The sequence below is a fragment of the Oryza glaberrima genome, chromosome 8 (genome assembly GCF_000147395.1).
Source record: "Oryza glaberrima chromosome 8, OglaRS2, whole genome shotgun sequence".
Lineage (NCBI taxonomy): Eukaryota > Viridiplantae > Streptophyta > Magnoliopsida > Poales > Poaceae > Oryza > Oryza glaberrima.
The window spans coordinates 6,359,987-6,503,008 of NC_068333.1; the positions used below are offsets into that span (position 1 = coordinate 6,359,987).

Genomic DNA, 143,022 nt, shown 5'->3' on the forward strand with positions numbered 1-143,022 from the left:
TAGTGATGACCTTAGAGAATAAACGGGAGAGAGGGAGAAAGAGACGTGAGAGACATACCTTCGCCCTTAGAGGTCGATGCGGCCATAGCGAAGGTGTGGCTGGGTTTGTGGGTGCTTCCGGGGTCAGCGGAGTGCACGATGGCAATGACGACGACAAGGCCGACTGGCAGCGTAGATGGTGAGCACGATGGCGATGGACTTTCCCTCACTTCAGCGCAAATCCCGGGGTTCTAGGGTTTGTGGGGAGCGTGTGTGCACGGCAACGAACGTTGGTTCGCGTGCACTGGCAGCTCCCCCTTTTTATTGTGCACTGTGTGAGAGGGGCCCACAGCCATCGAACGGCTGGCGCCCCCGATCAGGGTGCGTAGAAGAGGAGTGGGGATCGGTTTCCCGATCCCCCGGAGATCGCAACTAACAAATATATCTTCAGAATGCATGAATAATTTACTTAGCCTCATTGGTGATATATTGCCAACAGGTCACAAAATGCTATCCAACCTGTATATGAGTGCAAGAGTCTTCTAGGTGGTTTAAAAATGCCATATGTCAAAATAGATGTTTGCATAAATAACTGCATGATATACTACAAAGAGGATTCAGAGAAAGAAAAATATGATATTTGTAACGAAAGTTGTTACGTAGCCGTTGAAGAGGGATATCAAGGGACAAAATGAAAACTAGTGCCACACAAAGTTATACGTTATTTACCATTTATACCATGAATGCAGCAGATGTACATGGAGCCAGTAACGGCCAAGCACATGCGGTTTCACAAGGAGAGTGCTTGTGATAATCCTGATATTGTGGTCCACCCATTTTATGGCGAAGCATGGAAACACACTTTCCAGGTTTTGCACTAGATGCAAGAAATGTTCGTCTTGCAATAGCTAATGATGGCTTGGGATGCAATATGTTTGTTCCCTAGGCTTTTATAGCTGAAATCGTAGGGCGCTCTTATTTCCCCGCGAATTTGTTCCCAGGGAAGGTTTCCCTATGAAAAAATGTAGGGAAACTATTTCCCTACAAGTTTCAAGTTGTCCCTAGTAGAAAAAGCAGTAGGGGACATGGTGAGTTCTAGCAGTGCTCTCACTGTGTCGATCGTAGTCACGGCTCTGGGCCCGGCGAGGGTATCAGTCTCGTCATCCCATCGAGCACATGTGCAACCTTCAGAGTAGTGGTGTTTCGTGCAAGCTCCTAACGGGGAAAGCCACCTACTAGTACAGACCCATACATGCAATCATAGATAGCATATATGCACACCCTCACTTGCCTAAACAACCATCGATTTGGATCTTAAATCTTCCGTGTCATTCTAGGTGAGTAACTCACTAATCAATGCATATTGGCAGGTATCTTGGTATTAACCACTACAGTATTACTCTGAATAAATTAAAACATGTACCTGGTTTACAAGGAACTATAGTTCAACAATTATCAAAGAAGATTCATCAGAGATATTAAATAAATAGATGGTACTCCCTCCGTTTCAGGTTATAAGATGTTTTGACTTTAGTCAAAGTCAAACTGTTTCAAGTTTAATTAAGTTTATAGACAAATATAGTAATAGTTATAGTACTAAATTAGTTTCATCAAATTAATAATTGAATATATTTTCATAATAAATTTGTCTTAGGTTGAAAATATCACAGCTTTTCTCTACAAACTTGGTCAAAGTTAAAACAATTTGACTTTGACCAAAGTCAAAGCGTCTTATAACCTGAAACGGGGGGATTAATTAATTTAACGAGATCAGTACTATTCATAAATAATTAAAGCATGAAATAGTAATAGTATGATCTGTTGGTGTTTGATAAACTGGAAGGAGCAGGTCATGACTTGCCTTGCAATCAAGGTCTTAATTTGCTGACATTAGCATAGCCTTCACGGTCCACCTAGCTCTTGCCGCTCTGATCGATGGTTCTGTCATTGTGATCTAACATAAATACACACAAAAACAGCAATGAATAAACATACAAGAAAATGCTACAAATGAAGAGCAAAAGAAAATGACGAAAACAATATAATATTGGAGCGACAATAGAAAAATTCTGGAGAACCGAAGGACAGAACGAGTTCAAAGGTTAAAAGATTATTTTAGGATTATTAGGTTCTATGGTGTACATAAGGACAGGGTGAGGATCAAGACTAGAGTGGGTGTGTAATATGACTGGTCAGGTGGTGTTATTTTCTTCTGAAGATAAAGATAAAGATTAAGTTATTTACGCAAAATGAGGTGGTATTAACATATGATTGATTAAGTTTAAATTATTATAAACTTGAAAAATAGATTAATATGATATTTTAGAGCAACTTTCATATAGAAAGTTTTTCGTACGAAATGCACCGTTTAGCAGTTTGAAAAGTGTGTACACGAAAATCTTAATCTTCATCCTACTCTTGTCGGAGAAAAGAAGCTGAAGTGGCTTAAAATTTGAGTGAACCGGGAGCGAAGCCACACATATACAAGAGCCGGCCGGTTTGGCTCGAGCTCAGCCTAACCGTGATACTGTTCATCGGGCTCGAGCCACATGGCTCGGCTCGGCTCGATCAAGTAGCTAGGGATCGAAGTCGACGTCCCGCAGATCGCTCGTCGGCAAGAATCAGCGGCGGCCGGCCGGAGCGGGAGACGTCGGAGCGACGGGAGACGCACGCCAGCGACGAGCTGAGAGAGCTCAGGTGGAGCTAGGGGCTTGCTACGGCGGCGAAGAGGGAAGGGAGAGTAGGGGGGAACCTTTACCGAGTCGTCGAGGCGGCGCTGCGCCGGCGGCGAGAGCGAGGAGACGGGTTGCGGCGCGTGGCGGCGGCGCGCGGATGCATGGTGGAATTTGGGGGATCGAGAAGCTCCAGGTTTTCACGGTGGCCGGCCGGGCTGAGAGCGCAGATCGACGGCGGTGACGAGCTCCGGCTTTGCATCGAGATGCGTGCTGGGCGACCGCTTAGGGTTTCGGTAGAACGGGCGCTTGCGGCGGCGGCGGCGGCTCTGCAGGCTGGGATGGGCCGAGTGGGCCGAGCGTCTGGATTCTCATTACGTGAAAAATACCAAGCTGATTTGTTTCATAAAATGTAGCTGCAGGAACTCATGTGTTGTAAAATCCCCCCAATTAATTGCATAATTCATTTTATTTTTATCTAGCTACGCCAAACGCAATTACATATATGCACACTCATGTATATAATATCTCATTGAGTGAAAATGTGTAGATTACCTTGGATGGGAATAAGCTAATGTCCCACAATTGCTTATATTGTGATATAATTTTTTTTAGATCCTAGAAATGTTTATATTTTTGGTACGGATATGGAGTATTTACCAGGTTCATTAATTACATTATTCATTAACAAATTCCCAATTTGATTAACCAGAATATTAATAATACAATTGAAACATCATGGGAACACATGTACCGCAGTAAAAAAGAAGTTATATGCCCAAGCACGCCGGAAAACATATATTGTTCAATCAATATCCGTTTATTTTTAGAAAATAAGCTAGAGTGTTTGCTTAATTAATACATACTCCCTCCGTCCCAAAATATAAACATTTTTAGCTATGAATCTGGATAATTGTGTATCCATATTCATAGCTAAAAGTTGTTATATTTTGGGATGGATGTAGTATATTTGATAGAGCCTGGGGTGAAAGGATGCTAGCTAGCTAAGAGCTAGCTTCATCATCGCATGAAACGAAGAGAAACTAAGAAAAATGCAGTAACAATGACAATATGTACACTCACCTGTCACTACAAGTCTACAACACGAAAAAAGCCTTCACCAACGCTTGTCTTGCAACGTAATCAGACACGTTGTTGGGCTTGCAAGTCGCAATTGATGCATAGGCTGCATGCCTAGCTACCTTCTCTCTGCAAGTTCTGATTGGAAAAACTGGCATCCCCAAAACTCTACTCACTGATCTCCCTCTGCTGCCTTCTCCCACTGCGCATTCTCCCACGGCATATGGGATGGAATATATCTTAATTTGGCCTATAACTTTGTCAGTGTAAAGCTCAGATGAAGCGGTGAGCGAGCTCCTCTAGATGTTTACTCAATGAGATTGCATGTGGTTTGCATTGTCTCTGCTAATTGGGTTGAGATGTGTATTGTCTTGGGTTGAGTTCCGGTCCTTTCTCTCTGGGAGACAAGTTAGGATACGAATTTGAGCAGACCTGATCGTGCGCTATTAGGACTCTGTCTTCCTTTCACAGTCGAGGATTTTTTCCTTATCTATGCAAGACTGTATTTTTATCTTGGAGTTCTGTTCTCGTGTAGGACATGGTATATGCATCGAGATATGTGCATGTTGTTGGCAACCTTTTGTGACAAATTGACAAGCACGATCGTAGCACCTTAAGCCTTGCGGTGATCCTAGAGTCGCCAACCACCTCGATCTAGCAAAGAGTTAAACCTAGATGGGTTTTGATAACTAAACCGGCTGGCGGAGCAGATTTCTAGATAATTACCCGTCTCGTGGGCAAAACGGAAGGTTTTCAGGACAAACCTACAAAGAGATGTCGCACTCTCGCAGCGGCGGCAGACGGTTTACGGCACAAACCGACAAAGATGGACAAACTAAGAGAAAACTAAAAGCAATATGAAAAACGATTCGATTGATTGATTGTAGATTGGTTTTTTACGATGAATCGGCCATGTCCCTTATATAGGGGTTGGTCTTGCCCTCTACAGGCCCTCCTCCACGTCCAGCTCGGGGTAGAAACCAAAGGAAACCCGAAACATGCCTTCCCGAGCAAGGAAACCTCGAGACCCGACGAAACACAGTCGAACTCGGACCTGCCGGTCAGACCGGCCACACACCGCCGGTCTGACCGGCCCTCAACCGGCGGTCTGACCGCCCAACACACGGCGGTCAGACCGGCCCACTCGGAGGAAACCGGCAGACTTCCAAATTTTGGCAATCTTTCCTATTTTAATCCTAGGTGCCAAATTTGGGTGTAAACACATGCCCCCCTGCCTTTTTGATGAACAACGTGAATCTAAAAGCATAGGACATGTTTTTGGTCTTAGGACGAACCCAATTACCGGCCATAGTACCTCCTAAGCGTCTTGCCAAACGCTCGGGAAGTATTTATTCAAGTATTTCCCGTTGATTGCTCGCTGAAAACACTCCCCTTGAAGTGTCTCCAAAAAGTACACGTTCCCTCGAACAATGCCGCACACTCGATAAGAACCCTCCCAACTAGGAGACCACTTACCGAACTCCTTGGATCGAGTATCCAAAGGCAAAATTGTCTTCCAAACCAAGTCTCCAACTTGAAACAATTTTGCTTTCACCCTCTTGTTGTACGCCTTGGCCACCCTCTTCTTCTCTTTCTCTATCTCTTCCAATGCCTTCAAGCGCTTGTCGATGACTTCATCAAGGTTGTCTCCCATCAACATCTTGTAATCTTCACTTGACAAATCATCTTGCTTGACATAACGAAGAGAGCCAAGATTTACCTCCACCGGTAAAACGGCTTCTTGACCATAAACCAACTCAAAAGGAGTAACTTTAGTGGCACCATGTTTAGATATTCTATGCGCCCACAATGCTTCAAAAAGCACCTCATGCCACCTCTTTGGGTATTCCTCAATCTTCTTCTTCACCAACTTCAACAATGTCTTATTACTCGACTCGGCTTGTCTATTAGCCTGAGCGTAGTAAGGAGAAGAACTCAACAATTTAATACCATAAGATTCGGTAAAACTCTTCACTTCCTTAGACATAAAAGAAGCACCTTGATCCGTAGTTAATGTTTGCGGAATACCGAATCTATGAATAATATGCTTCAAAATAAAGTCAATTACCTCCGTATGAGTCATATTCTTCAAAGGCACGGCTTCAGCCCAGTTGGTGAAGTAATCCGTAGCAACTAGCACGAACCTATGCCCCTTTGATGACGAAGGATAAATTTGACCAATGAAATCCAAAGCCCATCCTCGGAACGGCCATGGTTTGATTATAGGGTTCAACACGGCGGTGGGTGCCAATTGAACATTATCGAACCGTTGACAAGCCTCGCATCCTCTATAATATTTGAAGCAATCATCAATCATCTTCGGCCAATAGAACCCCGCTCTCCTAAGCAACCAATTCATCTTGTGGGCCGATTGATGAGTTCCACAAATTCCTTCATGTACCTCTCCCATAGCCACTTTAGATTGATCTTCATCTAAGCACTTCAACAAGACACCATCTATGTTTCGGCGATACAAATATCCATCAAGCAATGTATATTTGAATGCTTGCCGCCGAACTTTCCGATCAACTTTAAGTGTGGGATCTTTCAAATATTGAATCAAAGGAATTCTCCAATCCTCTTCTGTATCCTGGACACAAATGTCCGAATTCACAATTAATTCGGCCTCTAAATTGATTGAAATGTGCCCCCCAGCGTTCTGCCCAGAACTGGTTAGACCGACCATGCAGGGCCGGTCAGACCGCTCGGGGTCGTCGGTGAGACCGGCGGCATGCGGACGGTCAGACCACCCCTGGTCACCGGTCAGACCGGCCGTGCAACGCCGGTCAGACCACCCCTGGTCTCCAATTTTGCCAATTTCGCACAAAGATTTAAAATCAAGCACCGGCTCTTCTAATATCAGAAATAATCCCCTCTTCACATTATAGCCAGATGCTTGTTGTGCCAAGTCATTTGCTCTAGAATTATCACGCCTAACAATATGCCTAATAGCAAAATTATCAAAATTGGCAATAATATCCAAACATGAATCGAGGTACCTATTTAGTGATCCGTCCAAGCATTTGTATACTCCGGCGACTTGTTGCACCACCAATTCCGAATCACCAAAAGCCTCCACGTACTTAGCTCCAACCATCTCCATAACTTGTAAGCTGAACAATAAAGCATTGTATTCGGCTTGATTATTTGTACAATAATACTCCAAACAAACCGATACTTCATAACACATGCCATTAGGTGAAAACAAAACTACCCCTATACCTTGACCTTCTTTGCAAGAAGAACCATCAAAATAAATCTTCCAAGGTATAACTTCAACTAAGCAAACCTCTCCCTCATAAGCAACATCTATATGATGGTCTACTATAAAATCACATACAGTTTGGCCTTTCATAGATTTCAATGGTTCATAAGCCAAATCATATTCTATCAAAGCATATGCCCACTTGCCAATTCTCCCACTTAGAATTGGCATTTGCAACATGTGTTTAATAACATCGGTTTGACAAGTAACTATGCATGTACTAGATAACAAATAATGCCTCAATTTGGTACAAGCATAGTATAAGCATAAACAAAGTCTCTCTATAAAGACATACCTCGTTTCGGCATCCAAAAGACGGTGGCTCAAATATGTAATGATATATTCCTTGCCATCTTCCTCTTGCGTCAAAACGGCACCAATGACTTTGTCCTCGAAGGCAATATATAACCGAAAAGGCTTTCCGGCTTTAGGCGCTCGCACAACGGGCGGAGTAGACAAATATCTCTTCAACTCTTCAAACGCCTCTTGTTGTTTTGCCCCCCAAGTAAAATCGGCTTCCTTTTTCAAGCGAAGTATAGGAACAAAAGCATCGATTTTACCCGCTAGGTTAGAAATAAACCTCCTCAAATAATTACCCTTACCTAGCAACTTTTGAACCTCTTTCTTGCATGTCGGCGCTTTGAAATCACGAATTTTTTCTATCTTCTTAGGATCAATCTCAACTCCTCTCTCATGCACCATGAATCCTAAGAATTTGGATAATATTTATTCAAATACAACTAAATTTTGTTCAAAATTTCAGAAATTTCAAACCGAAATTCCGAAATTTTTAAAATTTTGGGATTTCGGTGGCCCTAGTAGAAAACACTAAACCAATATAGTGAACCCTGTACCCTATATGTATCGCTCTTGGTACTGTATCACATACAACAACAGCCATGTCGATCCACTGGATAGAAAACCCGTAAGAAGAGCCTATACTAGGATCGGTTCCCCCAGCTAGGGATGAAAACGGAGTGGATAGTTTCCGTCCGCTCCGGATAAAAACGAATACGGATATCTTTCGGATCGGATAATTCTCGGATAGTTTGGATACGGATACGGATACGGATATTTTCTCTCGGATACGAATACGAATATGGTATCAGGGTTTCCGTCGGATACGGATAATAATTCGGATATCCGGTAAATAGTGCTATTCGGATATCCGCAGAAGCCACAAGATATATCCCATTTCTTTATAACTCTATGACCTTCAATATACCTTTTTAGATTTTAATAGTAGTTCATCTCTTAACACTAGTCCACATTATTAATATTATTTAAAATTTTAAAAATATTTATAAATTATACTACATTTTATATAAAATGAGCTAATTATATATGTTGATATTTGTTTCTATTAGAAGTTGAATTGGTTTTCGTGTTCCGAGAAAAATTTGTTTCCGTATTCGTGTCCGATCATATTCGATTCTTATTCGTATTCGAGATAGTCCGTATTTGTTACCGTATTCGAGCTATCCGTATTCGTTTCTGTATCTGGCAAAAAATATGAAAACGAATATGGTATGAGCATTATCCGTTCGTATCCGCTCCATTTTCATCCCTACCCCCAGCACATTATCCCAACACCTTTCCTCTCAACTTATTCAGTTGAAGTCGCTCTTCAGAAATATAGGCACGGCTGTGTGTTTGATCCTTGGGGTTGGGAACTCAACTCCACCGCATGGAAAATGGAGCGGTCCATTAGCACATGATTAATTAAGTATTAGATTTTTTTAAAAAAATAGATTAATTTGATTTTTTTAAAGCAACTTTCGTATAGATTCTTTTTGCAAAAAGCATATCATTTAGCAGTTTGAAAAGCGTGCGCGCGGAAAACGGAGGAGTGAGGTTGGGAACCTTGTGGAAGGAACACAGACTGTCTTGATTCTTGAGCTGATACTACCGTTCTCAAATAGAAATATGAAGTACTCTAAAAAGCAAGTTTTATATAAGATAGAGGCCAGTGGTTGCTAACTCTAATTTAATCCATATCATCACAACCCCCTTAATTTAATACTATCATTTTCCTCTAGAGTTTTTGTACAGATTGTCTCTTACATATGGTGGCAAGTTTAATAGGCTCCAATTCATCTATAGCCAATCTAATAGCTCATTCATATAATAGTTACCTATAAGTATATACTACATCACTAATATATAGTCCCACCTCTCATACACACAAAATGTATTGGAGTTCGTGCTGCAGCTGGCTACAAATCTGTAGCCCGCTTTTCTTTTCTCTTTTCTCTTCTCTCCTCCATGTGTGCTTAGAGCTGACTTAGGCAGTCCCAACCCATAGTGTCTATAAGCAGTGTCTATGGTGCCATGTCAATAAGACATCACAATAGAAACTACACTCTACTCTACAACCCATGGTTTCTTAAAGTGGGCCATTAATAAATACATCATCTCTCTTCTCTACCAATCATATTTATTCTTCATCTATAATGAAGACATTATTCTCTCCCAATGCAAAACTTGATAGTGTCTAATGCATAGGTTCTCGTGTTGAAGCTGTGTCTTGCATGAGACCCAGTTTCTTCCTCTCTTCACTCTCTCTCTCTCAATTAATATAGTGTCACATAAGCTAAAAGTCCTACATAGCAATGTAGTTAATGCCATAGACACCATCCTAGGTGGAGGATTAGGAATGCCCATATAGCCTGCTATTGTACTCGCTGTAAGGCATCTACTATGGCAGCAAGACAAGATTCTCGTAGGCTCTCATACCCTTCACTCAAAGCCACATCGCCCAATCCATGTACCGATGAGGAGGTGATAAATTCAAAACACACATCCTTCAATATGCTGCAATCATGCTGATCAGTTAGGGCAAACATCTCCTTGACGTTGCCTAAGCTAAGGACCTTGCAGAGTCCGTCTTCGAGCATCATCTTCAACCCCTCGACAGCGTAGCGATCCACGGTAATGAGCAGATGCTTGATCAACTCCTTCCTCTCTTCTTCACCGAGATATTTCTCTTCCCTCTCATTGGCCCGTCTTATGGTGCTAGCGACACGATCAATGGTGTTCAAAGTGGAGCTCCACGGGCCAATGAGGCACGAGAGAGAGCATGAGATAACCATCCAGGACACATACACAACATGTTGCATGTCCTAGATGGTTATCTTGTGCCCTCTCTCGCCTCTAATCAGCCTGTTGAGCTCCGCTTTGAACACCGGTGATCGTGCCACCAGCACCATGCTATGCGCGTCGATGGCCTCACCGTCGACCTTGAAGCTCACGTCGGCTCCGTCCAGTCTCCATCTCTAGCAGCTTGCCAATGTCTTCTGACAGTTGCGACCAAGGAGAAGATGGTGATCGGATGATTTCCGCGACCGCTTCGATCCTTACTAATGGTGTGACATCGCACTCGATTACGAGGCGAACGTCTTGTAGATACTCCGATGCGACTTCTAGCTTGCTCCTGTCAGCGAATTTCTTGGTTCCCCAGGTGAAAGATTTGTTATCATCGATAGAGTCATAGATTTTGAGTGGGCAGGTGTACCACAAGCAAGAACAGGCGGTGACATGGTTGAGTAGTCTGAGCTTGTAGGAGGCTCTCGCCTTGGTTCCCTTGGTGATGAGCTCAAGGTAGACGCCGATTTGGTCTTTGGCTCCCGTTTCTCTATCGGCCACCATCTGTATATAAATGAGAATCAGGCATTCCTGGAGATCACTCGATGCCGGTGGTAATCATGCGTAGTCTACACCTTGTCATCTTGCCTAGCAGAGGAAGAACGGAATGGGGGATTTGGGGAAAGGAGGTAGGATGAGAGAGGAAAGAATAGAACATGCAGAGGTTGAAAGTGATGTACTCTCTCCGTTCCAAGGAAAACCAACCTAGCTGCGGATCAGTTTGTTCATATCCGTTGTTCTAGGTAGTGTCACACTGTCATATTCCTATGTAGGTTGGATTTTTTTTTTTTTGACATATGGAGTATTCAGTTTTCATTAAAGTACGTATTCCGTAAGGCATAGAAAAATAATGGCCAAAAGACCAACATTATAACATATTGTATCCACTTATCACTACCTTTATTAATCTGTACAATTGTCCAGTTGTCCTAGTAATTAAGGTTTGCAAAATTTGCTTGACTTCTCTAAAACCTCGACCAAGAGCAAAGGGCAAGAAGTACGGAGCTGCACGTACCCCTGGCTCGCCTTCACCTCCTCCATCTTCCCCGACGTCGCCATGAACTCGATGCAAGCATCCTTGAGCGTCTCGCAGTGCTGCCGGTCGGCCAGCACCAGCATGTCGGCGACGTTGCCGGCGTCGAGCCTCCCGCGCAGCGCGCGCTCGCAGATCAGCTTCAGCCTCTCCACGCCGTACCGGTCGGCGGCGACCAGGAGGTCGCTCCACGTTGCCTCCATGTCGTCGTCATCGGCGGCGGCGGGGAGGGCGTCGGTGTAGATGTAGCGGAGCAGCGCGTCGAACACGTCGGGGCGCATGTCGTCGATGGCGATCGGCCCGCCGCCGCGGCCGCTCTCCCTCATCTCGCCGTACACCGCCGCCCTGAACACCGGCGAGCGCATGGCGAGGATGACCCGGTGCGCGGCGAAGAGCTCGCCGTCGACGGAGAACGTCACGTCCGCGCCCTCCTTGGTGTCGTAGAAGTTGCCGAGCTGGGCCAGCATGTCCGAGGGCGGCAGCACGTCGTCGTCGCCGACGCCGGCGTCCGGAGGCAGCGGCTCGTCCGGGACGACGGTGACGTCGACCCGGAACACGACGGCGTGGTCGCGGACGAACAGTGTCGCCTCCTCGGCGAGCATGGCCTTGGGCCAGACCATGATGACCATGGGGTGGTGGGGGTGGTCGAAGAGGAAGGGCGGCATCCGCACGATGACGTTGTGGGAGGCGGCGTCGACGGGGCCGAACTCGAAGGACGCCCTGGCCTTGGCGCCGGCGGTGAGGAGCTCGACGCCGAAGCCGAAGAAGCCGGCGAAGGTGGTGGGGTGGAACCAGAGGCACCACTGGTAGCCGCCGGCGGCGAAGGGCAGGGAACGGATCGGGGGCCTCGCGCGCGGGGCGAAGCCGAAGGGGTCGCCGTAGCCGAAGGCGGCGTAGAGGCTGTCGTCGGAGACCACGATAGTCCCCGTCCCCGTGAAATAGTCCATGGCTCGCTCAGTCGTCGTCGTCGTCGTCGTCAGCGGCGGCGGTGGCGGTGGCGGCGGTGGCGGTGGCGGCGGCGAGCAGATCCGATCGCCGTAATAGTAGTCGCGCGCCGCCGTAAGCGTCGAGATTTCGGGAGTCAAATATATATATAAGAGCTCGTGTAATCCGTGTTTGTTACGAGAGCAGCAACGTGAGACTGACATGTGGGACCGGATGTGAGACTGACAGATGGATTTTTCTTTTTTTTCCGGTATAGTACTATTCGATGGCTAACTTTCACAATTATAGAAAAGTCAATATACAATGCATGTTCATGTGCATGTGCACTACACACCTGTAGTTATATTTCATATTTGTAAATGGTGTAAATTTTAGTAAAGCACAATATTAAAGGACCAAACTATGGAGAGCGCTACGCGTCGAATGTACGACACGAGGTAAAAAAATCAGACGTATATATGAACCGTCTGATCTGCGCGCACGCCGTTAGCCGTCGATTAAAAGTGTGCACAGGACACCCTGCCTTGCGGTTGCAACGTCCCAAACAAAATAAACCCATTGACCGCTAGCTCGAAGTGATCTTCTCGGCGGCGCGATTGGCGCTGCGCGGCACGACTCTGCCACCAGCGGTTCTCTCTGTCGCCGGCAGAAGCACCTATAAATCAGGTGCTCGATTTTTCTCCTAAAAATGTTTCATTAAAAAAATAGTGAAACACAATCAAATCACGCAATAAAACATTTTGCTACACGGTACAAAACAATGAAACATTAAACACATCCAAGTACGACGAAAAAAAAGAATGAAACACTACTGACAACCTCACTGGAACATTTTAAATCTAATTATATTATGGTACATGGGGTGAAACATCAAAAAATAAAAAATTGGGCGCTACGAAAATGTTTCACCACTAGAAAAAAATGTTTCACATTGTTAAAATGCTGAAACATATTCAAGTTATGACCGAAACATTTCATTCACACATGTGAAACATCAAATTTCCATTGGTGAAACATCAACAAATCCGTTTGCATCAAGGAGCAAAGTTATGGAACACCATCTAAAATCCAATTGCAACATTCGATCCAACCCAAAGAAACATCAAACTAAACTATCTGAAACATTGAAAAAAATCTCAACACACCCGTTCTTGTACTTCTCCCCTACATGCTCCCGGTGGTGAGGCGTCGATGTCCATGACGGTGCCGGCCTCCACGGCGACACATTGAACGCGAGAGAAGAAGTGGTGTCATCGCCTGGTTGGTCAGCTTGACGCGAAGGGTCGCTGCATGCATCACCTAGGAGCTTGCTGCTGCCTAGGCGACATCGGCGACCACGCTGCCATCGCACGCTGGCCAGATCTCCCACTCCAGTGTCAACCACGCTACCGTCGCATGCCGACCAGACCTCCCTCTCCCCTTGGAGCTTGCATCACCTAGGAGCTTGGACTTGCAATCAGCTCTGGTTTCTTGGAGAAGAGAGAGATAAGAAGGGGAGGAGGGAGGAAAGGGTGAGGGAAATGAGTGGACGAGAATGAGCGATGAAGAGATAAGGTTCGCTGCCTGCTAGTCACGTGTCGCGAGCGCAGCTCAGATCAGTTCCTAGCGGATCGAACGGCTCGCGCGCCCGTCCGACGTTTGCGCCTCACATCGGACGGCCGATTGTAAGCATTTTTGCTTTCAGACATTTTTTTTAATTATAAATTAAAGAGTAAATTTCACAAAACTAAAACTACATGTACTACATATTTAAGAAAGTGTATAACAAAGCTAAAGATTTGAAATTGTATTTTTCACAAAACTTACATATTTAAGGTTTCATATAAGAAAACTACAAATTTAACATCAGTTTAATCACAAAACTAAACTTTTATAATCTCAATAGTGCAATGGATATAAACTCTAAAATTTGTAGTTCTATGATAAATTTCACGCCAAATTTGTAGTTTTAGATACACATTCTTAAATATCCAGTTTTGTGATACTTTGGTCAAAGTATTTGTAGTTTCGTAAAATTTATTCTAAATTAAATTTACAATAGAAATCATAAAACCTACATTGTAATTTTTAAAATATATAATATATTATATTACATCTATGTTTAAATAGACGAAGGGACCTTTTGGTATACCTCCTACTCCAAGGGCTGAGCGGAGGGAATGTCGCTCCATTCTCATTGTCCATTTTTTGTTGAGTCAATACATTAACCCTGGTTCATATTATATATAATCTCAGAAGTGTTTGGTACAACTTTAGCTATAGGAGACAAGGATCTCTGAATAGAAGATGTACCAAATAGGCCCAAAGCAGTTGACTGTTGAACATATGTTTTTGTCGAAGTAATGTAACCAACAACGGTATTTCAAGGACGTAAGGTGTGTTGATACCAAGGTATACGCGAGATTGGAAGAGGACGGGAAACATGAACTTTTATAGTGGATCAGGTCCTCGAGATAGGTAATAGCTCTAATTCAGTTTAGGGCCTATTTGTTTTGAGAATTTCAACATGGGAATAGAAAAAATGGAGGTTTGAGTGGATGTAAAATTTCTTATGTTTTCTCTCTATAACTTGTAGGAAAGAAAATTTTCCTTTGGTTTACTTATTTCATTGATTTGCACCGTTACCACTTACCCGTGATTTACATTGTTTCTTGCGCAGCCTGGCGCTAGAATAAGCGCCCCCTACCCTCCCTCTCCAATTTTCTTACTCCTCCACATGTGTATTTGGATGATGTGTTACTTTTTATAGCCTGCTGACTATGCTCTATTGTACTTGCTCTTACGCATGAAACTAACGAACGATTCGGAACTCAGAAGCGTAGAATGAGAATGCTTTGACCAATGAGGAGCACAAGTAAATCCCAATCAACCTTGAATCTTGATGGAATTGAACAATGTGATGAGTTCGGCCCGTTTTCATAATTGAACCGCGGGGTTCTCTTGGCCAAGTTGTTATTGCTTCAAGTGACGAAGTATGCAAAAGAAAAAGGAATAGATAGGAGAAGCAGATGATCTCGAGAAGAAGCATATTTCCTTTAGTCTCATCCGTTTGATACGTTGTAGGCGTTATAGATTGATCGGCTGCCTAAATTGCAGCGGGAAACTATTTTAACAGCTCGAGTGAACGTCCACCCGTTTATTACATATCATCTAAATGGTTATGAAAAAAATTAAAAAAATATGAACAAGATAGATCAATATGTAAATGGGCAAATGGGCATGCACTGCACCTGATCCCAATGATTCCTAATGCACCAAGTCAAATGGGCCACCAAGCACAACGTCGCCCGGACACGACTAGCTAGAGCACGATCCAAGGCAAATGTCAGGCTGACACGGCCCGTCATACTCTTTGTGCCGTGCTGGGCCAACCCACAGGTTGTACTTGCGACCCAGGCACGGCCTTATAAGATGCGGGCCATGCAGTTCGGCCTGAAAGCACGACCAGCCCATCGTGCTCATCTTAGAATAAATCTATTTTACCTCCCTCATCTCTTTAGACCGTGACTTATATGGCTAGAAATAAGCCCATTTTACATCCTTCATTTCTTTGGACCGTGCCTTGGAATAAGCCTATTATGCCTCCCTGTTGTTGGGCCCGTCGTGTCGAGGAAGAGGCCCGGGCACAGCCCGTTGGTCAGGTCGGGCCGGCACAAGCCCAACAACAATCAGGCTATGTCGTGCCTAGACCAGGCCAAATCTCCATGCCATGGGTCGGGCCGTAGGCCTTTTGGCTAACAATGACGTGCCGATCGACTCCCCTGTCACACCGACACCGGGGGCCCACATACGCACGCACCTATCACGTGAGCTAACCCCATTATCCTCTCATCTCCACGGCATCTGACATCTCTCGTCTCCCCCCCCCCCCGTCCCTATCCTCTTCGCCTTTTCATCGCCGTCGTCGTCGTCGTTCGTCCCAATCTCCGCATCCCTCCATTCCCCCCTGCTCGATGGCTTGCCTCCTCACGCAAACCCTAACCCTAACCCTAGCCCGCCTGGCGGCGACGCCCCTCCTCTCTCTCAACGGCCTCGCCACCAAGGTTGAGGTCATCGAGATCGACCTCGCCGAGGACGATGCCGCCGCGGACGCCTCCACCTCGGGCCCCGCCTCCTCCCCCGCATCGGTGGAGATGGTCGGGGTCAGGCGCCTGGAGGAGGCAATTCATGGCGTCATGGTGCGCCGTGTGGTGCCCGACTAGCTCCCCTTCGTCCCCGGGGGGTCGTTCTGGGTTCCCCCCATGCGGCGGCCCCACGGGGTCGCAAACCTCGTCGGCCGGATCGCGGCGGCGGCCGGGGGCAACGCGGAGGTGGTGGCCGGAGGGCATCGCATACGAGCCAGAGGTATACCCGCCCATGATGGAGGAGGAGGCGCTCTCCTTCTCCACCGCTCGGGGCGTCAGCGTTCTACTTCGTGTTTGTGTAATTTTTTCAAAACCGTGACCAATTAGCAAAAACATCGCCTTTCCATTTGAAGCTTAGAGCCTGTACTATATGCATCTAAGCACAAGCCTCATGATTTAGTTCTATCTTAAGGCTTGTGCTTAGATGCACATAGTACTGACTCTAAGCTTTAAATGGAAAGGCGATGTTTTTGCTAATTGGTCACGGTTTTGAAAAAACACAAACATCTAACCACGGGCTTGAACCTAGGCTTTGTATGGCCAAGCCAAGTCATGGTAAAGCTACCGCTTATCTCATTTCTTGACGGTGAAGCTATGGAACCACCTGTGCCAGTGCGCGGCATGTCGCTCCGCCACTGGCGGCATCAAACCTTGCCACCACCTAGTTGTATGTAATCGAGCTGTAATATCGATCTGTAACCTTGCCACCACACTCTTCTTTCGAAGAGTTATATTGAATTTTAAGATTTAGTGGGTTGTAACTTGATAGTAAGATAGAATTTCTCAGCTTCGATGGTACATGACAGGGAGCTTCCTGAGATCCTTCCCTTTATTTCGTATATATGGTTGTAATTTTCTGCTGAGTTCGTTGCAGCAAGCTAGCCTTTTCCAAGGTTGTTTAACTGGGAGACTTTGTGGCATTACGCGAGTGATGTCCCTTTCAATTAGCTGTTAGCTCTGTTATCCTCCTCTCTTGCGACCGCTGTCAATTAATATGTATATTAATTTCAACTGTTGTTTTCCGTCATACTTAACGCGCAAGTCTTTTTGTGTTCGCTGTAATTTTGCTGTGTTTTGTTTGTTTTCCTATCCAATTCATATGTGTATGTATGCCGACCTACAAAGGCTGTGTTTAGTTCAACGCAAAGTTTAAATTTTGGTTGAAATTAGAGATGATGTGACTGAAAAGTTGTGTGTGTATGACAGGTTGATGTGATGGAAAAGGACTGAAGTTTAGATCCAAACTTTAGATCTAAACACAGCCAAATTAAGATGCGCCGAGTAGTTGTGAAAGAGAAGCTAGTTAATTCGGTCATACTTTGATATGGACGTGTAGCTGGTTTGTCACTCCATCTATGAGAGACTCTATCCACCTATACTTCAAATAAAATTTTCTCTTAAACTACTCATCCGATCTACGATCCGATTACACCGTTGTGTTCATAATAATTAAATCTTTATAACAAGATCTCACATGATTATATTTTGATGAAAAATTATAAATTACTTTTATAATATATCTAAATTACTTTTAGATTTCACTAAATTACTTCTTCGACATATAAAAGTAAATTCAATAAAGCTTAAAAGTAATTTACATATATTATAGAAGTAACTTATAACAAAGAGAAAGTAACTTTAATGCATGCCTTTTTCATTGGACGTGACTGCTGGTTTGTACTCCAATAGTATAATAGTACGTATCTTTTTTCAATCTCTTTAATAACTTATATCTTTTAAATCACATATTGTTTTTAAGATCTATTTGCATCATTTTACTCCACTCAAAATATGTGACAAAACAATATTCATATTGAAAATATTCTCATTTTATTAATTTAAAAGTAATTTATTACATGTTATAAAGTAACTATTACATCTTATACATGGTTAATTCTTATTATTTATTCTATCAATGTTATTTACAATCCATCAACGGTTTTATCTTCTTTTCTCATTCTACATAAAAAACAAAAATGAAAGGAAAAAAATAATCAGTGATTAAACAGATTTATAGAGAGTTACTTCTGAACCATGCAAAAGTTACTTCTAATTAACATTGAAGTTACTTTTAAAAATTGTTAAACTTACGCATGTTGATCTGTCCTGATTAAATTTAATATCTAGATAAAGTTATATTTTTATCCCTGCAACGAATTTACTTCTAATGTCGTTACAAAATTACTTCCGTTTTGTTTTAAGATACTTTTATAATATATGTAAATTACTTTTAGACTTTATTGAATTTACTTTTATATGTCTAAGAAGTAACTTAGTCAAATCTAAAAGTAACTTATATACTATATGATAAAAGTAACTTACGTATATAATAAAAGTAATTTACAAATATAAATATTTTTTCATTGTAATATAATCATGTAAGATCTTGCTGTGAAGATTTAATTATAACGAACACAATGATGTAATTGGATTGTAGATTGGATAAATAATTTGAGAGAAAACTTTATAAGAAGAAAGAACAGAGCATGCATGTCTAAGAGAAAAATCAGCATGCACGTCACCACGTGTAGCAGTACCTAAACCGAGAGGCTAATTACCATGAGCTGTTCCTGACGGAGTGCGGGATACTTAACGCGTACGTCGCGATGGAGGGTTCCGCGGCTACTGACGTGTTTACGGTGGCACGCGACGCGATAGGCGATAGCCGATAAGTAATTAATAGGCAAGTAGTATTAATTGGCTAGGTAGAGTAGGCGAGGTCGAGGAAAATCCTCAGTAGTATATATAGTACTGACGAGATAGGGCCGGGGAGGCACGTGCTCACGGCGATCGATCACAGATTTCATTCTTGTATACAGTACGCGTTCATGGAGGCCTTGGCGTCGTTCATGGATTTGGAGGGGCGGCCCCATCAGCATCGGTAGTCGATGAGGAGGGGCGGCGGCCTCTTCTTCCCGCAGATCAGCAGCGCTGCCGGAGAATTAGGCTGGTCCAGCGATAGCTCCACGGCTTCGAGCCCGGCGCCCTCGACGTTGTCGTCTTCTTGCATGTCATCCCCTTGGGGCGGGGGCAGCGGCCGCTGGTGGGCCTCTCCGGCTCCGGCGGCTTCATCCGGGCTCCACCAGATGGTCCGCGACAACTACACGCAAGGACTCATCCGGGCGTTCGGCCGCCGCCGCCATGACGAAGCTCTCCTCCACAAGTGGTTCTCGCAGCTGGACGTCGAGTGGGTTCTGCTCCTCCACGCCGGACAAAGAGATCTAGACTCCTCCTCCGTCGAAGACTTGATGGCGTTGATGGAGCGGTGGATGAGAGCTCTCCTAATCATGGTGCAGGTCCTCTCCATGACGCTGCTCGAGCTCCGAGACAGAAGGTCGTCGTCATCACTCGCCGGCACCGACGACGACGATGCCTTCCTGCTTCGCACAAAGGGATCGGCAGGCAACAGGTCACCGGCACCGGAGCTGCCGGACTTCGTGTGCGTGCAGGAGGTTGTGCAGTTCGCAGAGGCGAGCATCCTCAGGATGCTGGCCTTCGTCGACGCCATCACTCTAGCCGCCCTCAACGACGACCACCGCCGCCGCCACCGGGAGCCGGAGATGCTCCCGGGGATGCTGTACCTCTACGACTGCTTCTCCGACGCCTCGCCAACCGTCCTCGCCTTCTTCAAAGAGGCATCCGATGTCCTCGCCTTCGGCTCCGGCTCCGGCTCCGGGAAGAATGAGGCGCGGCCGGGGCCGGCATTTGACGACGCCATCAATGGCATCTTCTCGCGGAAGAGGACCAAGCTGAGTGATGCTATCTGGGGAATGATGGAGAAAGTTCGAGCATCCTTCCTGATGGACACCTTCTGGCAAGTCTCACCGGACGCAGCTGATGATGCGTCCGGCGTCCACGAGACCACCGTGCTGATGATGAACTACATCGCACTTGTTTGGTGCAACGGAGACGTGCTCAAATTCATCCTACAGGATCACCACTTCCGCTTGTTCATCTCCGACACCGAGGGCTTCAACGCGGTGGTGAACCTAATCACCGATATGATCTCCTGCCTCAGGAGCAAGCTCGAGGAAGCATCCCTTCTCATCTCGGACCCGGGATTGCGGTGCATATTCTTGCTCAACAATTGGCAGCTTGTCTTGCGCCGCGTTGAATCCATGGACCTGCCATCTTCGGCCCTGATAGAAACAAGCATGACACAGAGGTACATAGATACTTACCTCCATGTCTCCTGGTCCCCTCTGCTGAGTTGCCTGTTCATTGAAAACCCTTCTATTAGTCTTGGAAAGACAAGAGACGGCAAACCTTTCGGCTTTCGAAGATACTTGTCACTTGATAGGTTTGAGTCAGAATTCCAAAGAACCTACACAAATCACAAGTTTTGGAAGGTTCCAAACCCTGACCTTCGGCAGAGACTGCGTCAAGCCATCGTCCAGAAAGTCGTCACACACTATAGCATGTATCTAGAGGAGCGAGCAGCAAGGGGAATGCACAATCAACCGCCCAAGTCCACGCCCGAGCAGTTGAAGGAGTTGTTGGATGAATTATTTGAAGGATGATGATGAGTTCAATGCAATTGCTATGGAAAATTCACCTCAATAACTTAGGCATTTCAGTTGACTCTTTCTCACCATTGGTTACGCGCTTAAAGGTTTGTGCTCTGGTCAACACTCACTCTATGGTCGTCTTTTGGTGATGATGGTAACAGGCTAATTTCCTGCCAAAAAAAAAAAGTTTGAATTTCACTTCAGACTACTGGAAACTACTCAAAAAAAAAAAGTCACCCAGATGCTTTACTTTTTAGTTTTAATCTTTGCATTACAATTTCATTATCCTCTGTACAGAGTATATATTATCATCGCTTTGCTTATACTTTGGTTTTCTAGTGTGTTGTCACGTCCTGATAAATTCATCCCGAAATAAAAATCATCCTCTAAAAAGAATAATAGAATTAATTAAAATTCGAAAAGAAATTCGCAAACACTAAAATACGTATAAGAAAAATTCGAATGTGGTCCGGAGAATTTTTGTTAAATTCTCCTTGGTCTAAAAGGAGCCCTCAAATTTTACTTGAATTTTTAGAGCAACGGAATTATTTATTAAGCAACAACAACCTTTATCAAAGTTTATTAAAAAAAGAAAAAAACCTAAAAATAATCCTCCTTCCTCATTTGGGCCAAGTCTGGCCCAAAGTCCTCTCTCTCTCTCTCGGCCCGCGGCCAAAGTCCTCTCTTCCTCCCTCTCTTTCTCTCCCTCTCCTTCTCTCCCTCCTTCTCTTGGGCCTCCCCTTCCCCCTCGGCCCAGCTCCCTTTTCCTCCCCTCCCGCCTGGGCCGCGTCCTGGCCCAAGCCGCGCAACCTACCCGCCCCCGGCCCAAGCTAAGCCGCTCCCCTCCCGCGCCTGTCACGCGCGCTAACCGCGCGCCCGCGTGGGGCCCACGCGCCGGGTCGTCGTCCTCCTCCCGCTCGGCCTCCTTCCTCTCTCTCCCATGAACCCTAGCGTTGTTCCTCCTCCAAATCCACCCCATTCAAGCCGGCTCTTTCCAAATTAAATAGGGGGAATTAATCCCCATTGATTCCTCTTTAATTTCCCCCGTTTTCCCCCTTGAATCGTGCCCCCAATCGCCGGGAACGGACGTGCCAACCCCGGCCGCTTTCCATGGCCGCCGGCCACCATTCCCGCCTCCGTTCCGGCCTCTCTCGTTGCCAGCCCCTCCACGCGCCTATAAAATGGAACCCCCTCCTTCCGTTCTCCAGTTTTAGCGCCCTCCCGCACTCTCCCGTGGCCGCCCCGCCTCTCCCCGCCTTCTCCTTCTCTCTCTCCGGCGCCGGCCGACCTCCAGCCGCACCTCCCACCACGCCCGTGCGCCGTCCGGTTGCGCCGTCGCCACCCTCGGCCTCGCAGCCGCCTCCTCTCCCCCGGTCAGCCCTCCGTTTCACAGGGAAACCACAGGAGGCGCGTCCCCGCCGGCAACCGGTGGCCTTGCCGCCACCCACTACCTCCAGCCGCCCCTGCCGCGCCGCTCAGGTGCGGGCCAGCCGCGCCGTCTCCTCCCTCGGCATCGCCGCGTCGACCTCCACCCCGGCCTGCCCTCTGATTCGTCCGGAGACTGCCGTCGCCCGCGCCGGCCTCTCCATCCTCTTCGTCGCCGGCGTCCCTTCGGCCGCCCCTTCCTCCTCCCCGGCTCGTCGGCTCGCTGCGCCACCACCACCTCCGGCATCGCAGCGGCAAGGTCGCCCTCGGCCTCGCCTCCCCTTCGACCGAACCCCGCCGGTGTTCGTCGTCGTCGTCGTCATCGTTCCTCCTCGCCAGCTCGTTGTCTCGTTGCGCCGCCTCCGTCGTCGGATTCGCAGTGGCATGTTCCGCGCCATCCTCGCATCCGTGCAGCTGCTGCCGGCTGCCCTCGTCGCCTCCTCGCCGACCCCGGTCGTCGTTGTCGTCGTCCTCTCGTCGTTCCCGGTCGTCGTGGCATTCGTCCCTCCGTCAAGCCGTTCTCGTCCGTCGTCCGCGTCCGTCAAGCGAGCTGCTGCAGCCCCGTCGTCGTCGTCCTCGGCTCCGCGTTGTCAAGCCTCGTGCCGGTCGTGCCTCGCCTTCGTTCAAGGATCGCCGCCGAAGTCGCTCCCTCGCCGTTCGCCTCCGTCGTCCCTGAGCCGTCTCCACCGCGCCCGTTCGCCGTCGTCGTTCCCACGCCTCGTCGCGTGGTGGTAAGGATCCGTCCTCTCGCTGCCCCGTCCTCGTCCTTTCGGTGTCGCCCCGTGCCCGTTGTGCGGTTGTCGACCCCGGTACCCGTGTACCGGTGTCGGTAGTCGTTCGTGTGTGCGTGTGGTGACCGTGTTTGTGTGCGCGCTCGGTGGCCGCGTGGTTTCCACGTGTGCAGCCCGCGTGGTGTCTAGTGGAGTCCGTTTGTCGGCCACTAGCCTCGGTTGACACACGGGGTCCGCTTCCATCGACCCGTGGACCGTCTCTGTGTACTCGGTCTACTGTGGTCCCTTAGGTTGACATGTGGGGTCCACATGTCAACGGCGCAGCCTTCCTGTCTTTTCCAGGTTAGCGCTTACACATGTTTTATAATTGCAAAACCTAATCACAATAATCCGTAAATCTCCATGTAACAGTATTAAACTTCGGATGATCATATCTTGGTCATACGAACCCCGAATCGACCCGTTCAAGTCTCCTAATGTTTGTTATAACCTAAAGAACCGTGTGCTTTCTTTTTATGTATTGTTATTGCTTCCTTATAGGCTTGTAGCTTTGCTTGTGTGCTTCACGTAGCTTCTGTCATTCCGGAGGTTCCCGAAGCGTGGTTCACGGTCGTCGCCGAAGGTTCGGAAGGCCGTTCTCTCTGAGCAAGGCAAGTCACATCATCCTTGAGCATATTGAATCCCAGTTTATAGAATTATTTTGATTTAAATTAATGCATTATCGCTTTATTTAAATTCCCGCGTTATCACTGTTTTATTTAGCCATGCCTATTTACCTTTGTTATGACCTTATTAATATTGCTATTGTTATTATCACCTTGCTTACCCTAGGCAAATAAAACCCCAACTAGTGGGTACTCTATTTAGGGTTCCACTAGTATGAATTTAGGTAGATGCTTCGCTGATTAATTAGGCAACAATAGGTGGTTTTATAACTTTAGACTTTGGGAATTCTCATATCACTTGGATACTATGGAATGGTTGGCTTATGGTGGAATTGGACATACCCCTCTCTTACTCTTTCAAAACCCCTAAAACCTGTTTTCCGGTGGGGTTTGGGTGCATGCCAGTTGTGGGAAGTAGCACCCCGGCCAATATAAGGATTAAGCTCGGGCCTCTGTTGCAAAGCACTACCGTACTAACCACATGTCTAATGGGTAAGGCTTAACTCGATGCTCAGTCTAGTCCTGAACAAAAGAACACGGATAGAGATGGATGAAGTTGTTGCGACGATGGATATCTCTGAGGCAAATGAAGGCTACATGAGCTGCGGCTCGGTAATCAAGATGTCTAGGCAAATGAAGACTACACAGGTCGGTGCCCGTTAGTCGAGATGCCATGGCACTGGACTAGTACGCGGGTGGTCTCACCCCTATGTGTGTGGCACACCCGGTCTAGATCCTGTTGCTAGGGGCTCAATCCTGGCCTGCCTGTCCTGGGATACCGGCCGTAGGCAGGGTTGGGTCGGTACTTTTGTTCACGGCTAGGATGGGTGAAGGGTTATGTCATATGTTTACGACGGGTTCCAAGGCCATGGAATGCGGAGTAAAGATGTGTCTTGTGGGTAAAGATGTACACCTCTGATCAGAGTAAATCTATTCGAATAGCCGTGCCCTCGGATATGGGCAAGCCTAGCAATGTACCCAAGTTAGTGGTTTAATTCTTAAAATTTGCTTAACAACTAAAATGTGGAAAGGTTGGCCTGGGTTGGCTTGGGACGAGCTGGGACCCAGGTCGGGTTGCCAGTTCGGTCTGAATGATCGTAGGCCTTGGGTTAAGGCAGGTTCGTGTGGGTCCACGGCCTTGATTAATAATACCGTGTAGCTCTAGGATCGTCTTTATAAAATAGCTTTGGGCAACTAAGTGACTTTTAAATGCTGTTTACTGCAAAACTTAACCCCTATATTATTACCCCTTGTACTCCCTTGCATTAATTATGCATCTCCCGGTGTGACTTGCTGAGTACTGTGGTTGTACTCATTCTTGCTCTATCTCTCCCCCCTTCAGTAAGAGAAGCTTTGGAGAAGAAGTCTTAGGTGGAGTCCTGGCTTATACCCCAGTTGAGCGCCTGTGAAGATGGAGCTGTTGGCCCGCTAGTCCGCTGCTGTTTATTTTTTGATTGTCAGGCCTGAAGTGCCTTTGTAATAATGTAAATATTATCGATATAATAAAGATGTGCCTTTTGTATCATGTTTGTTTAGTGTACCCCGGCTTTTCCTGGGACGGGGGTTAATACACTAGGCAATTTTCTCGGTCGCGACATGTGTGCCAGTAAAGTAAGAACTACTCACTACTACGAAAAACATTTACGCTGCGGCAAAAAGTGGTTTGTGCTGGCGGCTGAGCAGCCCGCCAGTAAGTAAAGGCTAGAGAAAATAATTGCTTTTCACAAGTGGTTATAAAACCGCCTGCGAAAATCAATTTTCGCAAGCGCGTTCTTAAGAGGGCCGCCTGCAAAAACCAATTTTTCAAAGCACGGGACCGCCTGCGAAAACCAATTTTCGCAAGCGCGTTCTTAAGAGGACCGTCTGCGAAAATATTCTCCGGTGCAAAAAAAAATTGAAATCCAAATTCAAATTCAATTACAAATTCAATCACAAATTCAAGCATCCTCTTTTTCTCACAGATTCACAAATACAAATCCACAATCACAAATTCAATCATCGATTCAAATATGCTGGCCTCACAGTGCGATTTCAACATCACAAATCAAAATTAATTTTGCCAACGATATTGCAGAACAAAAAAATGTTTCAATCCCAGCATCACCCATCGCCTCATCGCGAGAAGAACAGCAGCTGCTGAACCCAAGGATTGATCGAATTGCAAGCGAACCCGCTCGAGGTTGCCGTTGTCGTCCTTGAAGTGGCCGGATCCGCAGGGGACTCGGATGGAGTCATCACCATCGCAGTCGCCGTCGGCGCAGCCGCCGCGCGCCCCGTCGCAGTCGCCATCGTCGCGCCCCACGCCTCCCTTCGCCGCGGCCCCCGTCGCCATCCCGTCGCAGTCGCCATCGTCGCGCCCCACGCCTCCATTCGCCGTGGCCCCCGTCGCCATCCCGTCGCAGTCGCCATCGTCGCGCCCCCCGACGTCCGCCTCCCTTCGTCGCAGCCGCGCCACCGAGCAGCCGAGGCGCGCACAGCACGCCCTCCCCGCCCGCAGCACCTCCGGGTCACCTCGACGGCAGGGGCACCTTCTCGTCGCCTCCCTCGCCGCGGCGGCCGCAGCCGCCCCCCGCCGCCTGGCGCAGCTTGCTCTTTCTGTTGCCGCGGCTTGCTCTTGCGCTTGACGCAGCCGTCGCCGTCACCGTCGCCACCGTGCAAAGCTACCGAAGTCGCCGCTGCTGCCGACGCCGCCTGGGAGGAGGGGAGGAGGAGAGGAAGGTGCTGGATCTGGAGGGACGAGGGAGGAAGGAGGGAGGAGGAGGAATGAGAGGATAAGGATGGGTAGGTGTGGTGGGTGGTGATTTTTAATGGGTTGAGATATTTTAGCGCGTGATTTTTTTTAAGAGCGATGCTCTTCGGTACCGCCAGCGAAAGATTAAGAGTTCCGCCAGGAAAAATAGAGTTATTTATACAATCAGACTTCTTACCCTACCGTTAGTAAAAATATGTTTTTTTTTTTGCTGGCGGACGCTTAAGAGATCCGCCTCTAAAAATAGAGTTATTTTTTATGGCGGACCTCTTATCATGGCCGCCAGCGAAAATCGGTTTTCGCTAGCGGTCCGTAGCTCCCCACCCCTCGTTATATTTTTGCTGGCGGAATATACGTGTAGCCGCCAGCGAAAATTATTGGGTAACATCATAAAAAATCATTTTTTAGTAGTGACTTCCTCCGTTAGTAACAAGTTGTAAAATCCTAAAAAATAACTTAATTGAGATGTTAGCTTATCAACAATCTGTTTCTGTCTTCTTGCATAATACTTTATTTTGTGGTATGTTAGCAAAGCAATAACTAATCCGTTATTCTTTGGCTATTAAGCATTTGTATGCAAAATCGCACACGGGCCTTCATGTCATCTTCGGTCAAGGTGAACTTTATGGCATTTGTATGGCGCCTAAACCTCCCTTCCTTCAAATGCCTATGCAATGTGCTTTTCGACACACTACTACGAAAACCATCTTTCATGGCGGCCATTTTAGATTTTCACTGGCGGTTTTTACAACCGCCACAAAGCAAAGGCTAGTGAAGATCAAAATCTTCGCTAGCGGTTATCGGCCGCCAGCAAATATTGATTTTCACTGGCGGTTGTGTTATACCGGCCGCCAGCGAAAATAGTGGCCCAGGTCAAAAAAAAATGACGGAGCAGCACCGCTCCGTTCTCCTCCGTCAACAATGTTTCAAATTATTCCCAAATCCACTCCTCCATTCACAAATTCACACAAATTTACATCAACAATTTACAATAAAAACAGTCAAAATTTTCCATTCACATTCCACACAAATCAACAGATATTTTCCATTCACAATCAACAGAAATCAACACAAATGCACACAAATCCACAGAAATTCACATAAATCCGAGCACCACCGCCCGCGGCCCGACGGCGTCGGTCATGACGAGGTCAAGGCCCCGCGGTCGTGCTCCCCGCGCCACCGCCGGGGCGGATCTGTGCTCCCCGCGCCGCCGCCGGGGCGGATCCGTCCTCCCTGCGCCCGTCCTTCCCGGCAACGGCCTCCTCCCATCGGACAGATATGGGAGTGGGGAGAGGAGGGGATGGCAGGGCGCGGCGCCGCCGCTTCCTTCGTGGTCGCCGTCGGCAGTCGCCGTCGTTGCCGTGCACATCCGCACCGCCGCTGGGGCGGATCTGTCTTCCCCGCCCCCGTCCTCCCCGGCGGAGGGGATCCCGCCCGTCGTGGTCGCCGTCATCGGTGCCGCACCCCTCCCGGCCGCACCCCTCCCAAGAGGAGGCTGGGGGTGCAGGGAAGGAGGAAGGGACACTGGAGAGAGGTGGGGGAGGTGGGTGGGTGGGTGGGTGGAGAGGAGATAGAGGAGAGAGAGGCAGTGGGTGGGTGGGTGAGGGAAAATATCTCAGCCCGCGCGGATTTTAAATGTCGTCAAATTTTTTTAACGGGCTCTGTTTTTTCGCTGGTGGAACTGTTTAGTAACCGCCAGTGAAAACGTTGGTTTTGGTTTTCACTGGAGGACACTTAAGAGGTCCGCCTCGAAAAATAGAGTATTTTTTATGGCGGACGTCTTAACGTGGCCGCTAGAGAAAATCAATTTTCGCTGGTGGTCCTATACCCCCCACCCCTCCTTATGTTTTTGCTGACGGTTTTAGCATATAACCGCCAGTGAAAATTATAGTGTGACACCATAAAAAATTGTTTTCCTATTAGTGACATTTGCAAAGCGTTGGCGAGGTCTTTGATAGTATGGCGCTGTCTAAGCGGCACATCTTCGATGCCATTAGCGTTAAAGGGAAGTTCTTTGCGGCCACAGTTCTTCTTAGATTCAAAAGATCCGATTCCACAACTAATCTGTCCATCTCGCCATACACACGTTGGACAACTCTCCACAGTTTCCCCACCCGCATGTCGTTAGCAACAGATTTGGTCACTCCCTCCTTCATGATGCCATTAGTTGATCTCTCTAAACACAAAGCATAAATGCTTCGTTTCATATCAGGAGGGTAGTGCCTTCTCTTCCTGATATTGATACCTACACATATAGTTCATGACGCCTTAGTACGTGCTTACTAAAGGAGGCAACAGCAAACAAAATAAAAAACATAAGTCATACATACATACGGCTTTAATTAGCATGTTGATGCCTATTATGGTTTGCTTGCATGGCACTGTGCATGGCTGCATGCAAATGGCTTTGAGCTCAAACAGCTAAACGGCTAGTGAGTACCTGTGGTTTCAGCTGCATCCACGGCCTCCGCTCCGCCGCCGGCGTCGTCATCTCCGTCGCTGCGCTCTTCTCCAGAACCTTCTCCATCTGTTCGTTCGAAACAAAATTGGATCATCAAACAAGTACAGATCGAAAAAAGACAGATTACAAAAGAGAGAAAAGGAAAACAAATCATGAATGAGCACCTTCGTTGCCGGGATCCCAAACGAAATCATAGTTCACATAAGGTATAACTCCCTCTAAATCGTCAATTTCATCCCAATTGATAGGCTGATTCAGATCAAAACCAGCCATTACGTTGAACCATGTGAGGGTTTATGAGAGAAGAAAAAAGAGAAGTGAAGTGTGAAGTGTGAATGGCCATTGCCCACATTTATAGGATAAGCTCAAAGTGGCGCTAATTTTCGTTCATGCCCTCCAAATTTTCGTTGATGGCGCTGGCATGTATGGCGCTAATTTTAGTTGATGCTTTCCAAATTTTCATTGTCAGCGGGCGGAGCCAGAAATTAACACGCGCGGGCAAGCATGAGCAATTGAGAAGTCTCGCAAACGTGTGAAAATAGTACGTGGGATATGGGATACGTGCGCGAAAATAGGACATGGGATGGGCTACGCGCTGGGAAGGCCGAGGGCGCGCGTGAAGCGAAGCGTAGCGCGTTGGGATGGGCAAGACAAGTACATATATCAGACCAAAACAGGTACGCTCTATATTTTGGGATGGAGGGAGTAAGATGTAACATCCAGATTTTTCTATCATGAAAATAATGAGAAAACTGGTTTAGTGATATGTGAATATACTACCTTCATAATTAGAGCACTATATGTCCTGATTTATATATCTAAGTACAATGTAAACTTCTTATTATCATTGATAAACTAACATAGTATTTTTTTTTCGCCCATAGAAACGGAAGCAATACCCTATACATTTAAGAATATACTATCTCCGTTTCAGGTTATAAGACTTTTTAGCATTGTTTTTATTTATATAGATGTTAAATGTCTAGATTCATTAACATGTATATGAATATATGTAATGCTAGAAAGTCTTATAATATGATTATAAACTGAGGAAGTAGTAAGAATATAATAAGAGAGGCTTAAATCTAGTAAGAGAAACAAGATACGGATTAATTAGCACTTCTCAGCCATTTCTCAAGAGAGGTAAGTCAGGGAGGAAGCCGAGCACTTATCGCTCGGGCACGCACCGCACTTCACATCTAGCAATTCCACCAAAATCAAATTTAAATCAAACCTACACATTGAGAAAAAAAACAAATTCAAGAATGAATATATATATAGTATCACTATTATATTCATATCCAAATTTATTTTTTTATACTTAATGTGTGAGTTGAGTTTGAACATAAGATTTTGTGGTCTTGTATATAATATATAGAGTGAAGTGCATGTGTAGCGAAATGACTATTTAGCGGCTAGTCAACTCACACATTATGCACTCACTATTATATTGAGTGAAGTGCAAGGCGCGCGCGGAGTGGGGAGTGGGGTGGACGGCACGCTCTCTCGTTCTTTTTTGTTTTTTTTCATTTCTTTCGCTCTCCTCTTTTTTTTTTCTTTCCCCGTTTCTTTTTCAGTTTTTTCCGTTTCTTTTTAGTTTTTTTCCGTTTCTTTTTTGTTTTTTTCAGTTTTTTTATACATATGTATACAAATTTTTTATACATATATACAAACTCTGTATACATATATAAAAATGTATACATTAAAAACCAATAAACCACATATATGCGTCTTTTTCTCTAGTTTTTCTTTCCAGCTCGGTTTTTTGGTTTTTAATGTATACGTTTACAAACTTTCTATACTCTATCCCCTTAGCTATTTCATTGGCGACGACTCGTCATCGTCATCGTTCGTCCCAATCTCCGCATCCCACCATTCCCCCTTTCCTTCCCTCCTCGATGGCTCGCCTCCTCGCGCAAACCCTAACCCTAACCCTAGCCCGCCCAGCGGCGATGCCCCTCTTCCCTCTCCGCGGCCTCGCCATCAAGGTCGAGCTCATCGAGACCGACCTCGCCGAGGACAACGCCGCCGACACCCCGCCTCCACTGGTGATATAGATGGTCAAATGGGTCATCTAACACGGCCTCGCCCGGACACGACTAGAGCACAACCCAAGGCAAAATGTCAGGCCGACACGACCCGTCATACTCTTCGTGTCGTGCCGTGCCAGGCCAACCCACAGATTGTACTTGCGGCCTAGGCACGACATGGCCCGTCATACTCTTTGTCATAAGATGCGGGCCGTGCCATCCGGCCTGAAAGCACGACCAATCCATCGTGCTCGTCTTAGAATAAATCTATTTTACCTCCCTCATCTCTTTAGACCGTGACTTATGTGGCTTAAAATAAGCCCATTTTACATCCTTCATTTCTTTGGACCATGCCTTGGAATAAGTCTATTTTGCCTCCCTGGTTGTCGTGCCCGTCGTGCTGAGGAAAAGGCCCAGGCACAGCCCATTGGTCAGGCCAGGCCAGCACAGGCCCAACAACAATCGGCCCATGCCGTGCCTGGACCAGACCAAATCTCCATGCCACGGGACGAGCCGTCGGGCCGTAGGCCTTTTGGCCAACAGTGACGTGCCGACGCTCCTGTCACACCGACACCGGGGGCCCACATACGCACGCACCTCGCACGTGAGCTAACCCATTCTCCTCTCTTCTCCGCGGCATCTGACATCTCTCACCCCCCGTCCCTATCCCTTTCGTCGTCGTCGTCGTCGTCGTTCGTCCCAATCTCCGCATCCCTCCATTCCCCCCCTCCTCCTCGATGGCTCGCCTCCTCGCGCAAACCCTAACCCTAACCCTAGCCCGCCCGGCGGCGGCGGCTGCGGCGGCGCCCCTCCTCCCTCTCCGCGGCCTCGCCACCAAGGTCGAGGTCATCGAGATCGACCTCGCCGAGGACGACGACGCCGCCTCCACCTCGGGCCCCGCCTCCTCCCCCGCGTCGGTGGAGGTGGTCGGGGTCAGGCGCCTGGAGGAGGCGATCCACGGCGTCATGGTGCGCCGCGCGGCGCCCGACTGGCTCCCCTTCGTCCCCGGGGGCTCGTTCTGGGTTCCCCCCATGCGGCGGCCCCACGGGGTCGCGGACCTCGTCGGCCGGATCGCGGCGGCGGCGGGGGGCGACGCGGAGGTGGTGGCCGGGGGGCTCGCGTACGAGCCGGAGGTGTACGCGCCCATGACGGAGGAGGAGGCGCTCTCCTTCTCCACCGCGCGGGGCTGGCCGTCGGCCTCCTACTTCGTCGAAGGTGAGCCGCTGGCCTCGGCTGGCCGAGATCTTGGATTACCAGCTCGGGTTATGCAGAATTAATTGATTTTTGTTTTCTGGATTCGAATCAAGAACATTATTAGCGCACTACATCCGTTTCTGTGTTTGGTATTCATTGTGGACCATCATTTTTTAAGCTACACCTATTGAACTGGATTACATCATTTAGCTACAACTATTGAGCTGAATTCTTAGTCCAAATTGCAATGTTGTAGTATGGCAATCTGAAAATTTGAATACAATTTCTCTGAATTTGCCGACAAGTTCTCGAAAACCGATCGGTTTTGGCGAAATTCCGATCGAAATCATCGAAATTTCGATCAGTAATCTTGCCCATGTAAGTGTTTTCCTTTTTTAAATTCTTTATTCTTTTCTTTCCTATATAAGTTTCAGTAAATACACACAATACATCATTTTTTTCGAAAATTTATATCCCAATAGGTTCTATGAATATCATAGTATTTATAAGATTTTATTTGATTTTTTCTTTTTTATCAATTCAAATTTGAATTTGGATGAAACTCCTCGAAATCTCAGACGGTTTCTACTTTCGAGCCTTGTCGAAATGTCGAAATTTCGCGAAATCCGACCGGATTTCGTCGGAATCGTAAACCCTGGTAACTACAACCTGGGTCCAGGTGCATGCCTAGAAACAGCTACATTTCTGGGACGGGTAGAACGATATCTTGCTACAAGAATTTTTAGAAGCAGTTTTAAAATTCTGTTAGGTTTGTTACCTGTATGTTGTTTCGAGTTTCTACAATACAAAAGAGTAAGGGCATTCAGCATTGGCACATTCTTTCGTCATGTGCCATCATGCCTGTTCTATTTGTCCAATTTATCCATTGCCTACCTCGGTACTTTTCTGGACGGAGGTAGTAATATCTTGCTACAATAATTTTTAGAAGCAATTTTTAATTTCTGTTAGGTTTGTTACCTGTCTGTTCTTTTGAGTCTCTACAATACAAAAGAGTAAGGGCATTCAACATTGGCACATTCTTCATCATGTGCCATGGTGCCTGTTCTGTTCGATTTATCCATTGCCTACCTCGGTGCTTTTGTACTTGCATGTGCAGTTACTCTCTTGTGACTCACGACACCATATTATACTATTTGTATGGACTCTTTGATATGTTATTCTAGGTTTGATGGCTTGCACTTATTAAAATCACCCTTTAAATCACAATTAAATACCCTAGACATGGATATTTGTAATTCTCTTTTGGAGATCTCTCTTATTTTATCACCAACTCATTTGCATGTGCGCCCTAAATTACTAGGTAATCTAGGGATATATCATGCAAATATTGTGTGGCAGGGGGGAAATATGAAGCTAAATTTGATATCCATATAGCACTTGTGCAGATGATACACTATAGATCTTTATTCGCTTGCACATGAAAGATGAATTGTGATGGCATGTCTTGAAACAGTGTTGGCAAACAATGTTCCTCTTTTGTTAATTACTCTGTTTTGCACTTTTAGATCTTTGTAGTTCCATCTAGAAAATGTAGCACAAAAATCTATCTGGTGATTTAAAAACTAAGAATTGAACTTATAGTAAGGTGCAGACGTGCAGTAGTTCATAGGCAAACATTAAACCATTGTAGTTGATTTGTTTACTTCAGGACATCACTTGTGTATTCCATACAAAACATGAATTGGTAAATTGTGTTAGTAATGGCTGTAGAGTTTACATTGTACCCTTGCAGTGTCTATACCATGTGGTCTATATTACATTCTTCCCTTCCAGTGTCTATACCATTTGGTCTATATAGATTCTTCAGAAGTACATCACCTTCTATTATATATTCTAGGCATGAATATTTATCTTGTTGATTTTTTTTCTCAAGGCATTATTCTATTATATATTCCTGACCCTGTGTGTCAACACTGATCAACACAACATATCAGTTTCACTGAAAAAATAGTATATAGAGTTGACATATCTTTCTCCCCAATAATTTGTTATGTTTTTTTGCCTGTTGTTCCTTGTGCATGCATTTCAAAACCTTGTTGAAGATTATTATTCTTGGCCATTTTTATTTGAGATTTAGCTTAATTTGTCACCTGACTAATTAATTATTTTCAAAGGGAAATTCCCACATACCAAGAAGAAGTCAAGGAAACGTGCAACCCACACTGATGAGGAAGAAAGCTGATTGGCTAATGCTCCATTGCCAAGGGGAAGGTGATTTCTTTTTCTAGGAATTGCTTTATGTAAGTGTGGTGTTTATACTTATAACAATCAAAATCACTAACGGTGGTCATAGAAGGCTTAGCCTCTACAAGGGCCTCCCTGTGGCTCTGGTAAGTGTGAGGGTACATGAGCACTGTCCAATGCACCTGGACAGGGAAGTTAATGATGAAATTGTCAGCAATGGCCACATTTCCTTATCAATTTCCATTGGAGATTTCATACATGATCGTATTGGATGGCTACTTGTGTTTGAAAACAATGTGAAGTGGGTAAAGATTGTAACTTTGAGATCTTTTAAGCATAACATCAACTTTTCAACATACATGTCTATATATATCAGTACCAGTATAAGAACAGTTACTTTTACTGTGGAAGTTCATAATTGGAACTTGGAAGTAATAATAATTTGCAGTCATTAAAGAACCAACTTTCGCCAGGCATATATAGTGTAGGTTTCTACTAGGAGTGAAGGAAAACTTCAAAGCCATACTTTGATGTTTGCTACTAGGGCTCTTGGAATAAATAACATGCAGCATATGGAAAGGTTCCTGAGAACCTTTGTCCTTCGATGCACCTCTTACTACGTTATGCCGATGTACGTAGTGGCTAGTGTTATCCTGTTAGGTTATTGTAATATACCATAATGCAGGGTAATACAGATGGATATTGCAGTGCACCAGTCTGGTGGTGTTCACATTTAGCTGACAAAATAAAACACTGCTTGGATCAAACATTTGTTCCTTTTATCAAACCAGACGTAGATACAGAGAACATGATGCTGCTCTTTTAAAGGGCAAATGCAATGCTTAGGATATCCTAATTACTGGTTATTGGTCCCTGCACTGTTGCCCTCTTATGATGTTTTTTAACATTTTTGTAGTTGCTACCTGTTAGCCAATGATATGGACTCATGTAATGCATATTTGTAATTTGTATTGCAGTATAAAATCAAAATATTTTGCAGGGTAACTATGACAATACCAATGTTTGAAAGTTTGGCGTGCCTCATGTTGCCGCATCATACAACAAGGATGGAGCAACTTAGGTTGCTCCTATTTGCATGGGCATGTGGTGGTAACCACCTTGTCAGAAACAATGTAAACAATAAACAGTGAGTCCAGGTCGACAAGGCCATGTTTTGGACAAGGCTGAAACTAGTTAGTTCTTGACTACTAAACAAAGTTTGAGGCAAGACTGGTGATTCTGATAGACTTGGGTCACTAGTTAGATTTCTCATTGATTTCCATAAACTCTTTACTTTCTCCTAAATCCTTGCAATTGGGCATATCCTGTAAAAATGAATTTGCACACATAAAACTTGTTTGAACATTCAGTCGGTAGTTCGTACCCAGCTCTTCAGTCCCGCTGGGATTTTATCTGAATCTATCATTGAGCTAAAAACTTGGGTCAATGGTTAAATTTGTCTTAAATTTTAAAAACTCTGGTGCCTTGTACAATTTTTTATTGCAGAGCCTGTAAAAATGTAGGCTACACGCAGACAGCCTTGTTTCCTCTGGGAATTCACATGTTTGTTTGCTTGTGTCCTTACTATGTGCTCCAAAAACTATGATTCGGCTAAAAGAAATTCTTTTTCTGCAGGCTTCTACAAGAAAAGGTTGTTCAGGGTTACACGTCTCTGCTATGACCAATGTACATATGGATGACGGCAAGGACCCCAAGTGCTAATTAATCACCCCACCCCTTGCACTATGAAGATAATCTGTTGCAACTGCTATGATTGGGTTGCAATCTGTATATTTCACTCAGAAGCTGTAGTGTTATTGTATCGACCAGCCCTTGTGCCATAGCCTTGGTTCACGGTAATAAAACATGGAGGGAGAAGCTGGATGCTTGTGTTTGTGTTCTGCAACAGCCATAGAAAATGGAACACTAGCTGGAATCCAACAAGGACTGTGGATGGCTCTTTGTGCCAAGGAAAAAAAAAAGAATGTTTGCAAAGCGCTGAGATAAAAACATCTGCTTCCATCTCCAGTCTTGAATTTGTTTCCATATAAAACTGCATGTTGTAATGTCATATTTGACTTGTTGAGACCTAAAAGGTCAACTGTATGTGCATTTGGTGGACATGGCCTGCGAAGCAAATTTGATTACATTCTAAATTTATAGCTGGGAATGCCTCATCTATAAGAGAGAGCTGCTGTCAAGTGAGCATATGAATGTAACTGGTTGGTTGCTTGCTACGGCACTCACTATTTGATAATGTATGTGCGATTTGATATTAATGTTGGGTTTAAGTGCTGGATCTGAAGTGTTCGTCCAAGAGCAGGTGGAAACCATGTTGGATAAATCAGGCTTCAAGTCGGAGCAAGAATGCACTAAAGTCCATTTGAAGGTCTAGTTGTCATGGTCGTATTGCATGATTGCATCAAGATTATATAGTCTATGACTGGAGCTGTTCCCATTTCTTGTCAAAAACAAAAGTTATCACTGACCTGCCCTGTGTCCTCATGATGCTGGTATGTTTGCATATCTGAACTGATTGCGTGTGTCCGGTCCAAATGCTCTGTTGAATGTAGCAAGAAACATGAGTCACCCTCGCGGAAAAGAGATTTGATTTCTTGCCTTTTGACTATAGATTTCATATCAGATACACGGATAAGATATTCTAAACAACATGATCAGTTGTTCCTTTAAAGAAAAACGAAAGGGCATGATTGCATCATTGCTTTCCAGGATCTACCGTAATCAAGAGTCATTGGGTGTTAAAGCCTGTATTGTACATCCATGGCACATGCTGCTCCCTACTTGCAGCACAACCTCACTTTCAGAAAAAAAATAAATAAAAGGGAGGAGAAGAAAACAAAGGACAAAACTTGCATTGTGGTGCACTTAATACCGTCGCTAACAACGTCATTAAGTGTTGCACTGAGCCCCACTAACTCACCATGTGCCGTGTACTTAAAGATACAAAAAAAATAAGAAGACCATTAAGGCAGTAAGTGATCAAGACTTGCTACCTAGTAGAGCTGCCTCTCAGTCTCTTACTCCCTCCGTTTCACGATGTAAGTCATTATAGTATTTCCACATTTATATTGATGTTAATAAATCTAGACATATATATCTATTTAGATTCATTAATATCAATATGAATGTGGAAAATGTTAGAATGACTTACATTGTGAAACAGAGGAAGTACCAAAGTGCACATCATGCATGAATTTCAGATCACCACCTAGGCACCTAGCTAGGACCCTTGCCTAGAGAGTTTATATACATGGTCCTCAAATGACAAGAGGCCAAAACTGAAGTTAGTTAATTGAGGATCATTTGATGGTTTCTTTCTTTCTATTAATTTCTGGTTTTAGGGATAATGGATGCATTCATATGTATCTTGTCAGCATAATGTTGATTTTGAGTTTCTGATCGTGTGTAGTTTGTTGAAGTTGATGCCAAATTAGGTGGTACCAACCAAGGCATGAGAAAGAGAGAGAGAGAGAGAGAGAGAGGGAGGGTTGCTGGTGGCCTCACAGCGAAAAACATGTGAGCTTAGGAATCCTCCTGACTGAAAACATGGCAGCTTGGAGCTTCCAAAGTTTGTTGTCTCATGAATTTGTTGTGTCCATTGATCACCACAGCAGCATTCACCACCTATTTATGGGCTAACGCCCACAGCAGCACACCGGCTACGCAGCGCAGTGAGTACATGTGGCCGTGTACATCCGTGTTGGACGTAGAGTCCGGTTTTTAATTTATTATTAAAAAAAGGAATTTCGCACATTATGCCATATTGCCACTTGTAGTATTCTAGCTTCGTAAATATGCATTAGCCCAATTATTACATAGACTAGGCTCACATACACATAGCGCCACTCCCTACTCATGCGTCATATGTAATTCACTCATTAAATATTGAATTTGTATTGCTCACTCGATACACGTTTTTGTCTTTTTAATACTAGTCGTAGGTAATAGCAACTATAATATACTATGAGCTAGAGTTATTTGCGGAAGTGTTTGAATGCATATATCCAACACATTTGTCCGTACAACAATAGCATATTAGCATTAGAATCTTACACATAAAATACGCCAAATATATATAGTGTCATACACGGAATGCTATTAATATGGTGCGATCTCTAAAGCTGCCAGTTTTCAAGCTATGACTGCAGCCCTGTTCTTTGTAGATTAATGGCTATGAATTATTTGTGGATTATTCACGTCATGTTTCTAAAAATATGATTTGTCTAGAAACTTTCTAAATCAATATTGTTCAGACCACTTGTTCAATGTGCCCTCTCAAAAGAGGATAATGATAGATGGAAACTGAGTTTATAACAATTAGTCGATGGCACAAATGAATAAATTAAATATTAGAAGTTGATTTAAATTTTTTTAAAGAAAAATTATTGGAGGAAGTTTTTGCAAAAACATAGCGTTTATCAATTTGAAAAGTGTGTCGGGAGATAATCTATAATCTGTAAACTGAGAACGTACCACCTAATCTATTGGTTAGGTTTACAATAAATCATATTTAATTTATTATAAACATATCATTCATTAGCTTTCATCCGCATTTCATCCATATCAAATGGGCCCTAGTTTCTAAGCTACCAGGGAGATACTTGAAACCAAAATCACAACTAAAAACATTATTTAAACATATGTTACATACCCTCTCTACTTTTAGGTATGTTAATGGTAACAATTATAATGACTTAACGATGTTTTATATTGTATCCTTTCCTTTGTTTTCCCACTCATTGGATAACAATCTACTAGCTATCCTTATCCCAGTAGGAGTTGTTACATTTTATACTAATGGAAATCAGCATTAGCTGACAACAGGCTAGTGACACTGTGACAGAGAGTGATTCTTGGTCTGTTGTAGGGAGAGAATTCAGAGATTCATGTCCCTTCCTCCCTCAATTTTGTTGTACCTTAATTTCTTTGTTTATTATTACTACCAATTATTTTCTCCATCGTCTCCCCATATGATGCTTCTCTCAAATTGACATGAGACATCTCTTAGGCTCACAAGACACTTCAGCTTCACTCTTCTTTTTGGCTTTAGTTTAAATGCAAGAGTTTTACAGGAAATAACTCAAAAACTCCATTTAAATGGAGGAATAAATATCATTCAAACCAAACATAGGAATGAACTGGAAAAATATCACAAAACGGACGCACAGGAATATCAAACTTTAAGAGGGTTGGCAACTAACTCCACATGGCGTCCAATCAATCATATCTGATCCTTATGGAAGAAAAGGAAGAAAATGTCATAAACAGAGAATAAAGTGAAAGTTGCCTGGTGTCTGCTTCTTTTTCATATCACCAATGTACTCACCTTAGGCTCACAATAAAATGCAAAAGAAACTATGTGATTTTCTCAATGGTTTGGTTTAATATCGTACAAAGATCAATATATATAACACGGGATTGAAATTTTAGAATGAAATGCGCATAAAATTGAAACTGGAATTTTTAACACTGCTGGAATTCTTCACAACAAAAACTTGTGAACTCTATTCCACTGAGAATCTCCAAACGGCTCCATGGTAGAACTATAGCCATCCATGTTACAAGCATCAAAAGCCCAACAGAAGAGAAAAAACAGAGAAAAATACATAAAAAACTATACAACCAATGCCTAAGTAACACACCGTCGATATTGTACTTAGCCATAACCACAACCTGCATTTGCACATGTTTTTCAATTCTAACAACCACACAATAAATCCAGGGATTTCGACAGGCATTCTCTTTCTCAGCATGTTTGATGTATCTTCTCAGCTTAAAACTAAGCCCATCAAGGCTAGTCAGGAGGATGAACTTCATCCACTGGCACTCTGGCAGCCAGTCGAGATGGGTTCAGATGGATGAACAATCATCAATACATTGTCGTTCCTTTGAACAACCCCCATAATACAAACTCTGCTGCCCTCCTTGATGTATCTGCATGTAAATGTGCATGTCAAATGATTTCATATAACTCCAAAATTCAGAAGAAATAAGAGTACCCTTTTTTTAGGAACATTATACGATCATCACTTAAAACATTCCTTTCTCATAGCTGTTTCAGGATCTCAGGACATGTCCTTGTTATCCGGATTTATGTCAGTAACAACAGATTCATCAACATAAGAGGTTACCCGCGTCCCATATCCTTTTCTGACCAATGCTCGCTGACCAGATTGGAAATCAGAAATGTAGAAATCGACAGCATATGTCGCCGCAATCATAGCAAGGAAAATGTGAGGTCACAGGGTTTATGTTGGGAAGAATTATAGCAGTTTGCATTCTTCAATAAAATCCTCATGGCATTCAACACTAGCTAACTGTGAGATCTCATCATCTTGATAATAATCAAATTTCCAGTTGAAGAGAAACTCACCTCCATTGACCCGAGTCCCAAGCTAAATTAATCTGCAATGCTCAGCATTAGCAGCTTTTGATACCCATCCCCTGTACTCATACAGGCAAGTCCAATGAAAATGAAATGAGGACTCGAGGGGAAAATTTCCACAAGTAACAACCTGTGAAGATACGCTAGTTGTTAACGATGCGAAAATAAAGCATATTGCTAAAAGGCAATCCAAGTTTCTATAACCACAAGATTACTGTCAAAAGAAAAAATATTATGAGAAGAAATCATGTTAGTGTCAAGTACAGGTTAGTAGAGTTACCTGCTTGTGAAACTAACCTACATGATCAAAGCATCCATGTGCCTAGAAGTTTGTTCTTGTTTCTAATTAATATCAATATTATTACTACAGATGACCATCTAAAGTATTTTGTGAAACCTACAAATCAATACTGCTCAGCAGAATGATGGAGCAAAATCAATATTTCTGACACAGTCATACGCCAGTAACTTTCATGCACTGTCCATCTTTTGCTGTTCTAAGATCAGAATCAGGATAGCGACTGATGAACAAAATCATGCCTCTTGTTCCTCAGTAAATTAATATTCCAAATCGCAATTGCAGCGACAAAAACAAAGTATCACCACCACAAACTACCAGCAATATAGGATTATGAACAGCGCCAAGAATGAATCCACCTGCTATGAAACCCCATCACAAAGAGAAGAACAACCATATATCCAGAGAATTGACTTCGGAATGCTACCCTTGATTGAGTAACCATCTTCTACATTCAGATTTGTAACAGCCTGTTTGTGAGCAAAAGAGGTCGCACCACCAGATGAACTCATAGGTCCAGAGGAGATAGGCACTGATGATCAGCCCAGTTGTAGGAAGAACAGGAGATAAAGGGCCAGATGACTTCTTTCCTAGTTCTGCCAGAGGAATCAAATTCTCAATAGTTGCGACCAATGGCATTTGAAACTGGTCGAGAGTTGAAACCAGCACCACCAAATGAAGTATACTTCATTTCTTGAAGGTTGATTGCCTAGAGGACCAGATTCCCGCTACTTTTCAATGTGGAGGTCAAACATTTTTACAGCTCTCCAGATTTATCATTTTCTTAGCTAGTGGGATGGAAACTGTGAACCTATGTTCTGAACCAATAAAATTTAACTATACCTTGAGAATGCATGTAAGCAAGCAATACTACTGTCAAGTTTTTAAGCACATCACCAACATTGTCAGATACAACCAACACCTTCCTTGTCTCAGCACCTAAAACAGAACAAACGAAATTAAATCACATAAATAAAAAAGAATGGAAAAATCGGTTAACATAGCACATGTGGGATGCAGGATGCTAAATTCGGAAAATACCACCCAAAAAAAAAAGTTTACTTTGCTGGATACCACCGGCGCCGCGAGCTTGAGTTTGAGCCTGCCATCCCCTTCTCCATTCAACGCTGGCTCGTCACTCGTCTAGCACAGGTCGTCGATAGCCAATCATCTAGCAGAAAGAACAGGAGGGGATTAGGCATTGCCGGGAGTAGTCAAATCAGGAGGAGATGGCTGCATTTGGATTCTCTCTCTTTGTACTCCCTAGAGTCAGAATGTCAGATTCAGAACCAAAATCACCAAACCAAGAAAACAAACTAGCACAAATTCATCTGAAGAACATAAATCAAGGGATTGTCCAAGATCCATACTACACTCCAATGTGGACTCAATTTCTGAACAAAAACACACATACCAGCCCATTCCCTAATCCCATCTCTCTCTTCTTGCCCTCGATCGGCCGCGCATCTCTTCTCGCCGGACAGCCGCTGCTCGTCCCTCCCTCTCCTCTTGGAGGAGAAAGCGTCCGAGGAAGGAGAACAAACTTCCCCGATTGAAGGGTATTTCGGTCCTTTCCATTCAGCGTTCTGTGGAAAGCTGTGGTATTCTCCGAACCAATTAGCGCGCGTCAAGTCTTTGCCAAAGTTTTTTCTTTTTATTTACCGAATTGGACATCCTGGCTATGGACCGAATTTATTAAACCATGTTCTGCCAGGTTTCCCAGTTATGGACGATTAGATATGACCCAAGATTGATTCAAGGTAGAACCAAAGGGCATGTTTAAAGTAGAGCATGATATAGGACCTTTAGTCCACTCTGAGACTATTATCTTACCAACTCTTAAGTTAAGATGATAAAAGATTCTAACCATTAATATACTGAATTTTTTTTCTTATCTTTCTTTCACTTTTTCCATCATTTTTCTTTTATAGACACTATGAGTCGATGTTAAGCCGTTGTCGTGCATAACAAATGATGTTTCTTCTATAAGAACAACGATGTTTCTCTCTCTTCCATATCAGCAAACTATTATCTTGTTAATGAGTTCGGCAGCTGAACATAGAGAGGAGATTTGTCTCGTTCTCCGCACGCACGCTTCCCGAACTATAAAACGGTGTTATTTTTGCAAAAAAAAATTCTATAGAAAAGTTGTTTTAAAAAACATATTAATTCTTTTTTGAAATTTAAAAATAGTTAATACTCAATTAATTATGTGCTAATGGCTCACCTTGTTTTGCGTATCTTCTCAATCATCTCTTTTCCTCTACTCTCAAACACAGCCCTCCTTCTATACTCCCTCCCTATAGTTTGACTAAGAGTATAGTATTGATTGTTGTTGTACTCCATTCGTCTCATATTATAGGTTGTTTTGATTTTTTTTCTCAGTCATTTTTTTTTACGTTTGACTAACTTTATAGAAAAATTTAGCAACATCTCTAATACCAAATTTATTTCATTAAATATAAAATTGAATATATTTTGATAACATGTTTATTTTGTATTAAAAATGTTGCTACATTTTTCTACAAACTTAAAAACATTTAACTAGAAAAAAACTTATAATATAAAATGGAGGGAGTACATGCCCTACTCAATGCTACTTGGTAGTAGTGTAAGCCTAGGTTGCAAGCAGTAGTAAGCTATCACGCTCTCCATATTGTTTTAGCGTGTTGGTCAAGAATAAGGTGGGTCCGGCTTAAAGGATCAACGATTGCAATCCCTGGTTCACAAATGATGTTTCTTCTATAAAAAAAACCTTGGTAGGAACCATCATGCAAAATAATATAGTTTTAACTCTTTTTTACCGGTTGTAGCCATGTGACCGGGTTGCAAGTACATACCACTCTCAAATGGTTCCTACCAGGTAGGAACTGAGCATTTAATCTTTATTATATGTTAAAATACAAATCATGGATGCCATAACACAAGTCTAGATTAAACTTTTGTCCTAGAAGCACCAATAACGGTTTGAGAAATGTGTTTTAGATATCACACAGTATTACAAAATTACAATAGAGAATATTTACTTCTCTCCAATGAAAGTTAATAGAAAGAGGACCCTAGCATGTGGTATTAGTTGTGCAAACACCACATTTATGGGTGGTGTAGAAAATAAGGTGGGTTCCACGGGGAAAAAACCGTTCCTCTTCAACCTCCCCATGACCCTTGGCATGCGAGAAAGTTTTGATCTCCAATCCGCCCACGAAACCCTATTGCTTACCCCATCACTACCTTATATCTCTTTATCCCTACCACCTGAATCTATCAATAATTGGCCCATGTGTATCCTGCTTCCTCACACTTATAGGGCATCCATGTTGTATCATTACTCCTAAAATCCTATACTTCTCATGCCTAACATTAGCCTACAGGCTCAGGTACGGAACCCATCAAGCTGTAAAAAAAAACTTGAGGCTCACGAACTATTAAAGCTCAGCTCGAGCTTTAGATGAGCCAAGCCCGAGCCTAACCCTACATCTCATAGGCTTTGCCAAGACGAGCTCAAACTTCTAATGAGCTAGACTGTGTATGACTTTTATTGTTTATTTACCTTATTTATTTGATAATTAAACCAAATATCAAATATATATTAGTATGTATTTTCATGATGAATTAGCATGTATTAGAAGCATATTTTTTTCTCTTTTATTAGTGTGATTAGTTAGAAAATAATTATTTTTATCAAAGGAGAAATATACGTTATACTGATTATGACAGAGATCGAGATCGAGCATGTTTAAAAGCTCAAAGACGGAATAGGCTCAGAAGCCGAGCTTGTGTCTCGCTCGAGCCTAGACAGACGAGTTCACTCGAGCTTGGCTCATCGACATTCCTACATGAGGGTGGTTGTTGCGGCGAGCAGCAGGGTGTGGCCTCTCTGGTGTTGTGGTGTAGTGTGGGCTTCTTCTTGCAATATACCAGAACGGGAGAGTGTGCAGGGGTCTGTAGGAAGAGAAATGAACTAAGGGGCAGCTCCCACACGCACACAACAAACAGACAAAGCAGCAAGAAGAGTAGAGCGTGAGGAGAAAGAAAAAAAAAGGTGGTGGAGTCGAGTGAAGAGGGGAAAAAAGAAATCCATGCACTCATCTTGTGACAAGTTAGATTTCCGTCAAATGAAATGATTTTGGGAGAGCTGTAAAAATTCTATGTTTCGGAGTAGCCCTTAATTTTCCCTAATTTTCTCCATAAAAGAGATTATAATAACTTTTAAGTATCCAAACAGAATTAAAAAGTAAGCACAGCGTCGTAACCGCAAACTGAGCTTAAATTTAATTTAGTATCTGCATAAGCATTGCTTGGTGATTCTATATGGCCATCACTCTGCTTTTCATTGAATATGATATTTCTGTTCATTTCATTGAACAAACAAATGTATAGATTTCAATTTATCATATGAATCTCCCTACCGAATTCAAAAGTCATATATATATATGGACCATATGGTGATGGCTAGTGATCAACACAATTGCAAATAAGAAAAATCCTTTATATGTCACCAATTGTTGTCCTCATCCGTATTGCTTTATTGTCACATTGACGTGTAGGATTATGCCCATGTTATCGATGAGGCAACAAGCTAAGTGATTTCATAAATACCCCCCACCAAACATTGCAAGTAGTGCATCAGACATGAAAATAATCTACCATGTGCCATGTACTTAAAAATACAAAGAACTCATCAACGACTAGGATTTATACGGTATACATATTCCAAATGAGTGGCATTATCACTCTCTAGCTAGGGCTGCGTTCAAATGGGCTTCATAGCTTAGCTTTTCTGTGGCATATAAAACGAGACGAGACAGCACATGATTAACAAAATACTTACTATTATAAATTTGAAAATAGATTTATTTATTTTTTTAAAAAAATTTATATTTAAAGTTTTTGCTAAAATTGAATTGTTTAGTGGTTCAAAAAATGTCTTTATAAAAGACGGAGTAGCTCAGCTGAGAAGCTGTTTAGAACGCAGCTAGCTAGTCCAACTAGCTACCTCGCTCTCACTAAGTACAAACTTCCATGATCTGAATTTGCATACATCTAGCAGCTTGGCCATAGCTTGTAAGTTTTGTTTCTCCAAATCAACGAGCCAAAGACAAAGCTAAAGCTAATTATATGTCATCCTTTTCTTAATTAATACTCAAGCCCGTTATTTCTTCCCTTCCTAGCTTCTTTCTTGTTCTTTTCTTCTTTTTTCTTTTCTTTTGAGGATATCTTTGAAATATATGTGCTTTTGTGACGTCTAAAATAACATATGTGCCTTTTGTGATAGCAATATATATACATTTTCTGTTAGAGCAAAAGTAAGTTATTCCATATTAGGTGGTACCAACTAAACCAAAGGCAAGCATGCATATGAGAGCGTGTGTTGTTGTTGCTTACCCCACACCTAAAATCATATGAGCTTAAGAAGCTAAGCCATGACTTAATTGCAGCTTGGAGTGTCTATCCCTTTCTTTCCTATTATTTTTGTACGGATTAGACTAAGGCTTTCATATTCATCGATCCCTCCCATATTTACTTCAAGGCAAATATCTCATGTATGCCTATAATTAAATTAAAGTATGTGCTCTTCCTTGCCAAAAAAAAAAATCTACACTGATCAAAGCATATGTATGAGGTTTGTAAGAGGAAGTTTTAATGTTTTTTTTTGCAATAAATTATTTATGCATTGATATTGTACCAAATTATTAATTTCTTTTGTTATCATTTTGTCATTGGTGTTGTACCAGTACATATAGGTTTTACACTTAATCTATTTCTTTGTAGTTAGTCGGCCAGTCGGCCTCCACTTAAAAAACATAGATAATTGATCACTTAAAATAAAATTGTAGAAGAAATAGTTATTGTACACATACTCATTATATTTCTTTTTAACTATTTTTAAAAAAGAAAACTTCAAACTATACTATTATATTTTATTTTGCGAAATGATCCCGCCTTTGCATTTGCATTGATGCGACTTGAGGTTTACATATATGAATAAATAGCATTGTTAGACAAGGTTGATATATGTGTTGACAACACACCCATCAAATATAATAAATCAAAGTAATATTTGCATATATGTAAATGTTGCGCATATATAATGACAAATAAGATAGCGAGAGCTACCACGATAAGGTGCATTTACGTAGATGCATGTAACGCCATGCATCGCTATAGCCAATGACGTATAACGTGGTAACACGTTGCAATGAAAGTATACAACCTATTTATCAAAAGCCAACTACATGATCCTATTGTTATACAGATGAAATGAAATAATCATACAACGAATACAATACATATCTACCGTGAGAAACTATAGAAAAAAAAATATGGAGCACGTTGAATAAAGCAAATACTATAAGCGACTGGCTATGTGTAGTTTTACATTATAGTACAACATCATATCTACCAAAATGATACTTGGCAAGAGGATATACAAGAGTATTTACGGAGAGAAAACCCTTTGAATTTACATTTTCTTCCTACTTCATCCTTAGTTCTACCTGAAATGTTGGCGAGTCTCAAAATAATATCACAACGAAGAATAAATTGTCATTCCGAACGGACACCAATGTACATCCATAATATTCCCAACTTACAGAATGATATATTCCCCCCTTATTTTATAACTATATGTTTTGTATATACATTTCTATTGAAGTACTAATCTTTAATATATATATATATATATATATTATATAATTGATGTATTTTTTACTCAACTTTTTTATTACCACCCCTGTATTAGTGTATTGTCGTTTGTTTTAGCTGGGGTGTAGTCCATTTGGGAGAGGAAAAGGGTTGGTATAAAAACCCCCCCTCACTGCTGCCAACATCCATTCCCCCCCTCCCCCTCTGCTGCTGCTGCCGCCTCGACTCCTCCTAGATCTGGAAGCTCACTCCCCCCCCCCACCCCCACCCACCTCCTCGCCGCCGATCTCCACCGCATTCCCCTCCTCCTCGTCGCCGGCGACCTCTCCCCGCCCCGTATGCCACTTCACTTCTTCCTTCGTCTTGTGTTGCTCTAGATCTGGAAGCTCTTTTTTCGTTTCTTTCTTTTTTTTTTTGTTTTGGAAAAAAGAAGAAGAAGAAGAGAGACTAACTTTGTTGCCTCGTCGGTGCTTGCTTCGCCCGCCAGCCTGATCTCCGTCGTCCAGCGGCATCGTCGTTGGTGAGCGAAGGTGAGAGCATCGTCCTCTTCTTCTTCTTGCTCGCCGCTCTCGTCTACCACGCACCTACCATTCCTCTCTTTGTGTTCTGTTGTTCTGCTGTTCTAGATCTGGAAGCTCTTCTCTCTTTTTTTTTTCTTGGATTAACATTAGTACTAGTGATAACAGTTTCACCAAAAAAAAGAGAGAAAAATTTGGGGCTCAACTGGACCCGCAATGTGATGTTGCTGGATCTGCTGCTAGTTTCTGGATCTGCAGTAGTGGCATTGTTGCCATCTGTGTTGTAGCTGATTTCTTTTCTTTTCTTTTCTTTTTCTTTTCTTGGGTGCAGCATATTCTGCTCTGTTCATGCTTCACTAGATTTATTTATTATCAAGTTCAAGGTTAGAACTCGCTATATAGCATGGGCAAATCAAATCTCTGGAGTAGTAAGAATTCTTTTCACAGGTGAGTTGGAGGGTGGTTGGGGGACCCGCTTTGGAGTGTGTTGCAGGTTATGTAGTAGTACATGTGTTTGCAACATTGCTTCTTGTTGAAACTAATGCTGTGCCATGTACTACCTGCCGGCCTTCTTTGCTGATGCTTTAAGCTAAATTTAGAGGAGTAATTATGTCGGTGGGGGGAAAATTGTTGTTTATTCCACAGCTTGCGCGAGCTGAAATTGGTTTGGAACAATGTTGTGCGGGGACGCATTTCTTGCTACCGTAGTCACTGTCGATCTTTTCCGCGGGATGTTTTTAATACTTGACTGTGGTTTTGGTTGCTAGGGAGGCATCTCCATCAGTTCTGCATGTTTTGTGGTGCTTGTCTGTACTCGGATTCTTTTTGGAGGGAACTAAAGATTACTTTTTCGTGATAATACGTGATATCGGAAACATGTTGCTCAAACTAGTATTGGTGCTGCTAAAGCAAAACTCTTTCCTCAATGTGGGCTGCTAGATTGAGTATTTTTTTTAACCATTAATAAAGACTTTGGGCCATCTTTAATTGTCCACTATGGCTCATATATTTCCTAGAAGTTTACCGTTGTTCATTCTAAGAAAAGAATAACTGCACCTTTTTTTTAGACTATGAAGCTTTATAATCAGCATTTGTAGGGACTAGCTTCAGTTCGAAGTGTTTTTTTTTTAGTTAGGACATTGGTGCTTATAAATTAGAAGACAAATTTATTGTAGGATCTGATGATTACGTGGTGTAAACATAGAATGCCCTTAATAGATTACTGCTCCTTTTGATAAGGTAAATTATGTCATTAATGCACAATGTTAGCTGTTCTACTGCTAGTTTCCTGCCATTAGCTAATGTATTTTCTTCGAAAGGAAGGCCATTATGTACTGTTCAAACCTCACAGAACACACCACAAAAGGTTCTTCTATCCACGATCTCTTTCATCTCTAGCAGTACGTGCATGTAGGACAATTTTTGTCTCATGTCAGGCTTGCATTTTTCATGATATTCGTAGTGCGATTGTTTCCTCTGGGTGACATAATGTTGTGTCTGATTTGCGCGTTCTTTTTTTTTTTTTTTTACTTCAGCTATGTGATTTTGTTTGACTCTGTTTTTAGGTGCTGATACAAGGTGTTGTCTGAGTCTGCAAATATTGATGATGTGCCTAAAAGTTTGACAGTCTTGCTTGAATACACAGCAGCATTACTTGGTTACACTCTGAAGGTGTAGTTGCCTTTGTTGGTTTAGAACATGGGTTCACGGTTTCCATCCCACCAACTAAGCAATGGCCTTTATGTCTCGGGCCGACCAGAGCAACCTAAGGAGAAGGCTCCAGTCATTTGCTCCACAGCAATGCCATACACTGGGGGTGACATAAAGAAATCTGGAGAACTAGGGAAAATGTTTGACCTCCATGTTGAAAAGTCGCGGAAGTCTGGTCCTTTGGGTAATCAACCTTCAAGAAATACTTCATTTGGTGGTGCTGGTTCCAACTCTGGACCAGTTTCTAATGCTCTTGGTCGGTCCAACTACTCTGGTTCTATTTCATCATCTGTTCCTGGTGCTGGAGGATCAGCAAGGGCAAAATCAAATTCTGGACCTCTCAATAAGCATGGAGAACCAGGAAAGAAGTCATCTGGTCCCCAGTCAGGAGGAGTGACCCCAATGGCACGTCAGAATTCTGGTCCTTTACCTCCTGTTCTTCCTACAACTGGGCTGATCACATCAGGGCCTATCTCCTCTGGACCTCTGAATTCATCTGGTGCTCCACGAAAAGTATCAGGCCCTCTTGATCCTAGTGTATCAATGAAGATGCGTGCAACTTCTTTTGCTCACAACCCAGCTGTTACAAACCTGAATGCCGATGATGGTTACTCTATTAAGGGCAGCATTCCTAAGACAATACTCTGGATGGTTATTCTGCTCTTTTTGATGGGGTTCATAGCAGGTGGTTTCATTCTTGGAGCTGTTCATAACCCTATTCTGCTGGTAGTTGTGGTGGTCATATTTTGCTTTGTTGCTGCTCTTGTGATTTGGAACATTTGCTGGGGAACGAGAGGTGTGACTGGGTTTGTCAGTCGCTATCCTGATGCTGATCTCAGAACAGCAAAAGATGGACAGTATGTGAAAGTTACTGGGGTATGTGAATTACTGATATCTAGTTTTAATTTGATTATTCTGCTGTTTAGTCTTTTATTGTTTCATTATTATTTTTCTCTTCCCCTGCATCAGCTTGCACAGCTGATTAGAATTTATTATCAAGATCACATTATTAATATGTGCCTTTGCACAGCATAATTTAAATTCTTATTTTATGATTAGTGATGTGATGTTAGCTTCATTTTATTTCTCAGCAGCTTTTGTGTTGAGGTATTTTATATAAGTTTGACATAGTAATTTAGATGGTCATGAGTAGTAACAATATCAATATTGATAAACAACCAGAACAAACTTTCAATGGTCAGAACGTAGGAGCTTGTTTTTTCATATAGGTTTGATTAGTGTCATCACCAAGTAATATTTTAACATAGTACAAACATGACTTCTTATGCTACAACTCGTAAATGATGGTGGAGCATCTTGTTGCCTAATACTTTCTGAAAAAAAATGATTTGTTCTTTTACGGTTAAGTTGTTTTATCTTAGATTGGCTTTCTTTTATCATCATTTACCAACCAACATATTGAACTTCACAGGTTGTTACATGTGGAAATTTTCCTCTCGAGTCCTCATTTCAAAGGGTCCCAAGATGTGTGTACACTTCAACTTGCTTGTATGAGTACAGGGGCTGGGATTCGAAAGCTGCTAACACTGAGCACCGCCAATTTACTTGGGGTCTTAGGTCAATGGAGGTGAGTTTCTTTTCAACTGAAAATTTGATTATCATCAAGATGGGATTTCAATGAAGAATGCTAACTGTCAACCCTACCAACTTAGCCCGTGTCCTCATATTTTCTTTTTCCTTGCCATGATTGCAGAGACATGCTGTTGATTTCTACATCTCTGATTTCCAATCTGGACTACGAGCATTGGTCAAAACAGGATATGGAGCACGGGTAACCCCTTATGTTGATGAATCTGTTGTTATTGACATAAACCCAGATAACAAGGACATGTCTCCCGAGTTCTTGAGATGGCTGCGTGAAAGGAATCTATCAAGTGATGATCGGATAATGCGCCTGAAAGAAGGGTACTCTTCTTGTCCTAGTTCTGCATCCGAATTCTGGAACACGCATAAGCTTGAAATTATTTCAATCACAGTCATTGCCTGACAGTTAAGTATAGTTGTTACCTATTTCATTTGACACATGGGCATTTGCACTGCAGATACATTAAGGAGGGCAGCACGGTGAGTGTTATGGGGGTTGTTCAAAGGAACGACAACGTGTTGATGATTGTTCCTCCATCGGAACCCATCTCCACTGGCTGCCAGTGGGCCAAGTGCATCCTCCCTACTAGCCTTGATGGGCTAGTCTTAAGATGCGAAGATACATCGAACATCGATGTAATACCAGTCTGAGCTTAGCTTTGTTCTGGCAGCTACTCCTAGAAAGAAAATGCCTGTCAAAATCTTTGGATTTATTTCGTGGGATGTTAGAGTTGAAAGATGTGCAAATGCAGGGTGTGATTATGGCTAAGTACAATATCGGTGGTCTATTATTTGGGTCTTGGTTGTATAGTATTTTATGTATTTTTTCTCTCTTCTTTTTTCTTTCTTTTGGTGATCTATGGATACTTGTAACATGGATGGCTTGAGTTGTACCTTGGAGCTGTTTGGAGATTCAGTGGAATCGAGTTCACAAGGTTTTTTGGTGAAGAATTCCAGCAGTATCATAAGTCGTTCCAGTTTCAATTTATGCACCTTTACTCAAAAACTTCCTGGTCTCTTGGTAGGTATATTTTCATGGACATAATGTATAAATTTCGTTTGTAATTAATTCCGGTCTCTGTAAGATATGAATCAATTTATTTGGAGGAATTCCTAAACTTCTTTTTTGCATTTTCTGGTAGATAGGGGATAAGAAAAGCCTGCAATCATCACTTGTTTTCGAAATTTCCCAACTATCTGTCACCCTAATGATCAGGCATGATCACATGATTGATTGGAAGCCATGTGAGGTAGTTGCCAACTCGCTAAAGTTTGACGAATTTCCAGCCGGTCGGTTGTGACACTTTTTCTGTTATCCCATGGATTATTGAATGATTTTCGACATCAGTTTCATATGTGTGAACGAGGAAAAAGTCCATACATCCCCCTAAACTCTTATAGAAATCCATCTAGTAGTACTTTAAACTTGAAAAACAGATAACAAACGTATTTTAAACTTGAAAAACAGATAACAAAGCGTCAAACCCCTAAACTTTGTAATACCATTAAATTAACCTCTAAGATGGTTTTGGATAGTGGTTTTAGGTATTTGAAAGTTTAAATGAACGATTTTGAATAGCTGATGTAGCATGTTCACATCATTTATCAATTTAAATTTATATTTCTACAGTGATGTCATCCTATTATTATATTAACATCCATTTGTAATAAGTGGGAGTATTTTGTAAAGCTCACACGCTCAATATTGTATGAAGAATATTGAGTTAACAAACAATCAAATCATTAATCATATGAATTCACCAAATAGACAACCTGCTGTACGACTGCACCGAGTTTCATTTGTGCATTACTATCTATTTGTAACATGAAAAGTAGGTTCATAGATAGGACCAATTACTGTCTAAACCATTTTGCATCCTCTCAACTTATCGAGAAATCGTTTGTTTTGCTCCTTTGCCACAAAAGTTTGTTCAGATTAAAATCCGCCAATTCATCACACAAAACAATATCAATCCCTACCAAATTATGAATGAATCTCTAAATCTTCTTCCACATGTCCTCTCCTTCAAGCTTGAAACCTGACTGATGGCGACAACATAATTTTTTTCACTCCAGGTTGCATTGTGAAAAACTACTGAATTTCTAACAAACTTTGCTGTAAAGATCAGAGACAACGAACTTTGTAGCGAAAATTGAGGAGACCACTCAAAAATGAGTAACAAACCAGCAAATTATCTCACCAATCAGGGCTTGCCAAGCTCCTATCTGGCCTTGGTCCCCTGCTTTCCCATCACATTTCACATACATGCTACTGTAGGCTTGTAGCATCACTCACTGTCACCAGCCTTCCCAACCACAGCCACAATTTACAAGCAAAATTTTAATACAATCAATGTACCAGAAAATGTAGAAACCGTGAAATGCCGATGCATTTTACTCGCTAGAATGTAACAAAAAATTAACTGGAATGCTATTTGTATTTCGAATGAATACCGGTAAAAGAGGAGTCCATGGAGAAACTGTTGCACAGAGAGGTGAAATAATCATAGCATTATATAAAGCAATGACAAAAAGGTTCATTGGCAAAACATTTATACAAATTCCGAGTTGGAAATATTATTTGTTTGCTACAGCCTAGAGGTGCTACGGTATTTCATTTAAATCATCTACTGTGTTAAGCCATCACCTGCAGTGAATAGAAGAGAAAAATCGACAGAGACGTACATTTGTTGCTCAAATTGAAAGAGAACACCACAAAGTTCCCCTGAGAGAGGGAGAGAGAGAAATCGAAAACAAAGTTACATATTCATTTCAGAACGCTATCTTTGCATAAGAAGTGATACATCACCCTAGGCAACCGTAATATTAGAAAAAGTTCATATAGTATTTGGACTTCAAAGACTTCAATTTTGTTTACATTCTTCAAATATATCACCAGGTGTATCCAATTTCACAAGGAGTCAAGTATATTGCTAACATCACCCACTGTAGATTCTGTTGCTCATTCAAATGCCCAAGTTTGTTACATCTATCTAATAGGAATTACAAGTATTTGCACAAGGGAAAGAGACAGCCGTATTACAGAAATCCTCAGTAATGATGTGTTATGGTTGATAACAAACAAATACGAATCACAAATTCACAGTTGCACTAACAAAAACGGAACATTGATATAGATAGCATGTCCTGCCTCTTCCCAATGGAAAGTATAGTAACCAGGGGGGATAGAAACCAACTTCAGTAAAAGTAGGTTATCCAGAAATGGTCACATCCAAGATTTAGACCAATATCAGCTGTGAAACATTGCAAGTTGCAACTACATTGCTTCTAGAAAGATTATCAGTTTATTCATGGGTGTTGGACTAAAGCAGTAACAGAATTTACAAAGTGAAAAATAGGGTGTTAATTCTACACCGAGATATATGGAGAAAATATCAAGAATCTACAGGATCTCCTACAAATAAAATAAACTGTAAAGAAAGCACTAGCTAAAACTCAAAAACAAATGGTAAAACTGTTTAGAGATTTCATACATGGTGAATGATGATCCTGGTGTAGAATTGTTGATGCTTGCAGGGAGACCTTGCTGTCACAGGGTGGATATGAACAGGAGTTCCATAATTTTATCCCCTGATGCATGATCACATAGTCATTCTGCAAATGGTCCCCACTGGAACAAGTCCAAACCACTGCTGGTCCCAATTCACGGCATTAATGTGCACATGCCAATAACCTGCATGTCGATGCACCGTTAAAAGATTCAGACGTGATCTAGTATCAGTGGACCCAAGATCAAACCAGTGCTCTAACCATACGAAAGCCTCCGTAATGTATGCTGTTGCCAGTGTGTCACAGACACCATCATGAGCTCAATTCAACATGACATGTTTTCTGCATGTGACAACAATTCAAACGATGCATACGGGCATGAACCTGCGCTGAGCCAACTTGTGACCGGGGTGCTAAGATCAAGAACAGCTCCAGATGGTCCCTAGCAATCCTCAACCATGTCGTTTCAGTCTTGTCATCGATGGCAACGATATCCCTCTTTTCACGGTCATAAGAGAGCCCATCAGTGGTAAGGAAACAACGATCTGCTCCGGATGGTATTGACAAACATTCTTTGGAAACATATGTACCTGACAAAGGAATGCCAATTTGAACCCATATGCAGACAAACTCATTCTTAATGGCAGACAGGTATGCATCCCTCCGCAGTTGGCAGATGAGCACCAGTTTGGACCATCATTATAGTGGCCAATATCTGCGAGGTGGAATGTCAACATGGTAAAGGTTTGTCGAAATATTTTCAGGGAGATCTTCAGATCTATTATCAAGCAGTTTGATGTGAAAACTACACAAGATGACATAATTAGGATCTAAACATTATACTGAGAAATTCTCAGATTCATAAGGGAACCAACATGCAAAATCTACAGATGCAACACAAGGTCCACTTGATACAGCTGCCCATCAAACCTCAAACCCGAGGCTTCAGCAGGATGCACAAGGCCATCAACCATTCCGCCAAAAATATACACATGGCAGCCAGAAGTGTCTACACATGCCCCATGAAAGGACCTGTAATTTGGGCATTGACCATCAATTCTTAGCTTTTTCCACATCCTTTTTGTCATTTTCTTGGAACCTGACTCAAATTGAAGCAGAGCAGGTAAATCTAAGGTCCAAAAGTCATCCTTCCGTCGCCTTTGGGAGTCCTCTCCACCATACACTAGGATTTTACCACCTAAGACAAGCGTTGCTGAATGCCCAACCCGTGGAAAAGGCATTTCACCTAGAACACTAGACAGGTCATACTTTAGCTCCTTCCATTTTGGGTACCTTTCATTGATATCAAGCAGCCAGACATCATTAAGCACATCAAATTCTGATCCTCTACCACCAAAAAGAACCATGCGACTCCCACCAATCCAAGTTAAAGTGTGGCCAGAACGAGATAAAGGCAAAGGCTCAGTATCCTCTATTTGGTGCCAAATGCCAGATCGGAGGCCATTAGAGAGATCAAGAAGCCATGTATCCCCAAGCCGGCTTCCAGACTGCCCTATGCCACCATGAATTACAATAAACTTATCATCCACACAGCAGGCTGCATGAGCTCCACGAGGATATGGTGCATGTGGGCCTACCTCCAGCAGTCTCCATGAGATCTTCATCCTGCGAGACTCTTCATAAATGATTTGACCTATCCATGTGTCATTCAAACGCTGCCCCTGATCATTGATTCCACCAAAAAGGACTAATGCATCTCCAACTATAGAGCATGAATGACCGAAACGACCACTTGGAGTGCCAGAGTCTAATTGCTGCCAGCTAAACACAGCAGATGATCTATTCCCAGCTCCATTTCCAACATATGCCACCCAAGTATCATCAAGATGGCGACCTAACTAGAGCAAATAGAGAGCATCAGACATCTGCAGAGTAAGAAAGCATAAAAGATTGGGATAAAATCCAATCACATAGGTCTTCATAAAACAAAGAAAAAACTATAGAAGGACAGTGTGTACTATGTAGCCACTCTATTGTGTACGAAGAGAGAACAAAAGGTGGGTCTCTGATATAACTACATAAAAGGAAATTGTGCTCGAAAGAAAGTACTGCTATAAAAAAAAATCTCAAATCTACCAATTTGTTATTGTCTGTGTCAAATTCTATGAAATCATACAGGGCCCATTGCCATAAATAAAAACAACAATGAAATCCATCAGATATGAAATTGCCAATGATCAAAAGTATTATTTAGATACCATATACACTAAGGTAGATATTCATTTACAGAATGAGATTGACATTTCTATACTGAATAAATTATGAGCATCAATCTGCATGTTTAATCAAAGCAACTAGAATGTTTGAGCAGGAACATCTCCACCATTTTAGACAAAAGAAGGAACTTCCAAACAATTATGTCCTTTGTTGGAATTTATGATTTTTGACCACTAGCTAAAACCTCTGTTCGAATAAGAAATATTTGGAAGAGCAAAGCAGTATGAATAGATCAAAATTCCAATATGCTGCTAGTATTTAAAACTCAATTCTTATTTTACAAAGGAATAAGTAAATGGTGTTGATTGATCTTATTTCAAGATTCCACATGAGGTGATCAGCTCATATAGGCCAAGTCATCCCAAACCATGGTAATTTGAGTAACTGGTTTTGATAGTTCAAGAGTGAAATGCCCATGTTTGTAGTTGAGGGTTGATTTCTGAACTTGGTGCATTGACACAGAATATATTCCTAAAGTACACCTCCACATGGCATCAATAGCTGAGGGGATAAAGAAGCAACATACTCTTTAAGTTCTTGGGTTTCCTGGTTAGTGCATGGAACAGTATGATAATGTGAGGACCCGCTAGACTTATTTTGTTATAAAGTAATTTGTGGTGTGTGTGTGTTTGTCCACTTGTGTGCGACTAGGATGGGTTTGCTGTCCTGTCTCTTGTGCCAAGGTACCATTTGAGAACGGTTGCACTTGCACATACTTCCTAGCAGCAAAATACCATGTGAAATTCATGCCATAAGCCTGAATAAGCCCAGCTTGAGAGTGTCAGGAGGTAAGTAGATTTTGCATCTTTCCCTAACAATTTAAGCTTTTGTCTGAAGTGACTAGTAAATGAAACTAAATAGGATTGTTTCCAAAATGCAAATAATACAGGAAAATAACATAAGCACATGACTTTGGTCTATTTTAAATGAAAAATGGGGCAGTACAGCAGAGCTTACTACAGCTGTTAAATATTGTCGGCACTAAGTTGATCTTATAATCAAGATCACTTTGCTAAATACCTAGCAATCAACATGTATGTAAAGATGTCAGATAGAGAAATTTACTGTCTCCAAGTGAAGTCAGTTTTATTTACATTTCTTTTCAACATACTAGACCAAGTACTGTGATAGTTTTCAGCCTACCAATCAAGGCAAACAACCAAATATAATATGGTGTTATGTGATTCACAGTTGGGCCCCAACCAGGCACCACAACAGCATTGGTGCATGTGTAAGCCTTAATTTAGGGAATAGGATGATTAGTTTCTGAAGATGTTATTCCTTTCGGTTTGCCGCTAGTTTTTATGTTCTGTAGTGATTTGTTTCTACCTATATGCGCTAGCACCTCTATTCATTCTACCTTTTGAAGGACCCTAATCCATTCAAGCTATGCCAAAGAAATTAGAAACAATGAAATGGAACTAAACTAAGTACAACAACAAAAATGAAATAATACAATAAGCTGAATAGACCTAAAGCATTCACAAGAGCATACCAAGTTCTTCTACCTCAGTGCATGTATTATTGTATATTACTTTTCTGAGTCAGTACAGTATAGAAGTGATGCTACAGTTAAGAGGGCTTCCAACTTCTATGGAGTACTATGATTTTAATTATGATTTAGGTCAAATAGTCTTGATCACAGTAGCACTTACTGATCTCTTATTCTAATTAATTAATCCAATAAAGGTATAATATCCAGTAGCATCAAAAGTTCCTAAGCATGAGTCCCCCCCCCCCTCTCTCTCTCTCTCTAAACTGCAGGAGTTTCTTCATTTTTTTTCCTTTTTCTTCTTCAAATGGCATCATGAATCTAAGAAAAGTGATTTTTTTTTTATCACTGATCATACTACCACTCATACTGTATTCCATTTATCTATCTTAACTTTTAAGCGGGCACAAACAAACAAAACAAAAAAAACTCCATATCTCAGGCGAAATCAACCACCTGTAACAATACAAAGAACAGCTATGCCAAACTAAGGATCTCCAATTACATGTCGATCAGTGAGACTAATCCTAACCAGTTCAACTTCAGTTCATTTTGCCTATATATATACTGCAGATAACAAATTCCTATTTGCACAAAGTAAAGTCCAAAATAATCTAAGCACAGATGGAAAAGTTAAAAAAAAAGGGTTTAATTACCTCCCTCGCAGCCGCCGCCGAAGAGGACGAGCCAGCCGGCGACGAGGTTGAGCGAGTGCGACGCCCGCGGCCGCGGCGAGGCGCCCTTGACGGGGACCCGGCGCGCGGACAGCGCGCCGAGCAGGGCGACCTCGGCGTAGATCCTCCGCCACGGCACGCCGCCGCCGCCGCCGCCGCGGCGGCGGCGGCGCTCGGCGAGCGCGGCGGCGGCCCGTGCCCCCCAGTCGCGGCGGCAGAGCGCCTCCCAGAGCGCGTCGGACGAGGCCCACGCGTGGAACGCGCGGCAGGCGGCGGCGAACGAGAGCACGGACTCCGCGGGGAGCAGGTGCAGGATGGAGAGCACCTGGTCGCACCCCAGCCGCGCCACGGCCGCCTCCTCCTCCATCACTCGCCTCGCCGCCGCCGCCTCCTCCGATCGCTTCCCCTCCCCATTTGCCTCCTCCTCCTCCTCCTCCTTCCCTCTACTCCTACCTACGGCGCCATGGTTGCCGCCTGCTCGATTTCACGATTTCCACCTAGGACGCCATGGTTTCTTGGTTTCTTGCTCGGTTCCCTTCGATCCTTACTCAGTACGCGAGTTCTTGGACACCATGGATTGGCGATTCTTAGGCTGATGGCGAGCTGGGGTGCTCGCTCAAGGAAGCAAGATGGGAGTGGAGAGGGGAGTGTGGCCGCCTTGGTTTCTTGGTGGAGTTGTGGTGGTGGTGATCGAACACCTGGGGGAGGGGAAGAAGGAAAGGGTGTAGTGGTAGGTAAAATATTTTTGTACTTTTTTTCTTAACCTGCTTTTGCTAGTAGTTCAAAAAGTTCAGAGATTTTTCACTAAAATTTAAAGGAAATCAGGGATTTTAGTCCGAAAATAAATCCTGAATTATTCCCTTCACCTCAAGATGATGACACTGCCATGTGTGCTTAAAATGGTTAAGAGCTTTTTCACTCTGAAAATTAATCCTGCACTGTGCTTTCACCTCAAGATGGAACTGCCATGCTGTTTTTTTATTCAAAATTTGTAAATTGTGTTTGAACCTAAAAATTTGTAAGACACTGCTATGCGTGCTTAAAATGGTTAAGATTCGTGGGTGCATGCCTCCACCCACCAGGTTTTAAATCCTGGTACCCACAGATATTACGCACATACATGTGAGCTTTTAACATGATTTCGATGAGATTATGGATGTGTTGCTAGTTTTTGACTCTTTGAGCATGTGTTTGGGAACGTCTTCGTGGAGGTGTGAGTACGGTGTTACGTGTGTACGTGTCGTCTGCCGTGTAATTAAAAAAATGTTAAGATCTTTTTCACTCTGGAAAATAATCCTGAATTATGCTTTCACCTAAAGATGGAACTGCCATGCTGTTTTTTGTATTCAAAATTTGTAAAATGTGTTTGAACGTAAATAATATTCGTCGGGCTTACTCGAGATTAGTCATTTTGTAGAAATTTTAGATGAAGTGTTGTGCATATCTTGTTGATTTCTGGCTTTCTTTTTTCTTTTTGTAAGACATGCCAGAATTGGAAGCTAAGGGATGGAGTGGGAAAATCCATCAAATTTCCTATTATAAATTGGCCGTAAAGTTTCGTCAGAGTGAATAGAATTGCAATACATACAGCGGAATATTAGTCAAAGATGTTCTAGCATTTTATTTTGTGTTAAATTTTTTGGATGAATTTTTATGTGGTTATTACTACAATGATATCATAATCATATAATATGTAAAATATTGAGTTCCACGCGGAGAATATGATTTTTGATACAGAGTGTTTTAAGCGTGAAATGAGTAGTTATGCACCGAGAAACACACAATTCGACTACTTCTCTGATTTGAACAAAGAAATTTGATGGTGATGGTGTTAGTTTGGAGGGGAATAATTTTGTCTGATTTTGTTTCGATTTTGAGGTGGCCAGAGGGGGATTGGGACAGAATACTTGTTTCTAGAGCAGAAGTGGGGCATGATTTTGATGTGTTGATGCCTTGTGAAAATGAAGCTTTTATCTCTACCTGAGGAAGGCCTCTTCTTTTGCTCTTATCACAACATAAGTCAATCAAACTCATCATGTACTATCTAATGTTTGTACATATATAAACATAAACTTCAGAACAACCTGAATGAATCCTGATCATTATCATGTTTTTAACTGTTCAAAAAAAAAAAAGAGCTGTAGCTAGTTAGTGCTATTGTTGGTTTCACTAATTAATGGGTACACATATAGAAATAAAACTTCAAAAAAAAAACCCCTATTGTTTTCTTTGAAACGTAATCCTGATCAGGGTTATGTTAAGATGTTCAGGAACATCCCTGCAAAAAAAAAGAGTTCAGGAACATCAAATATCTCCATAATAAACGGAAAATATTAATCCAACCAGGACAAACAATACTCAGAGTTTTTTTTTTCTAAAAAAACAGATGGCCCTCATATATGCTCAAGCTGTCCTATTTTGGAGTATGTACAAGAGCTTGAACTGACTGCAACTTCCTAATTAATCAATGCTGAAACTATGTCTCTCTATTTTGATTCTAAAAGGTATCTCTTTTAACAAACAGCAAGTCGCTGTCACCAAACGTTGTTATCCTCTAGTGAGCAAAATCACCTATCCCAGATTGATGTAAATTATGTAGCAGATTATTGTTACGGAATATATGCTTGATTATACGAAATAAACTTAACAAATAATTTAAAATAAGTGATATATGTAATGCAACATAAGTTTTTTTTTCTAGAAACTTATTTTCAAACTGTAGAAACCAATTTATTTTCCTACAAATAAGTGATCTAAGTAATTTATTTTAACAAGTCGGTAGAAAACATAGCTGAACGGTAGAAGTTCTGGATACAATGTCATGGCTTCTGAGCTAGAACTACTACTGCTGATGCTTAGCATTTCACACATCTGTGCAGATAACAACAAGGCTTGCAAGCGAGCTCAGCAAGCAACGCTACTGTAACACAGATGTTACGGCTAGTGGTTGCCTAGCCAAATTGATCTCTTCAGCTCATTCTTTGCCAAGAACATCCATGTGGTACACATTGTTGACTGGCTAATCTGCACATGGTGACATCAGCGCACACACAGTAGAAGTTCGATGTTATTATAGGAACTGAAAACATAATTTTTGTAGCAAATATTCAAGCTAAGCTCCTTTGAAACACATGATTCCAAAAACACAAAAATAGAAAAACCGCATAATCAGAATGTCATGTGTTATCGTAATTTATAGGATTTTTAAAGAGGATGCGTGTTTGGATGGCTCACAGGAATTTTGATGGACTCTACATAGGAGAGACAAAGACACAAGGTTCATTGGACTACTCAAAGGAAAAAAAAATAAAATGAGGTTTAAGCTCATGTATAAATTTCCAATGGAAGGAATTTATTTACCTCCAATCCTAGGTTCCAAACAAAGAAGTTAGAAACAAATTCCTAATGATAAAAATCCTTTAAAATTTCTATAGAAATTCTCCAATCTAAGGAGCCATAATTAGATTTCCTCGAGCTCCAATTAGATTTGTTCGAGCTCCGAAAATTTTCTTACTTTGCCCTAGACATAACCGAGGCTTTGAGTACAAATAAATCATGCATAACATAAAAGAAAAGAAAAAAACCTCAGTTATTTTTTTTTAAGAAACACGGAACAAACATATGCATACGCACACTCACCCATATAACGCACACACGTACACCTACCCTATGAAAGATTAGACCGGTATATCTTATGAGTGATAAGTGATGACTCATGCCGGATGGATTGATCTATCCATCGTTGATTTGTACGTGTAGCACTTTAGCTTGGATATGGACTCATTGGACTGTACTGGCCTTGCAGCCATTGGCTTGCCAGATTACGCTGCGTCGTGGTTATGCCATATTGCAATCTCTAATTGGCCCCACTGATAACATCATTAAAGAAATGCCTCTAAATCAGTCATGTGGACCAAATGGGTTTAATGTAAGCTTCATGACAAATTATTGGCTGGACTTTGGGTGTTATGTGAGAGTTTTCCAAGGCTGACTGAACCTTTAGCGTAGAGATAAACCGATGAAATGACATCTGATCTGATCTACCTTCAAATCCGATTAAACACATGCATGACAAGAGTTTTCTATGTCCGGTGCATATGGATTCGGACAATATTTACCATGGTATGGATGCAGATGCAATACTTAGATGGAGAAGTCACATATTGTTTAGGCAATATGGCCGTATATTTTTGTTGGATCATAAGCGAGGTGAATTAGATATGCGTACTTTATCGCCACCGCTGAAGGGAAACTTCAACAAGGGCAGCTCTTGAGGAAGGCAGTGGTGATGTCTGTCCAGATCTAGCTTCTAGTGATCCATACGTATGTGCTCCGATGCCCTGACAGAGTTGTCATCGGACCTGCGGGACGCTTTTATCCTATCCATCATTGCCGTCGGCCTTGCCAAATAGATGAAGATGGTGGAATAGAGAGTTGCTGGTGCGTGCCTCGCCCTCAAACAACATCGAAGGTTGAGCTCAGATCATCGTAGATGTGGGGCTTAAGTTGTGAAAATATAGTTTCGGGTGACTGGAATAGCGATGACGACATCCATTCTAGATGTCATGACCTTTTTGGAGGCATCACATTGGAGATTCCATGTGGTGCAGCATTCTTGGTGGATGCATTTCCATCAGATCGGCTTCAATGATATGGCGGTGGCACGATCTAGGAGAATGACTATTTACAGCTAAGTTATTCTCCGATGTTATCTTTCGCTTTGGTTCAACGTTAGTTGCCAGTAGTGATGTGTTGCCAATTTGATCAACATAATGGTTGGCCACTAATTTTGGAGAGCCAATTTTCTGTTTAAAGAAGATAAGAATTGCATATAATTTATAAGCCAGGGTGAAGAAACAATGATTATGCAGATTCTCGCTATACATACATGGAAAATCTATCCTTGAGGTGGTATTTTAAGTAGTTTTTTAAAGGGTTAATTTGATCCATGTTATTGCAAATATGCCATTTCAGATGTCAATGAAATTTTACAAAATTAGAACCATGCCACTGCCGTCACATTTTCCATCCATCTCCTTCCTTCTCTATCTTATTCCTTCTCTCTTCTCATCTTCTTGCGTTGCGAGCGACAATGACGGTGGTGGCCGAGCCCGTGACGATGACACCGTGCTCTCCCACCAGCGCCCTTGCCGCGCTGGCCGCATGCCTGCCGCGTGCTCGGTGACACCGTCAATGTGCCCTCGTCCTCCGCAGCACCGCCCTCGCTGTGCCGGCCGCATGCTGCTGCGTGTTCGGCGGCGTTGCCCTCGTCGCGACGGTCGCATGCCCAACATTGCCGCCACCACGCCCACTCCTCTACGGAGGAAGGAGTGCTCACGCTCGGTGAAGATGGGCTGCGTGCTCAAGGACGTCGACGACAAGGTCCCAGGGACGTCGACGATGACGGCAAGGGTTGCCACTCCGCTGCCCCTCCCATGATGATGGCGAGGGGCTCCCGCTATGCGGCCGCATGTAGGAGAACAATGAAGATGAGGTGCTTGTGCGCCCAACCACGGATGAGGATGACGAGGGGATGTGGGTGCTTCACCAGCGCCGCCCTTCTCCTTGCTCACGGCGCAATCCATTTCTCCGGTGTCGTGGCGTTCGCGGCCGCTGCTCCTCCCTCGCTCCCGCTCTCGCGCTTGGCAAGGATAAGTCGTGCATGCTTCCTATCCATGCGCTTGAGAACAGCAACGACAAGGTCCGTCGTGGCGTCTATGGTCGCTGAGCTCTGTGCTGCCCTCGTCCTAGATCTGCCGTCCCTTTGAGCAATGGGGAAGAGGTGGAGAGATGGGGAAGAGAGCATGGGGGGCTTGCTCTACCGGTGCCAGCACTGGCGGCGAGATGGGAAGGAAGAAGATAAGGAAGGATAAAAGCAAGAAGATGAATCTAATATGTGGGTGTAGATGAGAGAGAATATGCAAAACGTGACGGTGATGGCATGGTTTTAATTTTGTAAAATTTCAGTAATACGACTATGAATAGGCAAATTGTAATGACATTTATCTGAAATTGTATATTTACAATGTGATGGGTCGAATGAACCTTTTTTAATCAAGCTATGATTTTGTAACATTTAGACGTTATAATCATGGAACCTCTTGTAATAAATGGCTTGGGTGTAGTGTTACGTCCTGATTTTTTTTTTAAAAAAAGTTTGATATCTATTAATTTTGGGTCCTTACCGATAGCTTGTGTGAAGGAAAGGATGGAAATGATTTCTATTATTAAGAAAAGAGAGTAGCTATATTTATATTTATGATGCAATATTAGAAAAAATTATGATGCAATACTAGAAAAAATGCCAGTGCGTTGCATCGGGTGAAGACTATGTTAATCTTATTTTTGTTATATGGTTTAGTTAAGGTGAAATTCACCGTGTTAAATTCGCTTGGATATATTTTGTTAGAAAATCATGAGCTGCAATTAAGAGTCCGATCGTCTCAAGTTAGCATGCGAGTTCTTTAAAGAAATCCTATATACTTATATAGTTCATCCCCACTAAGCGAAGGTAATGCTATTTCTCTCTTCTCTTATTAAGCCATATCACCCTAATTATTTCTAACCTTTGGATAATAGATCTATGGTCTAAATTATCTCTTCTTTCTTCTCCCATAAAACATGCAATCTCAATTATTTTTAGGCTCAAATTATATCAAATTGTTTTAGTTTTGATAATCAAATTATATTTGGGACTATCTAGAGAACTGTCGAAAGTTTTTTAAGGAGAAAACTTTCAAATCTAACTATAGTATAATTGCAATATAATTTTACTATAACTATAATGTAACTCGTATATAAGTATTAAAATAATATATGTAACATTATATCTAAATTATACAGAGATGATAATGTAGTTACAGTGCGGTTACATAGTACTTTCTCCGTTTCATAATGTAAGTCATAGATATATATGTCTAGATTCATTAACATCAATATAAATGTGGGAAATGCTAGAATGACTTACATTGTGAAATGAATGGAGTAGTTACAATGTAATTACACTGTAGTTACATTGTAATTACATTGTAGCTGTCACATACCACAAGTTTGGGTGTATAGAAAACATGGAAATGGTGGAAGAAGTAAAATAAATAAAACTTTTGTCTAAAACTTTTATGCTTACTTGTTTGTGCATTTTGTGGTGTATGCATATGCATTATAGGATCATATTCATACTTAACTAAAACCAATGGATCAAAGAAAAATTCTTGGAACAACTCATCAATCTGGGAAGAATTTGTGGTAACTTCTTGCTGACCTTAGAAACCAAATGTGAATTTTAATTTAGCTTATCAACTCTCTAAACACTCAAGCACAGGATTTTGACAGGTTCTCTGGACCACTCTTTGACACTCTGCCAAAATTCGATCTTGAACTTCTAGGCTGTAAGACTTGATCCAAACTATAGTTCAAACCTTTCTTTACAACTTTGCCATTGGTCACTAGCTCTAACTTTGCCTGGAACTAATTTTAAACTGAACCCAAAGTTGAAATTCCACCTCTGTTCTAGACTTGGCCAAAACCTAGATCTCCTCTCCTTGTCTCTCACTAGTCGCTGCCATGTGGGCCAGGGCTGCATGGCGGGACCCCATTGTCAGCCTCACATTCCTCTCCACACGGGCCCACTGTAGAACTCGCGCGCCACGCGTGTGAGCACGCGTCGAGCACGGGAGAGGGCGAGCTCCTCCTCTCCATCTCCGCCGGCGACCGTACTTAACCCGATCGGCCGACCAACTTTCTCTCCCTCTCGCCCTTGTCTCGTTTCGCGGAAGAACCGAGGTACCCCACCTTGGATTCGCTGGGAACGGAGGCGCCATCTCCGACGCCGGCGAGAGAAGTCCTCGACTCCGTCGCAATCCGGTGAGCCCCATTTTCGTTCAATATGCGCTCTGTAATCCCCTCTCAATGCCGTCTCTAACACCACCAAGAACGCCTCATTTGGTGCAGCCAATCTTCGGGAACGCGACCGCGTCAACTCGGAACACCGTCGCGCTCTGGACGCCGCTGCTTCGCCTTTGCTCGTCGCCCGGCTTCCACAGTTCGTGACAAGCTGAGCCACTTCGCCACGAGTTTCATCAACCCCTGTAGATCAAGAATCCCGAAGGAATCGACGCAAGGTGGACCACGGTGGGAGATCCTCTTCTTCTTCCCCAACTCCGGCCGCCGACGCCATTCCTTTCTTTCTCCTTCTCTGGTGAGCTTCGGCGCAATATTTTTCGCCTAGGGCTACCTTGTGCTGATCTAAACAGAAGCATGCATCCTCTCTTTGCAGTAGAAGCCTGGGGGTACACCGTCGATGACGACCGTAGCAGCCGCGCCGTCGCCGAACCAGTACACCGTCGCCAAGACTTCGCCGAGCCGCATTTTCTGCTTGGTGAGCCTCCTACTAGTCCCTAGAGTCCTTACCAAACGCATGCACGATTAGATCGAGCCTCAAAACTCACATGCATGTGCAAGCCGAGCTTAGCCGCCGCTTCTAATACCCTATCAGCCGCTATAGAACACCAAAACTTGCAAGAAAGCCACCAATAGGTTCGCACAGTTGTTCTCTATACTTTTTGTTTTGGGAGCTTGAGCTGAATCGCCGCTGTTCGCCGCTGGTGATACTGTGAAGCTCGCGGCTGTGCTGCTGCTCTGTTCTGTCCAGAGCAAGGGCATGGCTTTTGAAATTTAAAGACTCCCAGGAATGTATTAGCAACTCGAGCAGTCACTTACATATGGGGTCGTGCACTAATCTGTAAATAACATAAAAATCAAGTCCCTTTTTGAATAAAATCCTGGAACTCGTGCTAGGGGCTGCGGGATCTATTTCCCGAAAATCCAGGGGCTTATGCGCAAAATGTTACTCGCTGACTGGTGGACCCAAGAGAAAAATGATTTGAGAAAATTGGAGAAAATGCAAAACTAGTTTCCTATCAACTGAAAAATGACAGAACTTTAGAAATTTGTAGAAAATTCATCCTAACTCTAAAAATTGTAAACTAAATATTGTTTGAATCATATTTTCATGCTCTGCATCATAAAAATGTTTAACTTAGCAGAATCATAAAGATTTATGTCTCAAAAATCCGAAATGCATTTAGGACCTAATTAACATGTAAACACTTTAAAAATCTGTAACTTTGAATGTAAACTGTTAGATTGAATTTTCTTTCACTGAAAATCAAATTAACACAGAGCACACCAACTCCATAAAAAGCATTCATTTTAGAGCATGTTGGATTTTTATGTATGTTTTACTTTTGATTTTTGCATATGTATGTTAAGACGATTCGCAGCCGAGTCTCGAGGAGGCCTACTTTGTAGCTGAGCAAGGAGTGGAAGAGCAAGGCAAGCCCACCTCCCCTCTTTGATCACATTGAACCTATGATTTGGAGGTTTTTTTTTTTGAAAGTTTGCAAAATATGCATGTCCATTGTCCACTAATCCATTAAAATCTTGTAAAATTTGTTAGATCAACTCCTTAACTTGCATTATCACCTGAACTCCACAAAAGACCTTAACCATTATTCCAAACCTTAGGAACAATCCATTGTGTCATATTAAGAATGATGTTTGAGGTCACAAGTCTATAAAAATGCTTAGCCATGCTTAGTGATGAGTTTACTTACCATTTGGGGCTCAATTACATATATAAAATGAATTCTTTTATGATCTGGATTAAAATGATAAAATGTGATATTTGTTAAATAAAATGTTGGAAAAATATGGATTTTAGGTTTGGGCCTCATGTGGTACACATACGGTGTTTAGTTGTGTGCCGATAGAGCGAGAGTGTGCCCAAACCGATCTAAGGACTTCACTCAGCATCAGTTCATTTCGTATACAGTACAACCACACGTGCTAGTATGGGATAGCCCAAGCTTAGTAAATTATTTGTGGTTTAGCCTTACATTCTGGTAGGCCGGTGTGTATGAGTTCGTATAATTCAGAGGAGCTTCCTATTTACCCCGAAGTGGTAGTTTAGGTGACTATGCGTGTCCAATACAACGGTATTGTGCCACGTGGTGGGTTCCCGTTGTGTCCGTCACCACGGCGTTAAGTTTAAGGCGTGGGCCCGCCACTTAACGGTTCTAGGTCATATATCGAGTATGGCTTAGGATGGAGTAACACGTATCGTGCTGGTGTAAGGCTAAATCATGAATCTTGGAAGGGCTTTGTTGTGAGTAATAAATCGTGTACTTATGTATCGCGTGCCATGCTTTTGCATGATTATTATTTCGCATCATGTGGATAAAGTGTACGTACTCTGCAGAGTTAAAATTAATCGATTAGCCGTGCTCACGGTCAAGAGCGGCGTGTGAATATGTCATGAGTATAGACATGTGTTTTATTCTTCTAAAGCTGAATTTGAACTTCAAAATGTGATGTGATTTGTAGATTATATCCTTGCTTCCATGGAAGGCAATAAGGAGCTATGTTATATGTGTTTAACATCTATTTTGATGCCCATTTGCTAAATGTATGCTTGCTGAAATTCAATTGAAAATAAATCTGAAATTTGAAATGCTCTTTGCAAACTAAATTTGCTTTATGCTAAAATTATCCCATGTTATCTTTACTTTGAATATGCCATGCATGTAGAGTACTAGGCTTGCTTGGTGCTTGCCAGTACAATTTATTTGTATTTATTTGTGCTGACTCTTGCTTGTATTGTTGTACTTGTATTGTTGTATTGTTGTATGTTTAGAATTGGTTGCAGGTGAGATCACTCCTGAGGAGGATGATTTTGATGGGGAAGTTTCTTTCTTCTAGGATGGTTCTTACTTGGGTTTACCCTAATCGGTTGCATGAAAGATCATTTGGGTAGAAGATGCTTCCGCGAACCTAACTATTCGGCCAATTATGTATCTAAGTTATAAGTTGTTCGAACCTAACCTAGAATCTAGAACTTAGAACTCCCTAAGTTGAGATATCATGTACTTGGATGAAAGTGTTTAATGTGTTCCTTTTGTTAGGGACATATTAAACATGAGTATGAGTTAAAGATATTTGAGATATTGTAGATCTTTAGCCAATTTTGTCAAGTCTTCTGATTGTGTAACACATCTGGTCGCCGTCTTCGAGTGGTTTGACGGGCACATCTCAGGTTGAAGTTGACTGGCAGGCCAAAGGCCCAACTATGTCTCACATATCTTTCTCTTGGAGCGTCGAATGTCTTAATATGTTTGATGGGATTCGGAGTGCTTCCGACAGTAACTAGGTCTAGTGTAGTTACATTGTAATTACATTGTATCTAGGATGTAAGTAGAGTATAACAAAATGTAACTCACTTAACTTTTCAAAAACATGTGGCAGATTGATTGGCTAGCACGTACGTCTTCCAGGATGGAGACCCGAGGTTCGAGCCCCTGCAAGCACACGTACATATTTTTTTTCCCAAGTCTCGCGCGGATCACACGGCCAGAAAATCAAAAGTTTTCGGCCTCCAAAACTGTCGACATCTAGCTATCAAAACCGATTATATTTTGTGTACATATTATGCAACTTAATTTTCCGTAGTAACACGGTGGGATATTCATCTAGTTTCTTATACGATTTCTTCTATGTTTCCAAAAGCGAACGAACATGAAACCAACTTAAATACTTAAATATGGATTTGTATTTTCAAAAGTGAACAAACTTAAAAACCGACTCATACACGAATGACGTATTAAAATACCGGCAAAACTAAATTTGAAACATAAGTCAAATTATTTTTAATACTGTAAATTACCTATATTTACATAGTAATAATTACACCGTATATTTCTAAACTTTGTAAATTTTTCAATACACAATGGATAAGAGAATTAAAATTAAAAGTAATTCTGGAAGAGGAGATAGAAGCACACTTACATATAGAAGACATAAATCACATACAGAAAAATTAATAGAAATTATGTGAAAAAAATATGGCGTCATAATTTGAGCACTCCCATTAAGAAAATCCAATATTTTAAATACTGGCATATACGGATTATCTGATACTAGCTGTTAAATTAACCCAATTTTGTTGGGCTTGTGCCAACTTCTAAAGACCGATACTTGTTAGCTGCTTGGCTAGTGTTGCTGCTGTGGGGAAATATCAAGTAAAAACCATCAAATAAATGAAAATTCATGAAAATTGTATCTAAAAGTTCTAAAAAGTTACTTTTGATAGGTATAGGCATGAAATAGATTTCTGAGAATGTGAGGAACACCTAAACTCTAATTGACTTGCCACCAGCACATACATGTACATGAATGATGACAGAATCTCGAAGATATACATACAACATCAGTGTCGTAATTTAAAGATTTGTACAATCAATGAAAATTTGACAACACGCACAGGTCAAGACAATCCAACTGTTTATGGAATATGGACAAGTATGCTCCAGAAATACAGAGATATAATACTAGCTGCAAAAGTGAGATTGCCTAGTGCATTAGATTTCTATTATATCACATATCCAATTCATATTGTAAAGAATAATGATGTTTCTTTTACTTTATGACAAGAAAGCACGCACATTAGAAAATGTCTGGGAAAGTATGCACACAAATATGTCTGCATAAATTAGTTTATAGAAGATCAAGGGTGGAGACTCCTGTGGAGAACACCTGTACCAACTCCTGTGGAGACTGAAGAACACCCAATTCATATAACTGCAAAGTGACACAAGTGATTTCTTGCTACATCAGAGTTCAGATTTTGCTCTATGCAACTACCAGGTAACTGGCAAATGGTTAACATTGGTTTCTTTCACAGCTATCTTTCTGCAAAGATCAACAACCATCTATCTGTGTAGATTAGCATAATGATAAATTATTACAAGCATTTTCTGTGCTCCCACACTTACGGAACCGACATGATTAAAAAACAAACGCCGGCCCAGTGCTTGAACATTCTTAGTAAGGAAACCAAATCTAGAATACTGATGTTACTGAACTACTGACATTTGGACAACAGAAGCCCTAAATTACTGATGTAGTGAACCATGAGGAATTACCTTTTGCTGGCTTGATCCCTTTCGTCATTCCACAACATCTTTTACCTTCTCAACACCTTCAGAACACTGAATTCGGATGGGGCGTACAGTGGCATGGAAGGAGTGTTTCTGGAGCATACTTGTCCATCTAAATAACTGAAGTGACTGACATTTGGACAACAGAAGGCTTAACTGCGATAATTGGCTATAAGGTACTTCCTTTTGCTGGTCTGATCCTCACACAGTTCCACAACATCTTTTACCTTCTCAACTAGCTCCTCCAGACCATCGACACCAAAGCTCTCATAGATAAGAGTCTTCTTGTACCGTTGTTCATAGAGAGACTTGAAATTGCCCAGTGGAACAGGGCAAGAGTAACAGACAAGAAGCTCCTGAATCTCCTGTCTGAAATTGTCTAGATGGCTATCGAAGGCATATGCTCCATCTACATCTGGGTTAATGTTCCGTTCATCCTCTGAGAAATCATCTGATGAGCTGCCCAACTGCTGACCTGTTCCTATAGTGCTTTCATCAAGAATAGAACCACCTCTATTTTCCTTTTTCAAAATAATTGGTGTGGTTGAATATTTCTTCAGGTTATTATCACCAGAATTTCGAAGGCAAATCACCTTTCTATGACCCTTCCCTATGACCACAAAAGAGTCAGCAAGCTTTTCAAAGAGATGAATAAGTTTAACAGCTCCATATTCTGATACATAGAGGTGTCTTCCAAAGAGTTTTAGATATTCTGAAGGAACACGGACAAGTGGAACAGATCCACCTGATAACTCAAACAACCGCAGCAATTGGCCCTTCAAACCTTGAAGATCACCAGGACGAACCCACCATGACCGCTCATCTGGCAAACCTTGGTCTACATCTGGACCTTCATTCAAACTACATGCTAAATTATGTGACCTTGATGATGTGCCACAGTTCCCATCTGTAACTGTATAGAAAGCTTTGGATGGTTCTCTAGTGGTTTGAGAAGAGTTATAGCAATACATCTGGTTGCTGGTAGTTCTACCACTGCATTCATTTCTTGAAGTTCCCATGTAGACAATGGCCTCCTCTTCATTCTGCGTGTCAGGGAACGACCCAAAATTCCCACCATGTTGATATCCTGGAGGATCGGCAAAGCGGCGCCCTATGGATCTAGGGGCCACAATACCTTCACCACGAGCAAGACTAGGCCAGTCCCAGACGAAACTCCCAGCACTGCTCAATGCTGAAGATACAGTAACTGAGGATGGAATGGCCAGGACAATAGTGTATCCACGCTGACCAAGTATATGCAATGCAGGAGCAAAGTCCACGTCACCAGATATAAGCATAATGGATGATGGTGGACGATTGTCCAATGCAAATAGAAACATATCAACCAGTATAGCCTTATCAGCAGCATCTTTCCTTCCATTTGGAACATCAACAAGTTTGACTCCAGTTCTTTGACATCCCTCTCTGAGTCTTCTTGGGAAGGCATTGAAATCACCGTATGCAGAGAGCATTGTCACAGCACCCTTAACAACAGGATGTAGCCGTAATGCCATCCGGACATTTCCAGCAACATCTTCTGGTCGTACATCACTTGGAACAGGGCAGTTCTCAATATCCCAAAAGATAGCCACTGGACCAAGAACTGAAACTGACTGGTTATTTGCTTGAGAATGCTCCATATTCGAAGTGATAGCTAACATCATGCTTGGGTCTGATTCTGAAGCCATAGATTTTGGTGAGGGTGAAGCGACACGGCTAGCCATTGCTTTATCTTCAAAAGACATGTTATCTACATAGCAGAAGGAAGATAAAGATTAAGCAAAAGCCAAATTGAGAGATTTTAGGAAATGCAAACATATGATGTCTTCAAATCACATGTAATACATACAGAGTATGTACTTTCCTGCTCCTTAAACATGTGAATCTAGCTTTCAAATTTTATTCCTGAATACAAGTCATTTTACAATGTCGAGATAACTCCGTGTTGTTTCTCCTTTGTAATTTGTATATGCCTCTCATTCATTATCCGTATCTAAGATCAAATTAATTTAGCATAATATCTAAGAGGAATAAGTAACAACTGAAGGGGAGCATATAGCTTGTTTTCCTATGCATGCCTAGATTACAGCACAAAGTCCAAGAAAGACATCAATTTGGGTATGGACAGAGTAACCAATAGCATATTTGAGCTGTTGTCACGGTGTTCCCCTAGCTGTTCCTATAAGCAGTCCAAGCAAATGATTCATCCTATCAAATTCAGATAGGATATTCAAAGCCTTAGATGCCATAATTCAGATATTATTTCCTGCTTCTAAGAAAGATACAAAGTTACAGGGATATTAACAGGATTTCATGGCTACACCTAAATGCAAGTGTCTAACATAGTAACATAGTAGCAGCTGCATTTCTAAAAGATGCCTGGAGGCGCTCAGTTTTCTTATTCCCACTGGGCACAGATGTCATCTTGTCATAACACATAAGATGGATTGCTCTTCTCTCTTGTAGAAAAGGAAATATGTGATGGAATACATCTTCTTGGGTATGGCTGCACAATGCTCACTGGGGGCATGACACAACACAGTACACAAAAATTAGGTCTACTAGTTCCAAGAAATTAGACATGGCTGGCATGTGGGACCTATTGCTATCAAGTTTTACAGCAAAGAACCATAACATCATCATCCACCCATGTTCATAACAACTAAAGCCATCTGACTAGGCAGCTTAAAGGATTGAAAAGGGGTGCAACATAAACATGATGCACTAGTAATGGTCCAGTACTAGTGAGTTAATGACAAATAAACACAATGCAAGGTGCATAAGATAAGAGAAATGTCATGAACAGCAGAAAGCAAAGTGCATAGAAAGTTAGGAACAATCCTGCAATGGCATATTTTTGGAAAAGAAGATCAAGTACATTTATGTGTATTATTTTGTTCTTTGGTTAATTTTTTTAAAAAAGAATTAAAATACATACTCATTTGACAAATATTGCATTTTTTTAACAAAAGGAAAGCGACCTTTCAGTATAAGGTAAATAGGACAATGAGTAATAAGCTAATATGTGCACTAACTTCAAGAAAGAACTAGCCTGTGAGAAGGAAAAGAACTTCACATTAAGATATCAAAGATTACTATCATCAAGCAAGATACCCACATTCAAATATATTATAGAACACAGTGGGTGAACATAGTAACGAAGTTCCACGATACAGCAAAAAATGGTGCTTACATTCTTCCCAGCAGCACATCGTGAGACACCCAGGAGCGCTCAACACCCCAAGACCTCTATCTAGCTCATGTATAGCAGAAGTAAGCTCAAAATTAAAACAATAAAAGGATAATATCCCATGATCCTACAACTTTCTAGGAATGTTAATGCACATACTAGACTAGTAAAAACGGGAAGGAAATACGCCGTAACCAATTTTTTCGATCACATAACTGATTACTTCAGATAACATGCAGGCACACAATAAATTATCATCAGGAATACAACCACATGCCTTAACCTTCTAGTGGAACAAACAAGGCAGTTTTTATCCAACATGAGCCGCTTCCTAAATCCTAAGCCCAAAAATTGAGTGAAGTCCATTAATAATTAACTAGGCGCTCTTGTGTTTCTCATGGCAGACGCGGATCGATCAAATAATCTCATCTGGAAACAAACTTCCTAGGAATGACAACACTAACTGCGAACGCAATCAACGATCCAAGAACGCAAGCAGACCGAAGTACTGGTCGCAAGAGCGGATCAGACAGGTTAAGGCCGAACCCGAGAAGAAATTTCTAGCAAACAAGCCGCTACTGGCACTCCACCACGCATCAATTGGACTCAGAGCGATTTGTATTAGCGAAATAAAACAAGAACAACAATTCCCTCAAAAGCTTCAACCCAAGAACGCTAGGGTTCTTTTCTTCCACCACCACATACGAAGAAAAGAATCCAATAACACCCCCTATCCTACAGGCGGCGGCGGCGGCGGCCGGCTCAGCAGCGCGGCGGCAGAGGAGGATATAGGAGAGAAGAGTACCTCCGATTGATTCGACCAAGGATGGAGGGATCGGTGAGACGGGACGAGCGGCAGCGGTGGGAAGGCGATGGTGTCTGGGGCGGGGGGGAGGCCGGTCGATCGGATGCTCCGGCCGGTGTGGACGGGCGGGCGGGCGGGGGGAGAGATCGCCGGCGTTGGTCGCCGGCGGCGAGCGGAGGGCGGTGTCGTTAGTGGGCGAAGTGGATGAGGTCGGCGTTTGGCCGGTGGTGGTGGTGGAGACGTGATGAGAGGAAAAAGATCGGCGAGAATGTTGGGAGGTGAATTGGACTTTTGGTTGGGCCCACCGACGTTTCCCAGTTGAATTGGGTGGGCCCACGGAGCAGTGAGACGAAGAGAGAGCCCTAGTGGGCTTTCCTATTTCAGCCCGTGCGGATTTCTTAGTCTGGGCAGGCTTTCCTCTCCCGGCCCATCGCGGTTTCTTGGGAAGTAATGCGTGTCAGTTTGTTATTAACATACTAATTAATATTAATTGAGCTTTAATTATTACCATCTTGAAAAATATATTTATAAGATATTTAAGAGTAAGTTTCATATAAAAGGCTTTCACATAGAACACATTGTTTTAGTAGTTTAAAAAACATGCCACGAATATCTAAATTTTTATCCAACTTTTATTGGAGGAAATAATCGGGAGTTTTGCTGCTAACGCTGTCGAGTACCACGATTTGAGAGTATGGACGGAAGGTCTGCTTTGAGATTAGGACTAGACACGTGTCATTAAGAATGCAACGTCCTTCGTGATCGCGTAGTACTTCAGTCTTACCAAATTTTCTTCTGGTAGGGTGTGCCCCCTCCTACCACTACATGTACTACTTCCTCCGTCCCAAAAAAAAAAAGACAAACCCTGGTTTTCGTGTCCAACGTTTGACTGTCCGTCTTATTTAAAAAAAATATAAAAAAAAATTAAAAAGATAAGTCATGCATAAAGTATTAATCATGTTTTATTATCTAACAACAACTAAAATACTAATTATAAAAAAATTTCATATAAAACGAACAGTCAAATATTGGCACGGGAACACACAGTTTGACTTTTTTGGGACGGATGGAGTAGATCGCTTCCTAGGCCAGCCACGTGGCCGAGTGAGACTAGGCACTGCAAGGGTCAGGTATGGTAGCAAGTGCATGCCAGGCCCACTGTCCTGACAGCTGGGGGCCCATATGTCAGGCGGTCCGAACGATGGGCCGGCCCACCAAACCAAACCAATCCACTGCGGCGTCTCGAGCTGATAAAGGAAAACTCCATATGAATATGAGTAGTAGTACTACAGTACAGTGTGCTAGGCGACGCAGCTTTGGAGCAGCGGGCAACGTGGTACGGCCACATGGCTATATATAGCAGTATCAGCTCTAGCCCCAGAGAGGACCAAGCTAGCTACTGCCCTATATATGATTTCTTTTTTACACTGTCTTGGATCCACTATTAAGGCCTTGCTTAGGTGGAGAAAAATTTTAGGTTTACTTATCACTTTAGATATAAAGATATAATTTGAAGTATTAAATGTAGTATAATAATAAAACTAATTATAAATTATGTCAGGAAACTGCGAGACGAATTTATTAAGCCTAACTAATCTATCATTAGCAAATTTGTAATGTAGCACCACATTGTCAAATCATGGCGCAATTAGACACACAGTCTCGTAATTTACACGCTAACTGTGTAATTTGTTTTTTTCCATATTTAATACTCTATGTCTAAACATTCAATATGATAGGTGAAAAGTTTTTATTTTTGGGAACTAAACAGGGCTGATCACTGATGCACTATCATCACATATTCACATCCGTGGCATGAATGAGTGAGTGAACGTTTGATTAACTTTTTTTTCATTTACATGAAAAACGCACACCACACACATGCACATGTACGTCAGTACATGCTCGAATGTGCACTCTTCTGATATTATAGTTAAAATTGAGTTTTTTCTCTTTTATATTTGAGAAGATCGAAACAGAGTATCCGACAACAACGAGATGGTTATGTTTATACTTGGCAATCCTAAGACCCTATTATAGAAACGATTTTTCTGTACGAGAACCCTAATAGGTTATAAACGGACGGTAACTGCACGCGCATGTAAAAGGTGACCTTCGTTTTTGTATATAGCTTCTCAAGAGACCTGTATACAAAAATATATTTTCACATACATCCCAAACAAAAACAAGCTTACTTTTGTAAGCGGACCTCTTAAACAGTTACATGTGAAAATGCATTTTTTCATGCAAGTCTCTAAGAGTCTTTTAAGGGGTAGGGTTTACGTGTATGTGTTATAAACAAAAGATAAGTGTGTGCGTAACATATGTATATAATCATTTACATTTGTAATGTATGTTTCGTGAAAAATAAAGAGAGAGAATAAAAAAAACCGTTCTTCATTTCTTTAGTTGCAAGGTTTTCTTTGTCAAATTAATTGTAATTGTTATCAGGAGAACAAACTGAGACGGGTTAGATCGTCTATGACACATTAGATATTTGGACACTAATTATAAATATTAAACGTAGACTATTAATAAAATCCATCCATAATCTTGGACTAATTCGCGAGACGAATCTATTGAGCCTAATCAATCCATTATTAGCTTATGTGATGCTATAATAAACATTCTCTAATTATGAATTAATTAGGCTTAAAAAATTATCTCGCAAATTAGTTTCTATTTATGTAATTAGTTTTGTAAGTAGTCTATATTTAATACTCTAAATTAGTGTCTAAATACAGATATTAAAATTAAGTAACTGATCCAAACACCACCATCCTCGTGTCTGAGAGTTCCCAATCGACAACAAGCAGATCAAGACAAGGAAGTTGTCAGATTTGATCGGTGAAACGAGAGGGGAAGGTGACGTGTATTTTTTTTAAACATCTATTGGGATTAACAGCTAATTAAGAAAATAGGTCGTGTCAAAGAAAATCTGTTAAAGATATCCAGTTAATTAATCAACCGTCATGGTTTATTTAACCTGATTGCTCGAAAGAGACGTTCAGTTGTTTGTTGAGAGAAACGAAGACTTTCCGAAACCAATTGGTGGTTGAAATAATCCACGCTAGCTCGTCCATAATAAGGAACTTGTAATAACATATAATTACTGATCTAGATGAAATGAGTAAGCAAGATCATGCATGTCCGTACAAGCGGTTTTCTACTCTCTCCGTCAAAAAAAAAAAAAAGTCTAATCATGGGGCGAGTACAAGTGTGCATCTATAGTAGAGAGTTGAGTATGTTTTATACAGTATCATCTACAAATTAAAAAAAAAGGTATTTAACACCTTTACTTAAGCGCCCCGTATGAAAAAAAAAAAGCTAAGTAATACATACTCATCCTTTTGGCATAGATAATGACAGTTTAAAATGTGTAATATGATATACATATAAAACCTAATGTAATAACACTTGTGATGATAAAACAAACATATATAAATTAATAACAAAATACTATATGTATGAAAATGCGGCAATCAGCAAAATATATGGTGTATATATGTCTATATGTATCTCGGCTGTGTACATCCTGTTTATACATGTATAGGCCAAGGTTTTAATCTATTTTCTTAAGAAAAGAATGTCTACATTTAGCTAGTAAACCAAAATACCTGCAAGTACATTATTTGAGCGCAGAGGACCACTAAACCTAAACGACTAAACAAACCTCCCTATAAAGTGCATAAAACTTCCTCATATAGCATCCCGAAACTAAAAACAGATAATCACCACCACCAATGTGGACCCACCCATTTTTGTGGATAAATCATACACCTGGACTCCAGTCATTGCACCGAAATCAAACCAAAAAATAAAAGATTAGAGTAGCTCGCAACTACATGCACACACATATGTACACATTGCCATGCCTATGCATTTGTAACAGAATTTAGAGGAGAACATGACCGAATAATTTTGTAGGGTTCAGTTTTGGGACTTGCTAAAAAACTGCAGTAAGTTTTTTGTGTGAAAAACTTCCAAATGTAACTATACTAATTGTCTTTTAACTAGATTTTATAGTATATTCAATATTAGATTGCATATTTTGAGACAAATAGAGTAACTTTTATAAAACTATTTAGAAGTTATATATATGTGTTTCTAATACTTAAATGTAAGTTATATAAAAATTAAATACAATTATTTACAATGTAATTACACTACATTTATTCTGTAGTTATATTTAAAAGTTTTTTTAAAAAAACCTACATGCATCGATCGGTGGTTAGGTTTTCAAGACAAGGTTGTATTTTCTTTTTTTTTTTAAATTTAAGGGAATGTTGAAAAAGATGATGACTTCGACTTTTAAAGTAGTAGAGATAAGTCGGAGTTATTGTACTTTTACAAATTACAACTCGCTTTGCCTTCTTATATATCCCTACTACTACTACAGCATCATCTACTACACACATGACACATTCCCATCTTTCCAATGTCCACTTCCATCCCTCTCATCTAGCAAGCCGCTGCCACTTCAAATAGGTAGGTAGATAGTGAGAGATCGAGAGAGAGAGAGAGGATTGCATTGAGAGCTAGCAAGCAAAAGGGCAATGGCGATGGTGGAGGCGGCGAGGAGGGCGATGGGGTGGTGCGGGGCGGAGGAGGAGAGGGAGACGGCGTCGCGGAAGGCGCCGGGGGCGTGCCCGCGGTGCGGCGGCGCGGTGGTGGCCACCGACGTGGAGAGCTCCCGGCGGATCCTGTGCCTCCCGCTCTGCCTCCGCAACAAGAAGAAGTTCTCCTGCTCCCGCTGCCGCCGCGCCCTCGTCGCCATCGTCTCCTCCTCCGCCGCCGCCTAGCTAATTAAACCCCTGTAGCTAATTAGTTAGTTAATTGACCCACACTAGCTAGGTAGCTACATGATCGAGTTAGTAGCTTCTGCTCTGCTGTTGTTTCATTGATTAGCTAGTTAGCTTGGTTGTGCGTGACTAATCTGGTTATTACTAGCTGATTAATTGCTTACTACTTGTTCTGCTCATCTTTGTTTAGTTTGAGTAAGTTGAGCCAGCTGTTAGATCGAGTTTATAGCTAAGCTAGGTGGCAAAGCAGGGTAAGTTTTGCGTCCTTCAGAGTCTGAACTGGAATGTCGTTTTAATTTCCTCCTCCTGCACTTCTGAATTTCTTTGCTTTTTGATTTTCTCCTCGTGTTCGTCTCTTCTTCATTCACGTTTGACGAGTAATGCAATGCTATCTCGTTGTCTACTAAACACGCAATGCTCTTGCGGTCTTGCCTGTCTTGAAAAAAAAATGCCCGTCTCTGACGTGGTTAACTTTTAAGTATTTGTTCTATTTAAAAAATTAGTGTAAATAAGTAAAAGATATATGTAAAAGTATCTTTATTGACAAAATAAATTATCAAACATCATTTCTAAAGGTGGACAGTAGCGAGAGTAGTGAGAGAGACAGGGATGCAAGCAGGGCGGGTAAACGGGTTTTTTTTATCCCGCTTATCCCACTTATAATTTATTTTTTCTTCTAATTTTATATTACCACACGAAAAATATACTAGCAAGCGGGTTTTTATGTGGGAACTACCCACTTGCATCCCTAGAGAGAGGGGGGGATTGAAAATCTCCTCCCACACGCCTAGCTAGCTTAATTACTTAACCACACATATGATCAGTAGCTCTCTGCTTATTGTTTAATTAATTACTACTTTAGTTAGCTAGCTAGCTTGTGCGTGATTCATGCGGTCGTTAGTTAACTGGTTAATTACCTGCTCTGCTGATCTTGGTTACAGTAACTAATTACTGTTGAGTTGATCAAGTTTAGCTAGCTAGGTACTAGCAAGCATGGTAAGTTTAATTTGCGTCCTTCAAATTAGTCTATGAATCTGGAGTTCATTTGAGTTTGAATACTCCCTTCATTTTTTTTTAAAAAAAAAGCCAACATAGCACTAGAAAGTGACACATCCTCTATTTTAGATTCGTCTTTCTAGAATGTGTCACATTTTAATAAAGGTTGATTATTTTTTATGGAGGGAGTACGTTGCTTACTGGAATGTTGTTTTCATCCTTCCTGTACTTGTTAATTTTATTCCTTCTAGTTTTCGTTGTACGTGTGTTCTCTTTCTTCCTTCACGTACGTTTCGAGTAAATGCTATCTCCTCGTCGTCTACTAAGGCCTAATTTAGTTTCCAATTTTTCTTCAAATTTTTAACTTCTCCATCACATCAAAACTTTCCTACACACATAAACTTCCAACTTTTCTGTCACATCATTCTAATTTCAACCAAACTTTCAATTTTAGCGTGAACTCACTACTAGAGGATTGATTTTTCTGCACGCGGTCCCCTTTTGTTTCCATGCGGATCGTAAGTGGAACCGCACGGAAAAATAGGGGACCGGGTATCGGACTGTCGCCCACAGAGGAAAATCTTTCCCGTGCGGTCCTCCTAAATGAACCGCACAGAAAAATAAACCGATTTTTCCGTGCAGGCCTATTAAGAGAACCGCACGCAAAAGTAATCATCCCTCCTTTCCCTCCTACCCACTTCAAAATTTTCCTTTTTCCACGCCTCGGTCCCATCCCTCTCCTTTATTCTCTCGGTGCTCTCTCTCCTATCCTCTCCTCACGCGCGCCCCTCCTATCCTCTCCTCAACTCCTCTCTCCTCTCCTCCCGCGGCGGATATAGGTGAGGGTGGCGGCCCGCGGCGACGGCGACGGTGGCTGCCCATGGCGAAGGCGACGACGACGGCGAGGGCGGCGGTCCGCGGCGGCTGCCTGCGACGAAGGCGACGGCGGCTGCCCGCGGCGAAGGTGACGACGGCGCGCGGCGAGCGTAGGCGACGGCAGCCGCCCCCGCCACCCCCGCGCGGATCCGACAGCGGAGGCCACCCCCCGCGCGGATCCAGCGGCGCGACGGCGGCGGCGGCCCTCCGACGACGACGGGAAGGCGACGACGACCACGGGAAGACGACGGCGACGACGACGGGAAGGCGGCATATCTGGCGACGGCGATGGTGACAGGAAGGCGGCGGATCTGGCCATGACAACGACGACGGGAAGGCGGCGACAGCTAGGGTTAGGGTGTCGTTTTTTCAATTTTGTTTTTTTTTCGATTTTTTATTTGTGCGTGCGGGTGACATAAGCACCCGCACGTGAAAATCAGATCTCCGCACGCGAAAATGCGTTCGGCCGCACGGGAAAACCTTCTGTGTAGTAGTGACTAAATACACCCTAACACGCATTAAGGGCAGTCCTAACCCTCCACCTAGGATGGTGTCTATGGTATTAACTACATTGTTGTTGGGGTTACGGGTTAGGTATACCCTTTACCCTTCGATATACGTCACATATCAGTGACATACCTACGCGTATACGGATACTCTCTGCATACACTAAGGAAATCCTTCACGGAGTTTACAGATGGAAAGAATCCTACTTGGACAAGACTGGGTCGTCAATGTGTAGGGTCCGATGTCTCCGAGTTCTACTTGGAAACCGCTTGACCTGCGATATAAAAGGGACCCCCCGGGGAGGACCTAAGGCATCGAATCTCAGAGCCAACACAACCCCCACAGCCTACGAAGTCGGAGCCTGCAGGAGCCAAATCGCCGGAGATCTAGTCGAACCAACTCGATTACGATCTCGCCAGATCCATCGAGTTCCATCGTTCCCTTTGTAACCTGTGTTTTCCATCATATAATCCCACATCAACTGGATTAGGGCTATTACCTATCAAGGGGCCTGAACCAGTATAATCTTCGTCTTCTGTTTACTTGATGTCGTATTACGTAGACCTTTGTACCAACGTACCTCAATACCCTCTATATCCAGTCTACGGGTATCACCCGCCGACAGTGGCGCGCCAGGTAGGGGAACTTGGTGCTCAAGGTTCTACTACTATGTCATCCAGCTTCGCCGACAACAGCGTCAACACCAACCTCCACCAGGGATTTCCTGCTTGAACAATGCTGGTGTGGACTCAAGTCGGCGAAATCGTCTTCCCGGTTTACACCACGATGCCGATCTCAGCCGATCCATCAATGACCGGAAACGAGAACGCAATGGCTACAACCCAGAACGACTCCATGTCGAATGATCCTCCCACCGAAGCGGAGAACGGAACATCGACGACATCCGAGCTCGAGAAGGATTCTAATGCGGCAAAACCTTGTCGTTCACACAAGAGCCACGAGCCGACGAGAATGACTTCCGAAGCGACAAGGTCCTGGTGTCCTATCCACAAAACCAGGAAACACACTTTGCAAGCCTGCTGGGTTTTTCCCAACGTCCGCGCCGAAATTCGCGCCTGCAAAGAGCGTGGAATTCAGTGTATTTCTCCAACTCGTGATGTCTATTGTCCTATTCACAAGACAAAGAATTACGACCTCTCAAGCTGCAAGGTCTTCCTCAGCGCCACGAAGACGTCATCTCCTAAGGTCCAGCAGTCGGGCATATCCCTTAGAGATGAAGACAAGGAACAAGGAACGACGCTGGTTTCAGATCGATTCGTTGGCGTAATCGACATTAGCTCACCCAAACCATCAGTCCTGCATCTACTCAAGGACTATGGCTCATCGCCAGCAAGTACGCCGCACGAGGTATTAGCTATCGACGAGACCAGCACGTCAGCACACGCTAATGCGGAAGCACAAAATCAAATGGCTACACCGGCCCAGCACATCAGGACCATCAACGCAATACTGAGGGAGACCCCTTACGATCCCGTTCTAAACGATGATCTCGCACAGTGGACAGAACGGCTACGGGAATCAGTAACCAACCTCAGCAACACGTTCGAAGAAGCCGCTGCTGCAGCGCACCCGGAACAGCCACTAACTGGTGGTGCCAATGGCGAAAATCCCAAACAGCGGGAGTCACCCCATCGAGCTACCCCCCCACCTCGCGGCACCGGTGATCTCCGTGACCACCTCAATGGCCGCCGAGAGGCACGACACACACGAGACAACGGGGATCGCTCCCGACACCCTGTCTCTTCACGACGTCGCGATAATGAAAGACGGGAAGGCCGCTCGAGCGAAGACCGAGACCGTGTTAATCGCCACGATCGCCGCGATCACGATGATCGTGAGAGGCGGACGCAGGGCGACACTGGTCGAGGACACCGCCATAATGACGGGGACGACAGAGATCGGCACCAGGACAACAACGGAGGGCGGCGACAAGATTCTCGAGAACCTAGCCGACGTCCTCGTAATCCTACACCGGAACCAAGTGATCCATCATCATCATCGTCTTCTTCTTCATCCTCATCATCAGACAGACATCCACGAAGGACACACGATCGCCGACAACCCACCGCCCCCAACGCTGGGTGTAGAGCTTTTAGTCGTTCCCTGCGTGATGTCCGATGGCCTGAGAGATTCCGACCCGGAGCAATAGAGAAGTACGATGGGAGCACCGACCCAAAAGAGTTCCTTCAAGTCTACTCCACAGTACTCTACGCTGCCGGAGCAGACGACAACGCATTGGCGAATTATTTGCCAACTGCGTTAAAAGGCTCTGCACGTTCATGGCTAATGCATCTCCCTCCCTACTCGATCTCTTCATGGGCAGACCTGTGGCAACAGTTCGTCGCCAACTTCCAAGGAACTTACAAGCGCCACGCGATCGAAGACAACCTACATGCGTTGACACAGAACTCGGGTGAATCCTTGAGGGAATATGTTCGGCGCTTCAACGAGTGCAGAAATACAATCCCCGAAATCACCGACGCTTCTGTAATTCGCGCCTTCAAGTCCGGCGTCAGAGATCGCTATACTACCCAGGAGTTGGCGACAAGACGCATCACGACTACTCGGAGATTGTTCGAGATCGTTGAGCGATGCGCCCACGTAGATGATGTGCTAAGACGCAAGAACGATAAGCCGAAGACCGGGGGAGAGAAGAAACCAGCCACGGACGCACCCGAGTCAAGCAAGAAGAAAAATCGCAAAAATGGGAAAAGGAAAGCTCAAGCGGAAATTCTCGCAGTAGAATACGCAAACCCTCCCAAGCGCCCAGACCCACAAGGTAACGACGCGAAGAAAGCATGGTGCCCCATACACAAGACAGACAAACATTCTTTGGAAGATTGCCTTGTTTTCAAAAAGTTGCTCGAGAAGCATATGGCATTTGAAAAAGGCACGTGAGTATGCGTGGTCGAGAAGGATGCGGAGGCGGCTCCTCAGGAATCGGACTCAGCATATCCAGACTCTGACCTCCACGTTTCACACATTTTCGGAGGTTCCACAGCGTACTCCTCAAAGCGAGAATACAAGAAAGTGGAACGCGAAGTCTGTTCGACATGGCAAGGGGCTGCACCCAAGATGAAGTGGTCTGAACAGAAGATAGAATTTTCGGAAGAAGACCATCCCAAGATTGCCGTCATCCCAGGACGCTATCCGATCGTGGTCGAACCCACTATTCGAAACATCAAGGTCGCGCGGGTTCTTATCGACGGTGGCAGCTCAATCAACCTCCTTTTCGCCAGTGCTTTAGACGCGATGGGAATTCCGCGAAGCGAGTTGACACCCACCGATCAACCCTTCCTTGGAATTACTCCCCAGTCCTCGTCCAAACCATTGGGCAAAATTACGTTGCCTGTGACTTTCGGCCAAGCAAACAACTTCTGAACAGAGCAGATCACCTTTGATGTCGCTGAATTCGATACAGCGTATAACGCCATCATCGGTAGAACTGCACTTACGAAGTTCATGGCCGCATCTCACTACGCGTATCAAGTGCTCAAGATGCCAGGACCGAAGGGAACAATCACTATTCAAGGGAACGCAAAGCTGGCGGTACAATGCGACAAGCGGAGCCTTGACATGTAGAACTTTTAGCTTATGTGGCACTATATTAATTAAGAGAGAGAGTGAAGAGAGGAAGAAACTGGGTCTCATGCAAGACACAGTTTCAACACGAGAACCTATGCACTAGACACTATCAAGTTTTACATTGGGAGAGAATAGTGTCTTCATAATAGATGAGGAATAAATATGATTGGTAGAGAAGAGAGATGATGTATTTATTAATGGCCCACTTTAAGAAACCATGGGTTGTAGAGTGTAGTTTCTATTGTGATGTCTTATTGACATGGCACTATAGACACTGCTTATGGACACTATGGGTTGGGATTGCCCTAATGCTTTTGCGTGTTTGCGTGGTAATATTTCCTGAATTTTTCGTGATCTACTTCTGGCTAATCTGACATATCTACATAATGGCGATGTTTTGCCGACTTAGTTTTTCTGTTTTTAAGACATTGTGCTTGTTTGGTTTAGCACCCTAAAAAATATTGGTAATGTGCCAAAATCTGACACTATGAATAATTTTTGACAGGGTAGAAATATACATGAGTGCGTTTGGATTTATGTCAATTGAGAGCTAATGGAGCCATCGCGAATAAGCAAAACGACGTATTTGTAAACGAAAAGTAATTTGTGAATAAAACTTTTATATACATGTTTAGGATTATGGTGAAAAATGTTTTTGGATTGTACTGTGTCAAATTAAGTATGGGCAATACCAAACATTTGGCACTGAAATTTGCAAAGGATTTGAACAAAAAAATTATAACTACTTGCTTCAGCACTACTTTTGCTAAAATGCTGCCTCCGTCCCCTGCCTTTAACACCTACTCCCTCTATTATATAATAAGTTCATTTTTTACTACTTTCGTTTGTTTTATTTCATAATCATCGCATCATAGTTTATGTTAGTGGGAATAAATACATCGAGAATTGATAAAGTAGAGAATAATTGTATTGCGATTTGATAACATAGGGGTATTTTGGTCTTTTTTATGGGAAAAAAGAGATTATTTTGGGACAAAGAGAGTAATTGTTATTGCTTCTTCTTCATTCTCTGATTTTTTTTGACATGGCAAAAAGAAAATAATAGGAGGCCCACTTGTCAGTACCCACTGAACATTAACGGTGGAGACGGACCGCGTTGCGCTAATCTTCCGCCGGGATTACGCTACCGCCTTCGTCTACAGCAAGTAGTCTTCCTCTACTGTCTCAGGGGAGGCCTTCACCGTCTTCCATCGCCTTCTCACTGCTCTTGTTGGTTTTGGTTGGGGTTTGGGGAGGGGGGGGGGGGGTACAAGGAAGGTCATGCTGACATGTGGGGTCCACCGAATTTTATTATTGTTTAGACTGATTATGGGGGTTATTTTGTTTCGTTTGAAAAGTTTAGGGTATAAAATATCTGGTTTTAGGTGGATCAAACGATGGCTATAGTTTAGGGGGTGAACTCGGACCTTTTCTTATTTTGAGACTAGTACAACCGTCGGCACTACCAACGTGGTCTTCAGCGTGGGCTCCGGCCCAAGATCTACCTGAAAATTATCCGAAAAGGAGAGCCCAATCTAAAATTTGAAGTGGCGGTTTTTAGCTGTGTTCGAGTTGTGCTGGGGTGACTGGTGAGGATCAATTTGTATCGCTGGTGCATAGGCTTGAAGAAATACAAGCGGCAGCAATACCTTAAATATGCAAATGTTGAATGGTTGAAATTACAGATTTAGTGCCAAACGGCAGATAAAGGACCATTACAGAATGAGCTCATATTTTTCCTCATGAATGTCCTTGATGCGGTATGTGTAATCTTGAAATGAACGAGACGGTAAGCAAGCCATCGATGGTCAATCAATCAAAATCAAGCAGTATTCAGGTTAAAAAAAGCCTTGTTTCAAAAAAAAAAAAAGCGGTGCTAATAGAATTTGAAGACAAGGTAAGATTCATACAATTAAGCAGTTCTCAGTTCAAGAAAATTTGTCAGTTAGTTATGTTCGTTTCAGTATAGCTGGACTTGAAGAGTGATTTGCAAATTCATTTGCCTCATGTAACATTAACCTTCATGTAGCACATCACGGTTATAGTGCTTTTCGATATTGAAACAAATTGTGATGTAGTAATAATTTTATCATGTGTGTCAAATAGAATTAATCATCATGCTGTATTTGCCTACTCAGGAACGACCGTGTTTCTGTTTTTTAAAAAACAGAGCAAACATGTGAGACCTAATATTTACTATCATTACAATTCTCCCTAAATAGTACTATGGTGTGCCATAGCCCACTCAAATAGCAACAGTTTTGAAGAACAATTGTACTTGTAACTCATCAGATTTCAGTAGTCAGAAACATACTAAGAATGATGCATCAAATGAAGATGTTCTAGAATGATAAATCCGTGAGTGGTTGTGAGTTTGCTGGTTGTGGTATTTTCCACTGTGCCTTGATGGTTCAGATGTTGTTTTCGGATACATTACCATCATTGTCTTCATTTTCCACCTTTAGTCTCGTCCTGCGCAACTGATTGCGTGACTTCTCCGACGTCACCCTGGAAGATTACTGACTTCATTTTAAACTTGGCATATTGCATGGTACTTCCATATGGTTTCTGCAACACACACAAAAAAAAAAGAATCAAGATTGCTTTCATCTCTTTACTCTATAGATAATTTTTAGTGGCCAAGTACTACTAGGTTCCTAAAAACCAAGAGTTACCAATATATATTATTTGCTTGGTGATTATTTGCTTTCACCTAGTATATATTACCAACTACGGTTGGTAAGTAATGGTATTATCTTTAGTCACCAAGGAGAACATATATTGGTTACAACATACATTGAGCGACATTAAGAATAGTACCTCAATGTATTTGTTTTCAAAAAAGACCTTGGTAAAAAAAAATTCTTCTGCCGGCCTGGCCAAACAAAAATACTACAAGCAACAGGGTCATAGTCATTAAGGTCTTTTTCAAAATGATACTAGTGGCTGAAGACCTTGGAAAATGGAAATAAATGTAATGGTATGGTTCCTAGGTAGTGCAGGTCTCTTTCAATTTACATAAGCTTTTATTAACTTGACACTTCTTTTTGGGTAGGTAAAGGTTCACAAGTGCACACGCACGTGCGTACCTGTGACTGCCACTTCTATGTTGTTCAAGCCACAAACATCATAGGAGATGTAATTATCTCCTCATATGAGAAGTTGAGAAGCAAGAAGTTCATTCTGCAGAGTCCAAAGAAAAAACACTTATCTTCTATTGTCAAACAATGGCCCCTTATATCATCCCTCTATTCCTCATTCTGTTCATCATCCAAGACCTTGGTAAAAAAAATGTACATTAAACAACTTGACCGGAGTTTCTTCTGCCCGCTTGGCTGAACAAAAATACCCATTGCAACCGGGTCATAGTCATCAAGGTCTTTTTCAGAAAGATACTAGTGAAAAGATCTTGGTAGCAAATGTAAATGGTATGGTTCCTAGGTAGTGCAGGTCTCTTTCAATTTACATCAGCTTTGATTAATTTGACACTTCTTTTTGCCTAAGTTCAGGACTACTGGTGCACACGCACGTGCGCACCAGTGACCATCCCTTCTTGTTGTTTAAGCAACAAACATCTTGTCAAGGATGCAGATGATATGAGATGTTGAAAGTCATGAATTTATCTCCTCATATGAGAAGTTGAGAACCAAAGAAGTTCATTCTGCAGAGCCCAAAGAAAAAAACCCTCATCTTCCCTGGCTAAACAATGGTCCCTTATATCATCCCTCTATCCCTCATTCTGTTCATCATCCAAGCTAATCCTTCGACGGGAGCCCAGATCAACGAGACAACAATTCCTCAAGGTTCTCAAATCAACGCGGTGGGCACCCAGAGTTGGGTCTCCCCATCGGGGCGCTTTGCATTCGGCTTCTATCCTGAAGGTGAGGGCTTCTCCATTGGTGTGTGGCTTGTCACAGGTGCAACCAGGACCATTGTGTGGACTGCCTTCAGAGATGATCCTCCGGTTTCCGGTGGTTCAATTCTGTTAACAGCTGGTGGTTCACTTCAATGGATTCCTGCTAACCAAGGTAGCCAAGGGAAGCTGATATCTGCCGCCCCTAATTCTGCTACCTCTGCTGCTATCTTGGACAACGGCAACTTCGTGTTGTATGATGCGAAAAAGCAGGTGTTATGGTCTACCTTTGGCTCTCCGACGGACACCATATTACCAGGGCAGAACTTGCTTCCTGGCAATCAGCTGTTCTCAAGCATCTCCAATACCAACCATGCCACAGGAAAGTATCGCCTTTCCAACCAGGAAGACGGCAACCTTGTGATGTACCCGATTGGCACAGTAGACCCTGATAGTGCATACTGGGCTAGCGGTACTTTTGGTCAAGGCCTCCTGCTCACTCTTTCACTAGACCTCAATGGCACCCTATGGTTGTTTGACAGAAACAGTTCATATACAAAGATGCTATTCCTGACAAATCAGTCACTGAGTACCTCCCCAGATTCAGAGAGCTACTACCGTCTGACATTGGATGCCGACGGCTTATTGCGACTCTACGCGCATGTGTTCTTCAAGAAAGGAAGGGAGCCCCTAACAAAGATCGAATGGTTGGAGCCATCTAGCAACGATCGTTGTGGTGTGAAGGGTGTTTGTGGTCCAAATAGCTTCTGCCAAGTCACTGCTAGTGGAGAAACCAGCTGCTCTTGCCTTCCTGGGTTTGAATTCTCAAGTGCTAACCAAACCACTCAAGGTTGCTGGAGGGTAAGGACTGGCGGTTGCACGGGGAATAGCTCTAATGGCGACATCGGACCTACAGCCACAATGGTCATGGTGAAGAACACTAGCTGGTCAGATTTGTCATACAACGTCCCACCCCAAACAACAACCATGGAAGAGTGCAAAGCAATTTGCCTCTCTGACTGTGCCTGCGAGATTGCCATGTTTGACACCTACTGCTCAAAACAAATGCTTCCTATGAGGTACGGCAAGATTGATCATAGTAGCAACACCACGCTGTTTGTGAAGGTATACTCCTATGAACCAAAAGGTCCTATGAGGAGGACTAGAAGTGCTATTTCAACTGCCATGTTGATATCAGGTTCTGCATTGGCCATCTTCTCACTTGTTGTGCTCTCAGTCTCTGTATTGCTCAGCAAGCGCCACCAATTCTCCAGGTACACAAGGGCTCCACAACATCAAGATGCTGAATTTGATAAGGAGAGTGTTGGCATCCGATCGTACTCTTTCCATGATCTAGAGTTGTCAACAGATGGCTTTGCTGAAGAGCTAGGAAGGGGTGCATACGGCACAGTGTTCAGAGGTGTCATAGCAAACAGTGGAAACAAGGTCATTGCAGTGAAGAGGCTCGAGAGGATGGCAGAAGACGGGGAGCAAGAGTTCCAACGGGAAGTGCGTGCGATCGCACGAACACACCATAGGAACCTGGTGCGCTTGTTTGGTTTCTGCAACGAAGGCGCGTACCGCCTTCTTGTCTACGAGTACATGCCAAATGGCTCCCTTGCCAACCTCCTCTTCAAGCCTGACCCTCCATTACCTAGCTGGAGCAGGAGGGTTGCGATCGCGCTGGATGTGGCTAGGGGGTTACAATACCTCCATGAAGATATAGAGGTCCCTATAATCCACTGTGACATCAAGCCGGAGAACATACTGATTGATGGCTCTGGAATGGCAAAGATTGCAGATTTCGGCTTGGCAAAGCTTCTGATAGGGAACCAAACCAAGACCTTCACTGGAGTCCGGGGCACACGTGGCTATCTCGCGCCAGAGTGGAGTAAGAACACGGCGATAACTGTTAAGGTAGATGTCTACAGCTTCGGCGTGATGCTTCTTGAGATCATTAGTTGCAGGAAGAGCATGGAGCTTAAGATGGCCGGCGAGGAGTGCAACATCTCCGAGTGGGCATACGAGTATGTGGTCTCCGGCGGACTGAAAGAAGTGGCTGCCGGAGAAGATGTCGATGAGGTTGAGCTTGAACGGATGGTGAAGATCGGTATTTGGTGCACTCAAAACGAGCCGGTAACACGGCCTGCAATGAAGAGTGTTGTTCTGATGATGGAAGGAAGTGCACAAGTTCGGCGTCCTCCACCACCGGCATCATTTTCACAGTCACTATTGCGCACTGGGAGCAGATGAGAAATCTGATTGTCTCTACAAGAGTACTTGTGTATGACAAGTATCTGAATGGATGGATGGTCCGGGTAAAAACATATGGTAAGGTAATTAACTGGTGCACACATAGAACAGAGACATGATCCAGCATGACAGGTAGTAATAGGCATTGCAGTAAGAGATGTTCATGTCTCTTGGAAAGTGTAACTGATATTTGATTAACATAAAGTGGAAGAAATCATTGATGCTACTTGTATAATTATTGCACTCCTTTTTACTGTCTCACATATAGGTGCTAAAGGCTGTTGACCCCAGGATTTTGTATAGAAGTGGCCATTAGCATGGTATATAAAAACGATGACTGTTTTGTAGGAGAACAAAAATAATGTGTTCCTTTGTTGCCATTTTAACATGTTGATATGTTCCATTGACTGTTGGACACTATTCATTACTGTATTAGGGATACTTCTTGGCCATTGTTTCAGCGATCTCGAACACAAACTTCAGAATCATTCCTAATCCAGCAGCAATAACCACCATACTGATTCAGGGAGAACTATACCCTTCTACTCTAAACATTAATAACTGTTCAATTAAAAAGTAATGTCTACCTCCATATTACCAAAAAAGCCATGAGAACATCTGCATCACCAAATTATGGAGTAACAAAAGATATTCTGAATGTACTTTTGAAGGGGTACAGCCATACAGGTAAAATGGGTATAAATTATTTGAACATCACAGGGGGAATTGCGTACTAGAAGAAAAATATTAAGGCAGCCTTTGCATTTTTTAACAGAAAATAAGTTGTTTCAAATATTTCCAATAAGAAAACATCAGTAACATAAGCAAATATCTTGTCATTGTAGTTGTACTACATCAACCTTGTCACAACAACCAAACAAGAAACTTGACAGTTGACAGAACTAATTAAATTGCTAAAGGAGTTTCACAAAAAAAATCGATGTTAAAGTATACTCACATCCATGATCATTGATTATTGCATAGTACTGCATCCTCGTATCTGGATTAATTACTGATATCAGCATCATACTCAAAGTAATACGCCAGACAGATCCCAATTCGATCTGATCAGAACATACGAGCTTTCCATGGAATTGCTGGCCATAACCACGAAGGGGAACTTCACCTACAACCATAGAGGAAACAAGGAGTTCTCATTTCAATAAAAAAATAGATAGTGCAATAAAAATCCCAGACTCTACATCATATCATGCACACAGCCGATTTCAACTAAAATAGATGGACCATGGATGGATTCCTTCTTTAATAAAATTTAAAAATCTAAGCACTAATGCTTAGTGCTGCCTCCACTGGAGACCCGACCTTAAATTTGTTTTTTTTTTCTCCTGGATGCAAGAATGCAGCTTAGCTGACCAGCTGCGGCGCTGCCTGGGTTGAATGTGTAGATGATTGAGCAGAACGAATGGCCGGCTGCAAGGGCCACGGTCGCCAGTATGAAATGTTGGGAGAGAACGAACTGTTGCAGTCCTGCCAGTCTCAAATGTTTGTATTCCAGTATTTACAACTCGTCACCTGACATGTTCTTGTTTCGAATTTGTTTCTTCCCAACAAAATGGGCCAGCTAGTCATGCCAAAAGGTTTCAAAAAACAAAACATTAGAGACATTTCCCGCCCTCAATCAAATTTGACTCTTCTACCTGAATGAAATTAATTTATGCAGTACGCACACTAACCAAAACTTTGTTCCGGTCAGCTACAGCTAAAATTACTGCTAGTTATTTTCAACACCCATGTTTGACCTTTCGCACATCTTCTCAACGATGCAATTTCCTTGAGCAGGTTCTTAAACAGTAGCACATCCTTATCAGTGATCAGTGAAACAAGACTTATCAGTGATCACATCTAGGTTCTGAACATTTCTATTCTCTGTGAATTAGTCAGAACAGTTCTGAACTTGTCCATTTATCTGAAGCTTGAACGGTTCAGAAATCTATCATGATCTTTGCTTGCCCAAGGTGTTACGTGGGACTTGGCCAAACTTTGCATACCATCTTCCCCAAGGTCACTGTAAACCGCAGCGAGGAAGTCAGAGGCCGCCGGGCGCTGGAGTCTCACTCAGCTACGTACAACAAACTCCCTTAAATAAATTGTTGCAAGCCATACGAATTACTACTGCAATTAACTCAGCATTATGTGGTCTCTCACACTTGTATTCACGATAGCTGATTTTCAACCAAATTCACAAATTAGCAAACAAGGAAAGCATTATGTGTTTACATAGAAACTTGTATTCATGATAGCTGATGTTCAACAGTGATCTACATAGAAACTTGGCAGGTTGTGACAATTATCTGTGAAGAAATTTTGCAGAGGATATTGTGCTGATCCATTCCTGCACTAAGGAACCAAAATGAGAGTTTGTTAAAAAAAAATCAAATTGGCAAGCATTATGTGATTTCTCAAACCTGTATTCATGATAGAATTAACGACTATGTTAGCTGTAGCTGATGTTCAACGAAATTGGCAAGCATGATTATAACCAAGGATTCAACAAAAAAAAGAGAGAATAATTTCAAAAAAGCAAAGCGCTAATGTCTAACGCTGCCTCCACCAGAGGCCCGACTGTGTGCCCTCTATAGGGCATCTTTTTTTTTTTTATGGATGCAAGCTAACCGGCAGGGGGTCGCCTGCCGTGCCCAAGTAGGGATCTTTTCACTGCTCCATTTTTCTTTATTTTTTTTCTTGCAGCTGACCGGCAGGGGTCGCCTGCCGTGCCCAAAAAAAAGCAGGGATCTATTCACTGCCTTTTTTTTTTTTCCAGCTGAACGGTAAGGGGGTAACAACACGCCCTACCGCTGCCCCTCGGAGGAGATCTTTTCGCTATCGTCAGTCGGGGTGGGTGCCTCCGGGGAGGCAACACAAGAGGATCAACCAGAGTTTATAAAGAGGTCGCCCTGTCTCAAAATCGGCGAGGTGGGACAAAACTCCATTGCGGGATGGATTCAGTCCGAGCCGAAGCGCGCCGTCGCGGACCGGCCTAGGAGTAGAGGCGAGGCGTACCTGCTCTCCACGGAGGGCCCGGCGGCGAGGGGCGCCCGTCGATCTGGCCGGAGGCCGGAGCTGCAGCTTCCCGCCGCCCGGCCTCCGCCGCCGCCGTAGCCGATGCCGCGGTGAATACGCCCGACGGATCTGGATCCTCCTGGAGCTTCGAGGGTTCATCCGCAGCCGGCTGCTCGCCTCCGGACGTCGGGAAGCGCCGCCATCGGGGAGGAGAGTGAGAGGCGAGAATCGCGAGATGGAGTGTGTGATATGGCCTGCAAGTCTCTGCTGGGCCATGTAGCTTTGTCACGCCTCAAGGCCCAGTTCGTGGCTGGGCTGGAGTATTATTATTTTTCGGAATAAGTTCATCTAAGGTCCCTTCGACGAATCCGATTTTCGTCCTCCAACCGCAAAAGCAGATACAACGGGTCCCTCAAGTATCAAAACCGGTGCAGATTAGGCCCCTCGGCGGTTTCGACAACGGTTTTGGCTGACGTGGCGCCTACGTGGCTAATTTGACTCGGTCTCGATCTGACGTGGCACTGACGTAGCGCTTACGTGGCAATTCGATCCTAGAAAAATAATAAACCTCGTGGGACCCACATGTCAGTTTCATACACAAATTAATAAAAGAATGGCAGGGCCCACATGGGCCCCACATGTCAGCCTAACTCACCCCTCCTCTTCCCTTCCTCTCTCTCCATCTCCCCTCTCTTCATCTCTCTTGCGCTGGGGATGGGCACCATGCTATGGTATTAGTAAATCCATTGATTTCTTCTTCAACTTGCTTGCTAAGGATATCAAGTGCGTTATTTACTAACAAGGTAGACCCTGGATGGCTGGCAGCTCGAAGTGCCAAATTGAGAAATTTGCGGGTCATATCTTTATAGCGAAGCATCTCATTTAATCTTGGGTTCTCTATAATACTTCGTCCATGGTTATCTTGTATTGTCCCACTACGTGCTCCACGTGTCCATCGCTTCAGTACATATTGTGATGGGAGAGATTTTATATTCATCAAATCAAGGACTTTTAAAGCATGTGCACACAATATTCCAGTTCTACTGAACATCCCACAGCCGCATGTACTAGTTTGCTCTAAAGGATCACCAACAACTTTGTACTCATTCTCAAAGGTACAATTTTCATCTAGACTGCCAATTGCCACAAGATAGCAATTGTTGCCTTCCAATGCCGTGGTGCATGCTACCATGAATCTTTCATATTCAGCTTGAAAAGCTTCGAATATGATTGGTGTGTATAGCTTGCTAGCTTGGATTAGCATAGGTGTCCTCATTTTTATTTTGGGTATTTTCTTCCTTGATTCAAATTCAGCATTTAGCTCATTTTCTCTTTTATCTTCCACCACCCTTTCAAAATGTTGAAGAAATCGAATGATATCAAAATCAGATTTGAAATGCCTCTTGAGTTCACTATTTAGACTCTCACTTAACTGTGTACTTCTCATACCTAATGTGAACACATCCTTCATGTAACATTCAGCCCATTTTTCTTTCACCTTGTATATACTATCCAACCAACTTTGCTTGCTCGCCTTTGCCCTTATGGTGCTAAATGCTTGTTCAAATGTTTCCTCATCTTCGTACTCAAACATACATGCACTAAAATCTGCGAGAATACTTCGTTCTTCCCCGTTGTCTTCGGCAGTCTGTTTGGGAGAATTACTGGATTCTTCATCCTCGAGTTCAGCTACATGTTTAACAGCATTCTGCATGATATGGAAAGTGCACAAACCATGCCATGATTCTAAAAACACTTTCTTAATTGCTTTTCCCATTGCAGAATCCTGATCAGTATAGATTGTTTTAGGTTGCTTGCCATTATGTGCTTTTAGGAAGGTCTCAAATAACCACTTGAAGGACTCATATGTCTCATCATACAGTAGAACAGCACCAAAAACCATTGTTTCCCTAAACTGATTGAACCCAACAAATACACCAAAAGGCCTACTTTCCTTGTTTGTTCCAAAAGTAGTGTCAAAACTGACAACATCACCAAAATATGCATAGTCAGTGAGCATTTTAGCATCAACCCAGAATATGTTTGCTATTTGCTCCTCACTATCCATCTGCAATGCATATTGAAATGACGGGTTCTCAGCAATTTTATCTTGAAAATGCATGAGCATGCTTCCTGCTTGACCATATACCATCTCTCGTTGGCGTTTGCCCCGTAAATAATTCTTGTGGTCACGGAGAGTGTAACTGAGATTAAGTGAGCCACCAACATGGATACTAGCCAACTGATGTGCTGCTTTGGGCCCAATGCCCGCATCGTCAGCTGTCTCAATTTCAAAACCTTGTAACTCTGAAATTTTCCTTTGAGACACCATCAAGTGCGAGGTTTTTGGCAATTGAAGGATGTGATTGTGTTCCAAAACTAGATCAGCCACTTTATAATTCCCCTTCTCCTGATCTAGCACAACACCCATGCAAACTTGACAATCGGTTCTCGTTTCAGCTCTTGGACACTTTGTTAGATGATCCCTTTTATCCTCCTTTCTATGACCCTCATTTGCACAAACATATCTGCATGACCTAACCTTTCCATCTGATTTCCTTTTGTTTGAGTACCTTTTTCTAACCTCGAAACCTTTTTGACCACCATAGCTAACCCAAAACATCCAAGCCTCATCAACAGTATTGAATTCCATGCCAACTTCAGGTAACAAACTAGGTAGCACACCCACTCTACAGGAACAAAAAAAATGATTTGGTGGTCATAGAACAAGTAAAATATACCCGATCATGGTGAAAAAAGTAACAACCATAGCTTTACAGACCTGTTTTCTTCCATCTCAAATATGCAGATTTTGCTGGAGGCTTCTTTGATGAATTATTCCAACACTGTCTAATGGAGGAGGTGGAAGACAATCAAATAATTTGCTGAAAAAAAGGAAGAGAAGAGGCCAGATTACTTCACCTGTGCTTGATCAACGGTGGAATCCGTGCTGAAAAAAAAGGAAGAGAAGGGTTCAGATGATCGCTTGGCGCTGTGGCCTCGTTTGGCGCCAAAAAGGCGAGCGCGGCCGCCAAAACGCATTTGTTTGCGGTAAAAAGAAATAGGAGTGAGACAGACGGCGCTGGAGGACGAGGCTTGTTGGGCCGGCCTTGGCCCAGACTCACAACGCGGCCGTGCGCTTTTTGGGCGGACGGTTCGATCAAACGTGGACGGCTGGATGACCTCGACCGCTCTCTGCCGTCGTGAGGGCTGAAGTCCGAGGAGCTGATTCCGAGTAGTCGACATACATCATCCACCTCGCGCCCGAGCACCCGGCGCTCAGGGGCCAGGGCCACGTGCGGCGGCGGCGGCGGCGGCGGCGTGTTCCTCGGCCGCCTCCTCCGTCTTCCACACCATCTGCGCGCGTCGCGGCCACGGCTGCTCTACTCCTACACGCATGCGGCAACGGGGGTCCTCCACCCTACCCAAGCTTGGGCTCCTGCCCGCCGCCGCCGCCGCCGCCGCCTCCACCGCCTCACCCGTCGTCGGGGTGCTCGACACCGGGATCTACCCCATCGGCCGCGGCTTCTTCATGCCCACCGACGGGCTCAGCCCGCCGCCCGCGTCCTTCTCCGGCGGATGCGTCTCCACCGCCTCCTTCAACGCCTCCGCTTACTGCAACAACCAGCTCATCGGTGCTAAATGCCCTCGGCCACGCCATCAATGAGACGGAGGAGTCCAAGTCGCCACTAGACACCGAGTGGGACACGGGACCCACATCGCCTCCACCGCCGCAGGGTCGCCGGTGACCGGTGCCGAGTTCGACCACGCGCGTGGCCAGGCAGTGGGCATGTCCCCCGCCGCGTACAAGATCTGCTGGAAATCCGGCTGCTATGACTCCGACATCCTCGCCGCCATGGACGAGGCCGCTGCGGACGGCGTCGACGTCATCTCCCTCTCCGTCGACGCTGGCGGCTACGCCCTAAGCTTCTTCCGCGACTCCATCACCATCGGCTCCCTCCACGCCGTTAGCAAGGGCATTGTGGTGTCCGCGTCCGCTGGCAACTCCGGCCCGGCGAGTACACCGCAACAAACATCACGCCATGGATACTGACCGTCGGTGCGTCTACCATCGACCACGAATTCCCGGCTGATGTGGTTCTAGGCAACAACCAGGTCTACGGTGGCGTGTCCCTGTACTCCGGCGAACCCCTGAACTCCACACTGCTCCCAGTGGCGTACGCCGGCGACTGCAGGTCTCGGCTTTGCATAATCGGCGAGCTCGATTCAACGAAGGTGTCCGGCAAGATCGTTCTGTGTGAGTGTGGGAGCAACGCCCGCTCGCCGGCCGCATCTGGTGCCCATCCCCGAGCGCAAGAGAGATGAAGAGAGGGGAGATGGAGAGAGAGAGGAAGGAGAAGAGGAGGGGTGAGTTAGACTGACATATGGGGCCCACGTGTGCCCGCTATTTTTTATTAATTTGTGTGTGAAACTGACATGTGGGTCCCACCGGGGTTTATTATTTTTCCGGATTGAATTGCCACGCAAGCACCACGTCAGTGTCACGTCAGATCGAGACCGAGTCAAATAAGCCACGTAGGTGCCACGTCAGCTAAAACCGCCATCGAAACCGCCGAGGGATCTAATCTGCACCGGTTTTAATAGTTGAGGGACCCGTTGTATCTGGTTTTATGGTTGAAGGACGAAAATTGGATTCGTTGACAAGTTAAGAGACCTTAGATGAAATTATTCCTTATTTTTCTTCCAAGGTTTGTTGTTTGTGTACATGTTGTTTGGTTTGCGGTAACCAGAAATTATTGATTCGTAATTTTTTAAGATAATAAAAGCTTTATTAAAACTTAATCAATTACAACAAGATGATACTGAACTCACATATGATGTACACATCCAAATGAACCAAACACTCTTCCCAAGCATAAAAGAAGATAGAGATTAATGACTTTCAATCCATATACTAAATCCATATACTAGATCGTCACCCATGTTTCTTGGTAAAAAAAACTCACATGCCACCTAATTCAACTATCATGATATCACCACAATAGTATCCCGAAATCCTGATTTATGAAGAATAGCCTACGTATATAGTCACCGGGTAACTAATATAATAACATGTAAAAGAAAAGACACCATCTTGTTATTACAAACAATTCCGTTCATGCTTAGCCAAATGGATCAACAATTGCACCCATCAAAACTAGATTTTCCATCTCTTTAGGAACACATAAAATCCATCTCCCAAACATATATATACTAGAAAAAAATACCCGTGCGTTAAAACGGGTAAAGTCATTTTTTCAACTCGCACATCCTACTACCGTCTTCAACCTCCAGAAAGTAGAAAGTACTCCCGTGCCCGTAAAATATCGGAACTGATCCTTCCCATCAAATTAGACCGAATCTTTCTCGATCTCTCAAAATTGATATATGGCTTTTGATCTACTCGATCTCCTCTTTCCCATTTTTCCAAAATTAGAGCAAATCAAACTAATCGATCGGCCATTATCAGCGGCGGTTAAATAGAGATTAAATTTAGCAAATTAAAGCCAGAATTGAAATAAGAAATCATGGGGAAAATGATGATGGAGGAGTGGGGAATTGATTTTTACGATCAATTGTAGGAGAAAACGTACATGAGTTAGATTGATGTGGCAACCGCGATAGATAGATTGATCCCAAATATTTATTGCGTAGCAACTATTGCCACATTTCATCGGTGTAACCACTTGCTAAGCAAAGCAATAACCTTAATCCCAAGATCGTGAATTCCTCGCCTCCCTTGGTCTCTGGGAAGATAAATGATGTCCCACTCAGCAAAGCTGGTGTTTCCTTCTTATATCCATCCCCTTGCGAATAAAATCTTAGTTGGCTCTGCTCCATGTACTTTGATTTTTTTTCTATCACATACGCACCACCACGACCATCATTAACCGTAAATACAATCACCCGTATATATAACATATTAGCTATATTGGAAGCGCTCATGTCAGCCCATTCAAGTTTGAACCAGAGTAGAGAGGTTCAACCATAATAAACCTAGCTATGATCAGTTCGTTGTATCTTTGAATTTTTAATTACACTAGAACCAATTTACTTTGTACATATGTGTGGGTGGATAAATAATTACAGGAAATTATTTCGTTTATTCATGCACTTATTCGAATCACTTATTACTAAATAAAAGATTATTTGTGTGTAAATATTTTATATACATGTTCTTAGCAATTCAAAAGCAAATGTTGTAAAATAGTACGATAAAAAACCTAAAAGTCGAATTAATTTATAAAATTTAAAAATTTGGCTTATAGCAAGAAGCATAAACCAATCAATGATGCGTTCAAACATGAGCTCGATTTGTCGTCCGGCTTTATCTCAAGCCGGGCAGAAACTGATGACAGACAAAATTAGCAACTTTGATCATCCTTTATTTCGGTTGGCATGTTCTTTTTGAAAATAAAATTGATCCTTATGGATTATTTTAACGGTACCCCTGGTAGTACTTACGAGCATGTGTGGAGACTGACTTGAAATTATGCTAACATGTCCCAGGAATCATGCTATGTAATACGAATAGAATCGGATGATCTGGGCAATGACGTACGTGATATCCACACGGACTCTGCAACTTTCATTCGTTTGGTATCCATATCACACAAACTCTTATTCGCAGTTTGCTTGTTAGTCATGACTTCGCAATGAATGTTACGCGTGAAGGGAATCGGTATGGACAATGTAATATAGTTTTAACAAAAACATCTTCAATTTTTAAATCACGGTCGAGGGCAATGCAGTGCCAATCAGACATGCGGCAAGGGCAAATCGCGCGCATGAGGGCGTTGCGGGCCCAATCGTGCATGCGTAAAATCGCGCGCATGAGGGCATTCTGGGCCCAATCACGACGGCACGTAAAGGCACTTGTGGAAAACGCACTCAGTCGCAGGCCTGATTGCTACATGCGGCAAGGGGCGCGTGAAAAGATCGGGCCCAATTAATTCGCGTGCGTCTCGGATAAGAGGGACACTCTGGCGTAAGAAAAAAAAAGGAAAGGATTTGACTGAAACATAATATTAAAACCGATTCAAACATAGATGACGTACCAAAATTCTGGCAGAAACAACTTCAATTTTTATAATAGTAGAGATAGCAAAGGCGTTTTAATGTGATTGTATAGCTAAGCTTAGGGTTCTAATTGATCCTCCCTCTTCTCTGCCCCTATGTACAATTAGACTATCTCTACCGTCACTGCACGAGGATTCAGCTGCTCTAACCTCAACACGGCATCGAATCATAGGGAGCCCAGATCCAACGTAGAGAGAAACTGTCAGCCACCACCACTCTCGCTCAAATTCCCCACTGACAACGAGGTTGAGGATTTCGATGAAGAGGAGGAGCAAGACGACGACGGTGGGCCTCAAGACCACCAGGTCTGGTGGTAGCAATACTCAGTGGTGAGGGTTGTTGTTCGGTGACGGTGACGATGATCACGACGAGGGCTTCAACTTAGTGATGGTGATGGAGATGTCGACGATGACTACGACTAGGAATGTGGCCGGTGACAGCGAAAACCGTGGCGAGGGCTTTGGCTCGCGCGCCATCGACAACGATACACTACTGCAAAACTGGTCTTTACTGGTGTCGACGTTTGATGTCTCGACTACGGTATTTGGACAGTATGGGGATCATCGGTGCTAGGATATACGCGAGACTGAGGTAAAAGAGACGGATACAGAGAATTTTATACAGGTTCAGGCCCCTGAGTGGTCAGGTAATAACCCTACATCCTGTTAGCCGGAGTCGATGTTGCTCTTTATTCACCACAATCACACCAGTACAATATGTAGGGTAGCCTATCTAACTGTTGTCGACATGGCGGTCTGAAGGTCTGACTCGTAGTCGACAACAGGGTAGCCTTCCTCCTCGAATCCGTGTCCGGCGAGATCAGAGATAGCGCTTTCGTATCTCCTGACGGTATCCGGAGACACCGTAGGGGAATAGCCATGCCTATCCCTGAAATCGATATCCGGCGGCGTGTCTTGGCGTATGTAGACTTGTATGTTGTGGCTTCTGGTGGGCGTGTGTTGATTGTCATGGGTGTCTTCCATGATCGTCTTTTTCTCTCCTCCTAGGGGGTCTTGTATTTATACCCATAGGTGTCCCCTTGTCCAAGTAGAACTAGAGAAACCACTATGGATACAATCCGAGTAGTCCTTGTCGTTTCTATGTAGAACTCTGGTTGTCTTTCCTTATCCGGAACTCCCTCGAGGTCAGTTTCCATATAAGACATGGTATGTGGTGGATCCTGCCGAGATTTAGTCAACTACTATTAGGTATGTGGTATCCATAACCCTGACAGCTGGGTGGTGCAAAAACCACATTAGTTCTGGTTTGAATAGGAACCGGGACTAAAGATTATTTTTAGTCCCGATTAAAAAACCCACTGAAACTTTTTTATATTTAGTCCTGGTTGGTAAGATCATTTTTTTTGTCCCGCTTCAAAAAGTTGATAGGCCGTGTCAGGCCCCAAGGATCTTTAGTCCCGATTGGTATATAAACCGGGATTAAATATCATCACTTTAGTCCCGATTGGTAGCACCAACCGGGACTACAAATCCGAAAAAACATGCCGGGTCGCACGTGTGCGCCTCCCCGCCCTTAACTCCTCGATATCTCCACGCCTTTTTAAGTCATTTGCGTCTCCTCCTCTCCCTCCAGATGCGTCCTCCCCTACCCTTCCTCCTCCTCCTCCCCCTCCCCTCCCCTCTCTGTCGGCGACGGCGTGACCAAGAGGAGGAGACGCGGCGCCAGCTGCGGTGGGGGAGGGGGCAGCGGCCCCGTCGGCGAGGTCTGTGAAAATTAATAGGTATGTGGAAAAAAAAACTCGTCAAAGTAAACGACATGTGTATGTTACATAATGCATTTAGTAGGGATGGTGATATGTTTGATGAATCTAGGTCTTGCATCAAATTGGGAGTAACTTATTTACATATATTGTACATTAGTAAGTTCTTTTTTAGTAATAGTAACTGATATATGAATATCAATTAACCCTTTAATATAAACAACTTTGTAGGTATTGGTATTTCTAATGCTCCTACAAAAAAGTTTCCTAAGCACGTGAAATTACCGATGTAGTACTTCAAGGAGTATTCCGTGGTATCATATATATTGATATCCCAAAGGATGCACGAATGGCCTAAAACATTCATTCCTCCTACCTTATTAAGTCAGGTAATAATAGACAATTCACAACACGAATGGCACTAGGTAAAAGCATCTATCTAATTGAAGAGATCTGGAGAAGACTATCGGAGTCAAAAGGTATTTTGGCACGACCAGAACCACTTTAAAAGATTGCTTACTTTCGGCACATGGAAACGTTTCCATTGTGGGTGAGCGGCTCCCCTGATTTTTAACACCAATGCACTAGAATTAATGTGCGCGTAAAGGACAAACGGGTTATCACCAATCTAGTGACTATGTTCGTTCCTCTCTCTAGCTAACATTTCTAGGGAATATACTACAACTTATACCAAAATACTCCTCTAATCAGGAAGAAATCCCAGACAAAGCTAGGTGAATTAATTCTAAAACAAGAAACGCAGAAACAAAATAATAATGTTTATAATCTATGAAACCCGCTGATCAACTAATCGGTTGATTGGATCAGGAGAACTCTCCACAATAGAGTAATTACAGGAAAGAAGGTGTGGAAAGTACACGGAGAGAAAGTAAATATGGAAGCAAAAAATATATTAATCAAAATGTATGAAATCTGAAAGATACATGATGGTTAGGGATGCTACTACAAATCGGACGTCCGATCTATTGCAAAAGATCGGACGGTGTTGCCTATCACAGAGTGTTTCACATGTTGTACCACTCGATGAAAAATGTTTCAGATGTTTCATCGATCGAGGAAAAATATTTCATTGCTTGAACAAAATTGTTTCAATCAAATGCAACATCTGAAATAGTCTGGTTGCAACACTAAGAATCAGTAAAATGCAACACTGAATCAAAACAAAATAAAACACCTTAATACAATAAAGTGCAACCAAATAAAATAATATGCTGCAACATCACTAAAACTCCAATGAAATAAACCCACCTTCGTCATCTTCTTCTACCCCTAGCTGCTAGAACCAAGTAACTGATGTTTGCGGGAGAAGAATAGCGGCACGATGTGGATAACCTCGCCCAAGACCGGTTGAGTCCTCACCGACAGCCAAATCTAGCACCTCTGCCACGTCGCCGCTGCTGCTGTGTAGCTGCCGGCAAGGTCCAGTGCCTCCTCCCCAATCTTGCGTTGTCTACACCCCGCCGTCGTGTGGCCGCCAGCAAGGTCCAGCACCTCCTCCTCAATCCCGCGTTGTCTACCCTGTCGTGTGGCTGCCTATGAGGTCCATTGCCTCCTCCCAACCACGCGCCGCCATGTGGCCGCCGGCGAGGTCAAGCACCTCCTCCCTATCGCGTGCCACCTTGCTCCGATGTCAACGCCGCCGTGTGACTGCCGACAACGATGCCTCGCCACGGCTTGCAACTCCACTGTGTAGAGGCGTTGAGAAGAGAGAGACTTTGAGGAGAGAGAAGAAGGCATGAAAGGGAATGTGTGGTGGAGGAGGTGGCTGAGAGATTTGGATAAGAACAAGCGTCCGATATTTTGAGCTCATCCGGACATCAACGAAACATTTTCGGTTGGTTACCGATACTCTGACGACAACTCCTCTGAATCAACTCAACTCCTAACCATATTCCTTCTATATATTCTCCGAACTAGAATCGGCAAATCCGACTTAAGCTACACTTCAAAAGTAGTAGACTTTTGAAGTGGAATGAGCTGAGTTGTACGTGTGGAGTGAAAGTGAGGGAGGGGTATTTATTGATGGGATGACCACCAGGACATATATAGTAGATATATGTATTTGGTGTTCTGTAGTAGTATGCTGAGGACCAACACACGAAATTGTGTATGGTTGCCTGATACTTCCTCCGTTTCTAAATATTTGACGCCGTTGATTTTTTTAAATATGTTTGACCGTTCATCTTATTCAAAAACTTTTGTGAAATATGTAAAATTATATGTATACATAAAAGTATTTAACAACGAATCAAATGATAAGAAAAGAATTAATGATTACTTAATTTTTTTAATAAGACGAACGGTCAAACATGTTCAAAAAAGTCAACGGTGTCAAATATTTAGGGACGGAGGGAGTACTTCTGCGTATTGCAACAAAAATTTTCCATCCACCGATAGCTAGACTAATTTGTTTTCTTTCTTGGTTCCCTACGGAACAAATCACTATTCGATCAAGACTGAAGCAGGGTTTCATGTACATGTAAAAACCGAGTCTATAAATACCATGCATTCACAATCACTCACAGTTCGTTTCATGTACTTCATGAACGACCATTAGCTTTTATATTAACGAGGAAAAAGAGGATGTAACAATGTCCATTTCATTCCAGTTATTAAACACGGATAATCAAACGACTGTAGCAACATATCGTGACACACTAATTGGCCAGCAAAAGCCCATTTATTTTACATACTGTAACATACTTTATGAAAAGTGCAAGGTGCATATCACCCTCCCATACACAAAAGCACAATAAATATATAAGAATATAATCAGTAGTTGTTCTCCCAGAACTGAGATTGGAGCCAATCAATTAGCTTCTTTTCCACCTGAAACGCCTTGGTCAGAACATCATCGGAGATCGGTGGCTGTGAGCCAAACACCGCGCTTGCAATAGTAATAACTCCAGGGTTTTGGCTACTGAGTGCTGATTGGGCAACCGCTGGCTTGTCATGATCTAGGTTCATTTGGAAGTGAATCATTGCCTTAGGGAACACAAACACGTCACCCTTACAAACCACCTTAGAGAAGAGCTTGTTTGGGTTGGACGTGACAAAACCAACATAGAGTGTTCCCTCAAGCACGGTAAGGAGCTCAGTAGCACGGGGATGTATGTGTGGTGGGTTCACACCCATTGGCGCGTAGTCGATACGAGCCAGTGAGATGCCAAGGGTATTGAGACCCGGAAACTCCATGACGTTGAGGTTGGTGACGTTGGACCCGAGCTTGTTAAAAGTATTCCTTGGCATATCAAACTTGGCTGCATTGAAGAAGTCTTCCGAGCTCACATCCATTGGATTCTTGCAAGCAAATCCATTCACTCGCACTGTTTGCATATATAGAGGAATGAAGGTAACATGTATATATTTCCAAAGGTCAATAAATATTAAATATGCATGTCAAAGTTTTCAGTAATCACAACTACCATTCTTCTCTAGTACTGTCACCATGTAACAACATACAATTTCGGATCCAGCAGTGATAATATATATGCTACCAAAGATAAGGACAACAATTAAGATATGACAGCTGCTCGTAGGGTGCGTGTGGTTTATAGGGGTGAGTGTGAGTGCATGTATATAAGTGTTTTGCGTCTGTACTGTGTTTAAAAAGACAATTAAGTGAAGTGCAAAACATACACACACCAGGTGAGTTCATGTCTGCAACGCAGAAATCTTGGAGCGGGCTAGGATCATAGGCGACGATGGCCTGCCATGAGGCCAGCACAAGAAGAGCACCCAGGAGAAATAAGGAAGAGGAGGCCATTGTATCTCTCTCTGGTAGTTAGCTAGCTATTTTTACTAGCTCCTCTCCCTGTGGTTATCGTTTGAGACTTTGAGTAAGATGCTTTGGTTATTGAGGGGTTGCATGTGATTTTATAGCCGTATGCAGAGGTCGTCGAGGAGCGTGGTGACAGAAAAATAATTGCTTGCGTGCAAAGATCAAGTTAACTACATGTACGGGAGCTGACCAAAATTAAAGTGATTGAAAAGTACTTTTGGCTACAGTCGTTTATCAAACCGTTATGTCACTTGTAAGTTGTAACCTGTAGAAAAACAACTATTTCCACATGCATCGAGCGGCAAGGAGAGAACCATTTGGCGGTCCTCTTAACAAAACTCTTGTGATGATCTCATTTTCATAGACGGCTCTCTTAAGAAACCAACCAAGAAAATAATTTTCCAATTTTTATTTTTATAGGTGAAAAAACCATAAAAATAGTTCACATTTTACTATACATCTACACACAAATTTTCACACATGTAGCATATAGGATTCAAATTTGGGGCTCATACGTTACATGTTAGCCTTGTTAACATCTCCCGCTGGTGGCGATGTCGAGGAAGCAGGCGGTGGCGGCAACTTTGTGAGGCGGCTGCCAAAACTCAACCACCTCCGCGCCCTCAAGCCTCCCCAGCCGCAGATCCGCCGCCCACCAGTCTCGCTGCTGCCCACGCGCCTTGGCCATCACAGCTGCCACGTGGCCATCGCCGAGAGACGACGGGATCCAGGCGCCGACGGCGGATCCACACAAGCATGAATGACGGCTTGGAGCCGGTGGATGATCTGGTCGGCGACAACTCGGGTGGAGGACGGAAAGACGTGGAGAAAGACTAGATCATCGCCGTCCACTCTCTCGCGTCGCCAGAGATTAGATCAGGGAGAGTAGGGAAGAAAGGCAATTAGGGTTAGGGTTTTCGGACCCTCCCCTTCCGGCCGGCGATTTCATTGGCGTGGGACCAATCCAAGCTGTCCATCAGATCGGATGGGTCAGACCGGCCCCGCATCGGGCCGCCACTGCTATTGGGCCATGCAGTCTTTGGGCCGTGGAAGACAACTGGGCCGCGTGCCCTTTGCCGCGTGTCGGGCCGTTGCCGGTAGATGGGCCACTTGTCGCGCAATCGGCTCGCGCTAAACGGGCCGATCCGATTTTTTGGGTCAGTTACGAAAGTAATAGGTCGAAATAGAATTTTATTTAATTCCGTCGATTTAATTTATTTAGTCGTTTACAAAATTTTCTTGGCATTATTTTGAGCCATTTTAAAATTGCTGGAAAATTATGAACGATTACTTGATCACTATTATTGTCATACTATACCGCTTAAAAAATCGTTCAGTTAAACTTTATCCAACGCGACATTACACGGTGCAACGCACGGGCATTTTGCTAGTGACATCAAAAGAATAGTCATCAAATCTAGAATGGTTGACCTCGTCGAGTTATACAATGTTGATATTGAGAATCATTACACTAGATCGGGTCATCGGTGACAAGCTCAAACTGTCACCTCTAACGGGTAGGGCGTTGGTAAGAGATGAGTGGTCAGTGATGACTAAACTTATCTTTGACGGCTAAAGGCACGTCACTAGTATGAATCACCTCTGACGGATTACAAATGACAACCCGTCACAGGTAATGTTAACCCCCTTTTAACTTGTCGCGTCACAACCCGTCACAAGTGAGTTACATGTGACGAGTAGCACAATGCGGCCCATCAATGCTGCTGGTTACCGGTGAAAAAAATGTTCTTTTGCTAGTTGTAGTTGCATTCATCTCACAGATTCACACATGAAGGATGAAAGAAATGCATCATAGAATAGGTTTACATGTAAATCAACTTGCACTGGCAACAGTTCTAAGCACATCATGAAATCAAACAATTTGGGCATCACAAAAATCAACAGAGGACACGGTGAGTAAATGAAAGATAGGGGGACTTGGCTGTGACAAGGAGATCCTAAAGTTCCAAAGGAGAACCAATCATGTCAAACTCTGCAAAGAAAGCGTAATCAATCAAACCGAATCATTACGAAAGATGAATCTAGCAAAGAAGGAGAGAAAGACTAACCATTTCCGATAAGATTTGACCTCCTGAGCACCGTCGTTGCATCCACCTCCACCTCCCAAGCGCCACCATCTGTCCCCACCGGATCTGACCGCTGCGAGGTCAAGGGCGGTCAGATCCGGTGATCCCCGACCTTGGGTAGACCGATTTGGAGGTGGAGGGGCGAATGGTGTTGGGACCTTCAAAGGCGGACTCCACCCCCGAGCTCCTTCTGGCGTCGACATTGTCTCTGACCCCGAGCACCCGCTGCCTCTAGCTTCGCCCCCAATCTCCCACCGTCTCCGCCTTCACCTCCATGCTCGACCTCCCACCGGTGCCACCATCTAACCCCACTGGATCCGATCGCCGCGAGGTAAGGGGCTGTCAGATCCGGTGACCCCTGTCCTTGGGTAGGCCAGATCTGGAGGCAGAGGGGAGGACGGCGTTGCGACCTCAAGAGAAGGCCTCCACCGCCAAGCTCCTACCGGTGTCGACGCGGCCTCCGACCCCGAGCAACCGCTTCCTCTAGCTCCACCCCCGATATCCCACCGCCTCCGCATCCAATCGACGCCGACACCGGTCCCGCCTCTACCTCCGCCTCCGGCCCCTTTCCCATCGATGCCTCCGCTGACGAACTGAGAGGAAGAGAGAGAGGGGGGAGATTGAGAGAGAGAGAGAGAGGGGTTGGGGAGAGAGAACTTAACGAATTTGGTTGTCGGTGGCATCCAGCTATGACGGCGTGAAAAAAATACTCGTTAGAGATCCCTTTTGATCTTTAACGGGCTATACTGTTGAACTTGTCACAGGTAAGGGATCACCTATGACAAGCCTCTATCTGGGTCCGTCAAAGGTGTGGTCTGTCGGGTTCCTATATAGGCCCGTCACATATAACTATTTACCTGTGACGGGCCGTATTTTATAGCCTCATATCGAATGAACCCCAGTTGAACCCATCAAAGATAAGGTCATATGTGACGAGGCACTTTGGCCCGTCACTAATAGACCGTCACAGATGGGCCAATCTGGCGTAGTGAATGTATACGTCTGAAATAATTTGAAAAACATGGAAATTCGAATTTTATAATAGGTCTACTAGGCAAACAGATATTTGGGCCCTACATGATCTGAAATGGAAAAAAACAATCAAATAAAAAGCTGTAAATATAATTGAGGGCTATAATTTTCATATAAATTTTACGTTCATCCGACTACATATATAAAAGTTTAATTTTTTTTCTTGAAATATGGGTTTTCTATTTTTACCGATGGTTCTTTAAGATGTCTGCCTATGAAGATCTGTTTTCTCTTTATTCTTCAAAAATTATGAACTTTAAAATTATAAAAAAATATTTTAACGTCCACCTGAGATGATACAAAGTTGTTTATTATGTTATAGTGTTTTCTTTAATATGGTAACGTCCATACTTCCTTAGAATACTTATTTTAATATGATTGTTCACTTACATGAGTTGATATATTATGCAACTTGATATTAGTGAATGACAATATTAAAGAATCTACTAAGTAAATATTGACCAATATCATGATATTGTTATTAATTTTTGGCACCCAATGATCTCAAATAATAGAAATTCCAACTATGAAGTTACAGATCTCATCGAGCTCTACAATTTGGATACAAATCATGTCTCCGTCTGAGGTTGTTCAAAAACTCAAAAAATTTATTTTTCTAAAAATATAGATTTGAGAGCTTCTAGCGAATATTTAGACCCCCTAAACAATCTCAAATGAAAAAAAAAATCAACTACAAAGTAGCTCGTGTCAAAGGCTATAATTTTCATATACAATTTGTCAGATCTAAATTAATATGAAAACTTTACGATCTCTTTTAAGTAGTATTACTCCCATTTCGTAGGGGTTCCTTGAGAGAATTTCCCTTAAGATTTTTAGACATCCCCTACAAAAATTACACAAATTTTAAGGTGGTGTGGAGGATCCTTACAAAAATCGCCTAAAAATAGGCATGATTTTACATATGATTTTCTTAAGTACCCACCTATTTCTATAGTTCACAGTCAGAAATTTAGGTCGCCTTTGAAAAGGAAAGCCTAAGAATTGTGAAAATCATTTTTTATTAGTGTGCTTAACCTAATTGTGGGAAACTATTTTGATCCTTTGAGGGTAAGTTGCCTCGTTTGTCTGAAACCATTCAAATAGTTATAAAAAGTTCTCAAAAAAATTGATAATATTCATAAAACATATATATACCATACCAAAAAATCTTAGGTCCAAATTAAACTCAACTCACACATTATGATATATATAAAAAATTCCTATATGAATAGTAGTGGTGCTATTCATACTGGTATTTGTATTTCTTTTGTCAATTTGTAGGTTGAATTTAAAATTGATTTTTGTAGTAATTAATACTAGAGGAGCGTAGACAAGTGTGGGGCAGCTAGCTTGGCTCTAGTCTTAGACCCAAAATCTCTAATAAAATCTATCAAAATATTAACTCTTAAGATAAACTAATTTGTTAAAACACATCATCAAGCCCTAAGAGCCAGTGATCAAAGATTTATTGGCTCTGTTATTGCCAGGGAACATCCCATTCCCCCTAATTGTTCTTTAAATACTTCCTGCATGTTAGTCGGCTTGAAGAAGTTTCCATTGAAATTTATGCATGTCTGCTCTACTGACTAAACTAATTAATCCATCCTTTCACTAGGTACTGTGCTTCGGTTACAGCTCTATCTTTCTCAAAGTAGGACACATGCATGCATCTTGGGGTCAAGTCGTCGATCGGATTAATTCAACTAGTAGCTCATGGGTCGTCATTATGTTGATTGACGACCTAGCTAGCGCGTTTGCTCACTGCTCATGATGCTTACATGAAGCCTAGCAAACCCTTCCATTTCAACAAATTAAAGAGTAGATAGCTATGCAGTGCATGCCCATGGCCAACTTGTGTGTCTCATGGTACGAGGTAGCTACATATACTACCGTGGTTGCAGCTTCTGCGCGCTAGCTTGCTAGGTCAAGCTTAATTAACAATCGGCCGGCTACTTGTTAGTATTAGATTCAGTCGTCATGGCTAGCTAGCTAGTGGCGTCTTCTACAATTACAAAAACCCTCCTAGGCACCGGTTTATAGGTGCCGGTTTATTTAAAATCGATACTTATTAACCTTTCCCACCTCCCGCGGTTTAAAAAATAAAAAACCGACACCTTTAAACAATTATAGATGTCGGTTTTAAGAAATACTATTGATACCGGTTTTTTTAAATAGAACCACAGTGCCGGTTAAATAAAAACCAATCCCTATAATAATTATAGGTGATGGCTTTTTTAAAAAATCCGGCACCTGATAATCGAGCCGAGCCGGCAACAAAACGAGCCAGTCGAGCAGGCAGGGCCCACGCAAGGACATCAGACCACACGAGGAGATAAGGATCGATCTCAATCCATCCAGCCGCCTCCTCCCTTCCCCTCTCTCAGCCGACGCTTCCCTTCCCCAGCCCTCCACCCCTCTGCCCCCAGCCGGCCAGCCACTTCCCTCCCCCTCCACCCCCTCTTCCAGCCGGCCGTCCGTTTCCCTCTGGCGAGCAGCAACACATGCGACCGGCGGCCTCCCCACGGGTGACGGGGAGGCGCAGATCCGGCCCCCTTTTCCTCTCCCTCTCCGTCGGCCTCACCGGAGGCAGCCAGATCTGGGGAGGGGGTAGTTGGGGTGGTGGGTTGGCAGCGGCAATGGTGGCCAAGGGAGGCGGCGGGCGACCTCTTCCTCTCCCTCTCCGTCGGGCTCCCACCGGTGCCCTGCAGATCCGGTCGGGGTGGGTTGGCGGAGGTGGCCAAGGGAGGGGACGGCGGCAGAGGCGGGTGGCCAAGGGACCATGGCGGTAGTGGAGGAGACGTGTGCGTTAACTACGTACGTGATTGCAATCCATCCATCCCCTTTCTGTTTTTTCACCTTGTTCTGATTCTGCAAGCGATCAACAGTTGGTTTTTACTTTAGAACAACAAAAAATTGTTTGTGTGATGCAGTATGATATGATGGATGAATGTGTGTGAACTATGAATGCAGCATGAACTATGAATGAGTGTGATCTGATGGATTGCATCAATGCAGAAAGTGGTTGCCAAAAAATCTATTTGGATTTTCTCGTTTGATTTGAATTGTGAGTTGTAGGGATGAATCAAACTGTTATTTGATTTGGATTCGGATTTAGGCAACCGGAAACAATTCAAATGCATCGGCTCAAATCGAGCTGATGCATCGAGGCTTTTTTGGGGCTCGCTTCTGCCTCATAGGTGCCGGTTCTTAGTTGACGGTTGGGAAACCGGCACCTTTGACTATTTCTGTAGTAGTGTTCGTGTGAATGATGCCAACTAATAGGAAATACTCAATCATGAATATTTGATTATTAGGTAAAATTTTTAGAATTTCAAACTTTAGTGTTTTTTGTTAGGATAAGTTTACAAAATCTGATATTACTACTAGAAATTTTCGAGGCAAACTTATTCATACCAAATTTATTTTAGGTAACTTTCACTAAACTAGAGATATTTTAATCAAACTATCGTAAAACTACAAATTTGAAGATGTGCATCGTAAAATTACAAATTTAGCACCAAGTCTATTGTAAAATTATATATTTAAGATAGACATCATAACACAGAACTACAAAGTTAGTGATAGTGTTACGAAAGACTTCAGATTTAGAGTTTAGATCCATAGTATACTATTATTTTTTAAGTTGCAATAAGTCATATATAGTTTTGTGGCAATGAGTTGAATCTATTGTGCTAAATCTGTAGTTTTATAATGCATGTCTCGTAATACATGTCCCTAAATATGTACTCCCTACGTCCCATAAAAAAGAATCTAGGATAGGATGTGACACAACCTGTGCTACAAATCTAAATAGATGTATGTCTAAATTTGTAGTACTAGGATATGCCATAAGGTTAGTTTGCGACAGGTTGATCGTAGTACATATATAGATTTGTAATTTTCTTACATTAATAAAAATTATTTCTCCATTTTAAAATATAACATTACTTTTAAAAACAATATAGCATTATGAATCTGAAGTAGTATCAGAATGTGTTTAATCCAACTAGCTAGTTGTCATATTTTGAGACAGAATTTGAGACAAAGAATACGTCGGAGTTTCGCAAGTTTTACCATGACTTTTCATAAGCGTAAAATATTTTGATTGATGGGAGTAATAAATGAAAATATAGTATCTTGGGGGCAATAACTAATTGCTATAGGAGTGAATTTCAGATTGGGTTATATGAGAGCTAAATTTTCCTGCTTGATAAACTAAGTTCCTTTTTTTTAAAAAAAAACCTTCTCTATAAAATAAAAAAATAACTGGTCGAGATGGCCATGCACCGCCTATCATGGACGACGGTTGCCTCCTGGAACTGCAAGCTAGTGCATCTGACCACGTACGTCGAGGGGTAGAATATTTTTTTTAGAAATAATACTGTATTAAAGGAAAATGTCAAGACCTAGCTTCATATAAGAGCTGCCTATGCTATTTCATTTCATATATATCCACCACTAGATGCATAAGTTTTCTCCATATAATAACTATGATAGTGATTATATATGGAGGCTTTAATTAAGCCATGTTCCACTTCCAATCCTCATCGTCACGGTGACATCTAGAACAGGGGCGGAGCTTAAAAATCTTCAAACGCAGGGCCGAACTAATAAAAGCTCAATGTTTAACAAATTATATAACGTTTTCATAAGATTTTAATCAGGATTACAAAGCTAGCAAGGCATAGGGCTCAAGCCATATGATTTGTGATTGAGAAAATTCCTTTTGTACCCTTGAAAGTTACTCATTCCCTTTCACACCCCTAAATTTCATTTTGAATCCCTTCTATACCTCTTTAGTCAGTTGACCATTAAATTCATATCATAAAGTCCATTTTACGCTTTGTATCAAGAAAATCTAAATTTATGAAGTACATTGATGGAGTGTATAAATTAATTGTATGTGACTATTATATTTAAGAGTTTATTTTGTAATATATTATTTAACAAAAAATATTTTTTATCTCCCATAACAAGATTTATCTTATAAAAAAAATTCGTACTACTATAACAACATACGCTATATATACAGTTTTTAATGGTAAAAATATTATTTTTTTTTGTTTTATTAAAAATAAATTATGTCATAGATAAAAATTATTTTTCCCTTCGCGAGGCGAAACTAAAATAAACTCATACATACAATAGTCGCATACAATAAATTTATACACTTCATCAATATAATTCATAATTTATATTTTCTTGATACCAAAGGGCAAAATGGACTTTATGATAGAAAATTAACGGTCAACTTACAGTCAACTGACGAAAGGGGTATAGAAGGGATCCAAACTAAAATTTAGGGATATGGAAGGGAATGAGCAAATCTTGAGAGCATAGAAGGGATTGGGTGATAAATTTATACACTTCATCAATATAATTCATAATTTATATTTTCTTGATGCCAAAGGGTAAAATGGACTTTATGATAGAAAATTAACGGTCAACTAACAATCAACTGACGGAAGGGGTATAGAAAGGATCCAAATTGAAATTTAGGAGTATGGAAGGGAATGAGCAAATCTCGAGGATAGAAGGGATTGGGTGATAAATTTATACACTTCATCAATATAATTCATAACTTATATTTTCTTTATACCAAAGGGCAAAATGGGCTTTATGATAGAAAATTAACGGTCAACTAACAGTCAATTGACGGAAAGGGTATAGAAGGGATCCAAACTGAAATTTAGGGGTATGGAAGGAAATGAGCAAATCACGAGAGCATAGAAGGGATTGGGTGAAGATTCAAGGGTACACAGGGAATTTTCTCTTTGTGATTATGCCTCTCTCCACCTCTGATTTGGAGGCTCGGACATATAGCCATGAGATGGCAATGGCGGTGGATTGAGATCCAGTACAGTTGCTATTGCGGCTGCACTACAGCAACTGCACACAATTTGAGCCCTCATCCAATGGTCCAGAACGTTTGCTACAGTGAATTCGGAAATATATATTTTTTTTGCATTAAAGCGCTACAATACTTGCTACTCCCTCCGTTTGATAATATAAGTCATTTTAACATTTTCTACATTCATATTGATGTTAATTAATCTAGTGTCTAGATTCATTAACATCAATATGAATGTGGGAAATACTAGAATGACTTACATTGTGAAACGGAGGAAGTATGATATTGCGATACATCTGGATCATCCGTTTCGAATCCAGTGGTGCTTGTGTGACTGCTTAAGTTGTAGTCACACTAGCTACTACACCTGTGACATATAATATCCTACAAATAGTCACGTAGTTGCATCGTAGAACACACATCTAAATAAGATGAGTAAATTTCAAGGATTGGAGGGTATACACTTCACCACTGCACATATATTGACGAGTGCTTGAACTATCTCCTAAGATATCAAATCTTAATTAGGAAGATGTGAGGACCTATGGGTGTAAAAGTGAAGCGTGCAACATATGTGCTTTTATTGAAAACAGTTTGTATCAGAAGTCCGCTTGCACAACCCAAGAACATTTGACTTGTCACTTGTGCAAAATTCAGATCCTTGAGAAGATCACCCTCGACAAAAGAACCACAAATTCAAGCAAATGCCACAATTTTCACTTCATGATAAACTCAGTAATTCCAAGGCTGAAGACAACAGTGAGATCAATGTTGGTGTCACCCAGTCACTACTAGTAGCAACTCAGTTCTGGCGTGCTTGTCAGCCAAACTAAAGTACCTGGGGTTGCCCAAGTCAGCGAAGTACCTGGGGTTGAAGAAAATATTTAAATCTTACCCATGATTCGCTCCTAAAAAGTTTCTAAAAACTGCTTGATTTTATATTTTATACCCCAAAATTAGGGAACCACGTTGACCCCATCTTTATTACATCATCTCTTGGAACCCTTATTCTCTGAAGCACTTATCTATTCTCTGTGCTATTTATGTAGCTAAGAGAACAATTCAAGTTATGTTACAAACGCATTACAGCAACTTCAAATAATATATATGGAATATGCAGCTTCAAACAAGTTATGTTGCTTACATGTTCGCTGAACTCAAGGAGCAGGTTTGTCAAACCAGGGATGTACACCATATGACCAACACCTACTCTGCGTAGCGACCTGCATAAATATATTATCAATGTATCAAATTCAAGTGCATGATAAAGACAGATGAGTTGGCATAGGAAACAACCATTTTGTGAGAAAGTAAACTTCTGTGAAGAATAATCAGAAATGATGGAATTTAGAAGACTGAAGAATCAATGGCTCAATGCCATGCTTTTTAATGTATTGAAACTATTTATTAAACACGTCAGTTTTTAAATTCCATTTGTATAAGTTCAAATGCATGTCTATTACATAGCATGGGATTACATGGGGCATAAGTAACAAAGATGGTAATACTGCGAGGAATAAAATTATTGTTCACACTATTTTTCAAATATCTACTTCAAAGGGCTACATATTTTATTTGCATAAATGAATATTGGGCAGTAAGAATGAATGAAACGGTGGTCCATATGGAAATTTGGCAGGTTGTGACAGTTGTTTACACCTAAATTTGGCACCTATGGACGAAATAGGGGAAAATTGTCAAAGTTTGGAAAGTGACGGGTTTCCTTCACAGGGCCGGTCAGACCGCAGGTGTGTGGGCGGTCTGACCGGCTAGTAGGGCCGGTCTGACCGCAGGTATGTGGGCGGTCAGACCGGCAGGGTCCGAGTCCGAGTCTGTTTTCGTCGGGTCTCGGGTTTCCTTGCTCGGGAAGACATGTTTCGTGTTTCCTTTAGTTTCTATCCCGAGTTGGACGTGGAGAAGATCCTATAGAGGGCAAGACCAACCCCTATTTAAGGGACAAGGCCGGTTCATTGTAAAACCGCCGAATATAATCTACTTGAATCGTTTTTTTACTATGTTTTCTATTTTACCCTAGTATAGTCCATCTTTGTCGGTTTACGCCGTAAACCGTCCGCCGCCGCTCCGAGAGTGCGACACCTCTTTATAGGTTTGTCCTGAAAACCTTCCGTTTTGCCCACGAGACGGGTAGTTATCCTCATATCGATCTAAATCGGCCTAGAGGCGGATTTTGATATCTAAATCGGCTCCGCTAGCCGGTTTAGCTTTTCTTTTTGCAAAACCCATCTTGATTTGGCCCTTTGGCTAGATCCAGGTGGTTGGTGACTCCATATTACCGCAAGGCGTTTAGGTGTTACGATCATGCTTGTCGACTTGTCAAAAAAATTGCCAACACAATTTTTGGCGACTCCGCTGAAAAACGACCTAATCGGTCATATCACGGCCGAATTTTGTTTAATCTAGTTGTCTCGTCGAATCAGTTTGTTTCGGACAAACAACCGAAATCAAACTACACGCCGCCGGTCAGATTGCCCATTGCGCCGGTCTAACTGACTTAATCAGGCCGGTCTGACCGGATTAGCAGCAGATCGATCTAATCAGTTGTGCTAGCGCGTGTTTACCGAGAGGAACAGGGCAGCAGTGTTTCCGTGTCCTAGATGTACACGGTTACAGGGAGAGAATCATCTGTCTTTTTGCTTTGTACTGTTACCGAAAACAAAAATCAGGCTATCAAAGCCGATTAATACTTTTGCTCACGTGGCAGATCGATCACAAGCAGTACGCTAGTTAGTGAGAGATTGATATGTTAATCTGCTAGTGCATGTACTAGCACATATCGAAAAAAAAAAAGAGACAAAAACAAAAAGCCGGTTCAATTTGCATCGGCTATTGCTGTGAAGCTTCTGTTTTCGGAATTTTGCTAAGCACAGTAGCATTACAAGGAAAACTAAGACTGTATATTAATTTATTCGGTCAAATATTTCGGCTATGAGCTATATGGCCAGAATTAATCAAGGAATTTCTTCATCAACTATGGCGAGCGGGAACGGGTTCAACAATATTACTCAAGGCGTCATGAGAGGAAACGTCCCGCTACCTCAAGTTGCAATTTCACCAAAGGTAACCTTCGATTCGCCCAACCCGTCCTTTGCTATTCAAAACGTTAATAATCATTGTGTAGATGCATATGCTACTTCTAGTTTTGCTCCTATACATTATGCTTATAATGCTAGGGGGGTCAATGGGTGATTATACAGCCGATTACATAGGAATCGGCTATATGCAAAACTAGCTAACGGTATGACCAGTCGTGACACCGGTCTAACCGCATCCTTTGCCGGTCAGACTGTGCCCACCATGGCCGGTCAGACCGTGTGCTACGCCGGTCAGGCCGTGCCTACCATAGCCAGTCAGACCGTGCTCTATCCTGGCCAGATCGCGTCTCCTGTGGCCGGTCTGACTGCACCACTGACCACCGGTCAGACCGGGCCATGGGCCGGTCAGACCGGTTCCCTAGGAGTTTCTCTAGGTTTTCATACCACGACTAGTAGTACTAATATTAATTATTATTTATCACATGTTAATACTGTTAGTCATGCTACTCCACATATTCCTAATGCCTACAATGATATTAATAGGGGATGTCCTCCCGATACTAGACAAGGCCAATATAATCATATTGCGCCGCAAACACAACCTATTAGGCCACCAAATCCACCGCCAAATCAACATAAGCCTAATAATATGGAGGATATAATTAGTGAGATTATTAGGAATAGATTCGGGATTGAAACTAGGAATCGTGCTAGGGAGAACCAAAAGCCGTATCCTGATTATTATGACATTCTCCCATATCCTCGTGATTATAAAATTCCTGAATTTACCAAGTTTAGTGGTGAGGATAGTAGGACTACATGCGAGCATGTAGATCAATTTTTAGCGCAATGTGGTAGGGCTAGTGGTATGGATACATGTAAATTGCGCCTGTTTTCTTTATCTTTGTCCGGTACTGCTTTGATATGGTTTACTTCTTTACCGGCAAATTCTATTAGTACTTGGGCTCAATTAGAACAAAAATTTCATAGTTATTTTCACACTAATGAAGCTGAGCTTAAGTTGTCTGATTTAACATCGGTTAGGCATAAATACAATGAATCTGTTGCTGATTATATTGAAAGGTTTAGAGATATTAAAAGCCGATGTTTTAGTTTGAAAATAACTGATAAAGATTTGGCCAACATTGCGTATGATGGATTGCTTGATTCTATTAAAGAGAAATTGAATGGCGAGATATTTCTTGATGTTGATCATGTGTTGCATGAAGCTCTGGCTCAGGAAAGCCGAGTGGATGACAATAGCTTAAGTGCCACCTTAGATGATAGTGCAATATCATGTATAACCGAACCGAGCGACGGTTTGGATTGTGGTAATAATTTGTGCAATGATGCCGTGACAAGTATAGCCGAACCAAGTGTTGGTTCGGATTGTCTTACTAGCTTGGATGATAATGCAATAACCATTATAGCCGAACCAAGTGTTGGTTCGGATTGTGTTACTAGTTTAGACAATGATGGAATAGCCGAACCAAGTGGTGGTTCGGATTGTGTTGCTAGCTTGGACAATAGCATCATTGAAGATATAGCCGAACTAGATGATGGTTCAGATTGTATTACAAGAAAAAATGAAATAGCATTGTCACCTAAGACCGAATCACAAATCGGTCATGTGGATGTTGGAAAAGATAATGACAATGTCTTACGGGATAGTAGTGAAATAGGATCCAAAGAAGCTATGCATACATATCAAAGGCCGTATCCTGAACACGTAGACTCGATCCCATACCCACAAGGATTTAAGGTGCCCAACTTCACAAAATTTACAGGTGAGGATGCTAGAACAACAATGGAGCATATCGGCCAATTTATTGATCAATGTGGTAAGGCCGGTAGTAATGATTTGCTTAAGTTGAAGTTGTTTCCCCTTTCTTTGTCAAACTTTGCATCTACATGGTATAGTTTACTTGCTCCCAATTCAATTTCTACATGGTCACAAATGGAGCATGAGTTTCATGATTATTTCAAAGATGCAAGCTTGATGGAGCAAAGACCGATTGAAACTTCATCGGTCACTTGTGAAACTATTTCGGTTACATCTATGCCTAAGACCGGAATTGTTAGTGATCCTCTCCTTATTAGTCCTATTGATGTTGACAAAAAGAAAGGGAAAAGTGTTATTATTGGGGATCCTCGGCCCGAGATAATTAGGATCAATAATGCAAAGGCCGAAGATCATAAAGTTGCAAAGGATGAGTCATCTAGTTTCCAAAGGACCAAAAAGCCGAAGCTCATTTTTGAGATGCTTATGGCTAAGTACGAGAAAGGATTAGCGGGTCAAAGATTTGATAATCAAACTAGTAATTCAAAAGGACCAAGATCATCTCATAGGAAGAGATTTGGTCAAACATCAAAGCAATCGGAGCCATCAACTATACCAACTCCATACAAACCTCCGGTTGTGATACCCTGGTATCCATATCCAATGTCACTATATGGTTATCCTTTTATGTATTATATGCCATGGATGCCTCAACCACCTATGCCGTGTTATCAAGAATGGAAGCAATCACCTAGGACAGTACCAAGTCATTCTAACTCAAGACAAGACCGTTTCCCACAAAAGAATCGGTCCGGTGGATCAAAGGTGAAAAAGTTTAAGAAGGTGTGGGTGAGGAAAGAAGCCAAAGCTCCGGAGGTCGTTGCTGCCAAAGAGGAGTCTCAAGATGTTCATGTACCTACTGGAGATGTGGTGGAAACCACGCAGGCAAATGAGATCGAAGCCGACGCCGTGACTACCAACATTGGGGGTCTAACCGAGATAGCTGGCCGGTTTAACCGCCAGTTTACGGCCGGTCTGACCGACCTTACTGGCTGGTCTGACCGACGGCTTGTGGCCGGTCTGACCGGGCTTAGAGCCCAGTCTGACCGGGGGGTATTGCAGAAGAGTGGAAAGATTGAGAGCAACATAGGAGCTTCCACTTCGACCAAAAATATGAAGAATCATTGTTTAGCTCCTGGAAAACAACCACAGCCAAAGTGGATACCTTCTGGCTTTTCTCGCTCTCAAAAGAGGAGGCTATATCGTCTTCGGGCCATAGGTCAAAAGGAAAAGGAGGCCGAAGATGTGGAGAACAAAACATGTAATAATTTAGAGCCTCAAAAAGCACCTAGGCTGTAGGATCGAGATGTTGACTAGAGGGGGGTGAATAGGCGATTTAAAACTAAATAACACCTAATCAAATCTAACCTAAGTTGCTAGGCTTGGTGAGGGTGAACTCTAACTAATCAACTAAGTTATGTTTTGCAAACCTAGGGTGATAGTGGCTCAATTATATCTCTAGGAAAGTAAATCACACTCCTATGTCAATGTTTTGCAATTCTAGGGTGATATGATCTCAAGTATGTCTCTAGAAATGTAAATTGCACAAATGTAAATGCGACAATCAAATGAGACAATGAGACAAGAGATTTTTCACCGAGGTTCGGAAACTCGCCGGTTTCCTACTCCCCGTTGAGCGAGCCCAACTCCACCGCTCAACCACGAAGCCACCGCACGCCCCCTTTGTCAAGGGGTGGGCAAGGCGGGAGCCGGCCCATGGAGAGGACTACCCAAGCCTCGATCACTCAGGGTAGTTCTTCCTTCACTCCGAAGGTGGTGAACTCCAAACCACTCACAAACCGGCGCCGGGTCTCCTCCACAATCTTCTCGGGGAGGTCACCGGGCAACTCCTCCACAAGCCGTCTAGGAGGCGGCAACCTCCAAGAGTAACAAGCAATGACCTGGTGTGGAGATGATCAGGTGCCACACTAGCTCTACAATGGAAGCAAATGCACTTGACTCTTGGCTAAACAACCCTCTAACACACTAGATGGATGAACACAAAGCTCAAGTGAGTGTGAGAGAGGTGCAAGAGGTGTATGCAATTGAATTGGGTGCCAAGAGAGCCCCCCTGCTGCTGATGGGGGAGTATTTATACTCCCACCCACCAAAACTAGCTGTTGGGGGCGAAATCACCCAACTCTGTGCTCTGCCGGTCTGACCGGAAGTATGTGGCCGGTCAGACCGTACTACTCTGCAAGGCTAGAAAACTACCCATTGTAGCTCTGTCAGAGGGCCCCATCGGCCTGGCCGGTCAGACCGGCGTTGAGTGGGCGGTCAGACCGGCCTCGGCTCGGTCAGACCGCCATCGGCTCGGTCTGACCGAATACAGCTCCGTCGGCTCTGTATCGGCCACCCCGAGCAGCACCATCTCGGCCCCCAGGGGGCCGGTCTGACCGCGCATGTGTCGCCTGTCAGACTGCCGTCTTGCGGTCGGTCAGACCGGCCAGGGCACGCCGGTCAGACCACCACTATGTGGCCGGTCTGACCGCCCCTGGTCAGGCCGAACCCAGTGAATTGCAAGGTGATTTTTGTGTGTGTGATGAAAATGTGAGCACAAGTGAAAATGCGATAACCTAATGTGGCAATTTAATCATCTCTTTACTAGGTCATTACCCCCCTTGATAGTACGGCGAAAACTAACAATAAACTAGCAAATTTGATCGCCCTACACCTCGATCAATTCTAAATTAAAGCGCTAGTTTTACCGTCTTCTTTCCATTTGCTTTGCGCCGTCAATTTTAATCCATCGATAATCATCCATGCGCACATATGACGTAGACCTAACTTAAAATGTATAGCTCAAAGACAACGGTTAGTCCACAATTAGCGCTTGTCATTAATTACCAAAATTAACACCGGGGGCCTAGATGCTTCAATCTCCCCCTTTTTGGTAATCGATGGCAAACACCACATGTATATATAATCAAACATAAAGCACATGGACATATATTGCATTGACAAGCAAAAGCTCCCCCTAAACATATGTATAACAATCACAAATAGCAAATATGGAGCCAATGCACAATTCAATTTCACATATCAACATAGCACAACACATAGACAAATTATAATGTGAACTTCACATATGAATCAACCGAATGCATAAGATGGTCACAAGTATATCAATGTCACACCAACCATCCATCATAGCACAAGTTCACATTAAGACCACATAAAGAGCTCACAAATAAATCTAGGCTATTACAAAACCACGAAGGGTCCAAATGACATAGAGTTTAACAAAACGAAAAAGAACACACAAAATAGAGTAATAGCCCATGCCCATACATAATATAGCCCAAACCTCCTTAACCTATTACATATGAGGTGACTAACCTCACTACTACTAGTCCCAACCCACATAAAACACACTTTTCTCCCCCTTTTGGCATCAAGCACCAAGAAGGTCTTCATTCTTGTGGTGGAAAAGGAGGACGCGCCGAAGTGGAAGGATGATGAGCATCACGACGACGATGATACACAAATGCTTGGGTACTCTCCAAAGTTTGGACTCGAGAATCCAAGACACCCACCCTAGTATGCAATCTTCCCACCGAAGTATTCAAGTTGCCAACATCGGTGCGCAAGCCACGAACATCCTCATGCAAAGCTTCATGCCCGGTAGACAAACGTTGAATGCTTTCACTTAGTGTATTAATAGCCCCAAGTACCGGGTTGAAGTACTCGTTGGGTTGCATTCCAAAGTAGGCATATTGTGGATGGAAAAAAGCACTTGGATCATACGCATGAGGAGGAGGGGGGCTGCACTTGAGCTTGCACCTTGATCAAAAGTTGGTTGGCGCACACGAGGAGCTCTAGGGGTTGAGAGTTGGAGACGAGGCTTGTACTCTTTATGTTCTTTTAAATTTTGACCAATTTGTCCCAACTTGCTTTGAATCAACCTCATTATGTAGGGAGGATAATAGATTCCTTGTCCAATAGTCCCCTTTGAGATGGCAATCTCCTTCATCATAAGGTTGATAACATCAAACCGACGACCATTCATAATGGCATCAATGACATGCCAAGCAACTCCGCGTATGTCATCATTGTTGCCGCATCTTGGGAGGATGGTGGCCCTTACTATGCGGTTGATCACACTTGGGAGAGCCCTCAAACCCGCCACCTTTCCATATGCGTGCCTTCCCCCTTCTTCATAAAATTGAGAAAAGTGATCAATGGAGAAGGGGTTGTGGGTGTGCTCATCATGAAGGTCATCCCCGTTGTTGAAGCGAATGTGCAAGAGCTCCTTGAATTCATGGCAGTTGATAGAGCATCGAAGGGTCCCCGACATCCACTTCATTGCATCACAATCGCCGGACACCCATACGGTGACATAGAATTGCCGGATGAGATCTTCATCAAAAGATTGCTTAATGGTGACAATTCTATCAATCCCAACGGTCCGGAACATCTCTTGCAAATCTTCAAACTCCGATGTCTCACCAATGTGCCTCCAAGAAATCCACTTGTGTTCGGCGAAGGCTTTGTTGGCATACACTTGTTCATACACGGACTTTTGGAACCGTGTATGAAATCTTGGATCATTACAATCGTTAGACCTCCGGTATTGATCATGATGACGGAGGATAGTGTATTGTTGAGCATTCCTCAAATTAAGCACAAATTGGATGGTGGAATCGAGAAGACTCCCATCATCACTTGCCTCATCATCTTCACCATTGCCACTCCCATTGTCATCACCATCATCACTTACTTCCATCTCATCACCCTGAACATTTTCCATATTTTCATCATCACTTTGAACATACTCATCTCCGCTTGATTCCTCATTCTCACTAACGGGATTGGGCGTGGGCTCACGACGACCATGGCGAGTGCGGGGAGGCATAGCTGAAAAACAAGGAGCAAAGGATGGATAAGCAACAATTTTAGAAGCCACATAGTGAAGTGGGAGAAGGGGGAGTGCTATATGTCAGGGGCGGTCAGACCGAGAGCCAAGGCCGGTCAGACCGCAAGCCCCAAGTCGGTCAAACCGATGGCCATAGGCCGGTCAGACCGGCGGCTCATGGCCGGTCAGACCGCCACTAACAGTAGCACAACCGAATCCTTCCACAATCCACACAAATGATTCTAAAAAATTTCTAGGATAAAGTTGCACAAGATTGGAACATGAACATCAAGGTGTAGGTCTATTTCATCAAGATTGAAGCAATGGGGAAACTACCCTTAACCCTAGAAATTGAAATAGACCGATTTGAGAGAATGCACAAGAGGGAGAGTGATTTACCGGTTGAAGGAGTTGAATCACACCAAGAAACTACCCTCTATTGGTGCAAATCGAAGAACACCTCTTCCTTCACCTAGGGTTCCATGCCATGGATCACAAACTCAATAAAAACTCAAACAAATCCATGGAATAGAGAGAGGAAGAGGAGGAGATTCACTTATGGTGTAACCGGAGTGATTTTGACGGTTGAACCGGATGGATTTGGTGGAGGGAGGTGGCTAGGGTTTGGGAGAGGAGAGACAAGGAGTTTTTTCGAGTTGGGGATGAATGGGGATGAGAAGAGAAGAGGTAGGTGCGGGATGGAGAAGAAGAGGGTAAAAACCCTGGGCCCACCAGCTCGGCTGGTCAGACCGGCCCTATGCGGCTGGTCAGACCGCCTCGGCCACGCCGGTTAGACCGGCCCTATATGGGCAGTCAGACCGGGCAGCGTCCTGCCGGCTGTGCATAGCCCTTGCACAAGCCGGCAACCCCCACACAATAAAATTCAACAAAAATTTGATTTTTGGAGCAATTTTGAAATGTGTGAGTTGAAATATTGCCAACCATTCATAATATTTGAAATTTATGAAGATTTGCAACAAAACTCACTTGAGTGCTAGGAGGTGACCTTTTATGGTCTATAGGGGTTTTTGAACGAATTTGATTTTCAAACAACTTTTGAAATATTTGGTTTTTGAATATGATTTGAATACCAAAAACATTTCAAATCATCCACTCTACCAACTTTGTTTTGAAACTTTTCTCAAATTCCTTCTCAAACTCATTTTGGGGTTTAATCTCATTTTGGCCTAAAACAATATTCTAGTTTCTTCAAAAGAGGGCCAAAAGGCCATTTTCATCCAAAATACATTTTTCTTGCAATATGAGGCTTGGAAAACATATAGGGACCCTTTTGAAACATTTTCCAAGAGATAGTTTTCAAATTTAATTGATTTTGCAAAAGTTTTGACTTATGTTGACTTGGACATTTGAAAATACTACTAGCACCACTAGTTGATTTGCTCACATATAAAGGGAGGTAGAGCACATGCAAGAGTGCATAACTCCCCCTTAATGTGACATGCTCCATTTTCGCAATGAAGAACCAAATGGCAATAAATCCAAAGCATAAGAGCAAATAAGAGAAAATATACAATATGCAAAAAGAAGCAACCATGGTGCACCATCTCAAGCCACATTAGAGAAATCTATGACATTTAACTCATTCCTCAACTTGCAAAAGCGAGTTTCATCAAGAGGCTTGGTAAAGATGTCGGCTAGTTGGTCCTCGGTTCTTATGTGGCTAATGACTATGTCACACTTGGCAACATGGTCTCTTAGGAAGTGATGGCGAATGTCAATATGCTTGGTTCTAGAATGTTGGACCGGGTTATTGGCTATTTTTATGGCACTATCATTGTCACATAGGAGTGGGGTTTTGGTGAAGGATATCCCATAGTCCAACAAGGTTTGTTTCATCCAAAGCAATTGGGCACAACAACTACCCACCGAAACATATTCCGCCTCGGTGGTAGAGAGGACTACGGAGTTTTGTTTCTTGGATGACAATGACACAAGGGATCTACCAAGCATTTGGCAACTACCGGATGTGCTCTTTCTATCCACTTTGCAACCGGCATAATCTGAATCGGAATAGCCAACAAGCTTAAATTTAGCACCTTTTGGGTACCACAAGCCAATAGTAGAGGAATGCTTTAAATATCTTAGAATCATTTTCATGGCCACTAAGTGACACTCCTTAGGAGCGGCTTGAAACCGTGCACACATGCAAACACTAAACATGATATCCAGCCTAGATGCGGTAAGGTAAAGTAAGCTACCAATCACGGAACGATAAAGCTTTAAATCTACCGGTTTACCTTCCTCATTAAGGTTGAGATGCCCGTTGGTTGCCATAGGTGTCTTGATGGGCTTCGCATCCTCCAAGCCAAACCTCTTGAGTAGATCCTTGATGTACTTGGTTTGGCTCACGAATGTCCCATCCTTGAGTTGCTTGATTTGAAGTCCAAGGAAGAAGCTCAACTCTCCAATCATGGACATCTCAAATTCCCTAGACATCATATCACCAAATTCCTTGCAAAATACCTCATTAGTAGAACCGAATATGATGTCATCAACATAAATTTGATATACAAAGAAATCATCCCCAAAGATTTTTGTGAAAAGAGTGGTGTCAACTTTTCCAATTTTGAAATCCATTGACAAAAGAAAATCTCTCAATCTTTCATACCAAGCCCTAGGAGCTTGTTTTAAACCATAAAGAGCTTTTGAGAGTTTGCAAACATGGTTAGGATATTTAGGATCTTCAAAACCGGGAGGTTGTTCAATAAAGACAAGTTCGGCAATTTCACCATTTAGAAAAGCACTTATCACATCCATTTGAAATAGTTTTATATCAAAGCATGATGCAAATGCAAGAAGGATGCGAATAGCCTCAAGTCTTGCCACGGGGGCAAAAGTTTCACCAAAGTCCAAACCTTCAACTTGTGTGAAACCTTGCGCCACCAACCTTGCCTTGTTTCTCACCACCAATCCATTCTCATCTTGTTTGTTCCTAAAGACCCACTTTGTCCCTATGACATTGTGGTTTCTAGGTCTCTCAACCAAAGTCCACACCTTGTTACTTGCAAAGTTGTTGAGCTCTTCATGCATAGCATTCATCCAATCCGGATCACAAAGAGCTTCATCTACATGTTTTGGCTCAAGACAAGAAACAAACGAGTAATGTTCACAAATCAAAGCGACACGAGATCGAGTTTGAACACCCTTACTAATATCACCCAACACTTGGTCAATTGGGTGATCCTTGGAAAGAGCGGTGTGTATCCTTGGAGGCATAGGTGCATCTTGTGCCTTCTCTTCCTCCACTTCAACTTGAGCTTGACTTGGCGAAGCGGAAGTAGATGGCTCATCTTGAGTGGAGGTGGATGGCTTGTCTTCCACTTCAATAGGCTTGACATCTCCAATAGACATGTTCTTCATAGCTCTCATCAAGCCTTCATCACCTACATCATCCAAATTCTCGTGCCCCTCTTGGGAGCCATTAGTCTCATCAAATTGAACATCGGCGGTTTCTTCCACTATACATTTGTTCTTGTTGTAGACCCGGTATGCCTTGCTATTTGAGGCATAACCTAGAAGAAACCCTTCATCACACCGACTTTCAAATTTGGTTAGTCTAACACCCTTTCGGTAAATATAACACTTGCAACCAAAAACTCGAAAATAGACAACATTTGGCTTCCTCCCAACAATTAGCTCATAGGAAGTCTTTTTTAAGAGACGATGCAAATAAAGCCTATTGGTTGCATGGCAAGCGGTGTTTATGGCTTCCGCCCAAAAGGAATCGGAAACACCATATTCATCAAGCATAGTCCTTGCCATCTCAATCAATGTACGATTTTTCCTCTCCACTACACCATTTTGTTGAGGTGAGTAGGTAGCGGAAAGTTCGTGTTTAATACCAAGATCATCACAATAGTCCTCGATATTGGTATTCTTAAACTCGGAACCATTGTCACTTCTAATTTTCACAAGAGTGCAACTAAATTCATTTTGGGCCCTTTTTGCAAACTTTTTGAAAAGCTCGGCAACAATAGACTTATCATGCAAAAAGAACACCCAAGTATAGCGAGAATAATCATCAACAATCACAAGACAATGACTATTACCACCAATGCTCTTATAGGTTGTTGGGCCAAACAAATCCATATGCAAGAGCTCTAATGGTCTAGATGTGGACATGATACTCTTAGTAGGATGAGAACATGCAACTTGCTTGCCGGCTTGACAAGCACTACAAAGCTTATCTTTCTCAAACTTCACATCTTTCAAGCCCACAACTAGATCACGTTTTGAAAGTTTGCTCAATTGATTCATGCCAACATGGGCTAGCCTTCTATGCCAAAGCCAACCCAAAGAAGTTTTTGCAACTAAACAAGTTTTCAAATTTGCTTCACAAGAATTGAAATCAACCAAATAAAGATTTCCATATCTAAAACCTTTGAACACACAAGACTTGTCAAGAAGGCTAGAAACAATAACTTCTTGTGGGAAGAAGGCACATGACAAGCCAAGATCACAAATTTGAGCAACCGAAAGCAAATTGAAATTTAGAGATTTAACAAGAGAGACATTATCAATTGACAAATCATTGGAGATAGCAATTTTACCTAACCCAATTACCTTTCCTTTGCTATTGTATCCAAATGTCACTTTCTCTTGTTCATTCCCTCCCACTTCAAATGTGGTGAACATAGCCCTATCACCGGTCATGTGTTGAGTGCATCCACTATCAACCACCCAATGGCTCCAACCGGTGCGGTAGTTCACCTACAAAAGAAGATCAAGCTCTTTTAGGTACCCAAACTTGTTTGGGTCCTTGGAGGTTAGAGACCAAAGCTTTGGGCACCCAAATGGCATTCTTTTTACCACTGAGTATAGGGGAACCCACATATCTAGCAACAATACTACCATCATGAGCCTTCCTAAGCATATAATGAGAATCGAACATGCATGTCTTAGGAGGCTTACCGCCGGGGCAATCACTCACCAAATGCCCAACCTCACGACACTTGGAGCAATACTTACCATTGCTCTTGACAAAACGAGTGGCATGGTGAGAAGGTTTCTTACCCTTCTTTGGAATGAATCCAAGTCCCTCCTTGTTAAGGATGCACCGTTGCTCACTCAAAATCTTGTCAAGAGTGTTCTTACCCTTGAAGCATCTCTCCAAACTCTTGTTGAGCTTAGCCACTTGCTCCTTAAGCTCATTGTTCTCAACAACAAGTGAGGCATCACAAATAGAAACACAAGAGCTAGAGCTAGAGCTAGGGCTAGGCATATCCATAAGATCATCACAAGAGGTAGAAATGCTAGATGATGCAACATGAGCAATATGGCAAGTAGCACTATCATCAAGCAAATCACAAGATATGCCGACATCAATGTGAGCTCCATGTTGAGTAGTGGAAAGGAGGTTGTCATGAGCTTCCTTAAGCTTCTCATGAGAAATGGTGAGTCTATCATGAGAGGTCCTTAGCTCCTCATACAAGACCTCCAAAGAAGCATGATCCTTCTTTAGGGCCTTGAACTTGACAATCTCCTTCTCACTATAAGCATGGAACTCCTCAAACATACTCACAAGCTCATCATAGGAAACATCATCACAATTATCATCACTCTCACTATCACTAAGAGATGTTACCTTAGAGGAGCCCTTTGCCATGAGACAAAGTGGAGCGAAGAGTGATGGAGCCTCCTTGATGGCAACAACGGCCATCTTCTTCTTCTTGGAGCTTGCATCATCACCACCTTCTTCCTCAGACCCGGATGAGGCGGAGCTCTCCTCATTTGAGTCCCATTCCCCGATGAAGGCATCAATCTTCTTCCCTTCCTTCTTAAGCTTCTTCATGAGCTTGTAGCCTCCACTCTTCTTCTTGGATGACTTGTCTCCATCATCATCCTTGGAAGGGCACTTGGAAGCAAAGTGTCCCTTCTCACCACACTCAAAACACCTCAAGTTGGAGAGAGTCTTGTTGGGTCTTCTATTTCTTCTCCTATTGGAGTTGGAGCCCCTTCCTCTCTCCTTTCTCCATCCCAAGAGATCATTGAACCTTCTAGCAAGAAGGACCATCTCTTCCTCCAAGTCCTCATTGACTTCATTCACCTTGCTCTTGCTCTTGTCTTCAACTTCGGCTTGGAGAGCAATGCACTTCTTGGAAGGTGAGGCTTCCTCCATCCCCTTCTTCTTCAACTTGTACATGTCATTGGTGTTGATCTTCCCCAGGAGGCTTGCGGGTGTCATTCTTGACATGTCGGAGTTGATGAGCATAGTGACAAGGGTCTCATACTTCTCCGGTAGGGCTCTAATCATCTTTTGGGCAACCTCAAGATCGGTGTAGTTTGCCCCAAGCCCCTTGAGATCATTCACAATGACATTGAGCCTCCCATACATGTCATTCACACTCTCATGAGGCAACATGGAGAATGTCTCATATTGGATCTTGAGGAAATGAAGCTTGGCATCCTTGTACTCACTTGTACCCTCATGGATCTCCGCCAATTTGTTCCAAATCGCATATGCGGTCTCAAGGTTGCTCACTCTATCGAACTCCTCTTCGCTCAAAGAGTTGAACAAGGCATTCATGGCTTGGGCATTGAGTTGGAGGTTGCGGTGATCAATCTCCGTCAAGGGTGTGCCGGTGATAGCAAAGCCTACATCCACAATACTCCAAATATGGAAGCTCATAGCTTTGAGGTGAGTAGACATTTTAATTTTCCAAGTGGAGTAGTTTGTGCCATTAAACATGGGAGCCTTCCCTACATGGTTCACCTCGTTCGACATCTTCTCTCTAGGCGGTGAAGCCCAATCAAGAGAGACCAAGCTCTGATACCACTTGTAGGATCGAGATGTCGACTAGAGGGGGGGAATGGCGATTTAAAACTAAATAACACCTAATCAAATCTAACCTAAGTTGCTAGGCTTGGTGAGGGTGAACTCTAACTAATCAACTAAGTTATGTTTTGCAAACCTAGGGTGATAGTGGCTCAATTATATCTCTAGGAAAGTAAATCACACTCCTATGTCAATGTTTTGCAATCCTAGGGTGATATGATCTCAAGTATGTCTCTAGAAATGTAAATTGCACAAATGTAAATGCGACAATCAAATGAGACAATGAGACAAGAGATTTTTCACCGAGGTTCGGAAACTCGCCGGTTTCCTACTCCCCGTTGAGGCGAGCCCAACTCCACCGCTCAACCATGAAGCCACTGCACGCCCCCTTCGTCAAGGGGTGGGCAAGGCGGGAGCCGGCCCACGGAGAGGACTACCCAAGCCTCGATCACTCAGGGTAGTTCTTCCTTCACTCCGAAGGTGGTGAACTCCAAACCACTCACAAACCGGCGCCGGGCTCCTCCACAATCTTCTCGGAGAGGTCACCGGGCAACTCCTCCACAAGCCGTCTAGGAGGCGGCAACCTCCAAGAGTAACAAGCAATGACCTGGTGTGGAGATGATCTAGTGCCACACTAGCTCTACAATGGAAGCAAATGCACTTGACTCTTGGCTAAACAACCCTCTAACACACTAGATGGATGAACACAAAGCTCAAGTGAGTGTGAGAGAGGTGCAAGGGGTGTATGCAATTGAATTGGGTGCCAAGAGAGCCCCCTTGCTGCTGGTAGGGGATATACTCCCACCCACCAAAACTAGCCGTTGGGGGTGAAATCACCCAACTTTGTGCTCTGCCGATCTGACCGGAGGTATGTGGCCGGTCAGACCGTGCTACTCTGCAACGGCTAGAAAACTAGCCGTTGTAGCTCTCTCAGAGGGCCCCATCGGCCTGGCTGGTCAGACCGGCGTTGAGTAGGCGGTCAGATCGGCCTCGGCTCGGTCAGACCGCCATCGGCTCGGTCTGACCGAATACGGCTCCGTCGGCTCTGTATCGGCCACCCCGAGCAGCACCATCTCTGCCTCCATGGGGCCGGTCTGACCGTGCATGTGCCGCCGGTCAAACCGGCCTTATGCGCCGGTCAGACCGCCGTCTTGCGGTCGGTCAGACCAGCCAGGGCACGCCGGTCAGACCGCCACTATGTGGCCGGTCTGACTGCCCCTGGTCAGGCCGAACCCAGTGAATTGCAAGGTGATTTTTGTGTGTGTGATGAAAATGTGAGCACAAGTGAAAATGCAATGACCTAATGTGGCAATTTAATCATCTCTTTACTAGGTCATTACCCCCCTTGATAGTACGGCGAAAACTAACAATAAACTAGCAAATTTGATCGCCCTACACCTCGATCAATTCTAAATTAAAGCGCTAGTTTTACCGTCTTCTTTTCATTTGCTTTGCGCCGTCAATTTTAATCCATCGATAATCATCCATGCGCACATATGACGTGGACCTAACTTAAAATGTATAGCTCAAAGACAACGGTTAGTCCACAATTAGCGCTTGTCATTAATTACCAAAATTAACACCGGGGGCCTAGATGCTTCACAAGTGTGGAGATCCAAAGAGGTAAAAGTTTAGAAACCGGTGATTTCCCATAGTAGAGATAAATCCAATTTGATGAGAGAAGAATCATCGGTCATTAGAGATAGGTCTCCTTCACATGATGCTATGGGTGTTAGAGCGGTATCCGTCTTGCCTTCGAAATCGCGCAATCTAGAAAGCCGATTTTGCTTGGGGGCAAGACATTAATATGCTCATGAAGGAACCAAGAGAAGATGAACGGCGATGGATACAACATCACATCTTTGAGCCGCCGTTTGATTGGATGCTAAGGCAAGGTATGAGTTTATTGTGTTCTCCATTATATTATATGGCTATGCCATGTTATTAGAACATTGCTTGCTATCTAGCACATGTGTGTTTTTGCTTATCAAATTGATATTATACATACATGTTGCAAATGCCAGTTCTAAGTAGAGAAATTGGTAGGTTGGCATATAATTTGTTTGAAGTATGATTTGGCTCATGAGTCTTTGATATTTATTTAAAGCCAAATCATATGTGTTTTTATGGATCACCATACAATATATAGATTTCATATTTATTGCACCATAAAAGTTTTGCTTACTAGTAATTCGGCTAATGTCAATGGTCAATGTGATGATTTGCTCTAGAGTGATTTTCTTTAGGAACATTGGCATTGTTAATATTTTACATACATGCTCAAGCCGATTACTTACATTTGTAGTTTATTGGAATCTATGCATGTGACACATATGACTTTGGTGATTCATTATTGATCATACTTTAATTGGCTAAGTGTTTTGATGCCATGATGATTATTGTTTCAAAAGCAATTTGAATTAGTATTCATCTAGACATATTAGTTGGATATTATAATTTTTCATATGTCTAGAGGGGAGGGATTTTGGTCCAATAGTTCGATACACTAAGCATCTGGTTATAAAGAAAGGAGTATTTTTGATATTAGAAAAGTCGGTGCTTGATTTTTAAGTATTTGGATGAAATTGGCAAGATCACAGACTAGAGGCGGTCTGACCGGCATTGCACGGCCGGTCTGACCGGTGGTACCGGCGGTCTGACCGGCCATGCATGGCCGGTCTGACCAGGCAGACAGGGCGATCTGACCGGCATTGCGTGGCCGGTCTGACCGATCTCAGGCAGAGGGCTAGGGGGCACGTTACAATTGATTAAAAGGCCGAATTAATTGTAGATTCGGACATTTGTGCCCATGAGTTAGAAATAGCTTGGAGAATTCCTTTGATTAGATATTTGAAAGATCCTACACTTAAGGTTGATCGGAAGATTCGGCGACAAGCGTTCAAATATTATATCGCCGAAAAATAGATGGAGTATTACTTAGATAATGATCAATCCAAAGTTGCTAGAAGAGTAGTACATGAAGGGATTTGTGAAATTCATCAATCGGCCCATAAGATAAATTGGTTGCTTAGGAGAGTGGAGTTTCATTGGCCGAAAATAATTGATGATTGTTTCAAATGCTATAGAGGGAGTGAAGCTTGTTAACGGATCGGCAATATTCAATTAGCGCCTACCGCTGTGTTGAATCCTTTCATTAAACTATGGCCGTTCCGAGGTTGGGCTTTGGATTTCATTGGTCAAATTTTTCCTTCGTCATATCAAAAGGGCATTGGTTCGTGCTAGTTGCAATGGATTACTTCACTAAGTGGGCTGAAGCCGTGCCGCTTGAGAATATTACTTGTACGGAGTGAGAAGTTTTGCCGAATCTTATGATATTAAGTTGTTGAGTTCTTACGCTTAGGCTAATGGATAAGCCGAGTTGAGTAATAAAACATTGTTGAAACTGTCGTTTTGCCAGTTCAGGTAAATCTTGGCTCTCTTCGGTATTTCAAGCAAGATGACTTGTCGGTTGAAGATTATAGGACCTTGATGGGAAGCAATTTTTGAAGATGTCATCGACGAGCATTTGAAGACTTTGAAGGAGATGAAGACACTTCAAGACGGTGTTTTCAGAGATCAATTAATGGGAAATACTTGAAGAAATACTTCCTGAGCATTTGCCAAGATGCTTAGGAAGTCCTATGGCCGGTAATTGGATTATCGCCCTGAGATAACATGTTCTATGCTTTTAGGTTCACGTATGTTCACCAAAAAGGCAGGGGGCATGTGTTTACACCCAAATTTGGCACCTATGGACAAAATAGGGGAAAATTGCCAAAGTTTGGAAAGTGACGGGTTTCCTTCACAGGGCCGGTCAGACCGCAGGTGTGTGGGCGGTCTGGCCGGCTAGTAGGGCCGGTCTGACCGCAAGTATGTGGGCGGTCAGACCGGCAGGGTCCGAGTCCGAGTCTGTTTTCGTCAGGTCTCGGGTTTCCTTGCTCGGGAAGGCATGTTTCGTGTTTCCTTTAGTTTCTATCCCGAGTTGGACGTGGAGAAGGGCCTGTAGAGGGCAAGACCAACCCCTATTTAAGGGACAAGGCCGGTTCATTGTAAAACCCCTGAATATAATCTACTTGAATCGTTCTTTTACTATGTTTTCTATTTTACCCTAGTATAGTCCATCTTTGTCAGTTTGCGCCGTAAACCGTCCGCCGCCGCTGCGAGAGTGCGACACCTCTTTGTAGGTTTGTCCTTAAAACCTTCCGTTTTGCCCACGAGATGGGTAGTTATCCTCATATCGATCTAAATCGGCCTAGAGGCTGATTTTGATCTCTAAATCAGCTCCGCTAGCCGGTTTAGCTTTTCCTTTTGCAAAACCCATCTTGATTTGGCCCTTTGGCTAGATCCAGGTGGTTGGCGACTCCATATCACCGCAAGACGTTTAGGTGTTGCGATCGTGCTTATCAACTTGTCAAAAAAGTTACCAACAACAGTTATCTGGGAAGAAATTTCGCAGAGGATATTGTGCTAGTCCATTCCTGTACTAAGGAACTAAAATGGCAGTTTGTTTAACTAAAAACAAATCAAATTGGCAAGCATGATTATAACCAATGATTCAACGAAAAATAATAGTTTCAAAAAAGCAAAGCGCTATAATGTTTAGCGCTGCCTCCACCAGAGGCCCGACTGTGTGCCTCTATAGGGCATCTTTAAGATTTTTTTTTATAGATGCAGCTAACCAGCAGGGGATCGCCTGCCGTGCCCAAAGTAGGGATCTTTTCACTGCTCCATTTTTCTTTTTTTTTTCTCTTGCAGCTGGCCGGCAGGGGGTCGCCTGCCGTGCCCCGACAATGGGGATCTTTTCACTGCTCTCTCTTTTTTTTTCAGCTGAACGGCAGGGGGAACATGCCCGACCATGCGCACGGAGGCGATCTTTTCGCTGTATTCAGTCGGGGTGGGTGCCCCCGGGGAGGCGATGAGATAGAATCGACCCGCGTTGATAAACAGGTCGCGCTGTCTCTGAATCGGCGATGTGGGACAAAACTCGATTGCTGGATGGATTCAGTCCGAGCCGAAGCGCGGCACGCAGACCGACCTAGGAGTAGAGGGCGAGGCGTACCTGCTCTCCACGGAAGCCGGCGGCGAGGGCGCCCGTCGATCTGGCCGGAGCTAAAGCTTCCCGCCAGCCCGGCCGGCCGCCATTGCCGTCGCCGATGCCGCGGAGACTACGCCCGTGGGTCCCAGATCGACCTGGGCAAGCGAGGGTGCATCCGCAGCCCGTCTGCTCACCGCCGGACATCGGGAAGCGGCGCCGTCGGAGGAGCAAGCGAGAAGGGGAAGGGGAAGCGGAAGCGGTGTGTGGATGTGGGATCGATGAAGTAGGCCATATTTCTCACGTCTGGGCTGGAGCCCAAGCCGATGAAGGCCCAGTTCACGCCTGGTTGTTCTTCGTTTCCTTTTTTTTTTTCCCCGAAGGGACTGTTATTTGTGCTCAAAATTGGTGGGGTTGTAGTTTGGAAGCTAGAAGTAAACCAAAGGATATATGGGCATGTTTGGGGAAGCTTAACATTGTGAGAAACGGCTGGTTGGTTGCTAGCTTCTGAGAATCTGGAAAAAATAGGTTTCCCAGCTTCTGTTTTCTAGTTCATTTTCTGAACTCTACAACTACAGCTTCTCAGAATCTGGACCAAAAGCTGGACTGTTTAGAGGAGTTTCTGGTTCTAGAAGAAGCTGCGGCAGCTAGAAGCTCCCAAACAGGTCCATTGATTTGTTGCTGACTATACCCACCTTCAAATTTTGCACGTGATATATATTTTTTTTTGCACGTTATATAATAGAGTTTCAATGTGATTACATAATGCAGAGTTAAGTAGGGCTCTAGTTGTCCTTGTGTCCGCCTCCCTGCATAATCGATTTGCTCAAATTATGGTAAATCTCCATTGTACAAATTTGTAGCGATATGATTTGGCATACGTCCAGAACAAACAATTCGTAATTCATGTGCACCTTTTTTTATTCAACTTTGTATGTGTTTAGATTTTACGTCTTTAAATAGTTAAATGTAAATTAAGTAGTGTACAACCCACTAGCGGTATAGATCACTGCAAATATTGTTTCACTATGTGTGGGGGCAGCTTGGATTTATGGTTTATACACGGAACTTAAGGCTTACATGCAGGAGCAGATCCAAGGCCCGATGACATCGGAAAATGCTTATCATCGTACGTCCGGGGAAGGATAAAAAAATTGGACACCCCAACGGAGTAGTAGCTTAGGCACATGGCAGGCGAGAATCCTAATACGCGCGTGTGTGCCGGCAGTCCGCACTCCCGGCCCACACGGCCCACGAAGCGCGTGCGTGATTTTTTCATTAACCTACGACGTTTTCTTTTTTTTGCTTTTTTCTTTTTTGTTTTTTTCGCAGTTTGATGCCGTATGGGTAGGAGAAAAAATCGTAATTAGTTTTACTATTGATTAGTTTCCTATTTTTATTAGTGATTAGTTTACTGGTAATTTTTAAATTTGGACTTGAAAGTTTTCAAATCTCGAGTTGAAAGTTTTAAAATCTCGAGTTAAAAAATTTCAAATCTCAAGTTAAAAGTTTTCAAATCTGGATTGAAAGTTTTCGAATCTTGAGTTGAAAGTTTCCAAATCTTGACTCAAGTTGAAAGTTTTCAAAATTTTCAAATAAGGACTTGAAAGTTTTCGAATCTCGAGTTGAAAGTTTTCGAATCTGAGTTGAAAGTTTTCAAATTTTAACTTTAAAATTTAAATATTAAGTCGAAAGTTTTTAAATCTAGTTGAAAAAAATTCAATCTATTAGTAAAAAAATCTCTAAAAAAATTCACATTTTCCTAATTACTGTCATTAGCGTTAACTAAAGGAGTTAGTTACGTGAAAGTGCACGTCGTTGGCGCGCACGCGCCAGCTAGCTTCGCCCCATGGCAGGTGCATGCAGCCAGCGTGCATGCAAGTCACATGGATTCAAAATTTAAATGATCTTTTCTATTGAACTATTTATCTAAAATATGAACTAATTATACCATTAGATTTGTTACAATTATCTCTTTATAATGAGATCTCACAGGGCTATATTCCGATGATTTTTTTACATACTGTTATTCCAATGTTTCAATAAGTATTTATTGTTGTTTTAGTGATTTATTTATAATGTTGCACGTGGTCTTTTTATATGTTTCAGTAAATATATTTTTTATGTTTCAAAAATTTCAACAAAATAAAGTATTTGCAAATATGTTGTATCATATTTTTTATGTTTCTCTAGTTGGGATCTAATGTTTCATGTAATGGTGGTTATTGTTGCCGTCTGTAATTTTTTCATAGTTATTGTTGCACGCTATATTTCTATATGTTTCAGCAAATGACTTTTTATGTTTCAAAAATTACAAGTGGACGTTTCAATAGTGATATATTAACAAAATCAATGTTTGTAAATATACTGTATCATACTTTTTTTTTTATGTTTCACTAGTTGGAACCTAATGTTTCATGTAACAAAGGTTATTGAGGTTATTGTTGCAGTTTGTAAGTTTTATAAGTTACAACATTTTATAAAGTGGACTGAAACATTCGCATCTATGAATGATGTAAAAAAAAGGTTGATTTTTCTAAAATACATATATTTTCTTAATCAAAATATATTCGTGTGAGATCATGTTATAAAGATTTAATTATAATAAATAAAATGGTATAATTAAATTATAGATTAGATACATATTTTAGTTGAAAATTTTGTTTAAAATTTGATTAAACAAAAAGAAAATAGAGAGAGAATGTAGAGTCAAACATGCATGTGATGTTGTGCCAAATCTCTGCCACCCCTACCACTCGCTGTAGGCCTGGAGACATGCAGTATGCCTTACAAATAAGATACGGCAGATTGAGCGCTCACGATATTTGAAGAAATATCGGACGTCCGATTCCTAGCTTTCTCCGGAAACATAGGGTTTCTGCTAATGATTGTTGTGCTAGCAACTTTATCCTAGATTTTGGTTTTTCGGTTCAAGCATATGACTGAAATTTCCGTATTAAATTCGGTTAGTTATAGTTGAGGACCGAATTTTTCAGTTTTGGTTTATTTGCCCACCCCCCAAACCCAGCTTCCTAATACACACACTAATGTGCTAATTAATAAACTTGTCTCGCTATCATGGTAGCTAGTGGAATAGGCGGTAGACAAAAAGGTGGAGTGTAGTATTAGAATGTTGTGAAATACAAAGGCATCGTAATGATTCTGCCGATTATTACCGAGTTTTTAACAGTTGCACTCGAAACCTAGAGCTAATACTCACACTGTCCCATTTTAATTGCAATTATAGTTTTTTTATCCAACGTTTAACCGTCCGCTGTATTTAAAATTTTTTTTATGATTAGTATTTTATTGTTATTAGATGATAAAACATGATTAGTATTTTATGTGTATCTTTTTTTTATTTTTTTATAAAATTTTCAAATAAGACGGACAGTCAAATATTGGATACAGAAACCACAACAACACTTAAAATGGTTTATGTGACGGAGGGAGTACCACCAAACAGAAGATGAACACCAGAACAAAGCGCAGCAATTAGCAGGGAACAAACTCAGATCACTACTAGCACAGCACATCAATGTTGACTAGCCATCGTCAGCAGAGCTTCAAGCATTTTGTCCAACACAGCGACATCTCCTTTCTGCAGGATTTTCCACCGTTCAAAGAAAAAAAAGAGGACAAAGCTTTATACATTACCTGCAGA

At 42.8% G+C, this 143,022-nt stretch overlaps 10 protein-coding genes, 3 long non-coding RNA genes and 3 pseudogenes across 24 annotated transcripts in view; 7 read left to right on the plus strand and 9 right to left on the minus strand.

Annotated features, from left to right (window-relative positions):
* Positions 1-10,956: 10,956 nt before the first annotated feature.
* LOC127783378 (BTB/POZ and MATH domain-containing protein 2-like) lies at positions 10,957-12,321 on the minus strand. The gene has a single exon (XM_052310644.1). The coding sequence runs from the start codon at positions 12,319-12,321 to the stop codon at positions 11,077-11,079; it is 1,245 nt and encodes a 414-aa protein (XP_052166604.1). The 3' UTR covers positions 10,957-11,076.
* A 3,750-nt stretch (positions 12,322-16,071) lies between these two features.
* On the plus strand, positions 16,072-16,561 carry LOC127782092 (uncharacterized; annotated as a pseudogene).
* A 2,457-nt stretch (positions 16,562-19,018) lies between these two features.
* Positions 19,019-21,058, plus strand: LOC127782707 (uncharacterized). Its single transcript, XM_052309975.1, has one exon. The coding sequence runs from the start codon at positions 19,131-19,133 to the stop codon at positions 20,760-20,762; it is 1,632 nt and encodes a 543-aa protein (XP_052165935.1). The 5' UTR covers positions 19,019-19,130; the 3' UTR covers positions 20,763-21,058.
* A 7,184-nt stretch (positions 21,059-28,242) lies between these two features.
* Positions 28,243-29,057, minus strand: LOC127782093 (uncharacterized). Its single transcript, XM_052309157.1, has 3 exons — positions 28,949-29,057; positions 28,764-28,850; positions 28,243-28,568 (listed from the first exon to the last, which is right to left on the minus strand). The coding sequence occupies exons 1-3, from the start codon at positions 29,055-29,057 to the stop codon at positions 28,243-28,245; spliced, it is 522 nt and encodes a 173-aa protein (XP_052165117.1).
* A 2,384-nt stretch (positions 29,058-31,441) lies between these two features.
* On the plus strand, positions 31,442-36,373 carry LOC127782623 (uncharacterized). Its single transcript, XM_052309894.1, has 3 exons — positions 31,442-32,029; positions 34,144-34,240; positions 35,849-36,373. Exons 1-2 carry the CDS (start codon positions 31,552-31,554, stop codon positions 34,209-34,211), a joined length of 546 nt encoding a protein of 181 aa, XP_052165854.1. The 5' UTR covers positions 31,442-31,551; the 3' UTR covers positions 34,212-34,240; positions 35,849-36,373.
* Positions 36,374-39,388: 3,015 nt separating this feature from the next.
* Positions 39,389-42,512, minus strand: LOC127781405 (uncharacterized membrane protein At1g16860-like; annotated as a pseudogene).
* Positions 42,513-47,801: 5,289 nt separating this feature from the next.
* On the plus strand, positions 47,802-52,505 carry LOC127781202 (uncharacterized membrane protein At1g16860-like). Of its 2 annotated transcripts, XM_052308123.1 has the most exons (6): positions 47,802-47,898; positions 48,050-48,092; positions 49,646-50,666; positions 51,223-51,378; positions 51,505-51,716; positions 51,854-52,505. In XM_052308123.1, the coding sequence occupies exons 3-6, from the start codon at positions 49,779-49,781 to the stop codon at positions 52,044-52,046; spliced, it is 1,449 nt and encodes a 482-aa protein (XP_052164083.1). In that variant the 5' UTR covers positions 47,802-47,898; positions 48,050-48,092; positions 49,646-49,778; the 3' UTR covers positions 52,047-52,505. The 2 variants fall into 2 exon arrangements, with proteins under 2 accessions (XP_052164083.1, XP_052164084.1); XM_052308124.1 differs by lacking the exon at positions 47,802-47,898 and having other exon boundaries at positions 47,934-48,092.
* Positions 52,506-54,652: 2,147 nt separating this feature from the next.
* On the minus strand, positions 54,653-60,010 carry LOC127781203 (F-box/kelch-repeat protein At1g51550). 2 transcript variants are annotated; one of them, XR_008018943.1, is made up of 3 exons: positions 59,292-60,010; positions 55,496-56,760; positions 54,653-55,403 (listed from the first exon to the last, which is right to left on the minus strand). XR_008018943.1 is itself a non-coding variant. In XM_052308125.1 (2 exons), the coding sequence occupies exons 1-2, from the start codon at positions 59,674-59,676 to the stop codon at positions 55,790-55,792; spliced, it is 1,356 nt and encodes a 451-aa protein (XP_052164085.1). In that variant the 5' UTR covers positions 59,677-60,010; the 3' UTR covers positions 54,653-55,789. The 2 variants fall into 2 exon arrangements, 1 of the variants encoding a protein (XP_052164085.1); XM_052308125.1 differs by having other exon boundaries at positions 54,653-56,760.
* Positions 60,011-67,002: 6,992 nt separating this feature from the next.
* Positions 67,003-71,472, plus strand: LOC127782319 (uncharacterized). The gene is made up of 4 exons (XR_008019162.1): positions 67,003-67,172; positions 67,260-67,506; positions 67,585-67,686; positions 68,580-71,472. It is a non-coding gene; the product is annotated as an uncharacterized LOC127782319 (long non-coding RNA).
* On the minus strand, positions 71,471-76,512 carry LOC127782318 (uncharacterized). Of its 4 annotated transcripts, none has more exons than XR_008019161.1 (3): positions 75,495-76,275; positions 72,287-74,051; positions 71,471-71,942 (listed from the first exon to the last, which is right to left on the minus strand). XR_008019161.1 is itself a non-coding variant. In XM_052309476.1 (3 exons), exons 2-3 carry the CDS (start codon positions 75,511-75,513, stop codon positions 72,454-72,456), a joined length of 1,617 nt encoding a protein of 538 aa, XP_052165436.1. In that variant the 5' UTR covers positions 75,514-75,554; positions 76,297-76,512; the 3' UTR covers positions 72,051-72,453. The 4 variants fall into 4 exon arrangements, 3 of the variants coding, with proteins under 3 accessions (XP_052165436.1, XP_052165437.1, XP_052165435.1); XM_052309476.1 differs by lacking the exon at positions 71,471-71,942 and adding an exon at positions 76,297-76,512 and having other exon boundaries at positions 72,051-74,051; positions 75,495-75,554; XM_052309477.1 differs by lacking the exons at positions 71,471-71,942; positions 75,495-76,275 and adding an exon at positions 76,297-76,511 and having other exon boundaries at positions 72,051-74,051.
* Positions 76,513-80,674: 4,162 nt separating this feature from the next.
* On the plus strand, positions 80,675-82,274 carry LOC127782669 (uncharacterized). The gene has a single exon (XM_052309937.1). The coding sequence runs from the start codon at positions 80,853-80,855 to the stop codon at positions 81,096-81,098; it is 246 nt and encodes an 81-aa protein (XP_052165897.1). The 5' UTR covers positions 80,675-80,852; the 3' UTR covers positions 81,099-82,274.
* Positions 82,275-89,181: 6,907 nt separating this feature from the next.
* Positions 89,182-96,449, minus strand: LOC127782133 (uncharacterized). 5 transcript variants are annotated; one of them, XR_008019109.1, is made up of 4 exons: positions 96,211-96,449; positions 94,513-95,542; positions 94,148-94,315; positions 89,182-89,651 (listed from the first exon to the last, which is right to left on the minus strand). It is a non-coding gene; the product is annotated as an uncharacterized LOC127782133 (long non-coding RNA). The 5 variants fall into 5 exon arrangements; XR_008019112.1 differs by having other exon boundaries at positions 94,513-95,547; XR_008019111.1 differs by having other exon boundaries at positions 94,513-94,771; positions 94,884-96,449.
* A 1,078-nt stretch (positions 96,450-97,527) lies between these two features.
* LOC127782094 (protein FAR1-RELATED SEQUENCE 5-like) lies at positions 97,528-98,863 on the minus strand. Its single transcript, XM_052309158.1, has 2 exons — positions 97,660-98,863; positions 97,528-97,559 (listed from the first exon to the last, which is right to left on the minus strand). Exons 1-2 carry the CDS (start codon positions 98,861-98,863, stop codon positions 97,528-97,530), a joined length of 1,236 nt encoding a protein of 411 aa, XP_052165118.1.
* LOC127782099 (subtilisin-like protease SBT1.4) lies at positions 98,862-100,536 on the plus strand (annotated as a pseudogene).
* A 7,077-nt stretch (positions 100,537-107,613) lies between these two features.
* Positions 107,614-108,827, minus strand: LOC127782578 (germin-like protein 8-12). The gene is made up of 2 exons (XM_052309844.1): positions 108,677-108,827; positions 107,614-108,357 (listed from the first exon to the last, which is right to left on the minus strand). Exons 1-2 carry the CDS (start codon positions 108,795-108,797, stop codon positions 107,804-107,806), a joined length of 675 nt encoding a protein of 224 aa, XP_052165804.1. The 5' UTR covers positions 108,798-108,827; the 3' UTR covers positions 107,614-107,803.
* Positions 108,828-142,229: 33,402 nt separating this feature from the next.
* Positions 142,230-143,022, minus strand: part of LOC127783364 (uncharacterized) — a 4,356-nt gene continuing 3,563 nt past the window's right edge. For 2 of the 3 annotated variants that reach the window (XR_008019304.1, XR_008019303.1), the window contains exon 3: positions 142,231-143,022. This exon is cut by the window's right edge. This is a non-coding gene — a long non-coding RNA (uncharacterized LOC127783364). The other variant, XR_008019305.1, reaches the window with a different exon arrangement.

What these genes read in the sequence shown, in the direction of transcription:
- LOC127782623 (XM_052309894.1), top strand. Translation starts at nt 31,552, where the DNA reads ATGGCTCGCCTCCTCGCGCAAACCCTAACCCTAACCCTAGCCCGCCCG. An exon ending in GGCCTCCTACTTCGTCGAAG is followed by an intron (nt 32,030 to 34,143) that starts GTGAGCCGCTGG and finishes TTATTTTCAAAG; the next exon opens with GGAAATTCCCACATACCAAG.
- LOC127782093 (XM_052309157.1), bottom strand. Translation starts at nt 29,057, where the DNA reads ATGGCTGGTTTTGATCTGAATCAGCCTATCAATTGGGATGAAATTGAC. An exon ending in TTGGGATCCCGGCAACGAAG is followed by an intron (nt 28,851 to 28,948) that starts GTGCTCATTCAT and finishes TCGAACGAACAG; the next exon opens with ATGGAGAAGGTTCTGGAGAA. An exon ending in GGATGCAGCTGAAACCACAG is followed by an intron (nt 28,569 to 28,763) that starts GTACTCACTAGC and finishes CTATATGTGTAG; the next exon opens with GTATCAATATCAGGAAGAGA.
- LOC127781203 (XM_052308125.1), bottom strand. Translation starts at nt 59,676, where the DNA reads ATGGAGGAGGAGGCGGCCGTGGCGCGGCTGGGGTGCGACCAGGTGCTC. An exon ending in CGGCGGCGGCTGCGAGGGAG is followed by an intron (nt 56,761 to 59,291) that starts GTAATTAAACCC and finishes TGCTCTAGTTAG; the next exon opens with GTCGCCATCTTGATGATACT.
- LOC127782578 (XM_052309844.1), bottom strand. Translation starts at nt 108,797, where the DNA reads ATGGCCTCCTCTTCCTTATTTCTCCTGGGTGCTCTTCTTGTGCTGGCC. An exon ending in TGCAGACATGAACTCACCTG is followed by an intron (nt 108,358 to 108,676) that starts GTGTGTGTATGT and finishes ATATGCAAACAG; the next exon opens with TGCGAGTGAATGGATTTGCT.
- LOC127783378 (XM_052310644.1), bottom strand. Translation starts at nt 12,321, where the DNA reads ATGTCAGTCTCACGTTGCTGCTCTCGTAACAAACACGGATTACACGAG.
- LOC127781202 (XM_052308123.1), top strand. Translation starts at nt 49,779, where the DNA reads ATGGGTTCACGGTTTCCATCCCACCAACTAAGCAATGGCCTTTATGTC. An exon ending in GGGGTCTTAGGTCAATGGAG is followed by an intron (nt 51,379 to 51,504) that starts GTGAGTTTCTTT and finishes CCATGATTGCAG; the next exon opens with AGACATGCTGTTGATTTCTA. An exon ending in ATAATGCGCCTGAAAGAAGG is followed by an intron (nt 51,717 to 51,853) that starts GTACTCTTCTTG and finishes TTTGCACTGCAG; the next exon opens with ATACATTAAGGAGGGCAGCA.
- LOC127782669 (XM_052309937.1), top strand. Translation starts at nt 80,853, where the DNA reads ATGGCGATGGTGGAGGCGGCGAGGAGGGCGATGGGGTGGTGCGGGGCG.
- LOC127782707 (XM_052309975.1), top strand. Translation starts at nt 19,131, where the DNA reads ATGAGGAGGGGCGGCGGCCTCTTCTTCCCGCAGATCAGCAGCGCTGCC.
- LOC127782094 (XM_052309158.1), bottom strand. Translation starts at nt 98,863, where the DNA reads ATGGAATTCAATACTGTTGATGAGGCTTGGATGTTTTGGGTTAGCTAT. An exon ending in GAAGGATGTGTTCACATTAG is followed by an intron (nt 97,560 to 97,659) that starts GTATGAGAAGTA and finishes ACATTTTGAAAG; the next exon opens with GGTGGTGGAAGATAAAAGAG.